Source organism: Elephas maximus, chromosome 25 (assembly GCF_024166365.1).
Source record: "Elephas maximus indicus isolate mEleMax1 chromosome 25, mEleMax1 primary haplotype, whole genome shotgun sequence".
NCBI classification, from domain to species: Eukaryota; Metazoa; Chordata; class Mammalia; order Proboscidea; family Elephantidae; genus Elephas; species Elephas maximus.
In genome coordinates this window covers 58,085,830-58,229,078 of record NC_064843.1, presented here as the reverse complement: position 1 = coordinate 58,229,078, position 143,249 = coordinate 58,085,830, and the positions used below count along the sequence as shown (strand labels likewise).

General features: G+C 47.4%; 2 protein-coding genes across 7 annotated transcripts; one reads left to right on the top strand and one right to left on the bottom strand.

The window, feature by feature from the left end:
- The first annotated feature begins 27,584 nt into the window (after positions 1 to 27,584).
- Positions 27,585 to 95,828, top strand: RRBP1 (ribosome binding protein 1). 6 transcript variants are annotated; one of them, XM_049869940.1, is made up of 24 exons: positions 27,585 to 27,666; positions 54,492 to 56,751; positions 67,635 to 67,783; positions 68,534 to 68,656; positions 73,684 to 73,836; positions 74,625 to 74,743; positions 76,962 to 77,115; positions 80,850 to 80,988; positions 82,703 to 82,872; positions 82,989 to 83,023; positions 85,689 to 85,779; positions 86,284 to 86,376; positions 88,347 to 88,439; positions 88,526 to 88,609; positions 88,696 to 88,785; positions 89,377 to 89,469; positions 89,915 to 89,986; positions 90,630 to 90,725; positions 91,551 to 91,634; positions 92,719 to 92,826; positions 93,625 to 93,708; positions 94,062 to 94,160; positions 94,582 to 94,725; positions 95,279 to 95,828. In XM_049869940.1, exons 2-24 carry the CDS (start codon positions 54,513 to 54,515, stop codon positions 95,315 to 95,317), a joined length of 4,551 nt encoding a protein of 1,516 aa, XP_049725897.1. In that variant the 5' UTR covers positions 27,585 to 27,666; positions 54,492 to 54,512; the 3' UTR covers positions 95,318 to 95,828. The 6 variants fall into 6 exon arrangements, with proteins under 6 accessions (XP_049725897.1, XP_049725896.1, XP_049725900.1 ...); XM_049869939.1 differs by having other exon boundaries at positions 92,719 to 92,835; XM_049869943.1 differs by lacking the exon at positions 92,719 to 92,826.
- A 4,483-nt stretch (positions 95,829 to 100,311) lies between these two features.
- On the bottom strand, positions 100,312 to 143,038 carry DSTN (destrin, actin depolymerizing factor). Its single transcript, XM_049869945.1, has 4 exons — positions 142,928 to 143,038; positions 106,884 to 107,191; positions 103,637 to 103,713; positions 100,312 to 101,592 (listed from the first exon to the last, which is right to left on the bottom strand). The coding sequence occupies exons 1-4, from the start codon at positions 142,928 to 142,930 to the stop codon at positions 101,483 to 101,485; spliced, it is 498 nt and encodes a 165-aa protein (XP_049725902.1). The 5' UTR covers positions 142,931 to 143,038; the 3' UTR covers positions 100,312 to 101,482.
- Between the last annotated feature and the right edge of the window lie 211 nt (positions 143,039 to 143,249).

The window sequence follows — 143,249 nt, the reverse complement described above, 5'->3', positions numbered from 1 at the left end:
GCCTAGATGAGCTCAACTAAACCGAACTCATCTTTTGTAAAGTTTTCCCACACAAATTTACTTTCGTGAGAACTCCCACTCTTAACTATTGTCTTTGCATAATCACTATGATCGTTTTAAAGTTCCAAGGCAGCTTTTTCTTCTACCTGGTATACCCCTGACTTTTTCCCTACTGCCCACCTGGTGTGGCCTCCACAGGGGAGAGGGGGAGGAGAGTACAGAAGTTAAATATTAGTTCAGGAAAACAAACAGGGACATGAATGGTATCTCTCTCTTTCTTAGTTAAATACAGCACAGATGTCTTTTAGGCTATCTTCCATAGTGTACACGCCTGGACTACTTTCCATTGGAGGTAATTGATAATTAGATGCATTGTGTATTTAATGCACCTAAAAAGAAGATAAAAACTCATAAAATGGGCCGAAGTTTAAAAGAGGTTTCTAGTGGTTGCATCTCGTTTTTCCTCTGGTCCTTGGGGGTGGGCATGGTACTTCTAGCGTTTCAACTAGAGAGCAAATGGCCCCACCTTGGAGACTCTTGGGTTGCTCTAAGTTTTACTCTAAAACAGCGGTTCTCAGACTTTAGCATGCACTGGGATCACTTGGAGGGCACGTTACGATATAGATTCCTGGGCTCTACTCCCAGAGTTCTTGATTCAGTAGGTCTGGGATAGGGGTCAAGAATTTTCCTTTCTAACAAGCTGCCAGACAGTGTTGATGCTGCTGGTCCAGGGTTCATACTTTGAGAACTATTGCCCTAAAAATGTAAGGGGTGCTGGTCTCTTGGGTTTGTCCTTAAAATAGAACTGCCAGCTGATGGCAGTATTCAGGAGGCTGCTGGAGAACAAACAGGAGTTATAGCTTTGGGGTCAAAGCTAGCTGAGCCCTCTAGGTTTAACCAACGTGCTTTACTGAGGATCTGTTCACTGCCAGCATTAAGACAGGTGTTGGTAAGGCACAGGCAATGTAACATTCTTAGTGCTCTGCCGATATCCTCTTGGTTTTACCACTTCAGTGCACAAAGGTAGCCTGACTTCCAGATGCCAACACCTATATCTCTTTGCTTGAGGGCTTTTTCCAGCTGCTGAAACCCACCCTGCCTGCAGGCAGGGCAGCCAAAAGTGTCAGAAATTAAAGCCTCCCAGGAATACTCCTCAATCAATGACTGCTAGTGGTTGGTGTGTACATATCCAGCTCCCTCCCCACTCAGGCAGGATAACTTGGAGGTGTGTGTATACCACCGTATCTGCCAGATGATCCCAGTAAGACTGAGCCTCAGTTGCCCACTGTGGTAACCAGCTTGATTAAATCAAACCAAACCAAACCAAACCCGTTGCTGTCAAGTCGATTCCAACTCATAGCGACCCTGTCTCACTTCCTCACTCTCCTAGTGCTTCCTGGGATCATCCACCAAAGAAACGACTTGTGTTGGAATCCCTGTCTCAGAGTCTGCTTCTGGGGGAATGCAAACTAAGAGCAGATGAATAAGGCACAGTTTTTATTCCGATAAGCTTACACTTAGAGGAAAAAGCACATGTAAGCTGACTTAGTACAATTAAACATTTCTGGGAAATCTGGTGTCAGGTGTGAAGGCAGATGGAGGCGTTCAACTGGGTGCCCTTCGGAGTGTTAGCAAGGGTGCCTTGTGGAAATACACCAGCTAATAATCTCAGGGGGACGCCAGCTGAGGAGATGGGGCCCAACAATCCGACCCAAAAGCTTTTCCTTGCACACAGGGAGGTTTGAATGTGGCAACTGCAGGGGACTAATGGGTTCCACAAATTCCTCCTGTCTTTCACTTCCCTGGACAATGAATATGGAGGCGGGCCTGGCACAATATAAAATATGGCTCTTGTTCACTCTTTGGGGGATTCTCAGATGTTTGGAGAGAGTTGATAAGGGCCTCTGGTGGGTGGCCTGATAGGATTCATATGCTTTCCTAAGTACTCAGCTCAATGCCATGGCAATGCCTAGCCCCACACTTGTAGTAAGGTGGGATTAACCCATTCCTTCCATTGTCTTTGCAATGTGCTTTAGTCCTACCTCTCTCTCCCCATCATCATCACCGTCTCTCCCACAGCCACAAACTAGAATCCTAATAAAAACACCTTGCATGGCATGAAAATACTCTTCAAGTCAGGTTCCCAGTCCAATCAGACAGAAATTCTGGAACTGCTTCAAAATGAGCCTAATCACTGCTGGACTGGTCACCTCTAGGGGTCATCCTTAGGGACAAGGCACCCCGGAGTTTCTTCTTGCCCCACATTTCAACTCGGTTAAAAGGAGAATGAAGCCTATGGCACAGATGGGATGTGTCAATAAGAATATTAACCTTTTCAGCATCACTCAAAAAATAATTGGTTACAAAACAGTCATTAGCTCCTCTAGATGAAAGGATCAGATTCATGAAAGAGGCCCAGTTCAGAGACCTCTAAATAAAGCTAAGAGATGAAATAAGGAAGTTCACTTGTGCTTTGGAAGATCGTCAGTATCAGCGTACACCTTACGTTTTATACTCCTAAGTTTAAGGCCATAAAAATGTCTTTGGCATGAAAATTTATCTTCATGGCTAATTTAAAGAAAATAATCTAAAACATGGGGGAGATGTATACACTAAGATGTTAATTTCAGTGTTATCTAGAACTGTGGACATTTAGAGATCTTTAATAGAGGAAAGATTAAATTATAGAGAATTCTTTTGATGAAAATTAGGAGCTATTAATATAATGGTTATGAAGACGACGGGAAACAAGGAAGAAAGTTAATATTAAGTGTAAAATTGAAAAAGCAGAGAATACAAAGAAGTACAACTATGAAAACACTTTCTTGTGGAAAAAATGCTCAATATCATTAGTATTAAACCAAAACCAAACCTGTTGCCATCGAGTCAGTTCTGACTCATAGCGACCCTATAAAAACAGAATGAGACACTGCCCAGTCCTGCATCATCCTCACCATCATCGTTGTGCTTGAGCCCATGATTCCAGCCACCGTGTCAATCATCTCGTTGAGGGTCTTCCTCTTTTTTGCCGAGCCACTACTTTACCAAGCATGATGTCCTTCTCCAGGGACTGATCCCCCCTGATAACATGTCCAAAGTATGTAAGATGAAGTCTTAACCATCCTTGCTTCTAAGGAGCCCTCTGTCTGTACTTCTGAGACAGATTTGTTTGTTCTTCTGGCAGTTCATGGTATATTCAATATTCTTCACCAACACCTTAATTCAAAGGCATCAAGTCTTCTTCGGTCTCCCTTATTCATTGTCTAGCTTTCGAATGTGTACAAGGTGGTTGAAAATACCATGGTTTTTGTTAGGCGCATCTTAGTCCCCAAAGTGACTTCGTTGCTTTTTAACACTAAAAAGAGGTATTTCGCAGCAGATTTGCCCACTGCAATACTTCTTTTGACTTCTTGACTGCTGCTTCCATGAGTGCTGATTGTGGATCCAAGTAAAATAAAATCCTTGACAACTTCAATCTCTTCTCTATTTATGATGATGTTGCTTATTGGTCCAGTTACGACGATTTTTATTTTCTTTATGTTGAGGTCTAATCCATATCGAAGGCTGTGGTCTTTGATCTTCATGAGTAAGTGCTTCAAGTCCTCTTCACTTTCAGCAAGCAAAGTTGTGTCATCTGCATAACGAAGGTTGTTAATGAGTCTTCCTCCAAACCTGATACTCCATTCTTCTTCATATAGTCCAGCTTCCCGTGTTATTTGCTCAGCATACAGATTGAATAGGAATGGTGAAAGAATACAACCCTGACGCACACCTTTCCTGACTTTAAGCCAATCAGTAACCCCTTGTTCCATCTAAACAACTGCCTCTTGATCTATGTAAAGGTTCCTCATGAGCACAATTGAGTGTTCTGAAATTCCCATACTTCGCAATGTTATCCATAATTTGTTATGATCCATACAGTCGAATACCTTTGCATAGTCAATAAAACACAGGTACACATCTTCCTGGTATTCTCTGCTTTAGGCCAGGATCCATCTGACATTAGCAATGATATCCTTCATTCCACGACCTCTTCTGAATCTGGCTTGAATTTCTGGCAGTTCTCTGTCAAGGTATCACTGTAACTGCTTTCGAATGATCTTTAGCAAAATTTCTTTGCATGTGTTATTAGTGATATTGTTCAATAATTTCTGTATTCTGTTGGATCACCTTTCTTTGGAATGGGCACAAATATGGATCTCTTCCAGGTGGTTGGCCAGGAAGCTGTCTTACAATTTTTTGGACATAGATGAGTGGGCACCTCTAGCGCTGCATCCATTTGCTGAAACGTCTTAATTGGTATGCCATCAATTTTCACCAATAACTTCAGTGCAGCTTGGATTTCTTCCATCAATACCACTGGTTCTTGATCACCTACTACCTCCTGAGATGGTTGAACACTGACCAATTCTTTTTGGTACGGTGACTCTGTGTATTCCTTCCATCTTCTTTTGATGCTTCCTGCGTCATTCAATGTTTTCCCCAGAGAATCCTTCAATATTGCAACTCAAGGCTTGAATCTTTTTTTCAGAGTTGCTAAAACTAAAAAGACCAACAGTACTAAGTGTTGACAAGAATGTGGAGCAATAGGGACTATCATATATTGTAAAATGGTACAATTACTTCAGGAATTGTTTGGCAGTTCCTTATAAAGTTAAACAAACAGACCTACCCGCTGGCCCAACAATTCCACTCTCAGGCAGATATCCAAGAGAAATAAAAACATGCCCACAAAAAGACTTGTACAAGAATGTTCTTAGCTGCTTTATTCATAATAGGCCCAAGCAGAAACAGGCCAAATGTCCATCCACAGGCGAACAGATAAATAAATTGTTGTATATTCTCACAACAGAATGTTAATTGGCAATAAGAGGGAACAAACTACTGATACACACGATAACATGATGAACCCCAAAACATCATGCGGAGCAACAGAGGCCGGAGACAGAAGTGTGCACACATGATTTCATTTATGTGAAGTTCTGGCACAGGCTACAGAAATAAATTCAGTGCCTGGAAGACTCTTGTCCCATCGTCTTCCCACAGTTGCATCCTTCTGCTCTTTTAGATTTCAGCTCTAATGTCACTTGAGGCTTTCCCTAAGCCTCCTAAAGTAGCATCCTCTTTGCTGACACTGCTTACCCCATCTCCCTGTTTTATTATTACTTGTAATTACCTTGTTTATTCCTAAATCTATTTGTGAAGAAGACCCATGGCTGTTTAGTTCCCTGTTGTATGTGCAGCCCCGGGAGCACAGCTGTTGCTAGCTGCCATGGAGTTGGCCTCCGATTCCTAGAGACCTCATGCACAAAGGAACGAATGCCAACTGGTCCTGAGCCACCCCCATGATTGGTTGCAGACCACACTATTGTGATCCACAGTGTTTTCATTGACTGATTTTCAGAATCAGATCACTAGGCCTTTCTTCCTAGTCTGTCTTAGCCTGAAACTCCACTGAAGCCCGTTCAACATCATAGCAACACACAAGCCTCCACCGACAGACCACGGTGGCTGCACACGAGGTACCTTGACCAGAAACCAAACCTGAGTCTCCCACAGGGAACGTGAGCTTTCTATCACTGAACCACTGCTGCGTCATGTGGGTGCTCTGAAACCTTTTACTGAATCAGTGAACAAATTAAACAAAACCAAACCAGACCCATTGCCATTCTGTCGATTCCAACTCATAGCGACCCTATAGGACAGAGTAGAACTGCCCCATAGGGTTTCCGAGACTGCAATTCTTTACAAAAGCAGACTGCCACATTTTTCTCCCATAGAGCGGCTGGTGGATTAGAACCGCCGAACATTTGGTTAGCAGCCAAGCGCTTTAACCACTGTGCCATAAATCAGCAACATATTGTATTTATTTAGTTCAGTTTGACAACTGTTTTTGCAAGAACAAGAGACTGTGAGGCAAACACTGCTTACTCACGCCTCTGCTGAGAGTGGGAACCCACCCGAGTGGCTGAAGGAATCTGCCCGAACGCCCCAGCAGGCCACTGGTCAGCATATTTGCCCCTGCCGCTGTTCCTCACGAGGCTCCCAGTCAGGAAGACACGGAGAATGAGGGTACTGTGCTGCCCTGGAGCCCTGGCAGCACTGTGGTTAAGTGTTTGGGCTGCAAGCCAAAGAATCAGCAGTTCGAATCGACCAGGTGCTCCTTGGAAACCCTATAAGGCAGTCCTATTCTGTCCTATAGGGTCACTACGAGTCGAAATCAACTCAGCTGGCGGTGGTTTTTTTGGGTGCTGCTCTGGTGGTGCAGTGGTTAAGGTGATGGACTGCTAAACCTCGTGGTTTGAAACCAGGCCAGAGGTTCAAAACCAGCAGCTGCTCCACGGGAGAAAGATGTGGCAGTCTGCTTCCATAGAGATTCATAGCCTTGGAAGCCCTATGGGGTCACTTTGATTCGGAGTTGACGCGACAGCAGTGATTTTTTTTTTTTTTTTTTTTTTTGGTGCTGCCCACAAAGGTGGACACCTCCCCGGAACAGCTTGGAAAAGCCCCTCTCCAACTGGACACACCTCTCCAGGCCAGATGCTTTGTCCTTTGCCCCTCCCCCTTTTATCTCCCCTGACTGACCCACCGTGAGCAGGGAAATCAGGCCAATCAGCCTTACCTTTGTTCCCCGCAGCTTTCACTGTGGATTTTCTTTAATGTTCTGGTACCTGCTTAAGCGCTGCCAATGCCACAGTGGAATTTTCTAATCAATGCCAAAGATGGAGCTCATTAATTTTAGTGCCTGAAAGAAAGAAAACACTTTTTCAGGAATTGGTATGTTTAGAGCTGTGCTGAAGGAGGGGTGAGGGCCTCCGGGCAAGGAAGATTAATCTAGGTTTGTAGGTGGGTCATTCAAGGAAAAACGGCACACTGCAAACTGCTCAGGGGCCTGAGAGTCCCTGGCAGCACCCATCTGAGGGCCTCGAGCCAGGGGCAGGCAGCCCTGGTGATTTCAGCAGGAGTAGAAATGCACCCCCACCCAGTGCCAACCCAGTACATTTCCAGAAGGTTCTTCTGCCCTCTCTCTTCCCTCTTCTGAAACATACGTGATCCCTGGAGGGGTCACACTTGAGTTCCCGCTTTTCAAACTGGTGCGCCAATTCCCCAGGGCCTGGACCTGACACCACCAGATAAGTAGCCAGAATCTTTTTATGCAATGATAAATAAGGTAAACATCATTTTATATTAAAACAAACAGCATGTATCTATCAACAGAAAATAGTGTAGAAGGGAAAAAATAACAAATGTCCCATGGGGGTTGGGATTTCAGGTGGTATTTTACATTTTTCTTGATATGTTTTCCTGTATTACACACATTATATGTTTATACTTATTACCTTAACATTTTTTATAATTTTTTCAGTTTGGTAGGATACACATAACAAAACATTTGCCATTTCAACCATTTTTACAGTGACATTAATTACAGTCATCTTGTCGTACAACCATCCCCACTAACTGTTTCCAGTTTTTTTCCTCAGCCTTAAAAGAAAGCCAGTACCCCTTAAGCAATAACTTCCCAGTGCTCCCCTTCCCCAGGGCCTGGTAACTACTAATGCACTTTGGTCTCTATGCATTTGTCTATTCTAGACACTTCACGTAAGTGGAAACATATATTTGTCCTTTTGTGTCTGACTTATCTCACTCAGCATCATGTTTTCAAGGTTCATCCATGCCATAGCGTGTATCAGAACTTCAGTCCTCTTTATGACTGAGTAATATTCCATTGTATGGGTATACCACATTCCATTTATCCATTGATGGAAACTTGAGTAGTTTCCACTTTTTGGCTATTGTAAACAAAGCTGCAATGAACACTGGTGTACAAGTATATGTTTGAGTGCTTGCTTTTAGCGTATGGACTTTCTGGGTCATATGGTAATTGTATCTTTAACTTTTTGAGCAATTGCCAAACTTTTCCACGGCACCTACGCCATTTTACTTTCCCAATAGCAATGGACAAGGGTTCCAATTTCTGCACATCCTTACCAACACTTGTTATTTTCCATTTTTCTGATAATAACCATGTTGGGGGGGGTGAAGTGGTATCTCACTGTGGCTTTGATTTGCATTTCCCTAAAAAAAAAAAAAAAATTTTTTTTTTTTAACTACCAGTGAGGAGCCTTGGTGGCACAGTGATTATGAGATTGGCTCCTAACCAAAATGTCAGCAGTTCAAATCCATCAGCCACTCGCTGGAATTCCTATGGGCCAATTCTACTCTGCCCTGTAGGGCCACTATGAGTCGGAACCAACTTGACAGCAACGGGATGGTTTTTTGGTAATGGTCAATGCTGTTGAATATCTTTTCATGTGTTTTTGGCCATAGGGCCACTATGAGTTGGAACCGACTTGACAGCAACACGATGGTTTTTTGGTAATGATCAATGCTGTTGAATATCTTTTCATGTGCTTTTGGTCATTTGCATATTTTCTGTAATGAAATGTCTTTTCAAGTCCTTCACCTATTTTTCAGTGAGTTGTCTTTTTGTTGTTTACACATATTACTTTTATGTTTAAAAAATAACAATAAAAATACTTCCATTTTGAGAAAACCCACCTATGGGGATATATTTTGGAGAATACAAAATTCACATGGATGTTTAACATAAACCTGGATGCTCTCTTGGGAAGATGGCTTAGAGGCCAAAGTCCTCCAGCCTCAGAATCCACATTCACTCCCTGCCATCAGAGGCAGTTTGGTGAAAATGTTTGAGAAGCACTGCATGGTAAGTCAGTAAAATTTCAGTGTGAATTAATCCTTCTGAGTTCATATATCTTTCCAACATGCACACATACCACAGATGGCACCGATGAGACTCTCCATGAGTATCTGGGGACTTACAAGGAAGTGGCACTGGGCAGAGGAATTAAAGTCGCCTAAGTTTTTTTTTTTTTAAGTAAAACTGGCTAGCTAAATTCTGCCCAGGCCTGGATTTTTCTGACTAGAGTGACCATCGGCAGTGTGACAAGAAGGTTGACAGGGCTACAGACGAAGCTCTCATTCCTACTGTGATGGATTGAATTATGCCCTCTGTCTTAGTTACCTAGTGCTGTTGTAACAGAAATACCACAAATGGGTGGTTTTAACAAACAAAAATTTTTTTTCTCACAGTTTAAGAAGCTAGAATTTCCAATTCAGGGCTCCAGCTCTAGGGGAAGGCCTTCTCTCTCTGTGGACTCTGGAGGAAAGTCCTTGTCTCTTTTGAGCTTCTGCTCCTGGATGATCTTCACGTAGCTTGGCACCTGTCTTCCCCCATCTCTGCTTCCTTAATCTGCTTCCTTAAGTCACAGGCTTAATCTTTTTAGCAAAAGATTATGTAGCCTTGGTGAAAATTCTAGGACAAGTGTCCTTAGTTTGTACAACAGAATATTCCAAACCTTCAAGTTTTGTTTTCCTTTTGCACAGTTGCATTTTTCAGTTCAGCTCTTTTCTTTCACATTTTACTACAAGTGGCAGGGAGAAACCATAAGTCCCCCTTAAGATCTTGCTTAAAGATCTCATCAGCCAAATGTCCGAGTTCATCCCTTACAAGTTTACCTTCCTCCACACATTTGAACATAATTCAGACAAGTACTTTTCCACTGCATAAAAAGCATCGCCCTTCCTCCGTTGTCCGACCACATGTTCATCATTTTGTTTTAAAGCCTCACCAGAAGCACATTTAACGTCACATTTCTAGCAACGTTCTGTTGCTGGAGCTGTATGTATAGATAATAGAGACTCTCTACAGCTCTCCTCACTTCCTTTTGAGACCTCACCAGAATTGCCTTTGGCCTCAGTAATCAAGGCGATCTATGCTTTTACTATTAAAGCAAAAACCAAACCTGTTGCTATCAAGTCGATTCCAACTCATAGTGGCCCTATGGGACAGAGTAGAACTGCCCCACAGAATTTCCAAGGACCAGCCGGTGGATTTGAACTGCTGACCTTTTGGTTAGTAGCCATGTCTCTTAACCACTACATCACCAGGGCTTTTACTATGAGGCACCTTAAAACACTTCCATTACCCATTACCCAATTTTAAAACCACTTCAACATTTTAGGTATCTGTTAGAGCAGCACTCTCACTTCTCGATACTAAACTATGTCTCAGTTATTTAGTGCTGCTATGACAGAAATAAATAACACAAATGGGTGGCTTTAACAACCAAATTTATTTTCTCACAGTTTAGAAGGCTGGAAGTCCAGATTCAGGATACCAACTCTAGGGGAAGGCCTTCTCTCTCTGTGGCTCTCGAGGAAGGTCCTTGTATTTTTTGAGCTTCTGCTTCTGGGTGATCTTCATGTGGTTTGGCATCTATCTTGCCCCATCTCTGCTTCCTGAATCTACTCCTTTTATACCTTGTAGGAGATTGACTCAGGACACATCCTGTACTAATCCTGTTCATTAACCTAACAAAGACGACCCTTTCCCAAACTGAATTATAAGCACAGGTGTAGAGGTTAGGATTTTCTAAAAAGATATGTTGAAGTTCTCACTCTGGTACCTGTGAATATTACCTTGTTTGGAAATAGGGTCTTTGCAGACATAATTAGTTAACATGAGGCCATCTAGCAGTAGGATGGGCCCTAATCTAATGTGACTGGTGTCCACATAAAAAAAGAAGAGACTCAGAGACAGACAGACACAGAGGGAAGACAGAAGTGGAAATTGGAGTGATGCTGCCACAGGCCAAGCAACACCTGGGGCTATGAGATACCACAAAAGACAAGAAAGAGTCTTCCTGTAGAGTCTTTGGAGAGCACATGGCCCTGCTGACACCCTGCATTTAGACTTCTAGCCTCTGGAACTGTGAGGACAATACATTTCTGTACTTTTAAGCCACCCACTTAGTGGCAACTTGTTCCAGAAGCTCTAGGAGACTGACCCTACAAATCTAACTTTTCTGAAGTGCACAGTTAGATGGAAAGCTGGGGTGGTGGTGCTGAGCTGGCAGAGTTGGCTTAAGCCATGAGCCAGCTGAAGAGCTACCAGGCCACAGCCGGAGAGCTGCCCGCCATTGCCATCACCGCACTTCCCAGGTTTTGTTATACTTTCTTTTTTGCTTCTGGCTTAAGGACCTTCTTCAAAACTCACTAATGATTTTATTTAAAAAAAAAAAAAAAAAGCTGATTAACAGAGTTCGAGAAGAGCCACACAGTGATTAAGTGGTTGGGAAAAGAACGTGGAAGGAAGGTTTAAGGAACTGCAGGTTTTAAGTATGGAGGGAAGAGCCCCAGAGAAGGGAACCAAATAATGATTTTTAAGCGCCTGGCACTTACTAATCAGCTGACACGCGCTTCATGCACACTGAGCAGAGACCCAGCACTGAACGGGAGGCCTTGACTCTGTCCTAAAACCACGAAGATTGAGACTTCAAGAAATAAGCACACAGGGAGGTGGTAGTGATTTAAGACAGACATCAGAGAGGACTTCCTGAAGCTGAAAACAGCCCAATGCAGAACAGGGAATCAGGGAATTCAGAAGAAAAAAGTACAACACAGATCTCTTAGGAGCTTTTATCAGTGATGTAGAATCAGGATTACTGTACCTAGAACCTTCTAGTTAACCCTAGTGCCCAGTTGTGTGGGGGCAGCCTTTAAAGGGAGCCGGTGCTGGGGGCAAGTGTCGTCAGAGATTTTGTGGAGGAAGTTCTGTGGGTCCTTCAAGAGGAGAGAGAAACTGAGTTCAATCTAGTTTTGCATCCCCTTCCCCACCACCAAGGAGAGGGTGACTGGCAAACAGCACCATTTATAGAGTGAATGACCAAAGCAGTGCTTGACTGATGGAGATGGTTGGGGACAGTTCTCTGGGTCAGAGAGCATGTGCTCTGGACCCTAGCACGGAGTGGACACCAGTGGGGGGTGGTGGACCTTGGCAATGTAGGGTGGCACCAGCTTGTGGGGTTCCACAAAGTCAGGCAGAGAAATGGAGACTTGGCCTGGTGGCAGCCATTTTATATTCCTGAGAGGAAAGTGAGGTACAATAGAATAGTGGTTTTGGAAGGGTAAGTTTGTCGATGTGAGCAAGATGGATTAGAAAAAGAAAGAGAGGGGGAAAAAAAAAGACAACTAAGTTTTCCACCAGCTCCTTTCTAGCACTTCACGCTGTTTATTTACTTCAGAGCGCTCACCACACACAGAAGGTTAGTCTATGGAATTGCTGATTTCTGCCCCCTTTCCTACTAGACCATACACCATACACTCCCTATGGATAAGGGTTGTATTTGCCTTGTTCGCTGTTGAATTCTGAACCTAGCATAGACCCTAGCATGCAGTTGGTGCTTCCTAAATATTTATTGAGTGAATGAATAATATAAACGAGGAATGAAGGGCTGGAGTTCTGGTGTACACGTACCTGTTTGAGTCCCTGCTTTTACTGTTTTAAAACTTTTAAAGCCTGAATTGTGTTTTAAGTAGCTCAAAGAAACCTACATTTATTCATCCATTAATTGCAGTGCAATGAATTACTTAATATGACCCCTTTAGCCATGCATGGTCTTGTAATTTCCACACAATGATTGGGTGGGGCTGTGCAAATAAGGTGCTTGTGGCCCACTAATGGGACTGGACAGCTTGCTAACAATGCATATAAGGTACATGGAACCCTTATGGGAGTGGAACCATGAAAATAAGGTATATGGAACCTGTCATGAATTGTGTCCCCCAAAAATGCGTCAACTTGGTTAGGCCATGATTCCCAATATTGTGTGATTGTTCACCATTTTGTCATCTGATGAGATTTTCCATTTCTGTTATAGCAGCACTAGATGACTAAGACAGAATTTGGTACCAAAGAGTGGGGTGCTGCTCTAACAGATACCTCAAATATGGAAGCAGTTTTGAAACTGTGAATGGATAGATGACTCAAAAGGAAGTGAGGAGAACTGTTAACACCAGAGAAGGCACAGATGGTGAGAAAAAGCAGCAGAGGACAGGCAGCAGTTGCAAACCAGCAGCAGAATCAACCCATGGCGCAAGAGAGCTGAGTGCCTGTGAGCAGGAGGCTTTCTGGAGGAGTGGGGTGCCTCCAGGCACTTAATGGTGGAGCTACTGAGCTTTGGAACTCCAGCAGGGCAGATGTGGGCGTGAGGGCCGTGGAGCCTTAAGGCCAAGGAGCCAGGAAGCAGAAGCGGAAGAGACAAGGAACATAGGAAGCTGAGCTGCCTCAGTCTCAAAAGGTATGGCTTCGACCTTTAGGATTTCAAAGCATGAAGCCGTGGCCTCTGGTATTTCTAAGGGTGGAGTCGCCACTCAGATGGACTAGGAGAATGGTGCGCCTAAAGCCAAGGGAGCAGAGTTGCCTTTCTAGTGGGCCTGGAAGTCAGAGCTGAAGCCCAGGGCTGAGGGGCCTCCACTCAAAATCCTAAGAATGTGGCCAATACCTTGAGTCTGGAGGGCAGGGCCATTGTATAAATTCTCTCAGAAAACAGGATTATTTGCAAAGCCTTGAGGACTAATATAATGTGTTCTGCTGACTTGCTTGGTGTCTGTTACACCTTCTTTCTTTCCAATTTCTTCCGTTTGTAACAGAAGTATCTACGTTGTGGCTGTTGCGCCATTGCACTTTGGAAGCAGATAACTTGTATTCTAGATTTCACAGATGAAAAGGAATTTTTGGATTTGGAACTTCGACTTGACTTTTGCTATGGTATGATGGGATGAATATGTTTTACATGTGGCAAAGACATAAATTTTGGGGGGACGAAGGGTGGAATGTCAGGGAATGAATTGTGTCCCTCAAAAATATGTGTCTACTTGGTTAGGCCATGATTCCCAGTATTGTGTGATTGTCCACCATTTTGTCATTTGATGAGATTTTCCTATGTGTTGTAAATCCTATCACTATGAAGGATTAGCAGCAGTTATATTGATGAGATCTATAAGATTAGTGTCTTAAGCCAATCTCTTTTGAGATACAAAAGAGAGAAGTGAGCAGAGATTCAGGGGGACCTCATACCACCAAGAAAGAAGCACTGGGAGCAGAGTGCATCGTTTGGACCCAGAGTTCCTACGTAGAGAAGCTCTTAGTTCAGGAGAAGATTGAAGATAAGGCTCTTCCTCCAGAGCCAACAGACGGAGAAAGGTTTCCCCTGGAGCTGACACCCTGAATTTATACTTCTAGCATGCTAGACTGATATAATGCTGGAAGATGAGCCCCCCAGGTTGGAAGACACTCAAAAGACGACTGGGGAAGAGCTGCCTCCTCAAAGTAGAGTCAACCTTAATGACGTGAATAGAGTCAAGCTTTCGGGACCTTCATTTGCTGATGTGGCATGACTCAAAATGAGAAGAAACAGCTGCAAATATCCATTAATAATCAGAACCTGGAATGTATGAAGTATGAATCTAGGAAAACTGGAAATCATCAAAAATGAAATGCAACGCACGAACATCGATATCCTAGGCATTAGTGAGCTGAAATGGATTGGTATTGGCCATTTTGAATCATACAATCATATAGTCTACTATGCTGGGAATGACAACTTGAAGAGGAATGGCATTGCATTCATTGTCAAAAAGAACATTTAAAGATCTATCTTGAAGTACAATGCTGTCAGTGATAGGATAATATCCATACACCTACAAGGAAGGCTGGTTAATACAATTATTATCCAAATTTACACACCAACCATTAAGGCCAAAGATGAAGAAATAGAAGATTTTTATCAGCAGCTGAAGTCTGAAATTGACCGAACACGCAATCAGGATGGATTGAAAATTACTGACGATTGGAATGTGAAAGTTGGAAACAAAGAAGAAGGATCGGTAGTTGGAAAATATGGCCTTGGTGATAGAAACAATGCCAGAGGTCGCATGACAGAATTTTGCAAGACCAACGACTTCTTCATTGCAAATACCTTCTTTCAGCAACATACATGGTGACTATACACATGGACCTCGCCAGATGGAACACACATGAATCAGATTGACTACATCTGTGAAAAGAGTGGAAAAGCTCGATATTATCAGTCGAATAAGACCAGGGACTGACTGTGGAACAGACCATCAATTGCTCATACGCCAGTTCAAGCTGAAACTGAAGAAAATCAGAGCAAGTCCACAAGAGCCAAAATATGACCTTGAGTATATCCCACCTGAATTTAGAGACCATCTGAAGAATAGATTTGATGCATTGAACACTACTGACCGAAGACCAGACGAGTTGTGGAATGACATCAAGGACATCATACATGAAGAAAGTAAGAGGTCATTGAAAAGACAGGACAGAAAGAAAAGACCAAGATGGATGTCAGAGGAGACTCTGAAACTTGCTAACGAACATCGAGCAGCTAAAGCAAAAGGAAGAAATGATGAAGTAAAAGAACTGAACAGAAGATTTCAAAGGGCAGCTCAAGAAGACAGAGTAAAGTATTATAAAGACATGTGCAAAGAGCTGGAGATGGAAAACCAAAAGGGAAGAACACGCTCGGCGTTTCTCAAGCTGAAAGAACTGAAGAAAAAGTTCAAGTCTAGAGTTGCAATAATGAAAGATTCTATGGGGAAAATATTAAATGATGCAGGCAGCATCAAAAGAAGATGGAAGGAATACACAGAATCATTATACCCAAAAGAATTAGTCGATGTTCAACCATTTCAAGAGGTAGCATATGATCAGGAACCAATGGTACTGAAGGAAGAAGTAAGTCCAAGCTGCTCTGAAGGCATTGGCGAAAAACAAGGCTCCAGGAATTGATGGAATATCAATTGAGATGTTTCAGCAAACGGATGCAGCGCTGGAAGTGCTCACTCGTCTATGCCAAGAAATATGGAAGACAGCTTCCTGTCCAACTGAGTGGAAGAGATCCGTATTTATGTCTTTTCCCAAGAAAGGTGATCCGACCGAATGTGGAAATTATAGAACAATATCATTAATATCACATGCAAGCAAAATTTTGCTGAAGATCATTCAAAAGCGGGAGCAGCAGTATAATCACAGGGAACTGCCAGAAAGTCAAGCTGGTTTCAGAGGAGGACGTGGAACCAGGGATATCATTGCTGATGTCAGATGGATCCTGGCTGAAAGCAGAGAATAGCAGAAGGACGTTTACCTGTGTTTTATTGACTATGCAAAGGCACTCGACTGTGTGGATCATAACAAATTATGTATAACATTGTGAAGAACGGGAATTCAAGAACACTTCATTCTGCTCATGAGGAAACTTTACATAAATCAAGAGGCAGTTTTTCAGACAGAACAAGGGGATACTGATTGGTTTAAAGTCAGGAAAGGTGTGCATCAGGGTTGTATCCTTTCACCATACCTATTCAATCTGTATGCTGAGCACATAATCTGAGAAGCTGGACTATATGAGGAAGACTCATTAACAACCTGTGCTATGCAGATGATACAGCCTTGCTTGCTGAAAGTGAAGAGGACTTGAAGCACTTACGAAAGAAGATCAAAGACCACAGCCTTCAGTATGGATTACAACTCAACATAAAGAAAACAAAAATCCTCACAACTGGACCAATGAGCAATATCATGATAAATGGAGAAAAGATTGAAGTTGTCAAGGATTTCATTTTACTTGGATCCACAATCAACAGCCATGAAAACAGCAGTCAAGAAATCAAAAGACGCGTTGCATTGGGTAAATCTGCTGCGAAGGACCTCTTTAAAATGTTGAAAAGCAAAGATGTCACCTTGAAGACTAAGGTGCGCCTGAACCAGGCCGTGGTATTTTCAATTGCATCATATGCATGCGAAAGCTGGACAATGAATAAGCAAGACCGAAGAAGAATTGACGCCTTTGAATTGTGGTGTTGGTGAAGAATATTGAATGTACCATGGACTGCCAAAAGAACAAACAAATCTGTCTTGGAAGAAGTACAACCAGAATGCTCCTTAGAAGCAAGGATGGCAAGACTGTGTCTTACATACTTTGGACATGTTGTCAGGAGGGATCAGTCCCTGGAGGAGAACATCATGCTTGGCAAAGTACATGGTCAGCAGAAAAGAGGAAGACTCTTAACTAGGTGGATTGACACCTATGAACTCAAGCATAACAACGATTGTAGGGATGGTTCAGAACAGGGCAGTGTTTTGTTCTGTTGTGCATAGGGTCACTATGAGTCAGAGCCGACTTGACAGCACCTAACAATAACCTAATAGACTGCGAGGAAATAAATTTCTCTTTGTTAAAGCCATCCACTTGTGGTATTTCTGTTATAACAGCACTGGATGACTAAGACAGAACCCTAGTGAAAAAATTGGTCAGTTTTGTCATCCTGCTAGGCTTACAAAGAGCCAATCCCAGAGCAGAAGGGGGAACCTCAGTACCATCAGAAAGGAGAGCTGAGAGTGGAGCACGTTCTTTGGACTCAGGGTCCCTGCACTGAAAGCCTCCTAGACCTAGACCTCCCAGACCTAGAGAGAGCTGTAACACCTGAGAAGGTGCGAGACAGCGAGAAGAGCAAGAATCAGTGATGTCTTAGGCTGGGTTCTCCAGAGAACCAAAACCAATGAAGCACGTATGTGTGTATATGTACACACACATATTTATTTATTTAAATAGATTTATCTCAAGAAAATTTTTTACGTGGTTTTGGAGGTTGGCAAGTCCCAAATGCACGGGTTGGGTGTCAGGCTGGAGGCTTCTCCTGAATCATGTGGTTGCAGCAGCTGACAAACGCAAACCAGCAGTCAGACAACAGGCTGCTGGCCCGTGGGGCTGCGAAAGCTGGCAAATCTCAGAAGTGGCATGTCAGCCGGCAGGCTGCTTGTTCAGGTCCCAAGACTTGCTGGAGAGCAAATGATAACAAGCCAGATGGAGGATCCAGAGCAAAAGAGAGCTTTGCTAGACCATCCATATATATTGGATATATGCCACACTCTCAAGGAAACTTCCCTTACTTGAGCACGGTGGTGATTTGAGTAAGGCTGTGATTTGAAATACACTCAAGATATACTCCACACTAATCCTGCCTCATTAACATATAGAGGTTTAGGATTTACAACACACAGTTACACAATACCACAAAATGGAGGGCAATTACATCAGGTCACAAAATGGAGGACAATTACACAATACCAGGAATCATGGCCTAGCCTAGCCAAGTTGGCACACTACATCAACTATCACAGATGGCAAGTGCAGCAGAGAAACAGCTGCAGTAGAACCAGGAGAGTGGCAGGAGACAGTGCGGTGGGCCTCCCAGCCTACAGGGCAAAGTGGCTAGAGTGGACATGTTGGCCCACAAAGCAAGAGAGCTGAGTGCCTCTGGGCAGCAGCATGGGGTGCTTCTGGGCACTTATCAGCAGAGCTAGGCTCCCTGACCCACAGAGAGAGAGAGGTGAATGTCTCTGGGCAGGATGCTTGCTGGTAAAGTGGGGTGCCTCTGGGCATTTGACAGCAGAGGTAGAGAGCTTTGTAACACTTGACTGCACAGGGCAGAGGTCAGGCCTGAGCAGGGGCTGAGGGTCGAGAGAGGGGGCCTATCCTGAGGGAGCTGAGAGGAGCTCTGCATGGCTGAGAAGAGCTTAGAGAGCTGCCTTGCACTGAAGAAGGGAGCCTTTGCCGACATGCTTCCTGATCCTGCTTCTGAGTTGTAGCCTGTTGGTCCTGATCCCGAGTTGCAACCTGTCACTTCCCTACTAAACCTCATAATCCTGAGTATTGTCTTGAGTTCTGCATGGCCATTGCAATGAATTATCGAACCCAGTAGGGAAGCAGAGGGTGCAGTGGGAGGGACGGCTGGTGTCAGATTGGAGAGAGGAGGTATGTTTGACCTCTACCTCATAGGAATGTTGGTCTTGATTCTTTCTTCTCCCTCTTGTGGAGTTAGGTGAGGAGGTCTGATGCCCCTGCCATGCCATTTCTGCATTCATTCATCCATTCGTTAGTTCGTTCATTCATTCAGGAAATAAGTATGAGTATTGGAGCAGACACTGTTCGTGCCCTGCCAAGTCCCCTCTGCCATTCCTGTGCATAGCAACAGCTTCTTATTGCAAACATTGACAAGAGTCTTCCTAAGCTCTCTCTGGGGCTTGGGCTGGAATACCAGGGAGTTTATGCTATCAGGAACAGCTTGCGACCAGCAATGGGTAGGAGTTGGAAAGTAAGTATTATGGCTTCCTGGCTTCTCAGTTTGATAACTCTGAGGTATTCCACACTGACTCCCAGAGTTCCTCAACGGGATTGGGCTTCAGCCACCCCAGCAGTAATTTGCTGATGACGCTCTCTGTTTACTCGCTATCTTCCCTCTGTCTCACTTCCCCACTCCCCTAGTGGTGATTCCTGGGATCACCTCCCAGATAAATTGCTTTCACTCAAATCTTTTCCTCAGGGCCTACTTTTGGGGAGATCCAACCCAAGGCAAGTTTTTACCAGGATCAAGGTTAGGTGCACAGGGAACATTAGATGCATCAGATAGAGCCACTGATCCCTGTCAGGCCCCAGTCCAGACAGGGAGACGTGTGTGCAGAAATGCCAACATAAACATGTCTCATATTTAATTTTTCTAACATTTCCAAATCCTCTTGGGTCTTACACACACATGCGCGCATACACACACAAAGCCCTCTTGTCCAGATGACTATAATATTCAAGGTGTGCAGGAGTCAGCTGGCTCTTGAGAGCTGATTGCTACAGCTATAGGAATTCTACAAGCCAGTTATTGAACACAGACATTATTAAAAATTAAATTATATGAACTTACACTTAAATATATTTAAAACAAAGGTAATAAATACTCAAACTTATCACTGGCTAATTATTTTACTACATTTTACCATTATCTATGCTCTCGAGGTTACTTACATCTATCATATCCATGTGGTGGAAATCGTATATAATGTTGAGCTACTGCACATTTCTTCCCACCTTCGTGTTCAGTGACTCAGTTGCTTGAAATCAGCCACGATGGGAGTATTTACACCACAGAAATTGGCAAATGCTACAAAGCAGGGAGTTCTCCCCCACTTTTTGCCCCCAAGAGCTGGTTTTCGAACATTTATGCACACAACATCAACCATATCTTGCCTGGAATCTTATAATAGCCTCCTCACTGGTCTCCTCGAATCCTCCACGGCATTGTCCAATCTATTCTGCACACAGCTGCCAAAATGATGTTTAAAATGCAGATCAAATTTGCATGAATTCCCTACTTAAAGTCCCCACCACCACTACCATGGTAACTTCCCATCACATCCCAAGACCCTCTCTGATCTAGTACCTTCCTGCCTTGCTGATCCTGTGCCTTTCTTTCCTTTCCTCCTTGAGCTCCAGCCACAGAGCCTTCTTTCTATTCCGTGAACCAGCTCCTGCAGGCCCCAGGATTTTTGCACTTTTCCTTCTGCCTGTGAGATCAGCTTCTTCCTGTCATTTAACTCTTAACTGTCACCTCCCTAGCATGGTTCCTCTGACCATCTTCTTTACATCCACTGTGCTCCCCATTCCCAAATCCTCTGTCTCTCTCCATCACACAGGTCCATTCTCTTTCCCTTGTAGCCCTTTTGATTCATTTTGCTTATTTATTGCTTAGAAGTCACTGGGCGGCACAAACAGTTAAGCGCGCCACTACTGGCCAAAAGATTGGCAGTTCATACTTACCCAGAGATGCCTCGGAAGACAGGCCTGGTGATCTGCTTCCAAAAGGTCACAGCCTTGAAAACCCTATGGAGCAGCTCTACACTGCACACATGAGGTTGCCATGAGTCAGAATCAACCCAATGGCAACTAATAATAACAATTTATTGGTTGACTTGTCTACCATCTCTCTCCCCACCAGAGAAAGAACTTTGTCTTGTTCATGATTGTCTCCCGGCACATGGAACAAAACTGATATCCAGCAGGTACTGAGTAAATATCTGCTGGATGCATGGGTATGTGTTGCTTCTACCTCCTCCTCTTCCGTTCATTTCTCAGCTTGCCACAACCTGGGGCCATCTCACCACATGTTCCCTCCACTGAAACTCTTTCTCCGAGGTCCCCCATGATGTCTACGATGACTTTTCAGTCTTTATCTTGCTGAATTTCCTGACTACACTGTACAGTTCCTACCATTCCTCACTTGTTGAAACTCTCTCCCCTTGATGACTCCATCCTCTCCTGATTTACCTTTTCCATCCCTCCTTTTGCACTCAGGAGTAGAGTGCATCAATGGTGTCATTTCTTCACCCTCACCATATTCCCCCTCCCCTGGAATCTGGGTTCGCCCACATGACATGCTTTGATCAAAAAAATGAGGTGGAATTGACACAGTTCTGAGCCTAGTCCTCAAGAGGCCTTGAGTGTTTCTGCTTGTTTTCTTTTGCTGTAACCACCGCCACCAAAAGGAAATGTCCCCACTAGCTCTCTGATCCCAGGAGGATGGGGAGAGCCAAGCAAAGAAGAGCTTCTAACCTGCTCAGCCATGCCCAGCCCATTCAAAGACCCAAGAGTATAGGTAGGAGCCAATGTGCGGAAAATAGAGCCTATGGTAATTAGTTATAAATTGCTGAATGATCTCTCACAGCTGGTGATGGCCGATAGAAACTGCTCATTAGTGCCCCTCTTCAAGTGGCACCCAGGGCATGCGCCCTGCCTTCCATACCTTAGTTATGCCTCTGCATGTGCGAGCCAGCCAACATCAGCCAACATATGAGCTCTAATAATGAACAATTATTATTTTAAGCACTGAGTTTCAGAGTGGTTTTTTACATACTGTATTCATGTCCTGGGGCTGCTGTTCCAAATTCCACAAAGTGGGTGCCATGGATTGAATTGTGTGCCACAAAAAATGTGTGCCACCTGGGCTGAGCCATGATTCCCAGCATCCTGTGGTTGCCCTCCATTTTGTGATTGTAATTTTATGTTAAAGAGGGTTAGGGTGGTATTGTGTAACACTCCACCAGAGAAGGGGGACCTCATACCATCAAGAAGGCAGCACCAGGAGCAGAGCATGTCCTTTGGAGCCGGGATTCCTGCACAGAGAAGCTCCTAGTCCAGGGGAAGATTGATGAGGACTTTCCCCCAGGGCCAACAGAGACAGAAAGCCTTCCCTGGGAGCTGACACCCTGAATTTTGCTGGCTTTCTTTTCTCTGTCCGTGGCTCAAGCATTAGGTTTCTCCTGTCCCCATCCACATGCCATTCACAGCTCTATATGTTGTGTGTGGTCACCTCCACCCTTGAGGTTTGGGCCTCCATTGATGTGTTTAGTTTTCCAAACTGTATCACCGACCCTGGCCTCAACCCCTGAGCTTCAGATCCATAGAAGCAATATTGCCACCTGGACTTCCCTCAGACTCCTAAAATTCAAATGTCAAACAGAGTATACCTTCCCCCTACTCCCTGTTCCCCCCACCTGTTCTTGCTCCTGCTTGTCCTGCCCAGCACTGACACCAGCATGCTCTCTGTCACTCAGGCCAGAAAGCAGGGCTCACAGGTGGCTCCCCCCTCCCTTTCATACCCTGTGGTTTCCAAGCCTCCCCACCATCTTCTCCTAAACACTTCTTGTGAAGGACCCTTGCATCTGCTACCCCACCAGTGTCCCGTCCAGGGGTAGATTACCCGATAAGCAAGGTATGCATGGGCTTACTTGTGTGTACTTACTAATCTGTAGTGCACGATTTCACCTGTTCTTCACACGTCAAGGATGTGGTGAAACCCATGAGAAATCGTGCACTACAGATTAGTAAGAAGCACAAGTAAGCCCGTGCATACCTTGGTTCCTGGCTAATCCACCTCTGGCCTTGTCACCTCTCACCTGAGCTATTTTGATGGTCAGTGGGTCCCCAACCTGAGCATACAGTCACCCAGCAGAGAGTGCCGAAGGAGTGACTGTGGCTCTTACTTGCTGGCAAACCCTTCCTGGAGTCATCTTCAGAGGGTTAGGCTGAAGCATCTCCAGCGGGAACAGTGTACTTCCCTGCCCTGAGCCAGTCACTCCCTCTCTCATTAGCCTTGTGATAGTGGGTGGGTTACTTACCCTCTCTGTGCCTCAGTTTTCTCACCTCTAAAATGGAGATGATGACTATACCTCCCTTAGAGGGTCATTACGAAAGTTAAATAACTTTACATATTTGTAGGACATCTCAAACAGTGCCTGGCACATGAAAGACCTAAAATGTTATGTATTTTTACGATTACTTTTTCTCACATTACATTTAATTCTGTTCACCATTTACCATCCCTTCATAGTTATTAATAAAGCTAAACCCCTTTTTAAACTCTAAGATATAGTATGTGCTCGCCTTTCTGCCTGATCTTTTAAAACAATATTTGCAATTTGGTAATAGAAAGCAAAGCACTGACATGAGTAAATAGGCCCTACTGGGTAATTGTTCTTCTATGTTTAATTTTTCCTAATAAGAATGCTTTTGTTTGTTTTTAATACACAAGTAAAACCTAATTCATTCCTTTTCTTGAGTCAGGTTTACTGAAGAATAATTTGCTTACAAACCAAATCACCTTTTTAAGATGTACAATTAGATGAGCTGAGCCACAGTCACGTAACCATGAGTCTAATCAAGTATGGAACGGTTACATTCACCCAAAACGGTTCCTGGTGACCTCTTATGGTGACCCCTTATGGTGACCCCTTAGGACGGCCTTTTCAGGTCTCTCCCGCCCGCTCCCCCACCCTCAGGCTGGGGCCATACGCACCGGCCCACAGTCGGGTGTCCTGCAGCTTGCTCTTTCCCTCCACCATTCCTCTGCCCTGCTCTTCCCTCCACACACTCTCCTGCCTGGCTGACTCTGCGTCCCCTTCAGCCTCTGCTGCTCCCCTCATCTGGGTACCACTTCTGTCCGGGGCTCCCTCAAGTCCTCTCTTCATGCCAGCACTGCCTACATGGTGTTGAAATGACCTGTTGACACGTGAGAGCTACTCACTGTCATTTGGGGGATGACAGGGACCTGTTTCCTAGGCTGTAGCCTGGGGCTGGCACTGAGAAGACGTGACCTAGAGGCTGGATTGTGTGACATGGGATCCCTCTTGCACTACTGCAGGGCAGGCGGAAGTGGAGGTTCAGTGGTAGAATTCTGGCTTCTGTGTAGGAAACTCACATTTGATTTCCAATGCACTTCAGGGACAGTCATTACCTGTCTATTAGCGGAGGCTTGCGTGTTGCTATGATGCTGAACAGGTTTCAGCCTAAGACAGGCTAAGAAGAAAGGCCTGGTGGCAAGCTACTGCTGAAAACCCTGTGGGTCCCAATGGCTGAGTCCCACTGATCATGCGGACGGCACGTGACCAGGCAGCGTTTTGTTCTGACGTGCATGAGTGGGGGCCGACTCTATGGCAGCTCACAACAATTGGAAGGCTGGGGGATTTAGCAGATCCGAGTCGGAATTGACTGGACGGCAATGGGTTTGGGCCTCATCGCAGAAGATAGCAACAGAGCCAGCCACTCTGAACCTGGAGAAAGTTCCCTGTTCTCCCAGCCGGCATTCCCTGTCCAGATATCTCGTCCTGGGGGTGGTGGTTCTGGTTTTTCCCAGTCACGGCTTGGGAGAGGGCAAGGCTGAAACACGCTGAAGAGGCCAAGCAGGGCACAGGAAGAGGGTCCACATGCGGCAGCAGGGGCTGTGAAAGGCAGGCCACCCTGGGGCTGACTCACCTGAGGGAGCTCAAAGGTGGGTGGGGATGACTGGGGTCTCCACAACACAGTGGGAGGTGGCAGTGGGAGGACAAGGGCAGGGAGGGAGACAAGCAAAGGCTAGACCACGCTTACGTACTGAAAAGTGTGTTGTACTGAGGCCAAATCAAATGTTGAGTTATGGAAGGGAATAGACAAGGGGTGCCTTTTTGTAAACACCCCTCACTTCTAGGGACTTTGCAATGCTATAATTCATTTAATAATATTTGTAGAACATATATTTACTTTTCCCTGTGCAAGCACTGTCAGGGGCTGGGGTCACAGTTGCATAGGACACACTGTTGTGGTCACTTCTATACCCCTTGGCACTCATGGTTCGGCCAAATCTTCTTGCTGCAAGCAGCTGCTTCTCCCTGCTGGAAGGCTTTCTCTGCCTGATGGAGCCTGGGGGGAGTTACAGACCCCCCCACAGAAGAAGCCTTCAATCAATGAGGACCCGGAGTGGGTGGATAAATGACCTCATTTCCTCGCCCCTCAGGTGGGATAGCTCTGGGGTGTGTTCTACAAGGTCTCCCAGTATTCCCCAGAGATACTGAGCCTCAGTTGCCCATGGCGGTAACTTGCTTTATATGGCACTCTTTATTGGCTCCTTCCCATCCCTGTCTCACTTCTCCACTTTTCTACATGTTTCCTGTGATTATCCTCCAAGTAAACTACTTCACCCAAATCCTCCTTTCCGAATCTCCTGGGAAAACCTGAACAAAAACTTTGAACAAGATAAAGAAGGTCCCTGCCCACAGCAAGGCCCTTGAGGGCAGTTGGGTCTTCAATGCTCTGGGTGTCACCCTAGGCTGCTTGCCCAGCCTGGCAGTATATACCATAAAAAAAAAAAAAAAAAAAACACTGGACAAACACCAGTGAATGAAGAAATGAATGGATTCCTCCCTAATAGCCACAGAAGGAGTGATTTTCCTAGCTAAGGAGAGTTCAGAGAGGTTAAAGGGCTTGTTGTTCGTTGCCCCTGGGTTGATTTCAACTCAAGACAAGTTCATGCATAGAGAAGAACTGCTCCATAGGGCTCTCAAGGATGCGGAAGTCTTTGGAAGCAGATCACCAAGCCTGTCTTCAGAGGCACCTCTGGGTAGGTTCCAACAGCCAACTTTTTGGCTAGTAGTTGAGTGCTTAACCTTTTTCGACACCCAGGGACTCTGGCTTACCGTCGGTCAGTTTTAAGTAGTTGGTTATAATTACCAGTCAGAAACTGGGATTCTTGATTTTTTATTTCCAACCAGACTCACCATTGAAAGAAGCTAATCCTGGTTAATTCCCGTTCATTAATCATTAATGCACTAAAGAACTGCTGAGATTAAAAATAGGAATAAACAGTTAATTTTAACCCCAAACCAGAAAAAAAAAAAAAAAAACCAAACAGAGTAAACCCACCCAATAAGGCTTCCAAGGCTGTAAATCTTTACAAAGGCAGACTGCCACATCTTTCTCTCACAGAGCAGCTGGTGGATTTGAACCGCCAACCTTTCAGTTAGCAGCCAAGCACTTTAACCACTGCACCACCAGGGCTCTTATTCTCTCAGGATTTACGTATTTCACATCTTTCTAAAAACAACATACACAGCACCAGGGACGAATAAGGATGGGTGGTTGATATCCAAGAAAAAGACTCGTGTTAGACACCAAATTGTGCACGCACAGGGGCCAGGGAAGGGCTGTAGGGACCGTCAGGTTGCTGCAACTTTTTCTGGCCTCTCAGAAACCTTAATTTCAAAGAAGCAGGCTTTGGCTCACGTTCAAAGGCTTAGCTTTAAGACACACTGATATAATGGTTAAAAACAAGCCTAAAATTATTTCACTTGAAAGACTTATTTGGTTATGAAGAAAGTGCTGTCAAATAGTGGTCGAAAAGTCACACGACGATGAAGTTTCATTTGCTCAGTTTTCTGGGAAATAGGTGCGTTTTTTAGGCCTGAACCTGGCGCCCTCGCTGTTGCATGGGGTAAAATGCCATAAGGGGGACTGTAATTCTTCCTCTGCTGGCTGCGGTTTGGATAAGTATCTCAAACAGCCTGTGCCTCAGTTGTACTCTCCCTAAAAATGGGTGCAGCTCTCCACCTCCTGTACATCTTCTGGTCCTTCCACCCTAATTCCTCCATATACTCAAGGGGACCTTTCCTGGTGCTGACTACGATCTCTTTGAAGATTCCAGCTCTGCCCTCCCTGAGCTGACCCCCAGCAGAGCGTAACCTCACACCCGGGGATCAGAGGGGACGCTGCTTCGGGGAAGTAAAAAAAAAGGAGAACAAAACCCGCAACCCGTTGCCATGGAGTCGATTCAGACTCATGGCGACTCTACAGGACACGGTATAAGTTAAAAAAGCTGGGATTAAATAAAGCATCTGCTCCAGCTGTTTACAGGTTGCGCAATTCTGCTCAGGGAGACACCCACCGCCACGTTAACACGGTGGGTCGGGGGGGGGTTGGAACAGAGGCCTAGAGCTGCCGGGATTCGAACCCCCTGCCGCCCGACGGCATTCCGGGAGCCGCCTCCGGTCAGAGCCGGCGACTTCACGGCTGCAAACGAGCGCCGCGGCCCCGGGGAGGCGGGGCCCGAGGGCGAACCCCCCGGTAGGCGGAGCATCTGGGCCCCGCCCCCGCGCAGGCCCGGCGCCGAGCCGCGCGGCCCCGCCCCTCCCGGCTCCGCCCCCTCGGCGCACCGCAGCTCCTCCCCTCTCCCATTGGCCAAGGCGGAGACCCTCCTCCCCGCCCAATGGCGGGCGCCGCAGCCGGGCCGCCGGCGCCGTGACTGGCGGGTGCCAGTCGGAGTGGCGGGGCGCGGGCCAATAGGGAGAGGCGGCCCGATGAATGGCTGGCCCGGGTGGGGAAGGCAGGAGGCGGCGATCCCGGCGGAGGGGGCCGTTCGCCAGCTCCGAGGCAGAAAGTGCCACGACTCCACACGCGCGCACGCAGCCAGCGAGCGGCCGGAGCGGACGGCGGACGGGGAGGGCGGCGTCGGGGTCGTGGTGCCTGCAGCTGCTCGGCGGCGGCTTCTCGCCGGAGACTCGGTCGACTCCTTTCTCCCGGCTCCGCGGCGGCGGCGGCAGCTCCTGCCCTCTCGCTCTTCCTCCCGCGTCTCCGGCTGCAGGTAAGAAACTTGGCCGGGCCCTGCGGCGGCGGCGGCGCGCGGACAGGCCGTCGGGGCCGGGACTGGGCCGGCGGCGCCGCGGGTGACACGTCTCCGTGGCGGCCCCTCCCCCGGCGGCGCCGGCTCGCCCGCCCCCCGCCGCCGCCGCCGCCGCCGCCGCCGCCGCGGGCCGTGGGGTCGGAGCCGGGGGGCAGGGGCGTGTGCTGGCCGAGCCCCGTGCCGGGAGGCGGCCGAGCGCGCCCCCCGCCGGCCCCGCGCCCTCGCTGTCGGGGACCGCCGTGGCCTGCGGCGCGACGCGGGACCCCTCCCTCCCGGCCTGGCCGTCGGGCCGGCCCCGCGCTCCGAAGTTGGGCGAAGAAAGTTGGCGGCGGGGCGGGGCGGCGCAGAGCCGGCGGAGGAAGGGGTTAAGCTTCGGGAAGCCGCCGGATGACGTTGCCGGCCTGGAGTCCGGCCGGAGGGGGATGGGGGCGGGCGGAAGGCGGCGGAGGCCGGTGGGGAGGAGGCGAGATTGAATGGGGGGCCGGCGGGCTGTGCGCGCCCGGCTGCGGGCTGCGGCCTCGCCGCGCTTCGGGGGGCGCGGCGGCTCCCCGACGAGGCGGGCCAGGGGCGCGGGGCTGCGGGCTGCGCCGCGCGGAGACCGGGGGTGCGTTACGGGGTCCGGGAGGCCGCGGCGGCAACTTCCCGGAGTGCGGGAGGCGGCTCCCTGCTCCCCCTGGCGGCGGGGCCGGCGCCACCGTTTCCACCGCGGGGCCGCGCGGGGCTCGGCGCGAGGGCGCCGGCGGGGGTACGAGGCACCCCGGCCCCTGCCCGGCCCTCCCGTGGCCGCATGAATGGACCGGCGGTGCCAGGGCCGGTCGGAAGCGGGCACCTCCGGCCGAGCCGGCCAACAGCGCTGACGCCCGACCTGGCGCCCGCCCCAGCCTCCCGGGCTGTCCGGGGCTGCGCCCTGGGGAAGAGCCCTTGGGTCTGGCCGGGCATCCCAGATGCTTCAGGGACCCCGCTCCCCAAATGACAAATCGTCAGCTATAGCGCTCTGTGGTGTAAAAGTTAAGAGACTCTGAAGTCCTCGCACTGCAGAGGGTGACCTTGGCCAAGTGGTTTCATACCTGGTCTCCGTTTCCTCGTCTTAAAAAAAACAGGATTACTGATCATTTCAACTTAAGAGAAAAGCTCTGAAGATCTAGCACATGTAGGCAGTAGTCAACAAGCGTAGGCTGTTCACGGGGTCGGGGGGGGCGGTGAGTTTTTAGGGCGCAGGGCTTGCAGAAGGCACAGGGTCTGAATTTACCCCGAATGCCACCGTTATTGACTCTGCCGCTCTGCTCAAGTCACTTAACCTCTTGGAACCTCACTTTGCTTATCTGTACTTTGGAGATATAGTGCCACCCACTCACAGGAGGGAAGTGCTGGGAAAAACTAGGATCTTGTGCAAATAGAAGGTAGTTTGGCAATCACTGCCTTTGAGAGGGAGGTCTGAGGTCAGGAGGGACTGGGAAACACCAAGGAAATGAAACTGTGAGGGCTGCCAGAAACCTCCCCTGGGAGAAGGCTAGCCAGGTTCCTGGCAGCCTTTCGCTTCACTCTTGGTTCAGTGTCCTGGGACCCTTAGGGTAGGGGGCATCTGGATAGCAGTTTCTGGAGTTTGGACCAATTTGAGCCTCACATCCCAGGCTAGGGATCCCTTCAGAACTGTGACTGCTGGGTGTCCGTTCTCGGGAGGCCCATGTCTTCTGTCCAGGACTTCCAGGAGTGACCACTACAAGTTTTACACCAGCTCGACTCAGTTGGGGAGCAGCCTTGCCACCCTTGCCTCCCTCCTATTTCTCTGTTGGCCATAGTTTGCCTTAACTTCCCATTAATCTAACACCCAGAGAAACTCCATGACCCCACCGTGTGCTCCGTATTGTGGTGATGTCTTCATTTGGTTATGAACTTTGTAAAGGCCGGCCCCACTGTGGCCTGCCAACCTGTTTCCCTTTCAGAAAGAAGCTTCCGGTTTTGAGGTCTTGGAGATGCCACGTCTCTCTAGTTAAGCAAAGGAAGAAGAGGGGGGGCAGACCTCCAAGTAGGTTATGTCTTTACGTGGAGCAGTGCACGCCTGTGGGAGGAGACCAAGTTGTGGGGAGTGTAAGAAAGGGATCTTGGAAGCAGGGTGTTCTGCTGATGGAGCTTTAACAGAACTCTTTTCTTTCATAGTTAGGAATCAGCCTCTGAACCTCTCAAGATGTTAGATGAAGTTAGGTGATACCATGCATGCCACAGGAATAATTTTTGGGAGAGATATTCAGATAGGAGAGTTTTGAATAAATCTTAAATCCTTGAGTCCTGTTTGATGCTCTTCGCCGAAATGAGCCCTCACTCAGGCTGCAGTAATTAACTAGTTCCAAATTTGGTTTGAATGACTGAATACAAATGATAGAATTGGAATATTGGTTTATTAAGTAGCAGGAACCCCTTTTCAGAGTGTTAGGACCCCGTATTCTTCTGACTTGTTCTTCTGTCCCTGGGAGCTCTAATTAATAGATGAATGACACATAGTGGGTCAGTTCTTTGGAGACACCGGGGTTTTCTTTGCTAAAATCCAGTTTCAGGAGGAAAGAGATAATGGTCAGTCAGAGTTAGGAAGGTACAGACTGTACTATCCGTATTTGTACATCCTGGGCCCACAGTGGTTAAGGCCCGGCCTGGCCTGGCCTGTAATGCACAATAAATATTTGCTAAGTGAAATAGACAGCTGTACTTGTTAAAATACTCTCTATAGTTACCCAGCTGTGCTGGAATAAATGAAACTGAGCCAACTTGGTTTTTTCATTTTATATTATTTGTTGAGACTATGCCCAGCAAAATATACACCAGTTGAGCTCTCTACGTGGCTGTTCAGTGACACTGATTACATTCTTCAGAGCTGTGCCTCTATTCTCAGCCTCCTTTTCTGGGTTGTTCCTCCCCGTTAATGTAAACTCACTGCCCTCTAAGGTTCTTATCTAATCTTTAGGGTTACTGTTGTCAATTTGATCCCGTACAGGTAGTTCTTAGGAGAGTATAATGCTCGGGGCAGTCTTTTTTTTTTTTTTTTTACTAGTTAAGCCAAACTATTGTTTGGTTTTAAGAAGACTTCAAGGGATATTTTTGGTTTAAGGTTTAAAGATTATTTCATATTTCGGGTCAGTAGCTCCAGGAGTTCATCCAGCCTCCGTGACTCCAGGAGGTCTAGAGTCCATGAACATTTGAAATTCTTTTCTGCATTTCCCTTCTTTTGATCAGAATTCTTCTATAGAATTTTTCATCAAAATGTTCAGTAATGGTAGCTGGGCACTATCCGGTTCTCCTGGTCTCATGGTAAAGGAGGCAGTTGTTCATGGAGGCAATTAGCCATGCATTCCATTTCCTTCTCTTATTTCTGACTCTCCTTCTTCCTCTGTTGCTCCGGATGAATAGAGACCAATTGTTGTGCCTTGGATGGCTGTTTGCAAGCTTTTAAGACCCCAGGCACTACACAACAAACTAGGAGGTGGAACAGAAGCACTAAATATATTAGGCCAGTTAACTGGGGTGTCCTATGAAACCATTACCCTAAACCTCCAAACCAAGGAACCAAATCCCACGAGGTCTTTGGTTGTACATAAGCAGCCTCAGCAACTACTCTTTTTTTGTCATTGTCGTAAATATATCTATCACACAACTTTTGACAGTTCAACTTTTTACAGGTATATATCTTACTGAGGAAACCCTGGTGGCGTAGTGGTTAAGTGCTGTGTCCACTAACCAAAAGGTTGGCAGTTTCAATCCACCAGGCACTCCTTGGAAACTCTATGGGGCAGTTCTGCTCTGTCCTGTAGGGTCACTATAAGTCAGAATCGACTCAGTGGCAATGGGTTTTTTTTGTTTGTTTGTTTGATAGACATTATTGACAGCAATTAACAATAATCAGCTGTGCAACACTACCCTTAATCAGTGAGAAATTTTGTCACTGTTAACCTTCCCTGGTTACCCGCCCCCCCTTTCCTCATCCCTTCCACCCCTGGTAACCACTAGTAAACTTTGGTCTCTGTGTGTTTGCCTTTTTAATATAAGTGAGGTCATACAATGTTTGTCCTTTTGTGATTAACTTACTTCACTCAGCATGTCTTCCATCTCCGTCACATTTCTCTCACTCATGTCCTCCAGCTCCATCCATCTTGTGGCATCTGCGAAGACTTCATTTTTCCTACCGGCTGAGTAATATTCCATTGTATGTATGTACCATATTTTGTTTATTCATGCATCTGTTGATGAGCACTTGGGTTGTTTCCACCTTTTGGCTGTTGTGAATAGTGCTGCAATGAACCTTGGTGTACAAGACTCTGAGTTCCCTCCTTTCAGGTCTTTTGGGTATATACCTAGGAGCCTCGCCGCTGGGTCATATGGTAGTTCTATTTTTAGTTTTTTGAGGAGCTGCTACACAGTTTTCCACAACAGCTGTACTTTTTTGTATTCCCCACAAGCAATGAGTAAGGGTTCCAGTTTCCCCACATCTTTGCCAACATTTGTTATTTTCTGCTTTTTATCTTACCCATCCTGGTAGGAGCCAACTTGATTTTTAAAATTCACAGTTATAGAACCTGATTCTACGACTTTGATGTGAATTTAGGCCTCTTGACAACCTCACCCTATGAGACAGGTATGGTTGTTTCCATGCAGTGGATGAGAGTGCTGAGGCCTGGCAGGTCAGGTGATAATCAGGCCAGCTGCCAGGTGATATGGGCACGGCCTTCCAAAGGTTTGCCTGCAGAGCTGTTTAATTCCACTTTTCCCGGAACAGTAATTACGTGAGGGAGGACACAGAAGTGTTGGACTTTAATAGAAGGAAGGCGAGGAGTGAGTTGAAAATGTGGCAATGAAAGAAGGCACTGTTAATTTTCACATGCCTACCGTTTGCTGGGCCTTGGAACACTGTAAATACAAACAAGTGAGAGAGAACCTAGTTCTTGCCCAAAGAAGCTATAGTCTAGAACTGTGCTGTCCAGTATGTAGCCTCTGGCCACGTGAGGCTATTTTACATTTAAATGTAAAACAACGTTAAAAGTTCAGTTTCTTAGTCACATTAGCCGCCATTACTAGTGTTCAATAACCACTTATTGGTCAGCACAGATTTAGATCACTTCTCTCATCCCAGAAAGTTCTCTTGCTCAGCCCTAGTCTCGAGGTAGCTCTTGTTCTCTAAACATACAAGTCTCTGTTTTTCTCGATCGTTTAGAAACGTTACATCGACCCATATGAAGCTGCCCGTTTTGTAGGTCAGAAACAGTTGACCAGTTCATACAGTTCAACCCAACAAGGTCTTACCTTTAGAAAGCGTTATTCCCGCTTTGTGTGTGTATTGTATGTTCTACACCAAGAGAAGATGAGGGAGTCGGAATATAGCACAGACAGTGACCCTGCCCAGGAGAGATTTTCACCTAATGCCAGCAGCATCAAAATGGCCAGATGTAACAAACATGGAAAATAAATAGATATTAAGTGGAAAGCATATGGCTTGTAGGGAAAGTAAATATTTAATTCTAAATGAAAGAGCCTGGGTAAGCAGGGCCATTTAGCATTATGGAAAATTAACTCAGGGGCTTCCTTGAGACTGTTTTCTTAGGCAAATAAATTCTGAATGAGTCTCCTGAAACAGGCAGCTAGACTCCCAAGTCTGAAAACCAAACATACCTGTTGTGTTTCTTTTAAGCGCCATAAGTAACATGTATCTCTCCCTGTCTAGCAGTGGGAAGCAAGTTTAATTTATAAAAAATTAGATTATTTTGGCAAGCTTGTTATAGCTGCCAAACCTCAAACCATACACATTCTGATATGCTGGAGTTTTCATACTGGGCTGGCATAAATTGTTTTCTGGGGTCAGTGGCTATTCGCAGGGCTCTGTAATACTACGTAGGAAACTCTCGTGGCATAGTGGTTAAGTGCTACGGCTGCTAACCAAAAGGTCAGCAGTTCATATCCGCCAGGTGCTCCTTGGAAACTCTGTGGGGCAGTTCTATTCTGTCCTATAGGGTCACTATGAGTTGGAATCGACTCGATGGCAATGGGTTTGGTGTTTTTTTTTTTTGGTTATACTACGTAGTGGAAACCCTGGTGGCTTAGTGAGTAAATGCTACGGCTGCTAAAAGGTCAGCAGTTCCGATTTGCCACGTGCTCCTTGGAAACTATGGGGCAGCTCTACTCTGTCCTATAGGGTCGCTGTGAGTCGGAATCAACTCAATGGCAATGGGGTTGGCTTTTTTTTTTTTTTTGGTTATACTACATGTAACTTTGAAAGGATCTATTTGATAGTATTTGGGAAGCATTTTTTGAATTCTTAGTTGTACTAGTGGACTCATTTTAGTACTCTACGGGACAACGTGCAGCCAAAGTTAACTTTTAAAAAGTGCCTGGAATGATGAGCAGCTGAGAATCTCTCATTGGTCAGAGAGGAGACCCACAGAGAATGTGCTGGAAGATATCAGCTAGGTATAGTAATAACTAGTGATAACGAATATTATATGCTGACTCAAAAGTGGGAATAAAAGATGATCTTAAACCTGTAATTCTGTGCCGCTGCCCCAGCAAGGTGTGAATGTGTAGGCCTGCCGTAGGCTGTCTCAAGACTGCCTCCAAACTGGCACCTGGCGTGGCTTGAACTTGGCCTGCACCTGTGTGTTGTTTGGCCAACCCCAGGCCATTAAACAATTGAAATACCATTTAAAAATGGAGTTCCACGCCCCCCCATTAAAAATCTAGATTTTAAGTTCTTTTGGGAAAGTGGGAGTTTCTGGCTATATCAGGTCTGCTTTCTTGTGTGGCAGCCACTGACTGGACACGCTCTCTGGGCAGGGCACGCGCTCTGGTTCACCAGCCTCTGAGCCTAACATATGTTACCTGCTTGGGTGTTGGTAACACTGGGAGGCACTGTTTACCCCAGCATCAGAGAGCGAGGAGGGGCTAGAAAGCACCCAGGGGATGGCCAGCTGAGCTGCCGAAAATTGCTGACTGCCTTTAGTAGTGACTGGCACACAGCAGATGCCCATCTTTGCTGAGCTCATGGAGAGGTGATTTTCTAGAGTGTGTGTTCTGCGCACATCTTACTATTTAGTCTGAAATAGTCTGGGTTCCTAGAACATCAAATATAAATACAAAAGCATATTCCAGAGCCAAATGCAAGTGATTTTTGGGTGACCTGCCCCTTGGTTTCAGTTGAAAAACTGACAGTAGCACGCGTGAAGGGCACTGTCAAGGCTGTATGCCGCTGGGACCTGGGGCTTGAAGGACCCCAGGGCACGGCTGGGTGTTTGCTATCCCGGGGCAGGTGCCCTCCATCTCCAGACCACCTGCATGCATCTGCCATGTCCCTGCAGCACCATGTAGGGACTGGGCCCTTCCCAGGTGCTCTCACGGTTCCGGGGAGAACGGCAGGAACATCCTTTTTTTCCGGGTGCAACTGACAAGCATTTGGTGGGCTGTCAGAGTAAGGGAGATACTGGTGAGGACACAGTCACCAGGAAACAAAGCGTTATTTTTGGTGTAAACAGTGTTGCTGGCTTGCTGTGAAAAGAGGTGGGCTTTGTGTTCAGTGAGCAAAAAGTGTTGCCTTAGTGGTAGGAGGGAGAATTCCTTTCTTTAGTTGACATTACCTTCTCTCTCCTTGTGGCTGAACGTTGTCAGACTAAGGAGTAAGAGCAATTGGTAAAGTTAATCTGCCTTCCCTCTGGCAGTTTTCTTTCTCTGGGAGGACTTCTGCGTGACAGCCTGGTGAGGTGGAGGGAAATGATCCGGGCAGGCTGGTTGATTCCAGGCCTAGCTCCCTTCTTTTCTTTCCTCTCTTATTTTGCTTTCAGGCAAAGAAAAGTAAACCCAGATCCCAGCCCTTCCTGATGGGCCGGTGTGGCCCACTCGTTCAGTGAGGAAAGGTGAAAGAGCCGTGTTCTGGCTCCAAACCCAGGTGGTATGTTTTCCTGAGACTTCTCTCGTTCGGTAACTAAAATGTACAGAACAGTCAAATCAAAAACAATTTTTTTTTTCCAAATTAAGACTGATCCTGAATAGGAATTAGGTGCAATTTCTCTACTGTTAAATACATTTTTTATTTTGTTTGTTCCAGGTATTTGTAGTCATTAGGAAAAAAACCTGTAATTTTCTTAATTTGATAGTAGTCACAGTGATTGAGGGAAGGCATCAATGCCAAAGAGTAATGAATTACTGAAAAACTTGCTGAGAAGTCTCATTAGTCTCTGAAGTTGGAGGTACATATATTTTACTCTGTGCAGTGTGAGATTTTAAAAGGGATGTGAGAATAGTGCATTTGATGTGGTCACGTGGCAGAACAAAGTCTGTGGCACTGTTAAGTCACCGCCCTGGTCAAGAAGACACCTACCGACCTCGACCTAGGTCCTAGCTATTTCCTCTCGCGGGAGGGAACAGTAATATGAGACCTGGGCAGTGGCAGCACTAAAAGTGTCCCATAGCAGAGATTCTTCAGGCGTTAAAGGTGTTTCTCCTTGAAGATTCACGTGATATGTTTTCTGACCAAAGACGACATCCATGTATTTAACTCTTTACTGAAGTAAATGTATTTACAGAAAAATGCACTATCGTGAGTCTATAGCTCAGTATGTTTCCACAAACTAACACCTGTGTTTTACCAGCAGACCAAGGGACAGCATTCCCATCCCTTCCCCCAAGAACCTCCTCTGTGCCCCTCTTCCAGTTGCTGTCCGGCCACAAGGGTAACTGGTCTTCTGATTGCTAACATCAAGGGCTAGTTTTGTCTGCCTTTGAACCTTACGTAAATGGAATCTTACGGTACATACTCTTTAGTGTCTTTCGCTCAACATTCATCCATGTCTTTGGGGTAGCTATAGTTCATTCATTCCTTCATTCTCATTGTTACGTAGTACTCCAGTGTGTGACCATATCACACTTTATCCAGTTGACTGTAAACGGATACTTGGAGAACTTCCACTTTGGGGTTATTATAAATAATGCTACCCTAAGCATTCTCGCCTCTGTCTTTTGGTGAACATTGTACTCATTTCTATTGAGTCTGTGCCTACGAGTGGAAATGCAGGACCAGAAGAAGGTATATGCTCAGCTTTAGAAGAGAGTGCCAGGCTTTTTTCCCAAAGTGCTTGTACTAATTTATGTTCTCACCAGCAATGTTTGAGGGCTTAGGGTATATTACAAAATGGTTGACTTTAAAAAAGGAACTGGAATGAAGTTTGAGTTACCACTGATGATAAATAAAAAATAACTCATGCTGAAGCTCTCCTTTGTTGTGGAGATGGGAGTGCTTGGCCCAGGGAATCCATGAATCAAACGTGGGTCTTTGCAAAGGGCTTGTGAAAGAGGATGCAGGGTCAGATTTTATTGGCGGGGAGCTGTTGTGGGCTCTTAGCCACACATCATAGCTTAAAGGTAGTGGAAGGGGGGATTTCAACAGAGCTTCGATCTCAAGATTGAGCTCTTCATCAGACTTCTCCCCGTAAGGAGTGTTAGTAAGTGGATTTCTTAAAAACAAAGGAACAAAAGTCAGACCTCCTTCAGCCCTGGCCCACATGCCTCTAATCTGAAGATCCGCCCACCTCCTGGACTCCCTGCCTGGTACACAGCCTGGGTGCTGGGTGGTGTGTGACACTGCTGTCTCCTCCCGGGGTTGAGGTATGGCCGTGTTTAGACTGGGAAACCTCTCTGCACAGCCAGCCATCCTGTGTCATAGCGTGATGATACTGTTTTTCTCTTTAAGAGGTTTGTTGGTTGATACTTCATTTGGCTCCAAGTGACAGCAGTCTCAACAGTAGCTTAAACATGGGTCGCTATGAGTTGGAATCCACTGGATGACAATGGGTTTGTTTTAAACATGGTAGGGGGTGGGTAATCTGGGCCAGTCTCCTGACTTGGGACTAGGTAACAGATAAAAAGAATACCTTCTGAAAATCATTAAATGGCTCAGAAGATACTGAGGAAGATAGTGAAGAGCCAAAATTTCAATGAAAAAAGTAACCCAGGAGGGTGAGCCATCCCCGAGGGCATTTGGTGACCTGGAGAACTAATAGTGTCAATGGGAGACACCCCTCACCCCTCTTAGAGCTGGGACCCAGAGGGCTACTATATATTCAGGGTGAATCAGAGATAAGCTTATCTCCCTTCCTCCTAGGATCCTAAAAAGAAAGTTGACCTGGTGCATTGCAGAGCCGGGGTGGGAGGGAGAGAACACACTGAGAAGTCTTACCCAGAAGTTGTCCCTCATGCAGACCACTGTGAGGGTCTTTATTTTAGAATCCACCTGGACAGATAGTGCCTCTGGGCCAGTCAGAAGCAAGCAGATCTTTGAAGGCCTGCACCTTTGCCCTAGGCTCAGAGAATCCTCAGGTGTAAATTTCAAAGGAAAATGAGCTGTCTATAGTTAGGAATAACTAAACACAGAAGGTGGACGGCAATGGGAATGAGGGCCAGCAGAAATAGAGCTGTTTTTAATGTAGTTAGCACAGATTATAATATAAAACATGGTGGCGCTTACCAGGTTTAAAGTAACCTGGCACATTTGAAAAAGGAACTAGGTACAACTTCTAGACGTGGAAAGTTTAATAGAATTAAAAATCCAGCAGGTAAGTTTACCAGCAGATGAGACACAACTGAGGAGAAGTAGTGAACTGGAAGATAGAGCAAAAGAAACGTACAGAAATCATCTTAGAGAACCACATGAATGGGTAATTTCTAAGACCAGTTAAGACTCAGGGAGGACAGACTGAGAAGTATACCTCCTGGGGTTCCAGGAGGGGAGGAGAGAGATCATAGGATATATAGCCAAATTTTAAAGAGATACTGAGAATTTTCCAGAATGGATGAGACCTCATTAAGGGAGAAAGAAAGAAAAAACCAAACAACTCAAGCAGAATAAATGAAAATGAATCCACATGTTGGCAGTATAGTGACACAGCAACCAGAGGCAGAAATCAAGAGTGAGGAGGGTGAAGAGGATTTTAAGACAAACAAAAACCAAGGCAGTTAATTACTGATAGATCTTTGCTAAAGGAAACGCTCAAGGATGTTCTTCAGGTGGAAGGAAGGTGATGCCAGGTGGAAAGAGTGAGATGTGAGAAGCAATGAAGAGTAACCAAAAACCCACTGCTGTCCAGTCATTTGGAAACCCTGGTGGCATAGTAGTAAAGACCTACAGCTGCTAATAACAAAAAGGTTGGTAGTTTGAGTCCACCAGGCACTCTTTGGAAACCGTATGGGCCAGTTCTACTCTGTCCTGTAGGGTCACTATGAGTCAGAATTGACTCGACGGCAACAGGTTTGGTTTTTGTTGGATCAAGGCAATTCCGACTCACGGCAACCCTATAGGACGGGGTAGAACTGCTCTATAGGGTTTCCAAGGCTGTTAAGTCTTCCTGAGAGCAGACTGCCGTATCTTCCCGGCAGCTGGGTGGGTTCAAACCACCAGCCTTTCGGTTAGCAGCCGAGCTGTTTAACCACTGTGCCACCAGGGCTTCTAATGAAGAGTAAAACCAAAAAAACCAAACCTGTTTCTGAGGAGTCACGTCTGACTCATAGCGACCCTATAGGACGGTAGACCTGCCCCCTAGGGTTTCCAGTGAAGAGTAAAGAGGGTGGTAAGTATTTGGCAAAATCTAAACAAATGTAAAATAATAATATTGGGGGGGGGGGTGGCTAAAAAAGGATAGAATTAAATACATGAAAATAATGTCTGAGTTGGAAGGGGTAATGGAATTAGTGGAGGAGGTAAAAGCTGTGTTTTAACTTGGAACTTGGTGAACTTGCATGCTGTTGTTTTTTAAAGGTAATTACTAATGAATAGAAACAATAGAGGGGGAAATTGGAATGATTTTAAAACAATCCAAAATGAGATCAGAAAGACCGAAAGAAACCCAGAGCGGATGGGATTAAAACCCAAACATGTCGGCATTCATATGAAATCTAAACTGACCGGGTATGCTGGTTAAAACATAAAGATATCGTAACTGGATTTTTAAAATTCAACTTTTGGGCTGTTTACAAGGGATAGAAAGGATGAAACTGAAAGAGTAAAGAATATATATATCATGGAAATACTTTTTAAAGAAAACCAGTGTGGTTCTATTAATGTTCTATAAAATAGACTTTATGGCAAAAAAAGCATTACAGAGAGAGAAGGTCACTTCATAATAAAAGTTCAAGTCAGCTAGAAAATAGGGCAATTTTAACTTTCTGTGTATCTATTAATATAGTCTAAAAAAATTGATAAACCATGAGAAATGGTCTAATCTATAATTATAGTGAGAATTTTAGCACATTTCTCTCAGTAATTGACAGCTAAGCAGACAAAAATCAATAAGGATTAGAACTTTTGAACAAAACAGAAATGTACCCACATGTGACCATGTATAAATGAAATGCTGCAGCCCACCAGTGTATATTCTTTAAAGCACTTATGGAAATTTTTCAAAGATTGCCCATATCCAGGGCCTTAAGTTTCAACAAATGCCAAGGAATTGAAATTACACAGAACAATTAAACTAGAAATATGAATAAAAAGATAAATAGAAAATCTTGTGTTTGGAAATTTTTGTAATGTGTAATTCTAGTATTTATAGGTCAAAGAAAAAATAATAGAAAGTAATAGCAATAATTTTGCAAGTTCTGACAACATAGATTTCTACAAAAATAAGTTACTAACAAGGAACCAAGAAGAGAGAGAAAACCTGCATAGTTCTGTAATTAATAAAGACTTTGGATCTGTAGTCTTCACATAAAAAATACCAAGCGTGGTTAGCTCTACTAAACATTTAAAGAATGAGCATTCCAGTTGAACCAAACTCTTTAAAAAAAAAAAAATTAGTAGAAAAAGATGGGATACTCTCCACTCATTTTGATGCCAGCCAACCTTGTTATAAAACCTGACAAGAATCGTAACAGAAAAGAAAATGATCAATCTCATACCTGAAAATACAAACCAAACCCAGCAGTATAAAAAAATGACTAAATTGTATTTATCCTAGGAATGCAAACTTGGTTTAACAATAAAAAATAAGTTTATGTTCATCTCCCATGCTGACAAATTACAGGAGAGTAACACGATTATCTTAACAAATGCAGAAAAAGTATTGGCGAAATTCAACATCTGTTCACGGCGAGCTAGGAATAAAAAGCAACTTCTCTAACCTGATAAAGGATCTCTCTATAAATCCTATTGTAAATATATATTTTTAATTTTTATTTTCCTTTTTTAAAAATTTTATTTTGTTGAGAATAAGCTGTTTCTGCATGTATAATTCAGTGACACTGATTACATTCTTCAAGTTGCACAACTATTCTCACCCTCCTTTTCTGGGTTGTTCCTCCCCCATTAACATAAATTCATGCCCCCTAAGGGCCTGTCTAATCCTTTGAGTTGATGTTGTCAATTTGATCTGATACAGATAGTTCTTCAGAGCATAATATTCAAGGCAGACATTTTTTACTGGTTTTTTTAAGCTAAACTATTTGGTTTCAGGAAGACTTCAGGGGATATTTTGGGTTTAAAGTTTAAAGATTATCTCAGGGCAATAGTTTCAGGGGCTTATCCAGCCCCCATGGCTCCAGGAAGTCTAGAGTCCATGAGAATTTGAAATTCTGTTCCGAATTGTCCCCTTTTGATCAGGATTCGTCTACAGAATCTTTGATCAAAATGTTCAGTGATGGTAGCTGGATGCACCGCCCAGTTCTCGTCTGGTCTCATGGCAGAGAAGGCAGTTTATTCATGGAGGCAATTAGTCACACAGTCTATATCCTCCTCCTATTCCTGACTTTCCCTCCACTGTTGCTCCTTTTTTTTTTTTTTTAATTATTCCTGACTTTCCCTCCACTGTTGTTCCAGGTGGTTGGAAACCAGTTGTCTTACCTTGGATGGTTGCTGTTTTACAAACATCTTGAAGCGTTCGTTCCCTTTGGGATCAGGAAAACCAGGATGCGCGCTATCGTTCCTTCTCTTCAGCGCTGTGTTGTAGGTCATACCCTATTGCAGGAGGCAAGAAAAATGAAGAAGGTATTAAGATTGAGGAAAAAAGAACAAAACTGTCACTCATAGGCTTATATATGTAGAAAATTCAAAAACATCTACAGATGTGTTACTTGAATTATTATGAGCTTGGCAAGGTTGCTGGAAAAAAAAAAAATTCCCTTGCAGAATATAAAAGATAATAGCATAAACTCAAAAGACAATAGCATAAAAATTGTGAGAAACAAGAAATAACTCCAAAAACGTGTAAGACTATATGGCATGCATTTTAAAAAATTTTTTTATTGTGCTTTAAGTGAAAGTTTACAAATCAAGTCAGTCTCTCATACAAAAACTTATGTACACCTTGCTATATATTCCTAGTTGCTCTCCCCCTAATGAGACAGCATACTCCTTCTCTCCACTCTATAATTTCATGTCCATTCAGCCAGCTTCTGAACTCCTCTGCCGTCTTGTCCCCCCTCTGGACAGGAGCTGCCCACATAGTCTCATGTGTCTACTTGGTCTAAGAAGCTCACTTACCAGTATCATTTTCTATCCCATAATCCAGTCCAATCCCTGTCTGAAGAGTTGGCTTTGGGAATGGTTCCCATCTTGGGCTAACAGGGGGTCTGGGGACCATGATCTCCAGGGTCCTTCTAGTCTGAGTCAGAAAATTAAGTCTGGTCTTTTTATGAGAATTTGAGGTCTGCATCCCACTGCTCTCCTGCTCCCTCAGGGGTTCTCTTTTGTGTTCCCTGTCAGAGCAGTCATCAGTTGTAGCCGGGTACCATCTAGTTCTTCATGTCTCAGGCTGATGTAGTCTCTGGTTTATGTGGCCCTTTCTGTCTCTTGGGCTCATAATTCCCTTGTGTCTTTGGTGTTCTTCATTGTCTTTTGCTCCATGTGGCTTGAGACCAATTGATGCATCTTAGATGGCTGCTTGCTAGTGTTTAAGACCCCAGACGTCACTCTCTGAAGTGGGATGCAGAATGTTTTCTTAATAGATTTTGTTATGCCAGTTGACCTAGTGTCCTCTGAAACCGTGGTCCCCAAACCTCTGCCCCTGCTACACTGGCCTTCAAAGTGTTTGGTTTATTCAGGAAACTTCTTTCTTTTGGTTTAGTCCAGTTGTGCTGACCTCTTCTGTATTGTGTGTTGTCTTTCCCTTCACGTAAAATGGTTCTTGTCTACTATCTAATTAGCGAATACCTCTCTCTCCCCCTGCCCTCTCCACTCTCGTAACCATCAAAGAATATTTTCTTGTCTGTTTAAACTGTTTCTCGAGTTCTTATAATAGTGGCCTCATACAGTATTTGTCCTTTTGCAACTAATTTTACTCAGCATAATGCCTTCCAGATTCCTCCATGTTATGAAGTGTTTCACGGATTCATCATTGTTCTTTATCGATGCATAGTATTCCATTGTGTGACTATACCATAATTTATCCATTCATCTGTTGATGGGCACCTTGGTTGCTTCCATCTTTTTGCTGTTGTAAACAGTGCTGCAGTGAACATGGGTGTGCATATATCTGCTCATGTAAAGGCTCTTATTTCTCTAGGATATATTCCAAGGAGTGGAATTGGTGGATCGTGTGGTAGTCCTGCTTCTAGTTTTTTAAGGAAGCGCCACATCGATTTCCAAAGTGGTTGTACCATTTTACATTCCCACCAGCGGTGTATGTGTTCCAGTCTCTCCACAACCTCTCCAACGTTTATTATTTTGTGTTTTTTGGATTAACGCCAGCCTTGTTGGAGTGAGATGGAATCTCATTGTAGTTTTGGTTTGCATTTCTCTATTGGCTAATGATCATGAACATTCCTCATGTATCTGTTAGCTACCTGAATGTCTTCTTTAGTGAAGTGCCTATTCATATTCTTTGCCCATTTTTTTAATTGGTTTATTTGTCTTTTTGTAGTTGAGTTTTTGCAGCATCATGTAGATTTTAGAGATCAGGCGCTGATCGGAAATGTCATAGCTAAAAAGTTTTTCCAGTCTGTAGGTAATCTTTTTACCCTTTTGGTGAAGTCTGGATGAGCATAGGTGTTTGATTTTTAGGAGATCCCAGTTATCTAGTTTCTCTTATGGCATTTGTGCGTTGTTGGTAGTGTTCTGTATACTGTTTATGCCATGGCATTCATTATTTTTCATTCTCAGGGCTACCTATGAATTTCTGTTTAGATTTAGTCTTTAGAGGGCAACCATATAAATTAGTGAATACTATGCTGATGTGATATATGGGAGACCGTTTATTCAGCAAACACTTATTGAGTACTTGTTGATATAAAAGCTAAGGTTTAATTGGAAGCAGTGCCTAAGGATTCTCTTCTGGGCTAGCACACCTTAATTGTTCGTGTTCATTCTGAGAAGTCAGGATTTTTTACTCCTACCTTCTAGACATGCTATCTTCATTAATAAGGTAAAGCCTGTACGCTTCTTGTAAGCTCTCAGAAGATCTAGGTCTATTTAAGTGCCTAGGGTTCCAAAGACAGTAATTTTGGAGAAACACAAAAACATGTCAGTTCTTTATTTTTTTTCCTCAGGCACAGAAATTGAATCTGAAATGCCTGATAATACACAAAGGCTTATAATAGAATACATTTCTATTTTCAGGGTTTCAATCCTTCTTTAAAATGAGTGGCATTGTTTCTTTAAAGTAGGAGGGCACTGTATTTCCATTCTCTTATAACATGAAATAAATTACTGCATTTTCTCTTAGTTCCTTTGGATAAAAAAGTCAGAGATTACACTTAAAATTTTAGATTAGACAATCTGAAAACTCTTCTCCAAACACTTAAAAATGTTAGGTAAAGTTGATAAACATTCTTTAAAAAGCATAGCTGAGTTTACTAGGCAGTAAAAGAGGTTGCCAGAGGCCATAATCGTGGGGTGATGGGGTGACTGGGAGTAAACGGACCGTGGAGTGTGAGTGGGGCCAAAATCATCTTTGTCAGTTTTGGGCTTGTCTAAGGTAGGAACAGGGAGCCCTGGTGGCACGGTGGTTAAAGCATTCAGGGGCTAACCAAAAGGTCTGTGGTTCGAACCCACCATCCACTCTTCAGGAGAAAGATGTGACAGTCTGCGTATGTAAGATTACAGCCTTGGAAACCCTATAGGGCAGTTCTGCCCTGTCCTATAGGGTTGTTATGAGTCAGAATGGACTCAACAGCAATGGGTTAAGGTAGGGATTGGAAACTGAGCTTCTTCTCACACTAGAAAAAGTGTCTGCCCAGTGGCACTGAGGGATGGCATGTTGTGAGAGCTTATCTATTTTGTCCTGAAGCCAGTGAGTAAAAGTCTCTTCTGAGAGTTTATAACAGGAGGCCATGCCTATTATAAAACTTAATGCTTGGATGCTGATTTCCCTGGGGCCTTAGTTGAAGCAAAGATAAAACAGCTCTTTAGAAACAAGCCCACAACTCAGCTTATATAGGATTTCCACTGTTAAGCCCCGCTAAAGATGAATTCGTAGTATGAAATCACTATTAAAGGTATAAAAAAAGGTAATAAAAATAGAAAAAAAAATACCAGGCAGACTTGAAAAAAACAAATAGAATAATTCAAAGGACTTATTACAGAGCTGGTTAGACTTAGTTGAAGAGAGAATTAGTAAAGTGGAGCAGATGTCTGAGGAGTTTTTCCGAATGGCAGCACGAAGAGATCGAGGTCCAAGTAGGAGTTCTATCGTGAAAGAATAGTGCGAGACGGTTTTCAAAGAACTAAAGTCAAAGGGCTTTCCAGGATTGATGAAAATCACTACTTATCAAATTCAGAAACTACAAAGAGCCTGAATAAAATCAATTAAACATAAATGCATACCTTAAAAATATTTTGTTCAACCCTTAGAACGCCAAAGATGGATCTTAAAAGCTCTCAGATTTTAAGCAGGTATTATAAAGGAAAGGAGCCCTGGCGTCACAGTGGTTATGCACTCAGATACTAACCAAAAGGTCTTCAGTTCAAACGTACCAGCCACTCCACAGGAGAAAGATGTGGTGATCTGTTTCCGTAAAGATAACTGCCTTGGAAACACTATGAGACAGCTCTGCTTTGTCCTGTGTAGTTGCTGTAAGTCAGAATCGAAGCGATGGCAGTGGGATTTTTTAGTGTTATAAAGCAGCAAGAAATTGACTTAAAGTATGCTTCTACACAGTAACAACAAAAGCCAGGAGACAAAATATTTTCAAAGCAGTGAGAATATCTGTCCAGGTTAGCTTAATGCCTCTGGTCTTAGTCACTCCCCTCACCTGGAATTCTGTACTCACTTAAATCTATCAACGAAGAATAAGGGTGAAATACATTTTTTCATGGCTTTATGGACTCAGTTTATCAAGGACAGACCTTTGCTGGAAGAACTAGTCAAGGATTACTTTAGAAAGAAAGAAGACTCAGAATGAAAGAGTGAGATGCAAGAAGCAGTGATGAGCAAATAAATTGGTAAACATTTGGGTAAATTTAAACAAGTAAGCATCAGGTACCTGGAACAAGACAGCCACTAGTCCGGGTACGTGGAGGGTAGGGGTAGGGAAGTTGCACCAAGGTGGAAAGAACGAGTAGAGCATATGTAGAGTTATGTCAGTAGAAGAGGACTGGAGTCAAGGCCTTCTCTGGTTCTTCTACTGTTGGGGAGGAGGTGAGGGGTATTGGTAAAATCAGGTCAAGTATGTATGTTAGAAATGTAAAAAGCATTATAATTATATATTTTTATATCGTCATTTTTAGGTGCCGTCAAGCCACCTTTTGACTCAAAGCAACCCCATGTGACAGAATAGAATTGCCTCGTAGAGTTTTCTAGGCTGTGATCTTTATGCGAGTAGATCGCCAGGCCTTCCTCCCATGGAGCGGCTGGGTGGGTTCTAACCACCAACCTTTCAGGTAGCAGCTGGGCGCTACCAGGGCTCCTTTCAAAAAAAGATACTGAACAAGGGCAGTTCTACTCTGTAAACATTTACAGCCTTGGAAGCCCTGTGGAGCAGTTCTACTCGCTATATAGGGTCACTGTGAGTTGGAATCAACTTGATGGCAGCGGGTTTGGTTTTTTTTTTTGGTTACTCACTAAAAAAGAGGAAATAGAATGTATAGTTTCCAAACCATAGAGGAAAAAGGGGTGACTCAGTAAAACTTGAATGATCCAGTAGAATGAAGAAACAAGGGCAAAATAGGCAAAGAAAAAGTATTGTAAATAGGAAGCACAAAATAAGGCTGTAAATGAATACAGTTATATGGGAAATCATAATAAAGGTAGATGGACTAAGCTTACCACTTAAAAAGACAAATTGCCACCAAAAAAAAAAAAAAAAAACCACTGCCGTCCAGTCGATTCCGACATTGCCACACTGGTCTTAAAGTATAATCCAGCCATATACTATTTTTAAGAGCTACATTTAATGTAAGAACACAGAAAGGTTGAAAGTAAAGAATAGAAAAATATTTCAGGCCAGTTATACCAAGGACCGTTGGTATAACTTTAATAATCAGAGAACCTAGCCTTTAGTGCAGAAAGCATTTATTATTAGGGATAAAGTGGTCACTACATAATGGGGGTGGGGACAATAGGTAGTTCACCAGGAGGGTATACCAATTTTGATCGTATATTCACCCAGTGACCTCCAAATAATGCAAAAATTGACAGATTCTAGGGAGAAATTGATAAGTCCATGATCATAGTGAGAGATTTTAAGAGCTCTTAATAGCTGTTAGATGAAACAAGTGAAGAGTAAGTAGGGTTCTATAGAAGATTATTAAGCTTGAACTGAGGCTACATGTAGAACCCTACACTCCATAGAGAACACGTGTATTTATAAAAATTGACCACAGTGTAGCAAAATGCACCAAATATCATAATCAGTGTTTTCAAATTGTAGGTCTCACTGACTGGCGGGCCTCAAAGTCAGCTTAGTTGGTTGCAGAAAAACCTTTTTTAGTTTTTTGATGGCGTAGGAAAATCCAGTGTATTTATACATACTGAGGTTGAGTTATTATTCCCGAAAGTTTTCTTCTACATACGTATGTGTCCTGAGTCACATAAAAATTTATTTTTCTGGATAGTGGTTAAAAGTCTGAAAACTTTGATCCCTATTATACAACATATTGCCTGAGGACAGTATCATTAAATTAGGAATAATCAGTGACAGTAATCAAATCGCCGCCCCCCAGTACGTTAGGAAAGCTGCTGCCAACTAATGGGTCAAAGAAGAAACCATACGAGAACTAGACACTAAGTGTAACTGAACGGTAGTGACATGCTGGGCACCACGCCCTGTGGAGTGAAGCTACAGTCATACTTAGAAGGAAATTATTGCCTTAAATATTTGCAAGAAGAGAAAGAACTAAAGATTTATGAGTGTCCATTTTAAGAAGAGTAAACCATTAGAAGTTGGAGGAAGGAGTTATAAAAATTATGTAGCTGGATTACAAACCCAAAAGCTGGTCCTAAAGTCATCACTGAAATTGAATCAGCAGTTAGAAATCAGTCCTCCACCCGCACCCCCCCCCCCCAGGTGATCCGGAAACACAGCTCCCGACAGCTCTACAGACAAGTGCCTCCAAACCTGCGGAGAACAGATAATCCCAGTTTCACACAAAACCGTTTGAAAAAAACAGGAAGAAAGGGATGAGCCTTAGCTCACTTGATAAGACTAGAACGACCTCGATACTAAGACGAGATACAACAGTCAGAATGACCTGTAATTTTCCTCATATTAGGAACACACACAAAATTCCATGTGAAAAAATATGAGCAAATCAAATCTGGTGATGTATTATAAAGAAAAGAACCAGGACCAAGAAGTGATCTTAACATAAAAACCATCTGTGATGACACAAGAATATATATTATTGTAATTCACAGAGTAGAAGAAAGGCCTGACGATTTGCTTCCAAAACTCATCCAGTGAAAACCCTTTGGATCCCGGTGGTGCTATCCTGTTAAGCGTGGAATTGCCGTTGAGTCCGGGGTCTACTCTACATCAACTCAGTTTATTATCAGGTTAAAGGAGGTAAAGAAAAAGCATTTGCTAAAAATCAATTGCCAATTTAAAAAAAAAAAAAAAAAAGTGACTAGGAATGGAAGATAGCTACTTAACCTGATAAAAGATTTCTACCGAAAACCTACCCTCAGAACATCTAACAGTGAAACAGTGAAGAATTTCATGAAAATTTGGAAATGAGACAGTACTGCGTCTGAGTTCTCAGCTCTGTAGACAAGAAGAAGTGAGAAAATGTGGTTTACAAAGCAAGAAACAGTACTTTCTTTTTCACAGACAATTTTTGACAGAAAATTAAAGAGAATTACAAACTCCTAGGTTTAATAAGAGTTCAGTATAATAGCTGGATAAACAATGTATATGCAAAATGAATAACCTTGCCGGTTGTTTATAACTGGAGAAGAAAAAAAGTAATTTACAAAAGATCGCTTTCTAGTACATTTAAAATTAGCAATGATCTTAACAAAAAAGATTTTTTTTTACAAAGAAACTCATAAAAACTATCTGAAAACTTTAAGAACATTTGAATAAACCTAGTGCTATTTAACACCACAATTGTTGACGAGGCGATACCATATTGTACAAATGTCAGTTCTCCTGATGTTAATCTGTAAATTAGTATGATTCAAATAAAAATTCCAATAGAATTCTTTTGGGTGGATGCAAAGGCCAAGAATGTGGTAATCATGGAGGGCATAGGTAAATATACCAGTAGAACAAAGTGTAAAGTCCAGGAACTGACAGATGCATGTTTTCAGTTTGATACTACGGAGATAACTGTGTAAGTCTACAAGGGAAGGAATAAACTAGTCTGGAAATGGTGCTGGGTAATTAAACTGATGGGGAAAGCTGTGACACTATTTTCTGTCATATACAGAAATTCCAGGTGATTAAAAACATAACGGCATAGAGTGTTACTGTGAAGCTTTCAGAAGAAAATAACCTGTAAACATAAAGTGACCTGTGTCACCGTGGTTCCTTCAGGAATGGCTGTGGTCGGGTGTGCGGGAGATTTTTTGTGGCACACCTCTTAGCTCCTTTTGAGTTTGACCTACAGGAATGTATTGCTTCTATCCAGTGTAAATTAACAATTATTTAATTTTAAAGGAAAAGGATACTTTCTTCCCTTAAAAATAAGAAATATAGAACAGGTTCTATTTATGACTCTGGTGGAAGCTGTTAAACAAGAATGACAAACCATAAAGGCAAATAGTAAATTTGATTATGTCAAAAAAAAAAAAAATTCTGTATCAAAAAATACTACACAGCGATTGAAAAAGAAACCACAGACTTCAGCACATCCAAAACAGCAAATGATTCATATCCAAAATATTTAAAGAGCACCTACAAATGAGAATAAAAAAAGACAGCACAACAGAAAAATGGGCAAAGGCCGTGAACAGGTGACACAGTAAAAGAAGCCCAGAAGGCCAGTCAACATGGAAATGCCCTTTCATACCCATCTGACTGGCACCTTTTTTAAAGTTTGACAACAGCAGATGTTGGAGATATGGAGAGAGGAAGGCCTTGGCTGTACTGCTGCTGGGAACATAAACAGGCACACCCACTCTGGGGAGCAACTTGGCCTCACCTGGTCAAGTATCTGTGCCACCCTGTGACCCAGCAGGTCTAGTTCTAGGTGTATCTCCCAAAGAAATTTGTGCATATGGGCACAAGGGTGCTGGTATACAGTTTAGTGTGAATAGCATAACATACAAACCAAGGCCCATCATAGGAGTATGGATAATTATTTGTGGTCTATTTATACAGTATGGGGGCTAAAACAAATGGACTAAAGCTATGTGGATCTTTACAAATCTCAGAAACAAAGTTTAGCCCCCACCCCCCCCCCCCAAAAAAAAATTGCCAAGTAACACCTATGATATGTCATTTACCTAGCAATTACCAGCATGCAAACCAATGTTATGTTTTGCTTGCGGAGCGCGTGTTTGTAATGTAAGCATAAACCCTAATGGAAATGGTAAATGACACACATTCAGGCTTGGTTCCCTCTGGAAGGAGAGATGATGTTTTCTTTTTTAAATATGTGAAATAAATGTGGCAAGATATTAGGATTTGATAAATCCTGGGTGGTTGGTCAATGGATGCTCATGGTATTTTCTTCTTTACTCTTTCTATGTTGGAAATATTTCATAATATTAAAAAAAAATTAGAAGCTACTGATCCTGATGCAGCCATATCAGCCAGGGTCTCTGTTTTATTTTTGATCCTTCCTGATAAGTCAGTGTGTGCCCAGAAAATCAGTCTGGCAGCTTCTCTTTGGCAGCAGCCCTCATCTCCCCGGCACACTCCTACCCCACACCTTCTCCAAGTGGAGCAGTTGGTTAGTGGTGAGACCAGGCCCCTGGCTTGCTCGTGAGGGTCCTTTTACAGAACCTGCCCACATTCCAATTGCCAAAGTGGACTGAACTGTTTTGGCTGGGGCTACAAGAGTTAGCAGATATATTCCATGTTTACAGAGGATGGGGCTTCCATTTATTTTTGTTCCCCTGATTCCTACCCTCTGAGAACAGGAGGGCCATTCTCCTGATTTAAACACTTCACCTTAGAACACTAGAGGTGGGCCTGTGGGCTCTAGCCAGTTGAACCTGTAAGTGGTCCCACCTCCCTGGCCCCCCATGCTCTGGGTATAGCCTGTGTCCTCCTCTCGTGGGTCTTCGTATAATCTTTTTAGCTGTGCATCCTAAGCATATACCATCGTAAGGGTAGCAATAACAAGTACGTAGATTACATGTTTTATAGATGTTTCTGGAATTTACCAAATGTAGATTCTTTGTGATCAAGTGTAGGTAGGCCCACATCTGGCCTAATTCATTGCCCACCAGAGCATGGCGGGGGAGATCACTGCTGCAGGTCCTTTTATCAAGGTGGGGAGCGTATTGGAGAGGAGGCCTATCGGGTTATTGTTCCTCTGGGTAATCACCTCCTCGCGGAGGGTTTGCACTGCTCGGTCTGCCTCTGCAGGCAGCAGAAAGGCTGGCTTTCATTTAGGTTTCTTTGCTGTTAGTGATCTTGTCTCATCCTTAAATGTTCAGACTAGGGACCTTCATTTTCGTGTGAAAGATTTAAAAAATTCTAACTCAGAAGTTGGTGGGGATATAATTTTTTTTTTAAAGCAGCCTGCTCTGCACGAGTTGGGAGACATTGTGTGCATGGCGGAGGGAATATCTTCTCCCACGTTGGCTTTTCTCCATGGTGTGCTCCCAACAGAGGAGGTATTTTTGTAGCACATGTTTGACCAACTTGGCTGAGATTAAAGGCTGGTTTTCCAACCCTGGCTTTTCTGCTCAAGTTTAGAAGCTGTAAACCATGAGGGGAAACAGCTGTGCGGTCCTCAGGTGGACACAGTGCCTGGGTCTGGTGATCACTGCCAAGGGTGGAGACCACCCCTCTAGCACATAATTGTCAGGGAGCCTTGGCCAAGGTGACCCAGGCCCCTGGTGTTAGTCGACTTCTGGCAAAGGGGAATGTTTTAAAGGATTTTCGTCATCCAAATCGAGGTGGATATAGTGGCTATGACATCATTTTTGTACCTGAATGGGTCCCTGTTGGCGAAGTTCTGAGAGGTCTTTGAGAGGACCCAGAGTTTCTGTTGGTGAATTTCCACAAGGGGTAGGAGTTGACCATAGAATGTTCTGAGCCTTTTTGTCCCTGCGTGCTGGGTTGATCCAAGGCTGAGCAGGGTGCGGATTTCTTATCTCAAGTCCTAGCTCGCGTGTGTGTTCCTGGTAAGGTTAACTTGTGACGCCCTCTCTTGATGATCGTACGTGAGGGAGCCCTAGCTCTGAATCGTGGCCCTTGATGCCCACAGCCAGAGGTCAGAATCCACTTGAAAACACAAACGCCACCTCACCCAGGACTAGAAAGCCTTCACAAGCTCACTGCGGATTTCGCTTGCAGGGGTTACGACCGGAATGAAAGTGCTTGATGTGGTCCTGCTACACCAAGGTGATAGCCTGAGGGTGAAATAAACATTCCAGCTGTTGGTGATGGAGCTGTCAACATGGAGAGAGAGCCTAATTTTTGTAGTGAGGGTACGAAACCCTCTCGTAAGGGTTTTGTTAGATAGGGGCAGGGAAATTGTGCTTCTGTTTTCTGATGAGAGTGATTTTCTTAGAACATAATACTTAGACATTAAAAATTCTTTCAGACACCCTAGTGTCAGAATATGGATTTCATATATGTTGTTTAGAAATCCCCACTCTATTTCTCTCCCCTACTCCAACTGGAAAAATAACCTCAACTTTTAAGGCACTATCAAGCCCAGACCTGACCTACCACACACCATCTCAAGGCCTTGGAGGGTTAATGCCAGAGGAAGGCCTGTTGCGCTCTCTCCCCTTTCCACTACCCCTCGTCCGCCCCTTCCTGCACTCCCAATGTGTCACTAATTTCATGGCCAATTTTCTTTAGGGGCGCTAGGCTCTGCTTTTCACTCTCCCTAGGTCAGGGAACTGGGAATGTGATACCAAACCAACCAAACCCATTGCCATTGAGTAGATTCCAACTCATGGTGACTGTGAGTTGGGAATGTGATAAACCAAAAACCCATTGCCGTCGAGTCGATGCCGACTCATAGCGACCCTACAGAACAGAGTAGAACTGCCCCATAGGGTTTCCAAGGAGTGCCTGGTGGATTCGAACTGCCCACCTTTTGGTTAGCAGCCAAAGCTCTTAACCACTGAGCCACCAGGGTTTCCGGGGATGTGATAATAGCGTCAAAATCAGTTAATAAAACCTGGGTCTATACAAATAAATAGAGGTGCCTCTTGACGCTCTCCTTGAAGTGGTTGAACAGAGCCTGGGCTGTCAGCCAAGGAGGTGCGACCCGGCTACCTGTGATCCTTTGGACTTCGATCCACAGACAGAATGGGTGGGTCATCCTCTTGGTTCAGGGTGTTACACCAGGCACAGAGTCCCTTCCTTCTCCAGCTCTTTGTGATTCCAGACGTGGAGCCTGTCATTTGATGGGCTCTCCAAGACTCCTTCTCCTGTTGCCCAGTATGCACATTGCAGCTTCTAAAACTCCTCAAGAGTTATCACTGGCAAAGGTCCCTTTTCCCTCTCCAAAATCTTGATCACTTTTAAGGATCGTGATACAAAGGTCTCTATCTGAGTAGTTCCGTTTATCGGCACTGGGGAAGGAGGCAGCAGAGCAGAGATGGCATAATGGGCACTTCCTGGCCAAAATGCACGTGGCCGAAAGCGTGCAGAAAGGTTTTATATGGCTCAAGTGGTATTTTTTAAATCAGTAAATTTCATGTTAAGGGGGAAAAGAAATTTCTGACCTAACGTGAAAAATCAAGAAGATCCATCACCACCATGCTCACATTCCTTCAATATTCAGCTGTGGCTGGGTGGCAGCTGCTTATGGATTCAGGTGGGCCTTTTTTGCCTCCGTCCCCACCACTCCCCCCTTGTCCCACACACTTGGTCTGCACTTGTGGTCGAGAACAGTAGAGAACATCTTGAATTGAGATCTTGACTTCTGAGCCTGCTGGGCATTACCTGCCCAGTGAGCACGTTGCCGTCTCTTTACTGTTACTTCCTATCTCCCGACACTAGTAGGGACTTCTCATGGCTTGGGTAAAAATCATTCACTTGTAAAGAGGGGAAGGTAAGAATGCATGACATCAGAGATTGCATGCGTTTGTTTCTTTTCTTAATTTATTAGTCTGAAGGAAGAATTAATGGAACCTTATAAAAAAAGAAAAAAAAACCTCTTTTTTTCTTTTTTAAGTTTGGGGGTAGGGGTGGGACTGGGGCTGGAAACTGCCTAATGCCTCCATTTCTACACAAGATTAACCTCTGTATGTACTTGGCAGGTGAAAGGAAAGCAAGCCAGGATGGATATTTACGACACTCAAACCTTGGGGGTTGTGGTCTTTGGCGGATTCATGGTAGTCTCTGCCATCGGCATCTTCCTAGTGTCAACTTTCTCCATGAAGGAGACGTCGTATGAAGAAGCCCTCGCAAACCAGCGCAAGGAGATGGCAAAAACTCATCACCTGAAAGTAGAGAAGAAAAAGAAGGAGAAAACCGTGGAGAAGAAAGGAAAGACCAAGAAAAAGGAAGAAAAAGCCAACGGGAAGATACCTGAGCATGAGCCAGCCCCCAACATGACCATTCTACTCAAAGAAACAACACGGGCCCCTCCTGTGGAAGTGATGCCAACACCAGTCCAGCCGCACGTGGTCATTGCCCCTGTAGCCACGGTACCAGCCATGCCCCAAGAGAAGTCAGCCCCATCTCCTAAAGACAAGAAGAAGAAGGAGAAAAAAGTGGCAAAGGTGGAACCAGCAGTCAGTCCTGTAGTGAATTCCGTCCAGGTTCTCACCTCGAAGGCTGCCATCTTGGAAGCTGCTCCCAAGGAGGTGCCTATGGTGGCTGTGCCCCCTGTGGGCGCCAAGGCCAGTGCCCCAGCCACTGGCACAGCTCAGGGCAAAAAGGCAGAGGGAACCCCCAACCAGGGCAAAAAGGTGGAAGGAACCCAGAACCAGGGCAAAAAGGTGGAAGGAACCCAGAACCAGGGCAAAAAGGTGGAAGGAACCCAGAACCAGGGCAAAAAGGCAGAACGAACCTCCAACCAGGGCAAAAAGGTAGAGGGAAGCTCCAACCAAGTTAAAAAGACCGAGGGGACGCAGAATCAAGGCAAAAAGGCAGAAGGTGCCCAGAATCAGGGGAAAAAAGTGGAGGGGAATCCCAACCAGGGCAAAAAGGCAGAAGGGGTCCAGAACCAGGGCAAAAAGGCCGAAGGGGTCCAGAACCAGGGCAAAAAGGCCGAGGGAACCCCAAATCAGGGCAAAAAGGCCGAGGGGACCCAGAATCAGGGCAAAAAGGCAGAGGGTATCCAGAACCAGGGCAAAAAAGTAGAGGGGACCCCCAACCAGAGCAAAAAAGGAGAGGGGACCACCAACCAGGGCAGAAAAGAAGGGACCCTCAACCAAGGTAAAAAAGTAGAGGGGACACCCAACCAGGGCAAAAAGGCAGAGGGGCCCCAGAACCAGGGCAAAAAGGCAGAAGGTGCCCAAAATCAGGGCAAAAAAGGGGAGGGGACCCCTAACCAGGGCAAAAAGGTAGAGGGGGCCCAGAACCAGAGTAAAAAGGCAGAGGGTGCCCAAAATCAAGGCAAAAAGGTGGAAGGGACCCCCAACCAGGGCAAGAAGGTAGAGGGGGCTCCCAACCAGGGCAAAAAAGCAGAAGGAGTCCCCAACCAGGGTAAAAAGGCAGAGGGGAGCCCCAACCAGAGCAAAAAAGTAGAGGGGACCCCCAATCAGGGCAAAAAGGCCGAGGGGTCCCAGAACCAGGGCAAAAAGGCCGAGGGGTCCCAGAACCAGGGCAAAAAGGCCGAGGGGTCCCAGAACCAGGGCAAAAAGGCCGAGGGGGCCCAGAACCAGGGCAAAAAGGCCGAGGGGTCCCAGAACCAGGGCAAAAAGGCCGAGGGGGCCCAGAACCAGGGCAAAAAGGCCGAGGGGGCCCAGAACCAGGGCAAAAAGGCCGAGGGGGCCCAGAACCAGGGCAAAAAGGCCGAGGGGTCCCAGAACCAGGGCAAAAAGGCCGAGGGGTCCCAGAACCAGGGCAAAAAGGCCGAGGGGTCCCAGAACCAGGGCAAAAAGGCCGAGGGGGCCCAGAACCAGGGCAAAAAGGCCGAGGGGGCCCAGAACCAGGGCAAAAAGGCCGAGGGGGCCCAGAACCAGGGTAAAAAGGCCGAGGGGGCCCAGAACCAGGGTAAAAAGACCGAGGGGGCCCAGAATCAGGGTAAAAAGGCAGAGGGGGCCCAGAACCAGGGCAAAAAGGCAGATTCGGTTGCCAATCAGGGCGCTAAGGCAGAGAGTGTTGTGAACCAGGGGAAAAAAGGAGACGGAGCCACCAATCAAGGCAAAAAGGCAGAGGGAACCCCCAACCAGGGCAAAAAGGCAGAGGGGTCTCCCAAACAGGGCAAAAAGGGGGATGCAGCTGCCAATCAGGGCAAAAAGGCAGAGTCAGCTTCTATCCAGGATAAAAATCCAGATATGATCCAGAGCCAGGCGGCACCAAAGCAAGAGGCTCCTTCAAAGAAGAAGTCAAAGAAGAAAAGTGAGCCTGGTGAGTTACTCTACTTCCTTTATAACTTGCAGGGAAAAGCTGTCTTTCCCTTGGTGATGTCATTTGTATTAGTTACTGCCACAATAAGGCTGCATAACAAATATCCCCAATTTCAGTGGCTTACAACAGCACTCATTTATTCTTGCTAGTGCTTTTGTGGGTTGGCTGGAGGTTGGCTGGTCTGGGTTGTCTTGGCGGGGTGGCTCTGCTTCAAGCTGTGGTTTAATGGCGCTGCCTCCCTGCTGCAGGGTGAGCTCAGGTATGTTCACGTGAGTTTGTTCTGGGGCTAAGACTTCAGTGACTCTAGGTCGGAGGCCCTTCTCGTGGTACCGTAGAGGTACAAAAGAACGCCAGGTGCGCAAGCACGTTTCAGACCAGCATCCTGTTGGCCGGAACAAGTCAGGTGACCAAGCCTGAGTCAGGGGCCCAGAAGTGCTCTTTCTCCAGTGGGGGAAACTACAGAGTAACGTGGGAAAAGGTGTATACACAAGGAGAGTGGAGCGTAAGGAACAGTATTTCCATCCAGCACAAAATCTACAACAGTTCCGTGTCTTGCCAAGTCTTTCTTGACTGGCTGGCTGCATTTTGTTGGCCTGTTCTGTGTTCTTATCTCACCTGGTGCTTCAGTATGGGTTTGCCCATTTACGTGTGTGTGTTGACTGAATCATGGTAAGACCATGTTTTTAAGGAGAAATGGCATCTCTCCATACACTCTGCTCCCCCAGGCTGCCCTCCCCCAGTTTTTCTTCTTCCTGGTCCTCCCCCCTGGTCTCTTAATGGCTGGGAGATAGAGCGTGCATTTGCCTTTATCCTTTCGGTGTGTGATACTACAGAAATTGGGCCGGGGAGTTCCTGCTTCGTGTCCATCACTCATTTCAATACAGTGAAGCTTTTTTTTTTTTTTTTGAGCCTTCGATTAGCCTTTAGTTGAACTGTAAAGTTAACTGTGTGCGTCATGACAGATATGTGTCTTGGCATCTGAAATGCTGGATCCGGGCTGGGCAGCACTGGGCCCTGTGTTGTACCCAGCTTTCCTCTCATGCCATTTTGAGAAGCTACATCACCTTCTGTCATGTTTCCTCCTCTCCCAACTTCTGAGGCAGCATTTGCTCAGCCACTCCCCTCAATGAGCAGCTGAGGGCTCCTGTTAGGGTCAGGGGTCAGCTCCCCAGGCCCCACCAGCTCAGGTTGACCTCGCAGGCCCTCACAAAGGCTCAGGGAGGGCAAATTGCTCTTTATTTAAGGGCACAAGGGGCATCTAGCGACACTAGGCCAGGGAGGGCTGGTTCTCTCACGTGCGTCGTGCTTGGAGTAGAGCTTCCTGACTGCCTGGCCACTGTACCACGCATAGTATCAGGAGTTCGAAATGGGCTATGAAACAAAAATGTTACTGGGAAGGAAGGCAGAATTGTCCTAAGCTACAGGTGATAAAGAACATTGTTATGAGTAAGACCTGTATGTGATTGTGTGAGCCTGTGCAACAGCTTGCTTGAGGTGATAGGAAATTTGAACAAAGAAATACCAGGTGTTCCACGATAAGAAGATTAAATATTATATATAAAATGAAAGTTATCCCCAAATTAATTTCTTGGGTTACCGTTATTCTAGCCAAAATTTCAATGGGATTTTTTTCCCCCTAGCTTGGCAAAACAGTTCGAAAATTCCATCTAGAGGAAAAAATAGGTAAGAATATTGAATAGATTTTTTTTAAGTGTCTTTTGGAAGACCTGGTGTGTGAGCATATTCCCAAACTGTTGTAATCAAAAGTAGTGTGCGGACTGAGGCCGGCCAGCTCCAGGGAATAGAATGGTCCTGAAACAGAACCCGTCACGCCAGGAACTCAAACAAGGCACACGTCATTTTTCAGTGGAGAAGGAAAGATGCTCAGTGAATGATCTTGGGCAGCATGTTTAAGGTGTGGAGAGTCCGTTTAGACCCTCCAGCTCTCATCTCTCTCTAGGTACTTAAGTTTTGAATGAATTAGATTTAACTCAAGAAGATATCAAACCTTGGAGTAGATTGGAAACCCAACAAAAAAAAAAACCAAACCCATTTCTGTCGAGTCAATTCCAACTCATAGTGACTCTATAGGACAGAGCAGAACTGCCCCATAGGGCTTCCAAGGAACGGCCGGTGGATTTGAACTGCCGACTTTTTGGCTAGCATCTGAATGCTTAACCACTGCGCTGCCAGGGCTCCTGAACAGATGAAAGACAGCCAGAATTAATATTGATTAGCATGGATGGCAGGAGGCAGCCACTCCCGACGGTGCAATGAAAGGACATGAAGGTACCACCCAACAGCTGCTCTGGGACCCTGAGAACAGGACTGAAGTTAAAAGACAAACGTATGGGAGAAGGATTGGCAGCTGAGATGATAAAGCTGATTTCTTGATTGTTCGGAGTGTCTGGGCACACGGAAACTCTTGATTGTTCTTTAGCTTTGGTATGGCTGGATTTCCTCTGTGGTCGGTACATAAAGGCACCTGGAGGCTACACACATCCAGACCACTTCCCACCTGAACACCTCCATGAAGATAGTAAGATTATTGGCATTATGTTCTAGAACTCTCAGATATCCTGTAAGAGAGAGCTGAAAATGATTAAAAAAAAAAAAAAAAACACTGAGATATTACCCTAGTGGAGTACTTCTGAGAGTTTAAGATGCACACAGAACACCTGGGGAGGGGGGGGTCTCATTAAAATGCAAGTTCTGATTGTGCCGGTCCGAGGCAGGCCCGAGATGCTGCGTGTCTAACTGGCTCCTGGGAGATGCTGCTGCTGCTGCTGGTCCACAGAGCACACTGGGGTCATAGGCTCTAGGAGACATTTTCATAGAGCTAGTAAAATAATTTTTGAAAATTCACATCAAAACAACCTTTATTAAAAATTATTACCATAAACATGGCCACCACCTCATCCCTGACTGAGCAGGGGCAGATTCGAGCATAGGAAATACCCACAGTCTAGAAGTCTAGTCATGTTCTGTAATCTAAGGGGGCTGAGGCCAGGAGGCGTAGGGGAAGAGCTTCAAACCTACCAAAAAAAACCTTGCTCACTTTATACTGTAGCAGGGGCACCTTAAACCATTTAACGTGACAGTGTTCTGTCCCCCTGCTGTCCGTCCACCCATCCTTTACCCACCTGCCCTCTGGGAATTGTGTACCTGCTGTGTCCTGAGTATGCTGGGGGGGTTACTGCAGGTGGTCTCACACCATTGTACTCAGCCAGTTACTTGTTAGCTGTTTCACTTGTGACACTCCTTCCCACACACTTGTCCTTGACAAACATTCTGCAAGGGAATTTGTATTTTCACCTCTTCAAGAGCAGAAGCCAGAGCTCAGGTCAGTTGTGAGCCTTCAGGAGTCACACAGGGAGCACGTGGCGGGCAGGCCCCTGTGGTGCCATGTGCCTCTGCAGCCCCGCAGGGCAGTCCCCGAGCATGTGGGAGATCAAGCTTGAACCTTTTCCTCTTGAACTTAACTCAGTTTCTCTGGGTCCGAAGCTCTAAACAAAACTCTTTGAGGCTTTTGAGCCTTTGTGCACTCACTGTTTAAGTTTTTCAAACTGAACTCTTTTTTTTTTTTAAGAACAAAAACATCCTCTAGGGGAGCGTGCCAAGTATCAGTGTGGCACTGCCACATCTGAAATGCTGCTTGATGTCACTCTTCCAAAAATCTCCACTGAGTGGGTTTAGGACCTTAGGCAGCTGTGGTCTGAGAGCCCAGGATTATGACTATGACCTCTCATCTTTTTTCTCCAGGCATTATGTTGAATCTGGATTGTCATTTAAAATGAGCTGTGTGCCTGTGGAAGCCCAAAGAAGGATTTTGCCTAGAGAGCCCAGGGGGTGTCCTTTCTTTAAAAATACTGCAATGTGTTATTTTTTTCCCCCATATATAAAATTGTTTTTGTTGAAACTGGGGAAGAACAAAAGTATAAAGAAAAAATAAAGTCATTCCGTCTATTAAAAAAAAAACCCAAACCCACTGCTGTTGAGTCAGTCCCGACTTACAGCACCCTTATAGGACAGAGTGGAACTGCCCTATAGGGCTTCCAAGGCTGTAATCTTTTTTTGTTGTCCTTTAGATGAAGGTTTACGGAAGAAACTAGTTTCTCACTAGACAGTAGGTACACATACTGTTTTATGACCTTGGTTAACAACCCCATGACATGTCAGCAGCCCCCCTTCTCAACCTTGGGTTCCCTGTTACTATCTTTCCTGTCCTCTCCTGCCTTCTAGACCTTGCCCCCGGGCTGGTGTGCACCTTTAGTCTCGTTCTGTTTATGGGCCTGTCTGATCTTTGGCTGAGGGCCAAACCTCAGGAGTGACTTCATTACTGAACTAAAAGAGTGTCTGGGGGCCATACTCTTGAGGTTTCTGCAGTCTCTGTCAGGCCAGTAAGTCTGCTCTTTTTTTGTATTAGAATTTTGTTCTGCATTTTTCTTCGTCTCTGTCCGGGACCCTCTATTGTGATCCCAGTTAGAGCAGTCGGTGGTAGCCGGGCACCATCTAGTTGTACTGGACTCAGTCTGGTGGAGCCCAGGCTGTAATCTTTTTGGAAGCAGGCTGCCACATCTTTTTCACATGGAGCAGCTGAGGGGTTTGAACTGCCAGCTTTTCGGTTAGCAGCCAGGTGCTTTACTACTGTGTTGCTAGGGTGCCTTCATTCAATCTATAAAATCTATAGGATATAAAAAAAGAAAAAACCAAACCCAGTGCCGTCGAGTCAATTACGACTCACAGTGACCCTGTATATTTAATTCCATTAAACCAAACCAAACCCAGTGCTGTCGTGTCAATTATGACTCATGGCGACCCTATAGGACAGAGTAGAACTGCCCCATAGGGCTTCCAAGGAGCACCTGGCGAATTCGAACTGACAACCCTTTGGTTAGCGGCCGTAGCACTTAACCACTGCGCCACCTGGGCTTCCTTTAGTTCCATTGGACACCATTAAATGCACAACCTCCCATTTGTTAATTGATTACTTTCCTTTCTCCATCCAAAGAAAACATGCCTAATTTAATAGGCCCCAAACAGGGTTGCTCCTGGTACTGTATATACATAGCCCAGTGTACTTAAAATGTCAAATGTTGTTCCCAGCACCTGGGGGTCAGGATCCTTGGGTGGGGAGGGCAGGCCAGCCCCCTGGGGCATGCTGGGCTTCCCCTCCTGAGCAAACTTGGGATCGTCCGCTTTGATGTTGTCCAGAGCCTGCTCCAGCCCCAGCTATGGGCAGTGAGTGACTGCCTTTTCTTCAGGGCCTCATGAAGGTGGCATTCCCTACAGCTCAGGAGGACCCTCCTGCAGGTACTGGGCATGACCATGTGAGTAGAAAAGCAGCAGGGATGGTGGAGATGGGTACCACCTGCCAGTTTGGGCAGGACCCTGAGGGAGCTGCTTATCTGACAGGACGCTTTCTGGACTTCGGGCCGGTGGGAGGAGGGAGCTTGTCTAAGTCTCAGTCTTAGGCTATAGACACAGATGATAGCGTGGGTAGTGCTGGGCTTCAAGGTGGAGCAGAGAAGCCCCTTCCTGGGGCCTTGGCGCTTTGCCTTCATATGTCAGACCCAAGTTTGGCCCTGGTCTTTGGGGACAAGGAGTTGACCAGTCAGGGTCATGGGAGGTACTCTAAGGCAGTGGTTTGACTTCCCGTGGGAAGACATGCAGAACCCCGACCTGCACTGTCGGGGTGGCCTTGGGCAGGGTGTGGAGGTAGCCCCCCTCAGCCTACGTATGTCTCTGAGGGAGAGGCCTTCAGAGCTGGTCTGAACACTTTGCTAAGAAAGCGAGTTCTTTTGTCATTGAGGTTCTCCACCCAACCCCCAAGATTGCACCCTTGGTCAGGTTTCACCATCAGAGCCCCTGAGCCAATGCCAACCCAGCTTCCTAGATACTCCCAGACCAGCTGCTCTGCCTGCGCCTCAGCTCCTCCTGGTCGGCCGGCCTCCAGCTGTCCTTCTGGGCATCCTGAGACAAGTCTTCCAAAATGGAAAGCCTGGATCCTTTGCTGCTCCTTGCCAGCACGGTCAAATCTGACTCCTGGGCCTGTGAAGATGGACCCGTTCCAGCCTCACCTCCTCAAGAGTCCAGCCAGCCTTCACTGTACTGCTCGGCTCTCCACCCCGGCCCTTGTCTTCTCCTCACCCAGCAGCACTTGGCTTCAGCCCTGCATGTCTTGGCCTCTCTTAGCTGGCAGGTTCCACTTCTGATGTTCCTTTCCAGGCCCAGCGTTGCAGGCTGCCGGTTGGGTACACAGTAGGCGATAATCCCTCTCATTAGCCACCAGCTGTTGGCGGCCACTTGGAAGGCCGTTCCTGGAACAGCCCTGAGGTCCTGCTGTGGTTCCGGAAGCCAGGCCTGAGGATGGCGGTGCTCCAGTACCTGGGCACTGCGGGGGCAGCTGCAGAAGTGGTGCTAGGCTGCTGAGATCTCCCTGACTTGGCCACTGGGGGTCCCGGTGATTCTGCAAGTAGAGAGAAAATTCTCCTCATAGGACCCCACAGTTGTCAGTGAGAGAGAGCAAGATTCCTGAATGCTTCTTCGAAAGACATCAGTTTATTTTAGGTGATTAAGTGTCTCAGTCTGGTCGCAGGAGGCATTCTGTGCATTATCTGAGTCACCAGCTGCTTCTTGGTTGGAGTCCCGGGAAGCAGGGGGCTCCTTGAGCATCTGGAGCTACCCACCACTTCAAGAAGGCTGCTGAGGGGTCCTGGTGTGTGAGGCTGGAGCCCAAGGCCTGCACTCCCTCACTCTGTCCAGGCATCCTCCTGTACCATAGAGGGGCCAGCTCCTGAGCCCTCTCTGCATGTGCTTTCTGTCCCCTTTGTGGGAGCCGGAGAAAGGGCACAGTCTCTTCAGCTGCCCCAGCCTCCTCAGTGCTCTGGAAATCTAGAGAAGGTTCAGAGTTCAGATCCTCAGGACTGGGGTCTTTGGAGGCCTCACTGACCAACTTTGAAGCCATTTTTCCAGGCGTATTACGGCAAGGCTGTGAGGGGGAGCTGTTGTCACCTCATTTTACATGTGAGGTAGCTGAGGCAAGGGGATTAACTTGCCTAAGGACACAGGGAGGGAGGGTGGAGCTGGAATTGGAGCCAAGGCCCTCTGGCTGCAGGGTCTCATTCTGAGCACTGCCAGGATGACCAAGGGTGGAGGTGGCCTGCCAGCCGGACCTGCCTCACCCGTGTGTACGTGTCTGTTTGTTATGGAACTTACAATTAGCATTAAAGGTCAGGAGATCACACACAAAATCCAGTTTCCTTGACAAGTTACAGCCCCGGGAGTCCTGGCCCAGATTACCCCGTGGAGCCACCACCTGGAAAGTGAAATTACATGCCCAAGGCCACCAGGTCGTCAGAGATTGCCCCAAGCCCAGGGCTGTACCGCCATTTGTCCCAGCCCCATCCTGCCTTCCCGGTGTCTGGTCCCTGTGGGTGTTCCCAGTGCCTCTGCTGGATGGGTTTCCGGCTCAGCCCAGGAGTTCCCCACTGGCCCTGCCATCTCGTTCTTGCTCTCCTGTCCTCTCTCTGCCCCCCGCCTCCCCGCCCGGGCTGTTGTGTTGTCTCAGACCCGCTGAGTCAGACATAGCAGTGACAGCAGGGAGGACGCTTCAGTAAGCTGGCTTTACCTTGGAATCCACTGCACGAGGTCCGGGGAAGACTGTGGTTTAGCAAATGGAATGTTGGGTCTTCGACAAATCTGTCTCAGCACCGGGCGATTTCACGACAGACAGCAAGGATCACTGGAGTCCTGGGGCGATCGCTGTGTAGGGCCTGTGGCTGTGTTGGCGCTCGTTGGGCCCTGGTGAGACCTGGCTTGCTGTGGGGTCCGCCTGCCGCCTCCCGGAACAGGAGCCTCCTTAGCTGAGGCTTCCACGTGAGGATCCCGAACTAGGAAGTCAGCGTGACTCACCAGAGCCCAGAACTTCTCAGGCCGGTTCCTGCTTTTCTTTCAGTTTTACTACCCCTGATTTGGGGCGAATAGAGGCGGCACAGTACTTGCCTAACCGATTCAATGAGAAATGTTTTGCCAAGTTACGGCTCTTTGGGAACAATTTTACAAGAGTGTCTGTATGAGCCTCCCGAGGCGGGTGCAGGACGTGGCGGGGATGGGGGTTAAATGCTGCCGCGCGCATAAGCTTTGGATTGCTTCCCGGGTGACGAGTGTTTTTATTAGTTTGAAGATGAACATAGCTTATATGTTTAACGTAGTTACATTAAAAAAGTTGTAATATGTGCTTATTGGAATGGCGCTCTCACAGAATGTGTTCAGAAACATTTTGTGGACAAAAAGCGTCTCTGGTCTGGCTCCCCCATGCCCCCAGGAGGGAAGCACATTTGTCTGGCTGTGCTCCGGGACCTGGGCCTGGGCTGTCTGCCTGTAGAAGGGGGTTCCAGGGGAACTGGGGCAGGGGAGAGCTCAGGAGAGGTGGGGCCCTAGGTCTCTCCAGGCCCTGCAGGGGTGGGGTTGCCAGGATCTCAGCAGGGCATGTTTGGGGGTCCTGGGCTGGAGAGGAGCCTGGCTAAGTAGAAATACAACACCATCTGCCTGCAAGAGCCATGTATGGGGCTTAATTTTCTAGTGGCCACATTTTAAAAGGTAAAAAGAAACAAATGGAATTAGCTTTAGTAACATACTTTAACTCCATATATCAAAAATCTTATTTCAGCATGCAGTCAGTATGAAGAATGATTACAGATGTTGTATGCCCTCTTTGATACCAAGGCTTTGACAGCTGGTCCATATGCACCCCTGCAGCACAGCCCATTTGCTGGCCATGTTTCAGGTGCCCAGTAGCTACCTGGGGCCCCTGGCCAGCACTGGAGAGGGAAGGGGTAGACCCTCCTGAGTCAGGAAGGGAAGAGGGACAGAGCTGTAGGCAGGGGTCCTGTCCAGTTTATAACTCCAGTGGTGTCTTTAGTGGATCCCCCCAGCCCAGGAGAGCACAGCCAGAGATGCGTGTCTGCAGGGTGGGAGGCTTCCTCCAGATGGCAGACTCGTGAGGGCGCTTGTGCTCTTTTGGTTTAGTGATAAGCCAAATTTCCTGTACTGTGTGTAAATTCACTACTAAAATTATTTGTATGTTATAAATTATATCTGTACTTATATATAATTATTATGTATCATATATTAGTGGACTCGGATCAACAACCATGAAGATGGTGCAGGACAGGGAAGTGTTTTGTTTTGTCACAGCTAAGGTAGCCATGAGTCGGAGCTGACTGGATGGCAGCTAGCAACAGAAATAATTTTATATATATTTTTTTATCAGTGTATTATATATCTGCCAGGCGCTCCTTGGAAACTCTATGGGGCAGTTTTACTCTGTCCTGTAGGGTTGCTATGAGTCGGAATTGACTCGACAGCAGTGGATTTTTTGCGTATAAGGAGTCCTGGTTGCACAGTGGTTATTAAGCGCTCGGCTGCTAACCAAACGGTCAACGGTTTGAATCCGCGAGCCACTAGGTGGGAGAAAGCTGTGGCAGTCCTTGGAAAGGAAAGGTGTACACAGCCTTGGAAACCCTATGGGGCAGTTCTACTCTATCCTATAGGGCCGCCATGAGTAAGAATTGACCTGGCGGCCACAGATTTAGTTTTGTTTGGAGAGGTAGATAGAGGTATATACTTAGATGTAAAGAACTAAGGCTGTGGAGGGCACCCGTTTTGGTTTTACCCGTGACCTCTTCAACCTTCATTATCAATGCGCTTGTTTTTAATCTTCCAAGCTTCACCAAATTAAGTTACAAAACGAAGGTGTTGCTAGCAGAGTGCCCACATCCCACACTCTTCTTATTAAGGTATCATGCTAAATGCTTTGACTCGTAATGAAAATATTGTGACTAGTAAGTAGAAATATTGTGACAAGCCAGAGTGTTTAGGGTTGCCATGGAAACCTTCTGCCGTCATGTTCCTCGGTGCCCTGACAGCAGCAGCAGGAGCAGCAGCTTCTTTGCCTTGCCGTAGCTCCAGTCTAGGCTGTCTGTTGTCTGTGGGCGGACTTGGGCCACAACAGGTGCAAGTGCCAGGGCGCTGCAGGTGGGCTCCGGCCAGGCAAGGCGCACCTTCTGTTGTGTTCAGGCCGCAGGAGAGAGTACAACTTTGGGCAGCTTTCAGAAGTGACAGCTGTTGGTGAGCAGGTCTGTCATCCAGGCTGCCACTAGTGGACTGACAGTGGGCAGGCCTGCTCTGGCAAAATCCAGCCCGGCTTTCCCTCTCCCAAAGCCTGGCACTGCTGAAGTGGCATTGGGGGTGCTGAAGAAGTATTTGCTCCTAGCAGTGGGACCCCAGAGAAAGTTGCAGGATGCCCTTGAGAAGGAAGCCCCTTTCCTCTCCATCCTTCTGCCTTGACTGCTGGTTTGTGGCTCAGGGCATTTATGTTTGTAGTGAGTGATAGGCCTGCTGTTCAGCCAGGACCCTCAGGGTATGGGGCTTGCTCACTGGCTGTGAGGGAGCCTTGCTGAGCCATGAAGGGCGAGACCTGAACCAAGTGGTTTGCTGGAAAAAGAGGGAAGGGGGAAAAAAAACACCTGTGGGAAAAACATACCTTGCTTAATTCTGCTTAGGGTCTTTTTGATGATAAAGAAGCAGGAGCATTACCCCCACCAAGGACAATAGCCTTTCTTTACTTCTTAGACTTTCCCTCAGCTGTCTTGGGGCACTTTGGAGGATGTGCAAGGAGCCTTAGTTTGGTCAGTTTCTCAGAACCCTGACAGAGCAGAGGTGCCCTGAGTCATGCTCACTGTACCCAGCCCACAAGGAGACCTGGGCAGTGAGAGCCCCCTCGACCCTGTCTGGAGCCCTCTTCCTCTCTGGGTCTGATCAGGTTTGCTGTGCATCTGCATCTCAGTGCCTAAGCTTGCTCCTTCCCTCCCGTTGCACAGTGGTCCTGGAGGCCGACAGCCCTCTCTACCTGCCCTATAAGACGCTGGTCTCCACTCTGGGAAGCATGGTATTCAATGAGGGCGAGGCCCAGCAGCTGATCGAGGTCCTGTCAGAGAAGGCCGGCATCGTCCAGGACACCTGGCACAAGGTGGGCCACCTCCCTGCTGCAGGGCTTTCCACGCACCTCTCCTCTCGGGGCTGGCAAGGGGTCGTTGTTGCCTGGCATGGGCGCCCCAGCCTACCAGGGGATGCTCATGCTCTAGGCGAGGACCCTAGGGTGGCACCCAGGAGCCTGGAGCCCGGATGGTTTGGCCAGAGCTTGGGGCTCTTGCAGGGGGATTATACAAGCCCATCGCGTCCCTCTCCAGTGTCACTCTAGTGCTCCTGGCCACCGCCTGTGGCCTCTTGCTCCCCAGACGGTGCTGCCTGGCATGTGTGTGTTTCATAGCCAGAGTTGGAATTTGAGGTACTTTTGCTGGAGAATTTTGTGGCACCCTTTACTGGTTAGAGGTGTGCTGATGTGTCCTAATAACCAGGCTTGATAGTTCCTGCCCTAAGCATCCAGAGCTCCTTGCTGAGTCAGCATCAGGGGGTCTCCTGGGGGCATGACTGAGGGTGTGAAATGACCACCCTCCTCTAAGCCCACCCCCATCATCCCTTAGAGGGCCATCGAAGCGAGCCAGTGGGAAACATGCTCTGGAAGCTGCCCCGGCGTCCCTGTTGCACTGGGCCTGCAAGTCCTGGCAGGTGGGCGGCAAGGTGGGGGAGCCTGCCCACCTGGAAGCTCCCGCCCTCACCTCTGGAAGCCTCTGCTGCTGTTGGGGTCCAGGCCTGGTTGCTGGGAGGACAGCAGAGATGTCTGTTCCACTTGGGCTAACGTGCCCCGTGGCATTTATAGGCCACTCAGAAGGGCGATCCCGTGACAATTCTGAAGCGCCAGCTGGAGGAGAAGGAGAAGCTGCTGGCCACTGAGCAGGAAGATGCGGCCATCGCCAAGAGCAAGCTGCGGGAACTCAACAAGGTATGGCCAAGGGCGCCCCGTGGGCTCCTTCCCCATCCCCCAAGAGCCCCTTGGGTTATGGGGCCAGGCCTGGCACAGTTGGGTGGTGAGACTGGTGTGACAAATCTGTGGTTCCCAGGAGCTTGAGGTGGGGGCAAGGGGCTCACCTTCAGTGTGCCTTTTGGCCCTGAAGGATGGTAGGCTGCCTTCCTGGTGGTTATAAGCACGCCCAGAATATATGCAGGGGGTTAGGGACTTTGGCTTGTGGTCAGGATGGACCAAAACTGGACCGTTCACCAACGGTCCCTGTGAAGGGCTGTCTCTCCTAGGGATGTGCCTGAGAAAGAGGGGGCACAGTGGACCCAAGGTTGTCTTCTGGAGAATTGAAGCAAAAACTTGTGGGGAGGTGTTGGAGGAGCTGCCGTTCCCCTTTTTCTCAGATCCATGGATCAACCCTGTAGGAAGCACCTCACTTTACTGTCAGCTGGCGGCTGGGCCCATAAAATTCATGCCCAGTGAGTGATGCCTGGTGAAGGCCAGAGCAGCAGAGCATCACCCTCATCTGAGGGAGCCTCTGGGTGCCAGAAGGCAGGACCTCTTCCTCCCTCCACTCCTTCCTGGGGGACTGCTGGGTGGGGAGGAAGCCTGCCCCATGGGGCTGTAGACTGTAGCAGTGCTTCTCTCCTTCACAGCAGACAGGGAGGAGAGGGCTTGGGCAGCAGGCATAGGAGATGGCCTGGGACGCAAGGATGTCCCTTCCAGGGGCACCTGGACCTGATTGCTTGTGAGGAATCAGACGTGAGGCAGCCTGACCTCTGTCCTGAGTTCAGGGGTGCAGCCCAGAGCCAAAAGGGAAAGTCCATTTGCTAGGGGACAGGCAGGAGCCAGGGAAGAGCCTTTGGTGGCCACTTTTTAAATGCTACACCCAGAAGAAGAGGAAAAGACCAAGCCTTCCAGGGCCTTTTGCCCATGTGAGCTGCTGTCACATCTCCCAAGATCTGGCTACACAAGGCCTTCCTGTGAGCTTGTCTTGTGTGGGTGAATGCAGGGCTTGCTGGAGCCCCTCACCTGGCTCATGGAGCTGACTGCGTATCCCTTCCTCATTCCATGTTCACTGACATCACTCTGGGGCGTGACGTAGGCTATGACAAGAGTGTTTACACCATAGAAATTGGCAAATGGTACAGATCAGACCAGACTCCCCGCCGCCCTCCCCGCGCTCCACCCCCTGCTGTCCTGAGAGCCAGCTGACCAGCTCTCCACTGGTTAAGAGTCTTATCTGGGGGAGTCGTTCTTCTGTACCCTCTTTTAAACAAACTGAGAAATCCGTGTGAAAATGCAGTGGCCCCTAAAGAAAGCTAAAGCCAGAGCAGGTGGGTTGAGTACATAGCTAGTTGGCTGTGTAGTTTCCTGGTTACTACCTCTGCCTGCCCCTAATTTAGGGTGGGCCGGTTTTTTTTTTTTTTTGCTTTTTTTGAGGTGTGCCAGTGGGGTGAGGGGAAGCCTCTGGTGGTGACGGAGGTCTGTCCCTTCCCTATTGCTGGGGTTTGATCCACCTTGGAAAGGGCAAAAAGTGGGGGTGGGGTGTGACCTACAAAAGCAGCCCCCCACCCATGTGTTGGTCATTTGTGTCCAGACTCTCCATCAGTGGTGGCCCTGTGAAAAGATTTCCAAAACCACGGTGGCTGCTGATCCCCAGCTACCCTCCTCAGCCCCTGCCCCAGGCAGGACGAGAGAATCTCTGTGGCTGGCTACAGGGGCCCTGAGCCGCCTGGGCCGAAGTGCTTTGTTCTCCTAGTCCTGGATTCCTGGGCTCCGAGGGATTTGCAGGTGTGTCCAGCCAGGCCCTCCCTTCTCTCTGGCTCGCAAACACAGAGCTGGCCTGGGAGGACCCTCTCTAAACTGCTGACGGCTTCTGATCTTCAGACCGAGGTCTGCACCCTGAGCTCCCTCTGTACACCACCCCCTCCCCTACCTCCCACCCCCATCTGCACCCAGACATGCCGGGCCCTTGCTCACCTCCTCCAGGCCGCTCTTCCTTATCCATGAGCCTGAGTTCCATCTCCCTTATTCAGAGCCTCCCACCACCCCCATTTTTCCCCCCAGCACTTGGTTCCTTGTTGGGATTACGCCTTATTCTGTCATTGGACCAGGAGCCCCTGGAGAGCAAGCACTATGCCTACCCGTGTGTGGCCCTGCCGAGCAGGTGCCTAGGAGCAAGTGGCCACGACGGCCGAGGCTGCTGCTAGCCCAGAAGAAGCTGCCTTGGCCTCCTACACTTTCCACGTGTAGATGGTTCAAGGCTGTGGCTCATGTATCTGGTCCTTGCCCTTCCCTGTGCCCCTGGAGTTGACAACAGTGGATCCCAGCGGCCCTGTGGAGAGTTTGCCGCAGAGCTGATGTGCTTGTTTGATTCTTGGGTTGTGTCTCCTAGCCCAGTACTGTTGAGCAAAATTATGTAAGGAAGTTAAGTGACTGAAGATGTGTAAGTTCTTTTTAACCCTCCACAAACTGGTGAGATTGGGAGGATCTGTGTTTCCTGGTTCCCCTCAAGTTTTCTTCGTCCCTGTAAAGAGGTTTCTGTAGTTGACCAAGAGGGTTTTCCTTAATTTGTTTTCTTGGGGTCCGCAATTGCAGGCATGATCCAGGCACAGAGAACTTTTGGCGTCACCTGCCAGATGGTGGCCCCTACACACACGTTGCGTCTCTGCAGAGAGGGTCAAAGCTTTGCAGGGACCAGCGGGCTTCCACACCTCAGAGCACCATCCTGGGCGTCTGGGAATCTCCCAGGCTTCCGGCAGAGCTCCGGTGACATGTGGCCTGTCGTACTCCGTACTCTTTCCGGGGGTCCTTTCTTTGGGGCCCCTGTCCTGAGTGACTCAGACAGATCTCATCCTGTGCCCACTTGGGTTGCTGGGCCTCAGGGCCCTGGAGGGGATCGGGCTCTGAGCCATGGTGCAGTAATGGAGGCCCCCGACGGATGGAGTGCCCTAGGGGGAGCGGGAGGTGTTCGTGCTCCAAGGCCTGCCTTCCCGTAGCCGGTCCCCCTTTGGGATTGGGAGCTGAGCCAGATAAGCAGGGCAGTCCAGCCATGGGAGCACACACCATGCGGGGCCCACACTCGGGCTGGGGACAGTGCGTGAAAGAGCACTGGAGTGTCATTGTCTCCCAGCTTAGTCAGCGGAAACTGGGTCAGTGTCCCCCACCTCTCAGGACACTATAAAAAAATAAGTCTAACCCGTGCATCTGAATTAAGAATTGGACATGCAGGAGGAAGAAAAAGGAGCCATGGAGGGCTGGGAAGAATGGGCCCTTCTCTGTCCTTTCACAAAGCCCAGGGCAAAGGAAGAGAGAGTCCCACTGAATTCTGGTACCTACTCTGACCCGGGAGACTGGGGTTTGGTGCCCTGCGCCTGCACAGGGACCACCTAGGGCTGGGGAAGGGCGTCCCTGGACACCTCAGCACTGGCCTCTGGGGGCCCAAGTAGCAAGCAGAGGAGGGTGGGGGACAGCCTGTGAGGCTTCGCCACCTGCCCTTTATGTGGCCATGGATTCCCCAGGGCCTCTGAGCCCTGATGCCACCATCTACTTCTCTAGGCTGTTGTCTGGGAAACCCAGCACACAAGCACCAGCCTGGAAAGGGACTCCTGCTTTGCTCACGTGTGAGGCTATCCTACTGCGCCCTGCTTTGCCCACCAAGGGCCGGTGGGGCGTGCTTTTCGAGGAGACAGTGCAATGAAGTCCTAGCCCGCTGAAGTGCTGTCCTGTGTCCTGGGAGCTTCTGGCGCAGTCCGGAAGCATGGGGTCTTGTTACCTACCCCTTCCTGGGAGCCCTCTGGGCTCACACAGTCCCAGGTTCAGGTCTCAGTCCTGCCACTTGCAGCTGCCCACAGGCCTGAACAGGTTCGTTATCTCCAAGGCTCGGTGTTGGCTCTAAAGTGGAGGCGATGATTTTCACCTCACCAAGGATGAAATGAGACAGGTGCTTGTCCAGAGTGGCACAGTGTAGCTGCCCCCCACTCCTTTAGACAGTTAAGGAGAAGCTCCTTAACTTAGAGTTGCATGCTGTTGCTGGTCTCTCCCCCTGGGTGGGGCCCGGGGGATGATTGTCTTTGAAAAGTGGGGCCAGTGGTTCCTGGGGGTCCCAGGGCCTGTCAGACACTCAGCGCCACAGTGGCACCAAGTGATGACCCCCCGACCGGCACAGCCTCACCTCCCCTAGCTCATGGCCCCCTCCAGCCTCTGGCAGGAGGACACTCTGGCCCTAGACCTGGAGCTCTGCCTGGGGAGGGAGAGGTCCCCCACTTCTCTGGTCCACCGCCCAGGCTGGGGCAGGGTCTTGAATCTCAAGGGACAGTTGTACCCCATCACCCAGCCAGCTGGGCTCACAGTATTCCTGCCAAGCTTTTGCCGGTCTGGCTGGAGGGGCAGACAGGGAGCTCCCTTACCCCAGGAGTGATGGCATCAGGGACCCTTGCTTGTTTTGTTACCCTGTGCCCCATGGCTTCCACCACTGCCACAGTGACACAGGCCAGCCCTCCCTAGGCTTGCATCTGGTGTGCATCATGGCATCTGTCCCTGGGGTTCTCCAGAGGTGGGCTGACGCCCCGGCTACAGTGGGATGGCATCCCCCCATGTCCTGACCCCTACCATCAGGGCTCTCCACCTTCATGTCCTGAAAGTGACCTGTGGTTGCCTGGAGTACACTCATCACAGGCTGAGCCAGTGCCCCTGAACCCTGGCAATGCTGGCTCTGCCACCTCCCTGTGGCCACGTCGACACCTAGCCCATAATGGCACAGGGCCAGCAGGGTTTCCCAGGGATTCCTTGTGGCCTCGTGCTTACTTTCTGCTATGCTGAATCTGGTCTGTCTGAGAACTCAGTACACAGCGGGAGCTAAGCAGCGTCTGTTCTCAGGGTCCTTCCAGCCCCACGGTACTCTGAGTGTAACAGATACCACTCGAGATGGTCTTGGTCCTGTCTGATAGGCTCCTGGCCCCAGTGACTGTGCCCTTCTCTTCACCTGTCCTTCTCACTACTTGTCCCAGGAGCTGGCTGCGGAAAAGGCCAAGGCAGCAGCTGGGGAGGCCAACGTGAAGAAGCAGCTGGTGGCCCGGGACCAGGAGATGGCGGCGGTACAGGCACGCATGCAGGCCAGCTACCGCGAGCACATGAAGGAGATGCAGCAGCTGCAGGGCAAGGTGGGCCGCAGGGGTGCTGTGAGCCGGGGCAGGCTTTTGGGGGGCCAGGAGCTGCTCCATGTGGCAGGGCAGTGCCAGGCGTCCCATTCCATGCATGTGTATGTGTGATGTTAGTAACCAGGAAGGTGTAGAATACATCACAGGGAGCAAAGCACCTGGTCGCAGCTGGCCTGTGTCCCCATCTCCTGGGGGCCACCTGTGGGGCAGGATCTCAACCATCCTGGGAGCCTGGAACAGGACTGTCCAGATAGGGAGGCCTGGTGGCTGCAGAGCTCTAGTATCAGGGGCTGGAGGCCGGCACCAGGCAGTGGTCCTCCAGCATGGCCCTCTAGCCAGGACCCTGGTACTCATCTCTACAGCCTGCACTCTGCTTCTCCTGGGCTGTGACCTCCACCTGCATGGTACAGGAGCAGCCGCAGGAGGTCACTGGGCTGGGATGAGTCTTCCTTGAGGTGATTGTAAGCTGTGGGTTGCAGCTGTGTACTTGACTGGGCCACCTCGGAGGCAGAGGCGGACAGGGGGTATTTGAGGGCCTGGGTGAGTGCTCGCTGCCTGGGCGGGCTGGGCTGGGAGGCCTGGTGTAGGGGCCACACTGGCGCTAGAGCTTTGTGGTCCTTAGGCCTCTTGCTTTAAACAACCCTCCCAGCCTCCAGGTAGAGCAGGCAAAACCTTCCTGGGGCTTTCTGTTTGTGGGCTGTGTCCTGGCTGACCTCAGCCCAGAAGCTGACTCTCGTTGTAAAGCAGGTGCTTTGCCTGCCCCACTGATACCATTGTTGTCGACTTTTCAGGTTCGGACTCTTCAGGAGCAGCTGGAAAACGGCCCCAACACTCAGCTGGCTCGTCTGCAGCAGGAGAATTCCATCCTGAGGGATGCCTTGAACCAGGCCACCAGCCAGGTGGAGAGCAAGTAAGTCCAGAAATTCTGGTCTGCAGGAATGGCTGTATCCTGGAGGGTTCTAGAACTTGGGGAGGACTCTCACCAAGGCCTCTTGCCAGGCTGGCCAGGCACATCCTGGCTTTGTTACGGACTGCAGGCCAGTGGGCAGCCTTGGGCTCTGTTCTGAACCCTCCCTCTCTGGTGCGAGTGGTAACTCGGGGCCTAGTGTCCTCTTGGTGGTGACAGCTGCAGGGAGAGGCAAACTTCACTGCAGCATTCCCCCGTCGGGCCAGGGTGTGGATGTGGTTGGTGCCCTCAACACTGTTGGTGCTGACATCTTGCTTTCCTGCCAGAGTGCATGCTCCCCCCATGCCTGTCTTCACCACGTCCCCCACGTGAAGCCCGAGTACTAAGACCAGGCAATTGTCTAAGATGACCGTGGGCCTGGGGCCTTGGCCCCCCACTGCCCTGCGTTGGCAAGGCCTCCTGTTTGGGAGGGATGGTGATGTCCGTGTGCCCAGGTGATAGCATTGTATCACGGCACAGAGGCTGCTGCTCAGCACTGTCCTCGCAGTAAGGATCACCCCTAAGCGGAAGCACTGGTGGACCTGAGACTAGCATTCAGCCCCCGCAGTGAAAGGCAGCTCTCCTTTCTTCCCGTTCCCTGTCTGAGGTCACAGTGACCATCCACTGGCCCTGTAGAAGCCAGCTGCGTTTCTCCCACCTGATGGAGCTGTGACTTCCTTTGGCCTGACGTGCCTGCGCTGACCATGTCCAGGGCTCTGCATTGTCCCCAGAGCATCTCCTGGGTGAGGAGAGCAGAGAGTCCAGTCCTTCAGTGGGCACTGGGTGGACCGCTGCGGAGGAGAGCCTTGGCAGGGACGTCTGTGCCCTAGGCCTGGTTTTGCCGGTGTCGACCCCACCGTGGAGTAAATCTAAAGGCCATCTCCAGATAGTGCCCCTCCTGTCTGGGGACTCCCCTACTCTGTGCTCTTGGGGTGTGTGCGTGCACACATCTCACCTCCTCCTGACCCGCCATCCTGCCACAGATTTGGGGCTGCTATTTCCTCAGCCACCACAGGCAGGAGGAGCACGTGGGGCTGAGTGCCATCGCTCTGGTTCCGTTTCAGGAGGTGGGTATCGCCCCTAAGTAGGGGCAGCTCCAAAGCCTGGAGCTGTGTCCTCCGAGGAAGCAGCCGCTGACCTCCATTCAGTCTGCGGGTATTCAGCAGTGGGATGGATTTTTTCCCAGGCCCTCCCAGGGTTCCAGAGCTCTGTGGGTCCAGGAGCTGCCCCAGCCCCCCATCATTACCCTAAGTGCCAAGAGTCTGGCCACTGGTGTGAGTGCCCCAGTCTTGAATCTCAGGAGTATGAGACGTGCATGCTTGCGGCCCCGCTGAGGGCTTTGCTCAGCTTCCCTGTGGCACAGACGAGGATACGGAGTCCAGGGAGGTGGTGGGCTCCACAGCCCGCAGCTGGCCGTGCAGAGCAGCCAGGGCCCAGGCTCGCCAGCTGGGCCTGCATGGCCACCCCAGTGTGGTGGGCGGTCCTCTTGCCTCCCCTGCCTTGCCTGGTGCCCTCTCTGGATAGCGGTCCACTGCCTTAGAGAGTTGTCTTCTCTGCTGCTACGGGAAGCCATTGTCCTTGCCACGCCTCACTGCTGAGGAGGCAGGCACTGAGTGGCCCCTCTTCTTCAGTCTCTCTAGCTCCTGGACTTTGCTGTTGGGTACTGAGACCCAACTTTTGAAGCACAGGGTTGAATGGTCTGTCTTGTGAGAACACAGTACTCAGGGTTCTGCTGCAGCTGAGTTGGCCAGAGAGGAGGGCACGGGACCCCCAGGCTGCCTGTCTGTGGAGTGCGGTCTTGCCGAGTTGGCTGTGTTGTGGGCCCGTTGACAGTGCCTGGATCAGCACTGAGGAGAAGCACGCCTGGCCTTTTCTCTGTAACGCCTAGGAGCTCCTGGGAGGCACGGGCTGCTCTAGGGCATGTTCGCTCTGCTCTGTCTGGTGCGTGTGCTGGGCTGGAGAGGTGATGGCTCCAGCAAAGCTCACTCAGGCCCCACACGCCAGGCACTGCAGCGGTGGTTTGGGGAGTAGCTCCACAACTCGGGCAGCTGTTTATGAAAGAAGAGGTCCCCTGAAGGAAAGGCTCAGAGCACCAGCCTGGCCCTGGGGTGGCGTTCTGGGCTGGCAGGCGCTGACACGAGTCATTTTCCATCTGTCATCGGGCCTGGTGACTGTCTTGCAGGCAGAATGCGGAGCTGGCCAAACTCCGGCAGGAGCTCAGCAAGGTCAGCAAGGAGCTGGTGGAAAAGTCGGAAGCCGTGAAGCAGGAGGAGCAACAGCGGAAGGCTCTGGAAGCCAAGGCAGTTGTTTTCGAGAGTCACGTTCTGCAGCTGAAGGTGGGTCGAGGTGGCTGCTCAGTGGCCATGTGTCTGCAGGGAACAAGCCAGGGCTTGCCTGGCCACTGGGCCATCCCTTCTCAGCCATGACTCTGGAGCCTTGAGGTGCAGATAGGGCTGGGCTCGAGCCTCTAGCCTTAGCCCCGTTGATGTCTGTGGCCACTAGAGTCTGATGGGGTTTTCTCTGTGCTAAGCATTTTTCTGAAACCCTGGTGGCACAGTGGTTAAGAGGCATGGCTGCTAACCAAAAGGTGGGCAGTTCGAATCCACAAGGCCCTCCTTGGAAATTCTATGTGGCAGTTCTACCCTATCCTATACGGTCGCGATGAGTTGGAATCAACTCAATGGCAATGGGTTTTTTTTGGTTTTTTTTTGGTTAAGCATTGTCCTAAGATATCTGTGCACCTTTGAGCTTTAATTCAGTTAATTCTCCATGTGACCCTGTGAAGTAGCTAGTACAACTACCTGCATTTTACCCTTAAGGCAGTTTAGAGGCACAGAAAGGTTAAGCCACTACCCCAGTGTACACAGCGAGGGGGAGTGAGAGGCAGGATTAGCACCCCTCAAGACTAGCTTCAGAGCTGTGCCAGCTCAGGGCTTAACTTCTTGGTGACAAGAAAGAGCTGGCTACTTGGGGGGCTTCTGACCCTTTTTCTGCTCAATTATCAAGGCCAGGCTATAAGTTTGCAAGGACATTAGGGACTCCCTCCTGGAAGGGACAAGAGACAAACATGTAACGGTAAGGTTGGTGTTCGGGTATGTAAAGAGGACTGAAAGGAAATGTGGACAGATAAACACAGTTGGAATTCACGAGGTGGGATTGTGATGGTGAAACAGGCCTACCCAGGCCAGTCAGAGCCGTGGGGCCGCCTGGCTGGCTGTGTTTAAAGACCCCAGGTGGCTCTGACATACGCAGGGCTGAAGCCGATGGTGTGGGCCCCAGGCTGCTATCCTCATGCTTTGTCGTCTTAGAAGGGGCTGCTAAGACAGAGCCCTGGCCTGGCCTTGTCACCAGTCAGCTGCTCCTGCCTCTCTAGGCCTCAGGGCCCTCAGGGTTCCAGAGCCTGGGACTGAAAGAAGATGAGTCATTGGCAGTGGGACCTCTGGCATCAGGCTGCACAGTTTAGGCCCCACTCTGCCACTTCTTAGCATGATACTCGAAAGCCTCAGTTTCCCCAGCTGTCACGCTGGGGCGGCAGCAGCCCCTGCCTTGCAGGGTGGCTATGGGGATTAACCATGCTGGCACGCACAGAATGTTAAGGACAGGGCCTTGCCTATAACAAAATCTCAGTAAATGTGGGTTCTGAAGTCTCGTTCCAGAAATGTTCTGGTCAGACTTGGAAATTTAGATTTTAAGAAGTGTCTTAGTCATCTAGTGCTGTTATAACAGAAATACCACAAGTGGATGACTTTAACAAAGAGAAATTTATTCTCTCACAGTCTAGAAGGCTACAAGTTCATTTCAGATCATCAGCTCCAGGGGAAGGCTTTCTGTCTCTGTTGGCCTTATCATCAGTCTTCCCCTGGACTGGAGCCTCCTCACACAGGAACCCTGGCTCCCAAGGATGCACCCTGCTCCCGGTGCTGCTTTTTTGCTGGTATGAGGTCCCCCTGTCTCTCTGCTTGCGTTTCGCTTTTGTATTTCAAAAGAGATTACCTCAAGACACAACCTAATTCTGTAGATTGAGTACCTGCCTCATTAACGTAACTGCCGCTAAGCCACAGAGGCAGGATCCACAACACACGGGAAAATCACATCGGATGATGGAACAGTAGACAGTCACACGATACTGGGAATCGTGGCCTAGCCAAATTGATACACTCTTCTGGGGGACACAATTCAATCCATGACAGGAAGCGCCTCTGTCACGCTGACATGAGGAGTGGGGCTTTGTGTGTGGCTGTCCTGCCTTAATCTGAGGCTCCTTTGCTGTGAGCTGGTTCTTGGGGGCCAGTGTGTGTGAGGGCACCTCCCATACTGGCCTTGGGGTCCTAGAGGCTAGCATTGGGAGGTGGAGACTGTCCCTAGCTCAGGGTCCCCTGGGGTTGGCCAGGCCTGCTCGGAAGAAAGTGGTATGCTGAGAGCATGAAGACATCTGTCCTGGTTCTTGTTTTTCCAGTGGATGAACTGAACCTTAGAAACCCAGGGGTTTTTATAAAGTTCACTGGCCCGCGTAACAGGAGCCTGGCTCTGGGGTTGTCCAGTGTGGCTTTATGAAATCTGCTGGCTTACATAGCACGAGCCTGGCTCTGGGGTTGTCCAGTGTGGCTTCATGAAATCTGCTGGCTTACATAGCACGAGCCTGGCTCTGGGGTTGTCTAGTGTGTCTTTATGAAGTCCGCTGGCCTGCGTACCACAAGCCTGGCTCTGGGGTTGTCTAGTGTGGCTGGCTCATGTGCGTCACGCTCTCCTCCCAGTTGGAACGGTCATCTCGTCCCAAGAGGTGTGCGTGTGCCTTCCAGTAAAGGTTTCTTTTTATAAGTTTCTGGTTCTGAGTCCAGGTGGGCCTTTGATTTTTTGTTGCTTGACTGATGGAACAGTGTTCTCATTGATGTCAGTGATGGATGGAGAGATGCATGCGGTGGGCGGCTCCCTGCAGTCTGAGTGGGAGAGCGAGGAAAAGCTGGTGGTAGTGCTTCCAGCTGCAAATGTCTCCGCCCCATTGACATCCCTCCCTCTGGGGAGCACTGGAGCTGGAGGGGGATGCAGGGCTGTGGAGCGGCTGTCACCACCATCCTTTCTTCCCCACCCCCCCACCGGAGTTTGAACTGATGCTCTGCCATGTTCCAATGCAGAAAGTGTTGCTCACCCTCAGGCCGCCCAGAGTTTTCCACTGTGCGGCACACTTACTTCTCAATGGACGTGATCCACCAGGCTCTCCCAGTGGAGAGTGGCGCCCGCCGTCAGGGGCCCCTGTCTCTGTCGTTTTCCTTCAGAAGCTGTTATGCTAAAAGGAACTAAAAGTCAGGGTGTGGGTAACAGCACGTTAAAGGGGCTGAGAGATGGCCTCTGTGGGTGTCTGTCCCCTGTTTGTCGGCCCTGCCCCAGACAAGCTTCCTCTGAAAACAGTGAGAACTGAATTCTTCAGGGGGCTGGCCACAGTCTGAGGCCCGACTCGGCACTGCTGCCCCAGAGTCCAGTGTTAGGTATACCAGGATGCTCGCTGGAGCCAGGGTTGAGACCATCAGAGACCCAGACAGCCACCCGCCAGTTGTACCGCCTCCACACAGGCATGTGGCCGTCAAGAGAACGAGACAACCTATTCATACTCGTGTGAAAACATCTGCAAAAGAGTAGGCTGAACCATACCAAGTGGCCACTTTTGTAGTTCAAAGATGGCTGACAGTCGGCAATTTCATGTGGTTCACTTGATATTAAGAACCAAGTCAGAGCTGTCCACATGAAATGATCTTAATTATGAGCGATGCCCGTGTGTGTATAAGTGGTAGAGCAGAAGCAGCTGGGAAAGGAACCAAGGGACTGTGCTGGGGAAACAGAAAAAAGGTGAGTGTGGGTCCCTTGCCACCACCTCCGCTCACTAGAAGGGTGTTGGCTGGGACGGAGTTTGCTGCAGACTCGAGAGTGTTAAAGAAGGACGTTCTTTCTAGAATAGGCAAACCAAGAGCTCGTGGCTCTCCCAGGCATAGGATGGCCGCGTGGAGCCTCTGCCCTGCTCAGAGGCAGAGCTGATGAGGCGGCCTTCCGTGTCCTTACGGCTCCTCCCGCCCTCCAGGCATCGCACAAGGAAAATGAGGAAGCCCTGCAGAAACGCCTGGACGAGGTCAGCCGGGAGCTCTGCCGCTCCCAGACCAGCCATGCCAGCCTCCAGGCGGACATGGAGAAGGCCCAGGAGCAGCAGCAGCAGATGGCGGGTGAGGGCATGCTTCTCGGGTGCCTCGCTCTGGGCCCCACGGGCAGGTTGGTGCTGGGTCCCCAGAACCTGAGGAGTGGGCTGACCCTGGCCAAGTGAGGGAGTCGGTGAGGAGGGAACTGAACCCTGCAGCTGGAGACCGGATGTGGGGGAGCAGAAAGCGCCACCCCCACCCCGCCCCGCCCCAGCCTCCTCGGGGCTCCCTCCCACCCTCCAAGCCCTCATGGCTACTGGTTGAGCCAAGGTCATTCTCCTGCGGCCATCACTGGCCCACTTGGTGCCACGTGCTTGCGTTGGGCCTCCCTGGTTCTCCCATCTAGATCTACCCAGAGGCCAGGCTGGGGTTTGGAAGGCTGTGGTCCTCCATGCGCATAGGCCTGCTTCATGATGGGCCAGTGATAGCTCCCTGCCTAGTGTGCACCTGAGTGTCGTGGGCAGGTCACGGGCACCAGGGACTTGCAGGACGAAGCGGTGCACAGAACTACCCTCTAGGAGGGATATTGGCATCGTCAGATAAACCTGCAACAATAGCGTCACACAGCACTGTACCCCATCCAGGCACAAGAGCCTACATGACCTAGAGCTGGGGTGGCGACTTGTTTCTGTGCAGAACCAGCTTCCTGGGCCACATGGTGTCTTCACAAGTGCCCCCCTCTGTCGCTGCAGTGCAAAAGCAGCCACAGACAGTCTGGAAGCATAGGGGCCTGGCTGGGTTCTCGCCGGGGGCCAGCTTGGCCTACAAGGCGTAGTTGGCTGACCCCTGATCCAGAGGGCCAGGTGTGGGTTTAGATTGGTAGTCAAAGAGGCCTCACTGGAGCTAGAGGGTGTCTAAGCTGAGCTCTGGGGGACAGGAAGAGTGGGCGCTGCAGTCACCAGGGACCGGGGGAGGAGGGACAGCCAGTGCAGGGCCCTGAGATGGTATGGCTTGGGAGTGATGAGAGTGTGCCAGGAAGTGACCGGAGGGCTTGGGGCAGTGGACGAGGCCATCTGATTGGCACTTTGGATACTGGTGCTGGGTGGAGAGTGGACTGTAGGGGCAGGTATCACCCGGGAGACCAGGGAGGAGCCCCTTGTCCAGGCCAGAGGGGATGATGGGGCTTGGCCCAGGTGACCATGAAGTGTAGGTGGGGAGGAGGTGGAATATGGAGCCAACAGGGCCTTGCCAGCAGCTGGGGTGGCAAGGGCACGCAGGGCGAGGGGCCTGGGCACTCTGGTGATGTCAGACCGAGCTGCCTAGTTAGTGTCACTGGGAGGGCAGACCAGCCGGGGAGCCATAAACACAGGGTTACATTTAGAGCCATGGGACCTTCTGAGGTCACCTGGGAGGAGGACACCCAGAGAGGAGATAGGGAGGGGTCCTGGACACTGCAGGGTTGGGGAGGGGGAGCAGGAGCCAGCCAAGGAAAGCAGGGTCAGCAGGATTATCAGCCACTCTGGAAAATTTCTGGTCCAGTCACCCCTGCCCTGGTCTCTGCTGTGAGCAAGTCTACTGGAGAAGGAATTTGTAGAAACTTCAACTCAGATTTGTTCTGTGGTTTTCCATGGAGGGTAGAGGGCATTTCATCCTATTCTAGGGGGTCCTGGAGCCAGGGGCTGATAAGCCCAGCCAGGGGCACGTCCATCATCCTCAGCACACGAGCAGACACGGTGAAGGGGGGCGTGGTCCTGGCCTCTCTCTCATCTCCCTCTCTCTCGTCTCCCTCGTTCTACGACAGAGCTGTACAGCAAGCTGCAGTCCTCGGAAGCAGAGGTGAAAAGCAAATGTGAGGAGCTGGGCAGCCTCCAGGGGCAGCTCAGGGAGGCCAGGACTGAGAACACACAGCTCACGGAGAGGATCCGGTCCATCGAGGCCCTGCTGGAGGCCGGCCAGGCCAGGGATGCCCAGGTCAGCTGGGCCTTCTCCGGGATTGACAGGAGGGGAGGGTGGGCCCATCCACGTCCCCCACCCACTGTATAAGGCAGGGTGATGAAGAGTGAGTGAGCTCTCTGTCTCTGTTCCAGGCCAGCCAAGCGGAGGCCGACCAGCAGCACGCCCGGTAAGCTGGTGAGGCGAGGTCACTTCGTGCTGGGCCGTCAGTGGGTGCCAGTTCCCCTGGGGAAGTCCTGTGTCAGAGGTCCCTTCCATCTCCTTCCAGTGACAGGAGGGCAGGGTGGCCTGGCGGGAGGGAGGGCAGCCAGGACTCACCTGTGGGGGTGGTGGGAGGTGCCTCTGTGTGCTGGCAGTGGGGAAGGTTTCTGTGTGTTTACCAGGTAGGACTGAAGCAAGGGATTTTAGGGACTGAGGTCAGGAAATCAAAAATAGGCAAGGTTGTCACAAAACCCAGAATCAAGGATCTGGGACATAGCCTAGGTCTTTTGCTGGACCACAGATAGGGGATATTGATGCAATTTAGAGCCAGCCATGGCAGGGTTGTGTTCTTTATCCACAAGGTAACTCTCCCGTAGCCAGACCTTGCCCTTCTTGGGGTCAACAGGCCCCAGCTGGGCATGGTCAGGGACTGTTGGAGGGCTGGGGCCAACACCTGGGTGGGGATCACAAGTCTGGCTAGAGTCCTTGGGATTGTTACCTGGAGCAGGTGCTCATGAGGCCGAGAGTCCACAGAGCCAGCCCCAGGGAAGGAGGTGAGCATGGGTGTGTCCACTCCCCAGTCATCCAGCCAACACGGCCCCCTCTCCTTGGCTGTCACTGCGGTGAGTCAACGACTGTACGCTTCTCACCCAGTGTGGTCCACATCTGGCCCTGGGGTTGGGGGCTGGGAAGGAAGCCAGCCTCCCACAGGCCCAGTACAAGTCACGGGAGACCCAGCCCAGCCCCTCGGCCTGACTCCCCGCTGGCGCCCTTGGCTCCAGAGACCTTGGGCCGACTTGGTTCTCAGGGGCGATGACTGGGGGGCAGGGAGCTTGTGCGTGTTGGGGTTTCTGCCCTTGTGCTTTAAGGTGAGATCTTGGCCCATACAGTGAGTTACTGGGGTGACTCAGCCTTGTACTAAAAGGCACAATTTTACTTTTTTGCCTCATGCAGATGTGTCTGGTGAAATCTGATTTTTATTTCCTTCCCAAACAAGTTTCTGAAAGTTGAATCCAGTCTGGGTCAACTCCTCTGTTGTGTAGACTCGTAAACTGGCCCCAGAAATTCTGGAACCAGGTCCCTGCCCCTGCTGGCTTGGCTCTCTTCTTCTTCGGGGTTTTGTTCTCCTGGGGGCCACTCTCGGGGTTGCTGGCTGGAAGCAGGTTGTTGTATAATGGGGGGGTGTCGGGAGCAAGTTGTGAGGTGTGGGGCTCCTGAGGGCTCCCAGCCAGGCTTTGGCAGGGGCAGGGTCTGTGGGTCCGAAACCAACCCTGTCTTGCAGGCCAAATGCAAGTTGCGTTTAGGGTAAAACTGTGAGGCTGTGTGGTGGCCAGCAGTGCCGCGGCAGTGTCAGGGAGCCAGAATGAGGCTTTCTGTGAAGCTTTGACCGCGGCTCATGGTGGGAAATACAGTAGATTCACTCACATGTATCTGAAGAGTTTGACAAACCCAACTTACCTTTCGTACATGTGGTTGTGCTGTTGCCTTTTGTCTTGTTTTTTGTTAAGTGTTGGTACCCCACTAAATTGCTTTCCTGACCCACTGATGTGATACCACCTGAAGTTTAAAAGTCATGTTGGCAGGCAGGTGGGTGGGGGCGTATGCATGGGCCCGTGCAGGCCGGCTGCTGGCCAGAGCCCCGCGCCTCCCTGCGCTGATGGCACCCCCGCCCCCACAGAGCACCCACCTCTGGGGATGAGGATTTCTTCCCTGTGCCTCAGAATGGCCCGCATTGCTTCGATTCACGTCAGCTCTGGACGTTGGGTTTCGTGTGTCTTTGGGGCCTTTCCCATCTTTCTCACACAGAGAGTGTAACATACTCATATGCTCACTGGAAGCTTGTTCCTCAGAAGAGCTAGTGCAGTTCTCACGTCGCCCCTTCCCTTTCTGGGTGAGGGTGGGCTCAGCCACAGGGCTCGGACCTAGAAGGAAGCAAGAAGGCTAGGGCCATTATCTCGCCGGTCCCACGGCTCTGGGTTCACCTGTGGTGATCCTTCACACTCACACCCCAGGGCACAGAACAGAGGAGAAGGCTGGGGGTCTTGGAAGAGCTTGGTTTTGGGCAGATGGCCTCACTTCCCAGTGGTGGGAAGTCAGTGACCCGGGTGGCTGCTCCGAGTCTCCATTGGTGTGTGGATGGCAGCTGTCATGAGTCTTAGCTTGCAGGGGGTGGGGGGTCTCTGCAGGTCAGCAGAGCCGCAGAGAGAAGCCGGCTGCCACGTCTGTGGTGGTGGGGTAGGACCAGGTCTAGTGGGTGCAGCTCACGAAGTAACAGACACACCGCACGGGAAGCAGGGTGTGGAACGCATAGCCGCCCAGGCCACTGTGGCCTCTTCAGCCCCTCCCAGCCCCAGCAGCCAGTGAGAATCTGGGACAGCCTCTGGGTTCTGCACCCCGGCCCCCAGCACCCTGGACTGATGGGGGCTGGAGCAAGCTGGCTCTTGCTCAGCTTGTGCACTCCAGGTGGACCTGGGCAGGCCCTGGTGGAGGTGGTCTGCGTGACCCTTGCTGGACTGGGGCCTTGGGCCAGGGAGGAACCATGGACAGAGGAAGGGGAACACCTGAGGTAGAACCTGGGCAGTGGGGCTGTGGGGCCTCAGGACCAGAGCAGTGAACCCACTGTCTCCCGTCAGCCTCCAGGAGCTGGAGTCCCAAGTGTCATCTCTGGAGAAGGAGGCCACTGAGCTCAGAGAAGCTGTGGAACAGCAGAAGGTGAAGAACAACGTGAGTGTCCGGGGCAGGCGCTGCTGCAGAGGGCGTATTGGGGGAAGGCCTGGGCAGAGGCCGGGCCTGAGAGGGGTTGCTTTTTCAGAAACAGCCTGAGGAACCTTTTCTCTGAAATTGCCCTGAGAGAGTCAGAAAGGGGCTTTGCTGGCCAAGCAGGTCAGCCTGGCTCTGGTGGCCTGAGCAGGGCTGAGATCCAAGGGACAGGCTGACCTTCCGCGCCTCCGTCTGCAGCCTGTCTGAGGGGCTTGCCTCTTCACACCTTGTGGCCTGCCCACCCCATGTCGGGCGGGGCCGCCATGGCCTGAAGTGCTGCTTAAGAGAGGTCACAAGCTGATGGGGTGGGCCAAAGAAGAGGGCATTGTGTCCCTTAGCAGGTCTGCTTTGGGGTTTGGAATGGGTTGGGCAGATGCCCAATGCGGGGGCAGCTTGTGGGGCCGTGTGGTCCGTGCGGCCGCTGATGTTCCCCACGTGCCCTCCCTGCCCACCACCCCCCACCCCCAGGACCTCCGGGAGAAGAACTGGAAGGCCATGGAGGCACTGTCCACAGCTGAGAGGGCCTGCGAGGAGAAGCTGCGCTCCCTGACCCAGGCCAAGGTCAGCCTCCTGGTCGATCCTCAGACGCATCTGCCCAGACACCTCAGAGCAGTCCTCGGTGGGCGGTGGGGGGCTGGCACACAGGGCAACCCCTGAGCTTCTGCGTTGCCTCTCTTTCCTTCCTTTCTTTCTTCTTCCCTCCCTCCTTTCTTTTCTCCACTTCGTTGAGATGAGTCAGAAGGGTGCACACTGGATTGCACGTGCTCTCCTGGCCTCTGCCACCAGGGGGCAGAGTTGCATGCAGCCTCTGGGCAGAGGGACCAGTTGAAGACACTTGTTTTCATCATTTTGCTTCCATGGTATCTTGTCTGAATAGTCCTGCTTCTTAGGCTCTCTGGGGTCATGCAGGCTTGGCCCGGTGCATTCTGTGATTAATCTTTAAGTCACAGAAGAAGACATTTTTTGTAGCGAGCCCTCAGGAATCATTTCCACATTGGCCTGAGGCGTGGGGATGTCACCGTTCCTGAGGGTCCCCACATTGCCCTGGAGCCTCGATAGGGGCCAGTGCTGAGACTTGGGCAGAGACATGACCTGCAGAGTCTTCTGGAAGGCGCTACTCCGGCCTCCCAAGATGGTCAACAGCGGCTTTAAGACACGAGCAGTTGGCCAGCCCAGCCGTGCTGGGGCTCCTGGCCCTGGGATCCTCACCCACTGGTCCTTTGGCCACATGTGTCTATCCCTTGAGGAGTGCCTCTGGGCAGCCAGCCTCATTCTTACATGTCTGTCTGTCTCAAGTCATGAGTCTTGCAGTGACCTTCATCAACCATCCCAGGAAGCAGGAAAGCTTCATCAGACAAGGACCCCAAGACAGGGCAGGGGTGGAGGGCTGGCCTCCAGTCAGAGCTGCTAGAACCTTGGGCTTTGAGCCCTAGGAGTGACTTCAGGGACGTTCTGGCCTCTGTGTGGCACACACAGAAGCTGTGACTGGAGAGGTCACCTGCCTTGCTCACAGTCACACAGCCATACAGACAGGAACTGGCCTCAGGGTCTTCTGGCTCAGGGGGACCCCGGGCACTATCTGAATAACCAGTCATGTTTCAGCACTTTGCAGAGAGGAGTGCAGGATGTGTGTGCAGTGGCCATGCTGAGTGTTCATAGCTGTTCTCCATAGCACACAGTCCAGAATGCCCTGTCACCTCCGGCAGCTCTACCTGGTTAGGGTTCCTAGTCCCAGCTGACAGGCATGGCCGGGTCTTGGCCAGGGCTGGCAGCAGCGTCAGCCTTCGGGAGACAGGTTATTCAGAAATACCTGTAGCCGGAACCTTCGGGGGCCTCCTACAGGGTGGAGCTCTGCCACCCTGCTCTGGGCTTTGCGGTGTACCTGGGTCAGCCATTCTTTTTCTCCAGTTTGTGCTGGGCGGGAGCTGCCACCCCTTCCTCAGAAGGACTGCTGGGCTCCAGTGCCAGAGTGACCCCTGGGCCCCAGACAAAGTCTCTGAGCCTCACTGAGCCTGTTTCGCCATCTGCAGTGCAGGCCATCTCCTGGTCACTGGAGAGAAACCCCTGAGGCTGGTCGCTGCTGTCAGACGTGCCTCTTCTCTGCCTTTACTATCAGCCCCATCTCAACTCTGCTTTCCAGCATTTGGGGTGTCCTGACTGCTCCCCGGCTCCTTCCCATCCCACTCCGTCGCCCAGTCTTGGGTCCTCCCCCCTACCCCCCGCAACACACACGGAAAATGAGCATGTATTGAGCATCCCTGCCATGTCCCTGCCATTGGGGGCTGCCACATTACCCCCATTAGAGCTTGGTCTGTTGAGGGGTGCTAGGCACAGGCTGGTGTTAAACACCCCCGACCAGCTCTGCCCACGAGCCATCTCATTTTGTCTTCCCTGTGTTTGGCTCTTGTCTCCCTGGGAACACTGAGGCTGTGCCCTTCCTGGAGGAAGACATAGGCACAAATACACACCCCTGGGGTGTCCTCACCCTGCTCCCCAGTTATCCCTCTCACACCCCTCCCCCCCGCCCACAGGAGGAGTCTGAGCGGCAGCTCCACCTGACTGAGACACAGACCAGAGAGGCCCTGCAGTCCGTCCTGCCAGAGCTCACTGCCATATCGCACCAGGTAAGAGAGGGGAGCCCACCCCAGCCCTGTGCACCCTGAGCCTTCACAGGCAGCGCCGCTAGGCCCCTCCTCTGCCTCTCTTGCAGAATTACGCCGAGTGGCTGCGGGAGCTCCAAGAGAAAGGCTCAGAGCTGCGGAAGCAGCCGCCGGCCCCTACGGAGCCTTCTCCGGTGAGCAGGGTGGGAGCCGAGTCGCCTCATCCCAGCCAGGAGGACACCTGGTTGGGCTAACCAGACCCCACTCTCCCCCCACCCAGGACCTGGCCTCCAGGCTGCAGGAGGCAGAGGATGCACAGAACACCTTGCAGGCCGAGTGTGACCAGTACCGCAGCATCCTGGCGGAGACGGTAAGCCAGCAGCCTGGGGCTGTGGGGAGGGACTGTTTGGGACCCAGCAGGTGGCAGGCGGTGGAGGACAGGTCTTAACCTCTCCGGGCCCCACTTCTTCAGCTGAGTGATAAGGGGGTGGATCTGAGGCATCCCGTGGTTACTAAGCTGTGGAGGGAGTTGAGTAAAGGTTTGGGGCTGGCTTGGTTGTAAGAAGGTAATCACTCTTGGGAGGAAGTGATGAGTGTCTTGCTGACTGCTGCACAGAACCCTATCCTGTGACCCCAAGAGCAAGTGAGCCCAGCCCTCCCAGCCCCTGTCTGCCCTTCCTGCGTACCTCATCCTGGGGGCAAAGCCTGGTGGTTACGAGAGTCCTGCTGGCTTCGTTCCATCACGTGCCTGTGTCAGCCCTGAAGCCGGCACTGGCACCCAGGCCACAGCACCCCCGCCCCCGGACTGTGGCCACCTTTAATCCCATGTAACTGGTGGCAGGGCGGGGACAGAAGACGGGTGTGTGATTGAGTGGGCTGGGCATGGGGAGGGAGAGGCCAGCACCTGGAGGCCCTGGGCAGCGGCCGTCCGGGTCCCTGCCTCACACCTGTTGCTCTGCAGGAGGGCATGCTCAGGGACCTGCAGAAGAGCGTCGAAGAGGAGGAGCAAGTGTGGAAGGCCAAAGTCAGCACCACGGAGGAGGAGCTGCAGAAGGTACTGGGGGCTGCCCGGGCCCTTGGGACCGGGGACCCCCGCCCCTCCCCCCCCACCAGCACAGGTCCAGTGACAGGCTGTGGCACAGGAGGCTCGGCTTCCACCCCTTCCCTAAAAACCCAAGTGTAACTCACTAAGACGGACAGCTGGGCCCACGTGCCCTAAATCCAGGAAGCGGACATCACCACCTGTGTCACTTGTGGGGTGTGCGTCGGTGGGGAGTTTCCTGGTGACCCATGTGAAGTGTGGCTGCAGGGTGACAGCTGAGCTCTCCTCGGCCTGGCTCCCAGTCTCATGCTGGCCTCCTCGCCCACACCCACGAGAGGTTGTGAGGCTGTGTGGGCATGGCTGGGGGAGAAGGGGGCCAGCTGAGCCCCAGAGCAGCCTCTGACGAGGTGCTGTGGCTCTCCTGGCTGTATTTTCATGGGGCCTCTCTCGCTTCCAGTCTCGTGTCAAGGTGAAGCATCTTGAAGAGATTGTAGAGCGGCTGAGAGGAGAACTGGAGAGTGCTGACCAGGTGTGTGCAGGGCTCTGCTCAGCTGCTTCCCCTGCCCCTCGAGTCCCTGAAACATGCCTCGTTCCAGAGCCCATTTGAGTTACTTCCCCTTGTGGGCCCCTTATCCTAAAAGAGGCTATTATCCACCAGGCCAGGTGACCCTGTCAGGCCTGTTCTTCTTAATGAGAGGCATGTACTTCTTCATCCTGGCCTGAGACACACCATGGGCCCACACAGAATCACCAGGGCCTGGCCGGCCAGGCTAGGCCCCACCCCACACACAGCGGCCTCTTCTGTGCTGTCTCTATGGGGAAGGTGCTCAGACCCCACCCTGCCATGCTGAGACTCTGAAGTCAGCTCTGCCCTTGGAGGAGGAGGCCCCCTGCCCACACACACAGGATCTGAGGACATAGCAGCCTGGGTAGTGTCATGTGCTGGGTATCGTTGGCATTAAGGGGTCTTTCGCCATGGCTGCTTTCTTGTTGGCTTGTTTCCCCAGCCAATAGGCCTCTTCCCAGGCCTTGCTTATCCCAGGGCCAGGCTATGCGTGACACCCCCATTGCCCTGTTCCCTGGGGTTCGTGCCCTCGTGCCAGCAACATAGAAGTTGTGGACATGTATGCATGTGCTTGTGTGCACACACGGGCTTGCGTGTGTCTCTCCAGGTGCGGGAGCACACCTCGCATTTGGAGGCAGAGCTGGAGAAGCACATGGCAGCAGCCAGTGCCGAGTGCCAGAGCTATGCCAAGGAGGTGGCAGGGGTGAGTGCACCTACCCAGGGCCCACGATCCGCTCAGCACCCTCCCAGCCCACCCAGGGCCTGCGGTCTACTCAGCCACCCCAGCCTACCCAGGGCCCCCGGTCCACTCAGCCCCCCCAGCCCACCCAGGACCCTCGGTCCACTCAGCCTACCCAGGGCCCACGGTCCACTCAGCTCCCCCAGCCCACCCAGGACCCTCAGTCCACTCAGCCCACCCAGGGCCCACAGTCCACTCAGCTCCCCCAGCCCACCCAGGACCCTCGGTCCACTCAGCCTACCCAGGGCCCACAGTCCACTCAGCTCCCCCCAGCCCACCCAGGGCCTGCGGTCTACCCAGCACCCCCAGCCCAGTGAGCCCTGGCCTGGGGCTGTCGGACCTGAGAGAGTATGTAGGGGCTGATCTCAAAGAGGCAGCCTCACACCGAGAGACACTGCACGTGCTCCTTAGCGGGACACTCCTGGCTCAGTGCCACCATTTCTGGGGCGTGCGGATTTAAAGCAGTGATGTTTATCTTACCGTCGAGAAGCAGAAAGCACAAATTTGAAGGCCCCTGATGTTGGTTTAACCGCAGACTTCTAGGCTGTTTTTGTGAGAGATAATCGTCTGTAAAGTTTTGGGAAGGCCTGAGACGAGGCGTGCACTGAACGCTGCCCATCCGGGGCTTCGTGACGACAGCGCAGCTGGAGCCACAGCAGCCCCCTCGGGCCTGTCTCTGCAGGAGTTCCCAGGGTCTCGGTGAGGTGGACGCACTGGCCAGTGCGGACTCTCAGTAACTGGCTTCTTCTTTCCCTTTTCCCTGGCACCTGGCTCTGTTGTCCCCCCAAGTTGAGGCAGCTTTTGTTAGAATCTCAGTCTCAGCTGGACGCAGCCAAGAGCGAAGCTCAGAAGCAAAGCGACGAGCTAGCCCTAGTAAGTGCAGTTGTCCCCTGGGGGCGGTGGGAGCGTGGGGTTGTACGTGTGTGCACACATGTGTGCGCACATGTGTGTGTGCATAATCTGCCAGGTAAGGTGGCTCAATAGAGTGGGCACGTGCATGTCCCTGTGCCATCTAGAGGGGGCCTCCTTGCATGTTTGCCAGGCACTCAGAGCTGGTCTCATCACCACCAGGACCCGGGTAGTCGCTCTTGATTTCCCACGCCCCCCCAGTGTGGTCCCTGATCAAGGAGAGTGAGCTCAGGGCTGGGAGTCTGGGGACGTGTACTTCCTGTGGGCCAGGGCGTCCCTTAAGGAGGACAGGGACCTTTGTCCTGTGGTTTTGAGCAAGTCCCTCGCCCTCCTGGGACTTTTTCTCACCAGGAGCTACAGCTTAGCCTAGTCTGGTCGCGCCTGGACTATGTGTGCAGGGCCTGCCTGCCCTGGGCAATCTTGCTCCACCTGGAGGAGCTTCCTGCTGTGCAGGCGGCCCCTGAGCCTGCCTCTCAGCCATGGCATCTGACCCAGGTCCCAGTGCCTTGCAGAGTTCAGGCCCAGCCTCAGGAGTGGGCAGTGGGGCTGCAGTGGGGCCTCGCTGTCCCCAGTGCTAGCCCAGGTGGGGCTCCAAGACAAGGACCTTGTCTCTGTCCTGCACAGGCCTTTAAAAATCTTGAATGAGTTGGTAGATATTTAGAAACTGGGAGATTTGAGATAGAAGCGCACATCTCTGGTGTTCTGAGAAGATCCCGTAGGACCATACTCCCGGTACTGGTGGGCCTCCCCAGGGACTGCTGTACTCACACACCTGCCTGCGCTGGGGGCTGCGGTCCAGACTGAGCCACCTACCAGAGCCCCTTTCTGCACCGGGCCTGGGCGACGAGCCTGCGTGGGGGCACTGGACCCTGCCCCAGTGCACTTGCATGGCAGGTGGGGACGGAGACGTAGGTCACAGTTACCAAGCCAGGCCCCCTTGGAGCCACCTGTGTGGGCAGCAGCGGCTGTCCCAAGCAGGGTCCTGCGTGGTGAGGTGGGTGGGCAGCAGCAGCCATGTCTCTGCACAAACACACCCTCCCTGTTTCAGGTCAGGCAGCAGTTGAGTGAGATGAAGAGCCACGTAGAGGATGCTGAAGTAGTGGGGTCCCTGGCTGCCCCCCCAGAGGTCCCCGCAGCTGAGCAGGACCCCGTCGAGGTTAGGGCGGTGAGCGGTCCCAGACGTCTGTCACTAACCACCTGTGGGGCTCCCCCCAGCCCACTGGGGTCCAGGCTCAGGGCCTTCCTTTTCACTAATCACAGTGGCTCTGCCCTTCTTCACCCACCCGCTACTTGCAGCTTTGCCCAGGTGCACAGGGAGGGCCCACCTAGGTCTGAGAACTCCACAGAGCAGGGGGTGGGGGAGTGGCTGGCAGCAGCAGAGAGGGGGATGGTGTGGGGTGGGCCTTGGCCTGTGGTTCTGCGCGTGCATCCTGTGGGCAGGTATAGGTGGAGGTGGCCTTTGTTCCAGGGACACTGCGGGGGGGATGGGGGCGTTCAGCCACAAAAGGAACTCAATTCCCATGGCAGCCCTTGGTAGAAGTTGTTAGGGAGACATATGCTGCCCCTGACGGTCCTTACCAGGAAATAGGGGCTGTCACCAAGTAACAGTGGCATGGCTGCAGGTGGGGCTTCTGTGGGACAGGACCTGCTTGGTGGCTCTGAGATGTCCTTGCCATCTGGGCCTTGCTAAAGGTGCCCGAGGTCAGCATCTCCGTCGACCATCGCAGGCTCTCTACGTAGGGGGCTGAGGTCTCGTCTCCCCGGAGGGTGAGCGCTGGAGCACCCGGCCAGCTGCTCTGGGCAGACAGGAAGTCTCACTGGCCAGCTGGAGGCAGGGCAGGCCGAAGGAGTACTAAACGCAGCTAGAAGGCCGCGCCAAGTCTCAGCCTGCCTGAGAGTCCTGGGCTCCAAGAGGGCCCTTAAAGCAGATTGCCAGTCTGGTGTTTCCACACAGTTGAAAATACAGCTGGAGCAGACAGAGGCCATCCTGGAGGGCGAGCATACACAGCGGCAGAAGCTCACGGCCGAGTTTGAAGAGGTCAGGCCCTGCACGCCTGTCCAGGGAAAGCGGCCTCCCTGTCCATCCCTGGCCCACCGGTGGCACTGTAGGCTTTTGGGCACACCAGGGACCCAAGGGACGGGAAGGGGGCATGGTTGGAGCACAGCCACTGTCTCAGGGGTAGTTCCCGAGTCCTCGGGGACTTGGGCTTGTCCTCCTGGTACACGAGGGTCTTGCTAAAGTGTCCAGCCACAGGTTGGAGCCAGGATGCCCTCCCTTTCCAGCAGGGCTTGTAGGGGGTGATTCTGCTTGCAGGTTGGGTTGTCAGGTGTCTCCCTACCGCCAGGCCTTGCTCCCCTCACCTCTTCTCCTCTCACCCCGTCTCTGACAAGGCTCAGAACGCTGCATGCCGACTACAGGAAGAGTTGGAGAGACTCCGCACTGCCAGTCCCCTGGGGTCTTCAGATGCACAGGAGGCCGGGCAACTGAAGGTGGGGCAGGGGCACCCCAGGGGCTGGGCCTGGGGTGGAGTCTGAGGTAGGGTGTGCCCAGGGCTCTGGCTGGGCCATCTGCCCAGAGGGGAGTGGAGAGGAGCTGGTCTTGAGGCAGGGGGCTGGGGGCTGAGCCTGCAGGGTCAGATGTAGCCACTGGGCAGATATGGAGATGTGAAGTTCTGTTCTCCAGTTGTACTCGCCACGTTTCAAGTGCTCAGTAGACCTATGTCTGGTGGCTCCCACATTGGCCACTACAGATTAAAACATTCCGTCACAGAAAGTTCTGTGGACCGGCTGGTAGATAACCAAGAGACGACAGGTCCTCCTCCTGCCCTCGCCATCGTCTGGCCCACAGGCGTCACCAGAGTGGCCCTGCGGGTCAGGGTTAGGCTGACCCCCTTCAATCCTCTGGCCACAGGAAAGACTAGAGAAAGAGAAGAAGCTCACAAGTGACCTGGGCCGTGCAGCCACCAAACTGCAGGAGCTTCTGAAGACAACCCAGGAGCAGCTGGCCAAGGAGAAGGACATGGTGAAGAAGCTGCAGGAGCAGCTGGACAAAGCGGTGAGTGTCACCCACCCTGCCCATGCAGCCTGGGGCTGGGTCAGCTGCTGGAGGGGAACTGCTGTGGTGCCCACCTCTGCTGGGTGTGGTGCCGAGCTGGGGAGCCAGGATGGGCAGAAAGGTGTCAGGCCCTGCTGAGATACCCCCTGCCGAGGCTCCTCTCTTGGTGGGAAGTGGGCCTCTGACCCTCACTGCCTGCTCCAGGCCTCTCTCCAGTGTGCCAGGGCCCCTGCCCCTGCCCAGCTCCCATGGCCTGTGGGACCGAGAGTTCCCACCCGGGCTCAAGGCCCTCCCTCCCTTCCCCTGCATCCTCAGCTCCTGCCTAACACCCCTACCCAGGCTCTCCTCCAAGCCCTGGGGTCAGCTGTTTTCACAAACACCCATGCTGAGCTCCGGAAAAAGAGACTAGGATGGTCTGGGGGTCTTAATCCAGTGAGGCGGGGTGTGGCTAGAGCTTCCCCAGGGTGCAGGGTCACCAGCCTGGGGTTGGGGTGGTGGCTTTCGCTTGTTCTTGGCCCAGCCTCTGCCTCACTCTGCCCTACTCTGTCCACAGGGGGACGGTAGCAGCTCAAAGGAGGGCACTTCAGTGTGAGTCTCCTCTGTGGAAAAAGAAGTTACTGTTTAACTTACCAAAATGCCTTACACATTCCTTACAAAGAAATCAACCTACACAGCACTCGTTATCCAGGCCCAACTTCTGGTAACTCCAAGAGAGAAGCCATTCAAGACGAGAGTCTTGGAACCACAGAAATAAATCTTCCAGACCCCAGTTTGTAAAAGCACCTTTGTAACATTTGATAAACACTATTCCCGGGACCAGCCCTGGACCACTGCCGAGCAGATGCCAAAGCCCATAATCCACTGCTTCGAACAGAACCCACGGTGTGCTGGGAAGGCCAGGCTGGGCTGTCTGTGTATCAATCAGTGCAATGTTGTGTCTTTTCTTGGTGTGGTGGCAGGGGCGGGGGGTAGTTCTCAGAGGCTGTGGCAAAGACTGGAGGGGTCCGGCCCAGCCACCCCTCACCCCTGGAAGAAGTTACCAACCAGAACCGATGTGTGACCTCCTGGATGTTCATGCTATTAAAGCCCATGTTGTCGCCGGAGCTACAGTCTGTGTCTTCTGCAGGGCTCCCCCAACCAGGCCTTTGGGCCAGGGATGAGGAACCAAATTGTGGGTCAGTTTTGGGGAATCCTGGGGGTCAAGCAGCTCTTTTCTAGAGTGGGAGTCAAACTTGCTGCTTCCTGGCCCCCCAGAGCTGCTCCTCGCCAGCCCACCCAGGCCCCAGGCCTCTGCCTGCTTTCTCTCTCCTGCAGAAGGGAGCATCTGGGACACCTAGGGACAGATGGCTCTGCCTGCAGGCCTTGCCCTTGAGAGTGTAGAGGTGCTGTGAGCAGGACTGGGACGGGGAGTGGGGTGCCCTGTGGGTGTAAGTTCCCGGAATGAACACGGGTAACTGGAGGGACAGCCCAGGTTGAAGCAGACCAGTGGAAGCAAGGGTTCTCATAGACTAGGTGTACTAGGTGGACCAAGGCAGCCTGGTTCAGGAGAGCCTTGGGTCAGGAGGTGAGTCAGATAGGAGTCTTGGCGTGTCAGTGACAAAAGCCTGGAGCCTAGCGGAAAGGGGATTTGGAGGTGGACATCTGGCAGCACTGAGTCATAGGAGGCTTGAGCCAGTCCAGGGATGGGGCACCAGGGTCTTGGTGGCAGGAACAGCCAGTCTTGGTAACAGGCCACCATCAGTACAGCAGCCCTGGCCAAGTGCTGGTCTCTCTTACCTTTCTTCCAAGACTCCAAGCTTTGGGAAGACTTGAGCTTGGCTGGGAGAAGGCAGGGCAGTTTGATGGCAGGTCCAGCAACACGGGATTTAGAAGGGAAGGTGGTCACCACAACCCAAGATGCTAGGCCTCCAACCTGCTGTCACCTCTGCATCTCCACCACCCTCCAGGCACTGGGTGTGACCTCTGGGGGCAGCTGTCATGGGAACACAAGACCTTGGGAAGTATTCGAGTGGCACATGCGTCCTCCTGCTCTAACTGAGGACCTGCCAAGTGCAGGCAAGGGGGGCCCCGAACTGCACGGCCAAGACCCAGCCTGGCTCTCTGGGAGCGCCTGGTCCAGTGACCGCCCACCCGTGCCGTGATGGTTTTGTGTGACGCTGGAAAATTTCTGGCTCCCCAGAGAAGAGCTTTAAGCCACAGCTTAAAAAGGATCAGGTGCCTGTCAGGTGGGGGAGGGGAAGGCGTCCCGGCAGAGGCAGCAGTGGGTGCAGAGGTGTCCAGGGCACAGTGGGGTCTGGGGGTGGTTGTCGATAGGGCTGTGGAGGGAAGGTGAGGTTGAAAGGGGTCTGGAGCCAGCTTATGAAAGACTCAGGAATCCCAGAGGTAAGGCATAGCAGCCACTGAGGGTTTTCACACAGGGAGACCAGCTTATCTGTTCTGGGCCTCTGCAGAGGGGCCACGGTAGAGGGCCCAGAGGGCTTGGGACATTGATGCCATGGTTTCTGACCTGGAGACTGAGTAGGAGGAAGTGACACCAGATGATTCTCCTGTCAACCCATTCAGCCTCCGTGGGAGGTGCACCTCACCCCACTTTGCATCGAGTCCCAGGAAGTGAAGGTACAGGCCAGCTCCCACACCAGGTCTGGCCGTAGCAGCCACTGGGCCCCATGAACCTGGCCACCCCTGCACATGCGAGTGCTGTGTACTTGGTGCGGGGGCTCCGGACTAGAGGACGGTTTTCAGTTGGGGAGACAATGCTTCCTCCTGCATGGGTGGCCTTACACACGGCCAGTGGCTGGGAAATCAGCCAGCGGGAGTCGTCTGGGGGTGCCTGGAACCTGGGTTTCCAGCTAGCTTCCCCATCCTCAGTCACTGGAGAACCAAGGGCTCGGTAGACGGCCTCAGAGGGCATCAGAGGAAGGTGGAAGCAAGCCGGAGACTAGTTGTGAGCCTCGGGAAAGAAAGGGACAAGGGGCCCTGGGGATGCTGAGCTGCTGCTTTTGGGTTCTCCTGGGTGATGGCAGGCCACTGGGCCCCAGCGACAGCCCTACACACTCCAGACCACCTGGTGAGGAATGCGGGGAAGTGAAGGCAGGCAGGGTGTGAGGCCCCCATGAGCTGGACTAGGGGGTCAGGAAATGTTACTTTGGGGTACATTATCTGCAGCTCCATTTGCCACCTGTCCTCCCCACCAACCCCACAGGGTCTGAGTGGCAGTAGGGCCCAGCTGTGGCCTCTCCTGGGCAGCAGGGGGCACCTAGGCTGCAGGTGGGGCTGCACTGCAGCTGGGCCTAGGCAAGGCTCCCTCGCTCGCCTGGGAAACATGCCACTTGTTCAGGACAGAATCCCAGGCAGCAGCCTTCAGCAGATTCCTGTAGAAGAGGCTGGGGTGCCCCCTTGGCGTTCCTCAGAATGTATAGGCACCCCAGGAACCAGGCTCAGGGTCGGCCATTCACGGCTCCCTGGCGTGTGAGAGCCCCTGAGCGCTGACCCTGCCCTGTGGGAGCCCCTGAGCGCTCAGGAATCTGCAGTCACTTGGAATGAAGCAGCTCAGTGTTAAGGAATCACCTAGGGCTGGACTAGGGCACTTGTCACTTCAGAAGAGCTGGGCTGCTCCACTCACAGGAAGCACTGCTTCTTCCTAGGCCTGGCTTCGAAGGATGGGCCTGGGCTGGATGTGGCACTGTGTCGGGCAGGGAGAGTGCCTGGCACGTGGGCAGCACCCGAGGTAGGAGTCTGGGAAAGTGAGCAGTGCAGGGAAGACGGCAGAGAAACAGCAAGGCCTTGGGCATGGGAATCAAGATTTTAGACACTCCACTACTGACTTCTTCCCCAGCTCGTTCAGGTTCCGGTCTAAAGGGAGTTCAGAGCCCAGAAGAGCTGTATTCTCCTTCCTGCCCCAGTTCAGGTTGCACCCCTGGCACGCGACAAGGCCTAACCTCAGAATTCCAGGTATTAAGAACAAACTCTCCAAAGGTGCGGTGGGAACAACTCAGGACCAGACACTGGGAGACCTGGGGTTTTGTCCCAGTTGTGTGACTTACGCAGTGACTTGACCTCCCCCGGCTGGACACTGATGGGCTTGGCGGGGGGCTGTCAGCCTCTCCCAGCTGCCCTTCAGGGACTCCATCAGCCACACACCTGGATGCCTTGGGCTTGGAGATCCCTGGGCCCAAACAAAACCCGCTGCTCCAGCAGTGGCTTCCTTCTACTGAAAACCTAGCTACCGGAACCACCGCAGTGCAACTAATGACCCTTCTGCCATCTGCAGCCCAGCTGGACCCTGTTTGCATGCTTTAGAAATGCCCTAAATCACGTGAAAGTGGCGTGTCCTCTGGCACGTCCAGGCTCTGACGTGCACTTCCTGCACCTGCACCGGCCAGCACTCTGGGCTGCCATCTGCGGAGTGGAAAGCATTCCACTAAGCCTGTTACTCCAGTCTCTGCTGTTTCTCGGAGATGAGTGTTTCCTGGAATAACAGCATGCACAGTCAAGTTCTGACTGAATTTCTGCTTCATTGCGGCTGTTAGGTGCCAAGGAGTTGACGTTGGACCTCCGGCAATCCCACGTGACAGATGTGAAGTGCCCTGTACGGGAGCAGATCACCAGCTCTTTCTCCTGGGGAGCCACGGGGTGGTTCGAACTGCCAACCTTTTGGTTAGCAGCTGGGCACTTGGCCATTGTGCCACCAGAGTGCCTTTATTTATTTGCTTCTTTTTCAGGGCAAAGGAGTAATCAATAGATGAACCCCAAGTGTTAACACTTGTGAAAACGTACATCTTTTCTGCAAACAGTACACCTGCAGTTTATTCCTGCAGCGTGTCAACCAAGGTCTAACCCCCTGGTTTCACACCAGAATTGCATGGAGTGCTTGTTTAAAAAGATTCTTGGGCCTCAGCTTCAGGAATCCCTTCAGCTTTTCTCAAAAGCTTTTCCAGATGGAGATACAAGCAACTATCAGCATCTTCTCAATTTCTGGAATAAGCATGGGTTGCCGGGAGGCTTTTACACTCATCCCTGTATCCAGTCTGAAATCCTCACCATAAGCACACACTGCACACCTGCACACACCTGTATGCACACCCTACGGCAATGAGAGGTGGTTCTAGAAGTGCTCTACTGCTCAGGCCGAAACCACAGACCCTATTTCTAAAACTCCTGAACCGAGCGCCTGGCTGTCTGCACAGCAGGCTGCAGAGCAGGGCGGCCCTGGGCCTGCGACGCTTCACTGGAGGCTGGTTAATACACACTAGCACTGCAGGCACTGCTTTGCTGCAGAGGAAATAAGAAATTAAGGATGAAAGAATGATAAACAGCTTATTGGTAAACCAGTAGCCAACACTATGTTCCAGACAATTTTCAAAGAGGTATTTTAACTAAGCATGACAACCTTTGTTATTTCCCAAATAGTAAATCACAGAGATGATATAAGTCTGGCATTTGGATACACACTTGGAATAAGGGATTCCCAACTTCCTCATTCGATCAGAGGAGGAGGAGCTGTGACCTTAACTCAGGAACACCCCAAACCTTGATGACTTACTCTTATTTAGAAGGCAAAATCCTTTATCCCAAATTCACATGTGAATAATTACACAAGAGATAAGTTAAAAATGCTTCCTTTATTACATAAAGCCAATACTGCTACTTCTAAGTTCAACTGTTGGTGCACCTCTGTGATGTCGAGACAATCACGTCCAACCCGTCAGGAGCTGCTTCCCAGGAGTGTCATCCGCCACACCTGCTCCCGTTTCACACACAGTCAACCACTTTAGGAAATAAAGAAGTCCTCCCAGGCCCCAAGGTAAACACTAACTTCATGTTCTTCCACCCCTTATTGTACTAGAAGCAGCAAAAATCCAAAGGAGACACAAGATATCATAGGTGTCCTAGCTTGTCAATAGACTGTTTTATCATTTTCATTAACAAAGTATATTACAATAGAGCCCTCATTTGCATTATAAGTCAATTAGTTGTTACAAGACACTGCACGTTCTCCCGAAGAGACACCGTGATTTCCAGGATGCAAGGTCCACCCACCAGAACAGCCTCGGAACTAGTGAGAAGAGAGACGCCCACAGTGCAGGCAGCGTTCCCTCATTCCCACCAGGTGCTGGAACAGTGCTTTGCGAGATCGGCATTGGTTACAGTGTACACGCGTTCCGAGGCGTCTCCACTACACGTCTGGTGACCGCTACACGTCTGGTGACCGCTACACGTCTGGTGACCGCTACACATCTGGTGACCGCTACACGTCTGGTGAAGTAAAGACCGCCTGACTTAATCTTAACTGTAGTTAGTCTATTAGTGTTATGTGCTGTGAGGAGAATTAGTTTCCATTATTCAGCTTAGCTCAACGAAGAATAATGAATTTGGGCCAAAATTATAACCAAATTATGACCAATTCTCTAAGCAAAAGAGACAAAGTAACTGGCGAGGTTAACAAGGGTGTAGCAGTCTCTTCCTACGGCCTTGTACTGTTTTGTGAACTGCATCGCTACAAATCCTGAGTTTAACAATCTTTACAAGCCAACTCCTCAAAACAGGCATTTAGCCAGTAAGAATTTAATTTTACACCAATGAACCTTTAGATTTATTTAGGGCCATTTGCACATGTTTACAGAATATTTTGTTTACTGCAGAAGGTAAGACAGCTCCCCCTCAGTGAGACCCTGGCCTAAATGTATTTGCTTTACTTATACAGAGAGAGAATAACATTGAACATGGAAGCTTTCGGTTTGTGGCACTGAGTGATGATCTACACGGGGCATCCTTCAAAAGCTACAATTAAGGATCCACCTAGCTTCTCTGCAATACAAGCCCGATTGAGGTCTTCTGGCCCATTCGCTTGACATTCGTGTTTTATGCCTAGGGAGGAAAAAACACTCGATTCAGAATCATGGAGGTAGCTTACCCATTTCTCTAAATTATCCAACCATTTTTGAAAAACCAGTTCTAGCGTGGATAGATAAACTGTGGTATGTACAAATAACGGAATACTACACGGTAATGAGAACAAACAGCCTATTACTTACACGCGTCAGAATGGGTGACCCTCATAAACACAACGTTAGCTGAAAGAAGCGAGACAAAAAAGCATACATTCTGGCTGATTCCGTTTGTAAAACATACACAACCAGCCCCAGCTAGCTGGCGCTGTCAGGAGCCAGGATAATGGTCACCCTTTTGGAGGAGCAGAGTGTCCTGGGGTTGCTAGTCATGAGAGCAAGAAACAGAACGTTACGTTCGGTTTGTGAAAATTCATCAAGCTCTACAATAATCGATAATGTCCACTTATAAAAAGTGGAAAAGCAGATCTGGTAATTTTTTTTTTTAATATAAATAAAAATATAAGTTAGATGTTTCGGTTGCACAGCTGAGTTAGTCAACTATTAAAGCATAAGAATCTTTACAAATGGCAGCCCCTTCCCATACAAAACAGCTAGCTTTCTCCAGTGGGAGTACAGTACAGATTTAAGAAACGCATCACAGTGGGAACGAGGTAAACTGTGTTACTGACTGCTTTCTCAGAACAACTGCAGCGCCTCACAGCACAGTTGACCTCAGTTACGGACCTGTGCACAGCGGCTCCCCCGTCAACAGCTGCCAGCTCTCAAACAGCTGCGCTGTTTCCAACTAGCCATAATTTTAAGACCATTTCTCAAGCTACTGAAAGCGTTAACGGGTCAACCTTTGGCTAAGTTAGGACTGATTTGAGAATGTCAGTGATGGTTTAACTAAAAAAAGCAACAGAAATATCTTTTTGTATCACCGAATCAAGTCTATATAGCAATTCTTTTTCCTGTAAGGTAATGCAGAGTGAGGATAGTGATAAACCCATTCTGAATCTTTTTGGGAGTGTTGGAGCTAAGCAGTCGCTTTAAAACGTCCGACTGGTGCGCATGCTTCTGGGGGGTGCCCCAGCACCAGTGTGAACACACGGGGAACCTGACGGGCACTGGACAGGCAGCCGCAGGGGTCAAGAAGGGAAACGAGAACTGTTTTTCTGACTGAGTAGAACAACCTAGTGCAAACCTGTTACAGGGCAAACAAGAATATAAAAGTCAGTCACAGCAAAACAAAACCACATGGAGGCCAACTCCTTGTGACAGTGGCTCACTCAGCTGTTTGGAGACAGCCATAGCACGAAGGCGGTGGGAACCTCGTTAGATGAAGCTCACACACTATCCATGCCAGGCCTCTCCTTCTGCAGTTGAGAGAATCAAGGCCCAAGGAGGTGAAGCGATTTGCCAAGGTCACACAGCAGTTAGACAACAAGCCTAGCCGTCAATGCAGGTCTCTGGGCACCTGCCCCATGCTCTTTCCATCATACCAACACTTCCTCCCGGCCGGAGATAGTAAGTATGGCATCTCATCAGGACCCCAATCACCCACTGGCAAGTAAAATACAACTAGCCAACTCAAGGATTGAGTGCACCTTTCTCTGGACACAGATGAGTCCATTACCTAAAATAATACAACTGAAAAGTAAAAGCAGAGATGGATTATCCTTTCTCATTTATGAGCGTTTCCTTTTGCGACTTTATTACATCAACTACACACAAAAGCCAACAGCAGATTTACTATGTTATGACCAGTGCAAACCAATGAGTCTACTATGTGAAAACCTCGGCAGCACCTCCAACTAGCTGAAAACCAGCCCGAACAGGTGATTTGCACACAACGTCCAGGACACAGGATCACTAAACACAGGCAGTTCAGACTCGAGAGAGGCCAGTGAAGGCAGAAGACACAGTAAAACCCTCTGCTGTCTTTCTCAAGACAGGCAGTGCTTCTCTTCTTTGCGCCCAAGCCTCCCCAAAGAAGACAACGCGCTTCTTAAATGAGCTGCAGCCCCCATTCCAAGAACCCCCCACACCTCTCAGTGTCTGGCGGTAAGTCCACACCATACCTTGAAACTTCTTTTTGATGGCATCCTTGGAGCTTGCATAGATCATTTTACTTTTCAGAGGTGCTAGTTCCGGTGCCCTGGATGGAGAGACGGGAAGACTGGTTTAAACAGAGAACGAACTAAATGCGGCCAAGCATCTGCATCAGTAATGGCAGGGCTCCGGATCCCCCAGGAGACACTTTCTCCTGCTCTGACCACTCGCGTCCCCGTTCCCCCACCTCCTTAGGGAGTACCGGGTCCCCGGGTGGCACAAAGGGTTTGCACCGACTACTAACAGAAAGGGTTGCCGCTCGGACCCCCCAGTGGTGCCTCCGAAGAAACGCTTGGTGACCTGCCTCTGCACCATCACAGCCAAGAAGGCCCTGGGACAGTCCCCCCCGTGCCACGCGGGGCCACCGGGAGTCACCACCAACTTGACCGCAACGGGTCTGGTCTTGGTTTGAGAAAGTAACTGTTAATGGATGGGAGTACGCAGACCGTCTCAGGTTGACCAGGGCGGAAAAAAGTGGAGAACCACTGGTGGAAAAGAAGTTGAGAAACACATTAAAAATCAGATTAATGTGTCCACAATAAAAGCTCCAACACTGGGTGAAATTCACTATATTACCCAATTCTTCTTTAAAACAAAAATCCTCTTGTCATTTTTATTAATAAAGGCTTCGGTTCAGGCTAATAACTATACTTACCCAAGGCTTTTTGGGATGTATTTTTCTAGTTGGAAAAACATTTCAAAATACAGAAAAGTATAGAAAATCACCTAAAAGTCATGTATCTGCCACCCAGAATTAACAAATGCTAGCATTCTGGCATTTTTGTTCCACACAGCGTTCTAAAAAAGAACATACCACAGACAAAGTAGAAGTCCGCCTTCACCCTTCCCCGGTCCCTTCATTTCCATCTATTCCAGCAGTAAGATCGGACCACCCGACTACTTGTTTTCTATCTTAGTCTAACATAACCACACATGTTCATTTAGCAAAATGGGAGTCAAAACCAGTTTCATTATGCTCTTGAAAAAAAATATTAAATCCACACCTGTAATCTCATAATTCTAAATACAGCTTCCACAAGGAATATTTTTAAGCTAAATGGCAACTCGGCAATAATTATGTCCTAATTGTCATACTATTACTAGCTTGTATCTATGGAATCCTCAGTGCCTCTCCCCTCCTGAATGAATACTGGAAGCAAAGTTTATGCTTCACCACTCTCTTTACCAGCAATATTATAAACAACCAGAAATATTGACCATGGACAGAAAAACTTCATCCTACTCAGAAATGCTTATCTCTGAATGTCTTCTTGAGAGAAACCTCAAAAAGAAAATGGAGTATAGCTAAATACTTTAAAGCATTTAATGATTCCATTTAACCTCCACACTTCTAGGACATTCAACAGCCATTAAGACCACGGGCTGCTGAGTGGACCTCACCTGGTCTACCCCCTACCCAAATGGGCAGAGATTCTCTTCTTGGGAACTCAGAAAAGGGCAGTCTCTCTGTCCCTCAGAAGCTTGTTCCTCCCAACTCTGAGGTCCAACAAGGAGGCAAAATCGTAACAAATAACCTCTGGTCTAGGAGATGCTTTCAGCAGCAAAGTCCAGTGGGTACTTTTCTTATGCAAATAGGCCAGGGACATGAAAAAGCATTAGCTGTTCCGATTTCACTCTAACCAGATTTTAAAAATAATTTAAACAAGAGCTGGGCCCTGGGCCCTGGGCCCTGGGTAGAGCTTGTTATGGAAAGCTCCTATAAAGGGGTTTTACCTTTTCTTTAAGAAAAATAGTGCAAAATAAACCATTACAATTTCCATTTCTTCTTTTGTTTTCTAAATGTTCTTTAATAGGAATGCATAGTTTTCATAGTGAAAAAAAAAAAAAAAAGTAAGACCCAGGGGAAAAAAAAAATAGTGTAAATGAAGGAACTGTTCCCTGACTTCCCAGCCTAACCCTTCAGTTGCCACACCACCACTCAGCTGGAAATCCCAAAAGGGCAGGGGCTTTGTTTCATTCCAGGCGGTCTCCCCAGGCCTAACACAACACCTGGTGTGTGGCAGAAATAAAGTTTAACGAGTGCACCTTCTTTCAAAGCAGGAAGGCCAGTTTGAAGTCTCACCTACCACTACTGTTAGGTACACACAGCCGTGGCCTCCAGCCTCGCTGGACAGGAAGCTGCCTCAATCAATACATGCGTTCTGAACGCGTATCTGTATCCCTCACAGCGTCTTAGCTTACTCCAGTGCTGCGAAGGCTTGCTGAAAGAGAAGTCAGGTGTGATCTAGAGCTGGCTTCCTTTAAACCTCACTTCTTTTGACCTTAGCCTCACGTCCCATACACACCCCAGCTGTTGGTGCCACACAACGAAGAGCTAAATCCTTCCCTGCCTTGTCCTGGCGGTATCAAGAGAACACTCATTCCCTCGAAGCTAGTGTGTGGCTACTTTGTACATCAAGGAATGTAGCATATAATACAATTAAATGAGGAATATGGGTGTGACTTTTAACTCAAGCTTAATCTCAAATATTAACTTACCTGAAAAGACCAGAGTAATTTAAAGAGCACTGCAAGAACAAGGCCATGGAGGTGGCTTTATAGTGCTTTTCCCACTGTGCCATCCAGGAGAACTTTCTGCAGTGAAGACAATGATCGGTATCTGTGCTATTCAATAAGGTAGCCCCTACTGAGCACCTGAAATGTGGTAGCTGAGAAACCAAGTTTTTAATTTAACTTTAATGAATTTAAACTCACACAGCCACATGTGACTAGTGGCTACCCTCCCAGACAGCACGCACACGGAGTCCATCACAGTTGCGGACACAAGCAGTGGATGGGTGTTTAACAAAGCGGGAGGCTGGTTTCTGGCACAACATGGTGCACAGGTTGGATCTCAGTGAGGTGAACTTCCTCCTCAGTATTCTAGGAAGACTTCATAGACAGAGAAGTTCTAGCCTATAAGCAATAAGTTCAGAGGCTGCAGACAAACTTGCCTCCCTCCCCTCCCTGCCCAAAAAATCAATTACTGGAAGTCATCTTCTCTCAGGTAGACAAACAGTGGTTAGAGGGCAGTGTCAGTCCCACAAACACCAGAGTCAGCTAAGCCCTGAGGAAACCTGTATGCAAAAACGAAATGACGACACTGTAACAGCTTAAACGTAAATGACTTTGGTCTCAGGAACTGTCCTTCAAGTGCTGACAACAATGGCTTAACTCTGAGATTGACAGACACTCAGTATTTTTAACTGTGCTTACCACAAAAAAAACATCAGCTCCTCTTTTCTGGACTCCTTGGTTTCAAAGCTCGCATCATACAAAGCGTAGCGGCAATCTTTTTCAGGAAGCATTCCCACAAAATGCTTGAAAGGATCGGTTATGGTTACACCCACATCTCCAACCAAGATCTCTTTGCCTTCTTCCACGATGATGCACTTCTTGTCCGCGCTGAGACAAAAAATGACAGCCTTCTTCCTCTTCTTGATCTCTTCTGGTGTGGAGCACTTACGAACTTTCATGTCATAAAAAATGCGACACACTTCATCAGCAACTTGCACTCCTGAGGCCTAAAACGAGAAATTTTATCATGTCAAGTATAAAACACTATCTCATTTCTGGTTATAGATGGGCATAGACGTAGAAATTCAAAGGTACATTTACCATCCAATAAGAAAACTAGAAAATCTGAGCTATAATTGCTCCTAATTTCAGACATCAAACTTTTAAAAATATTCCATATATAAGGCATTCATCACTATTACGTGAAGGTAAGGGATGATCCGACTGTAACAGTTCCTGATAGCCTAAAATTTGGAAAGAAGCACTTTCTGAAGCGCTGGATTATTTCCTTCTTATAGAGGTTGCTGAGAGCCCTGAGCTGGGTAAATTGCCTCACCAATTCCCAAGTTACTTTCAAAATGCATAGTAGATGGTCAGAGTTGCTGGGCTGGGAAAATTCCATTCCCACGGCATACCACTCCCTAATAAAAGAAGAATTTAGGAAAAGGTTTTTGTTGTTCTCATATTTCAAAATTATATGATGAATACTGGGTAATATATTGACATTAAAATTTTACTTGCAAAATCTGAGTTTTAAATTAAGAACAAATAAAATGTTTTCTGTTATAACAAAGAGGATAGCTTGATTTGGGATTAGACTAAACCAGAAAAACAATTTTCTCAACAGGCTATACTTGTTATTCTGGGATGAAGAAGCAGTTAAACAAGATCCTGAAGGCAAACTAAGATCAGTTTTTTATCTTCTTCAAGGCAGGTGCTGTTCACATGAACGTTATCTGTGGCTATCTATGCTTCATTAGCAACTGTGGTTTGCATGCCAGCTTTTCTACAGCAAGAGTCATAAACTTCATAGAAGTTAAATACTAAGCAGATAAATTAATGATGCCCAAATTCCATGTCCAGTAATTTGATTAAGAAACAAAACTGCAGGTAAAATGAAGATAATCCACAAAACAGGAAAAAATACTTGCAAGTCATATACATAACAAAGAACTTGTACCCAGAATACATAAAGAATTTTTATAACTCAACAACACAAAAACAAATAGTCCAACTTAAAAATAGACAAAGGATTCGAACAGACATTTCTTCAAAGATGTACAAATGGCTGATAAGCACATGGAGCTCTATGGTGCAGTGGTTAAGAGTCTGGCTGTTAGTTAAAAGGTTGGCAGTTCAAATCCACCAGCCTCTTTTTGGAAACTCTATGGGGCAGTTCAACTCTGTATAGGGTCGCTATGAGTTGGAATCAACTTGACAGCAATGGGTTTGGTTTGGTTTTGATCATCAGTCATTAGGGAAATGCAGATCAAAACCACAATGAGATACTACTTCACACCCACTAGAGTGACTAAAATAAAAATACATGGATAACAACAAATGTTAGCAAGGATGTGCAGAAATTGGAACGTCATGCATTGTTGATGGAATTGTGAGAAAAGGTACCACTGCTCTGGAAAAAAGGTTGGCAGTTCCTCAAGAAGTTAAACATGGAGTTACCATATGACCTAGCAATTCTACTTTTACACAAGAGAACTGAAAACATAAATGCACATAAAAACTTGTATACAATTGTTTATAGCAGCATTATTCATAATAGCCAAAAGATGAAAACAACCAAGATGTCCATCAACTGATGAATGGATAAACAAAGTGTGATACAGTCACACAATGAAATATTACGCAGTCATAAAAAAATGAAGTACTGCTGATACACGATACAAGATTGTGAACCTTGAAAACATTACGCTAAGTGAAAGCAGACAGACAAAAACGGTCATATACTGTACAATTCTATTTATAGGAAATGTCCAGAATAAGCAAATCCACAGGCATAAAAGTAGATTAGTGGTTGCCAGAGCCATGGGGAGGATGGGGAGTGACTGCTAATGGATATTTAAAAAAAAAAAAAACAACCACTGCCATTGAGTCAATTCCAACTCATAGCGACCCTAGAGGACAGAGTAGAACTGCCCCAAGGAATTTCCAAGGAGCACCTGGTAGATTTGAGCTGCTGACCTTTTGGTTAGCAGCCGTAGCACTTAACCACTACACCACAAGAGTTTCCTGCTAATGGGTATAGAAATTCTTCTTCAAATGATAAAAATGTTTTAGAATTTGATAGTGGTGATAGATGCACAACTCTAAAAAACCACTGGATTGTACACTTTAAAAAGATGAGGTTTTTGGTATGCAAATTATCTCAGCAAAGCTGTTATTAAAAGATGCGTGTGAGAAGTCTGGGAAAAAAGACACTAAGAGCCTTTATTCAATATTAAGGTAACTGGGTCATTTAATTATCCTGTTCATTTAAAGACCTCTAAATATAATATGGTGTCCCCGGACGGCCCAATGGTTAAGTGCTCCTGGCAATATGCTTCACAGCCTTGAAAACCCTACGGAACACAGTTCTTCTCTGACACGCATGGGATCACCAGGAGGCAGAGCTGACTCAATGGCACCTAACAACAAACAACACACCATCAAGCCCACATCAGACCCACACTTTCTGCATATAAATGAACACTTCACTCTCAAGGAACGAAGTGGCTGATATAACAGAACTCAGACAAGAAAACTAACTCAAAAGTAAACAATCTTACCACTTTCCTACTTTTAAAAAACACTTTCCTTTAACCTATTACTGCTTTAGGAGGAGTATTTTTATGATCTTCACAACTTACCTATGTTAAGCAAGTTAAGAATCTTTGTTTTTTTTTTTTAACAAAGATGAATAAAATGTTCCAAGCGACAAAACATTATGAAGAGCCAGAAACGAACGCCAATCCCTCTAACCTCCTGGTCTGCAATGTTGATGTGTATGCAAGTCACATTTGATCCAACGACCAATTTTTAAAAGCAACATTTGAAGCCTCAACCAATATTTGATGCGTCTGTCAATATCTAAATGAAGTACTTCCAACAACATTCCGTGTTCCGACACAGAAATCCGTCAGATTAACCCCGTGCCAGCAGCTGAGAACAGCGGTATGTGATGTCCGCTCCACAACTACAACGCGGCTAAACCACCCAAACCGGCAGATCTCACGGGTGCAGTTCAAGTCTCACTAAGGGGAGTCTGGGCTTTTTTCTATCAGAAACGAGGCTCCGTAAAGGTTTCTGATGAAGGAAACATTATAGACACTTCTGCCTGAGGAAATGAACACTGAAGACTGTGAAGGGGAAACCAGAAGCAGAAAGACCAGTTTTGAGACAATTACAAATATCCAGAGGAGAGAGCTCCGAACTACACAGCAGTGGCGTTGAGAACAAACCAACCCAAGGAACTGCTGAGCTGGTGTATGAACTGCTGTGTACATTCTCAACAACAAAGTAAATAAAACTAAAAACCAATCCAAGGGCATTTCAAAGTAGAACCAATACAGCTGAGTGAAACGTGAAGGAGGAACATCAAAGAAGACCCAGGGCTTTCTAGACTGGTGACTAGACAGGTTGTGACGTATAAAGAGAAGGGGCTGGGGACAGTACGGTTTGCCACGTCAATTTTGAAGGATGTACAGGATACCCAGGTGATGATGACCAGTCAGCGACTGGAAATACGGGCATGGATCTAATAGGAAGTTGTGCCTAATAGGTATTTAGGACTATAGCCAACACCATGGGGCCACCAACACTAAGTGGCAAGAGGAAGAAATGATCAAAAAACTAAGAAAAAGTACAAAGGGAGAAAACTGCATCCTAGAAGCCAAGGGAGAGTATCCTGAGGAGGTAGGTCACCAGTACAAAAAACTGCAAAGTTTGGGAAGAATAACTGAAAACAGATCACTGAGCTTGGCAGCTGGGTCTCTCAGCATTTCAGCAGATTGGAGGAATAAGGCAAAAATCTGGAAAGCAGGCTGAGGACCCACAGGGAACTGAGGCAGTAAAGGCAGAAACCACAGATGACTCTTCAGGCTGATTAACGGCAAAGGGAAAGCTGAGTAATAGCTTTATGGAAGTTATCTTAGAACTGGGGAGACCTGATCATATTAAAAGTTTCTGAGCTTGAAGGAGTAAAACATCAAAGAAAAAAGCTAATTTAGACGCTGTCTAAATCGCTATGAGTTAGAATCAACTCGATGGCAATGGGTTTGGTTTGGTCTAAATCACAACAATTCTATGAAGGAGGCATCATGATTATTTGCATTTTGTAGACAGGGAAACTGACGCCCAGAAAAGATTAAACAACCTGTCCAGGGTCCCTGGGATTTGAACTCAGGCAATCTGGCTCCAGAGCACACTCCTAACCACTCACATAATTAACAGTCAGAGCTCGAAAGAGATTAATGAGACCCAGGGTGGAGAGAGAGGAGCTGGTCTTAGAAAAGGATACATGTTTTTTCCTCTAACATTGGGGAGGGGGGAGGGGGACAGTTTTAGAGGGGGAAGATACACTGCTTAAGCCAGGAGGAGTAGGGCAGGAGTTTGAGAACCTACTAGTTAAAAATGTTCAATAGCTATTATGGGGAATTTCAAAAGGAATCACCTTTGAACAAGTAAAAGGGTCCGAGGACCACTAAAGGCCCCGTGTGGCAGTGGTGGTGCCATCTGGCACTGTAATGTGGTAACACGCCAACAGCCCTGGAGCAGCAGGCAAAGTAGCTGCCGGTGGCAGTGCAGGTGGGAAGGAATGACACTGTGTCCTCCCTGGATCTCATCCAAGCTTGTAGTTTCAATCATCTAATCCAAACACCTCACGCACTGTCCGGACTTCTCCTTTTCTGAGCTCCCAGACTTTACACTCAATTTCCTACCTGACATCTCTAGTTGGATGGCTCAAAGGCATCTAACGCTCAGCATGTTCAAAATCAAATACCAAATGGTCCCTTCTAGTTGGTCTTCCTTTCCTAGTTCGCATCACCATCCTTCTAGTTATACAAGCCACACACCTAAGAGACATTCACAGCAGCTCCTTCTCTCCCACATCACTTGTCTTTTATTTTCATTCCAAGACATCCATTTCTCTCTATCTGTGCAGCCACCTTCCCAGCTCAAGCTACCACTGCTTCTCATCTGAACTGTTACGATAACCTCCCAAGTGGTTTTTATTCTTTTTTGAGGGGTGGGGGAAGGATTCAGAGTGTGTGTAGATCACACTGTTTCCTCTTCCTGGTCCACAGGTAGACTACATTCCCTAGCCTCTTTGTGAGTTCAGATGGGGCCATGTGACTGAGCTCTGTTCAGTGAGCTATGGGCACAAGTGATACATAAACCACTTCCAGTCCTGGTCCTTTAAAAGTGATCTCTAAACTGTCTTCTCCTGCCAAGATGACCTTGATGGACACACTACAAGATAGAAGAGGACTATCCAACCCCACTGGACTTTTATGAATAGAAATAAATCTTTACCGCGTTAAGCCGAGATTTTGGGTTTAATTTGTTGCTGTGGTTGTTCTAATACAACAGACTGCCCATGCCCACTGCTGATCCCCTCTATCCTCCAGTTCATTCTCTACATTGCGGCCAGAGAGATTGGAGACATGAATCCATCACCATACGTCAAAGACTTCAATGGCTTTCCATTGGTCTGAGAACAAAAACAGTAATAATTTTTGAGCATGCATGATCTATCTGGCTTTACCCACCTCCCCAGCCTTATCTTACACCACACATTCTCTGCAATCTTACTGCCCTGGCTGCCTTTTTATTTGTCATGCTCCCTCCCCACTTCAGGGCCTTTGCTCATAACACATACTCTGCCTGGACAGTACTTCCCTCCCTTCACTGCCTAATGCACTCTTCAGATCGCTTAGCAAGTCTCACTTTGCAAAGTCCTCTGGGTCAAAACCTCCATCATGTGCTCCTATTAGATCATGTATCTCTACCCCGTAGCACTTATCATAGTTTTAATGTTCGATTTTTAAGATGATTTTATTAATGTCTGGCTCTCCAAATAGGCGGTAAGTTCCTTAAGGGGCTATAAATTTCTTAAGGGCAAGCACTGTGTCTATCTTGTTCACTACTGTGTTGACCTGAGGAAATCACAGATGAATCAAACCCCCAAGGAAGACATGTGACTAAAGGAGGAGATAAAGATAGCATATATAAAGCTTAATACTTGGCAGAACATTCATTATTCCTTGATAAACTCCAACTGGGGGGGGGGCGGTTTCAAAGAGGTCAAGATTAAACTGAGGAGGCGTAGCTAGTCAAGGAAGATTTCATGAAGGAGGTGGCTGTAAGCTGACTTTGTTGTTAGGCGCTGTCGAGTTGGTTCCAACTCAAAGCAAACCCATGCACAAGAGAACCAAACACTGCCCCTTCCTGCACCATCCTCATAATTGTTGCCATGTTGGAGGCCACTGTTGCAGCCACTGTGTCAATTCATCTTGTTGAGGGTCTCCCCCTTTTTTGCTGACCCTCTACCAAGCATGATGTCCTTCATCAGAGACTGGTCCCTCCTGATAACATGTCCAAAGTACGTGAGACAAAGTCTTGCCATCCTATCTTCTAAGGAACATTCTGGCTGTACCTCTTCCAAGACAGACTTGTTCATTCTTCTGGCAGTCCATGGTGTATTCGATATTCTTCGCCAAGACCATAATTCAAATGCATGAATTCTTCTTTGGTCTTCCTTACTCACTGCCGAGCTTTCGCATGCGTTATGAGGCAACTGAAAATACCATGGCTTGGGTCAAGCGTACCTTAGTCCTCAAAGTGACTCCTTTGTTTTTTAACACTTTAAAGAGATCTTTTGCAGCAAATAAAAAAAAAAAAATTTTTTTTTGTTTGATTTCCTGATTGCTCCTCCCATGAGCATTGATTAGATTCAAATAAAATGAAATCCTTGACAACTTCAATATTTTCTCCATTTATCATGATGTTGCTTATTGGTCCAGTTGTGAGGATTTTTGTTTTCCTTATGTTGACTTGTAATCTGTTCTGAAGGCTGTGGTCTTTGATCTTCATCAGTAAGTGCTTCAAGTCCTCTTCGCTTTCAGCAAGCAAGGTTGTGTTATCTGCATATTGCAGATCGTTAATGAGTAAAGGACTCTAAAATAAGTGAACTGAAAGGACGAAAGAGACCACTACTAACAAAGGGAACCAGGCACATACAATATGAAAGAAGGGTAAGGAAGAGGAAATTGAAGAAGTGAACTGGCTTCAGGTAGAAGAGGGCTTCAATGGCAGTCTCAGGAGTTACAGACACTGGATATTTTTCAAAAGAAAAATAAGACACCAGAGTTGTGCTTTTGGAAGACATGAAGCCATGCATAAGATATAACAGGACAAGAAGAGAATTTTAACAGGGAGATCAGTTCAAAGGCTAATTTAGTAAGTAAGGCAAGAGGTGATAACGGCCTTAACCAGGGTAGTGGCAATAGTACCAAAGAAGAGGGGATGGATGTTCAATACCACACAGGTTTTGACTGCACCTGGGAACCAATGGACTGGAAGAGGGAAGGTGGAAAGGAGTCAGATTAAAGTGCTTTGATGATCACGAGGCTGATTAGTTTCACCAAATGTTCACCTCCCCTAATCTTTCTGTTGCAAAGGCTTTAGAGGCTTTGATGTTAGACAAGTACGGTTCCTCATGACTAGTAATTTTATGCTAAATTTTGCCTGTGTAAATTACAGGCAGTCCCAGGGTTACAAACAAGATCCACTCCTAACTCTGCCTTCAAGTCAAATTTGTAGGTAAGTCCGAACAGGTGCATATATGGTTCTTATTTAGCCTTATTTTAGTACGAGAAAAAGGAGCTCTAGTGGCACAGTAGTTAAGAGCTCAGCTGCTAATCGAAAGGTCGGAGCTTCAGACTCGCCAGTTGCTCTACGGGAGACAGATCCGGCAGTCTGTGATTTACAGACTTGGAAACCCTACCAGGCAGTTCTACTCTGGCCTACAGGGTCGCTGTAAGTTGGAATTGATGTGACAGCAACGAGTTTGGTTTTTTGGTGCAGCATGTGAAGGTGACTGTAGTGAAGATTTACTGGGAGTAGGGCTTGGCTCAATCGTTTCAAAGTGAGGGCAAACTTACGTAACATTAAAGGGCAAGTAGGAATTGTCTGTAAGTTGGACATTAGTAACCCAGAGACAGCCTATAATCAAAAGCTCCACTAGGTAAACTGTATGTTAGATTGAATTTAGAAGGAATAAATACGCTTAAATGTATTCTACCTTGATTTACTCGGTGAATCTTTGAGCCAGCACCAATACAGAAGAAACGAAGATGAAACAACTGGTGCCTGGATTCTTGACAATGATTTTTATAAAGCAAAACTGAAACAAGAAGGACAGACGGAGCAGGGAGAGGATACTCCTCCAGCGGCCTGGCCCACGACGCACCCCGGGACTCCTGCCTTCCCCCGAGGCCCCTCCTCCCTAATGCCGGTATAGCTCCTCCCTCCAAACTAGTAACTCTTCTATTTTGATTCCAGTGGGTAAGTTAACAATCTGGGGTAAATTAATGGGATGGTAAAAAGATTAAATATTCCTTAAGTAACTGCAGTTTAATTATTAACATCTTAGTTATCTGACGGTGCTGTAACAGAAATACCACAAACGGGTGGCTTTAACAACCAGAATTTTATTCCCTCACAGTCTAGGAGACTATAAGTCTAAATTAAGGGTGCCAGCTCCAGGGGAAGGCTTTCTTTCTCTGTCAGCTCTGAAGGAAGGTCCTTGTGATCAATCTTCCCCTGGCCTAGAAGCTTCTTAGCACAGGGACCCCGGATCCAAAGGACATGTTCTGCTCCTGGCTCTGCTTTCTTGGTGGTAGGAAGTCCCTTCATCTCTCTGCTAGCTTCTTTTATATCTCAAAAGAGACTGACTCGAGATACAACCTAATTTTGTAGATTGAGTCCTGTGTCATTAACATAACTGCTTCTAATCCTGCCTCATTAATATCATAGACGCAGGATTGAGAACACACAGGAAAATCACATAAAATGACAAAATGGTGGACAATCACAGGACTGGGAATCATGGCCTACCCAGGGTGACCCAAATTTTGGGGGAGCACAATTCAATCCATAACATCTCTGAAGACCAAAAGAAGATAACTTTGAACTAAAGCACCAGAATTATGAGGGCAACAGTCCATTCAACCACCTCCACTAACTAACTAACTGTGTCACCTTGGACAAGACACTTAACATCTCTAAATTAAATTTCTTCCACTGTGGGGTCCCTGGATGGAGCAAATGGTTAATGTGCTTAGCTGCTAACCACAAGGCTGGAGGTTCAGGTTCACCAAGAGGCACCTCAGGAGAAAGGTCTGACAGTCTACTCCCGAAACCTCGGCCACTGAAACCCTATGGAGCAGGGCTCTACCCTGACACACACACGGGGTCACTGCCCTGAGCTGGCGCCAACCCGATGGCAACTGGTGGTGGCCTTCAACCGCAATTTAGGGGAAGCGCTTATCAGACTCCAACGTGCCCAGGAGTCCTCTGGGGATCTTGCTAACGCAGCTTTTGCAGTCTGAGTTAGAACGTCCGGGGTAGAGTCTGAGATTCTGTATTTCTACCCAGCTCCACGTGATGATCGCTAAAATTTGGTTGTAAAATTTTATGAAATACAGGACATCTTAGCTCATTGCTGTTTACTTCTTTGCCTACAGGTTTAATTTTTATAATGAAACAGCAATAATAAGAGTGACTCACAACTACTGACAGGCCCAAAGTCAAAGCATTTTTTGTACTAGTGCCTGGGAGTCTTAACCTTTTTTGGTGCAATGGACTCTGGTGAAGTCTATGGGTTTTAAGTAAAACATTATTCTCAAAATGTTTTAAATAAAATAAAGCACGTAAGATTACAAAAGAAGCCAATTATACTGAAATAGCAGTTCCTCTGTGGTGACAATTAAGAAGTCCTGTGAGACTATTAATTCTGACGGATTTGTTATCACAAAGACACATTATGGTGGATCTAAAAAAAATAAAAAACAGTGTAACACTGATATACTGAGCCGTGTGTTCTTTATCTTTGCATCGTGCTTTTACCGAACAGAAAGAGTCCTCTCCCATCAGTCTCATTTCTCATAATTTCTCTAAAGTGAGAACTAATTTCATGTTAGATTGTGAAGATATTAACTGCTTAGCTGTCAAGAAAACTAAAGTTTATTTTAAAAAGCAAAATCAAACTCAGTTTTACTTAAAATTTTTTTTTAAGTTATTTATATCCAACTGCAAAGCTTTGACAATAAGGACCATTAAAGGATACTCTGAACAGAGCACCAAAATTTGCTGCCCAGCTGGGAAGGAAAATCTGGAGAGCAAAAACAGACCGCTAGTATAACCAGCATCCACCACTTCGGCTTCTCCCTGCTCTGCTCCAGCGACCACCAGAGAGTACCCACCGCTCCTAGGACTCCGCCCCATGTCACAACAGTTGCTGTTAGATAATTACTGTTGGGGTCAGGTGTCATCGAGTCGATTCCACCTCTCACAGCAGCCCCATGCACAACAAAAGAAGTGCTGCCCGGGCCTGCACCGTCCTCACAATCATTAGATAATTACTTTGCTGCTTTTTATCTCATTTGACAATCAGTTTCTAACTTGCACGTGAAGCACAATGGATTTCAAACTGGTCTGAGTCACCTCTGGCAGAACTTTTGTAAAATACTGATTCAAGGACCTGACTCTCAGAGAGTGAATCAATACGCCTGAGGTATTGTCTTTATAATCAAGGTTCACTCAGAATCTCTACATACAGTTACCACGTGCTCACACACCAAAAACAAAACCAAATCCGTTGCCGTGAAGTCGATTCCAACTCTCGGTGACCCCAGGCGTTGCAAAGTAGAACCGCACTCCAGAGGGTTTTAATGGCTGCGACGTTTTCGAAACAGATTTTAAGGGCTTTCTTCCTCTAGGGGGGTTCAAACCACCAACCTCTTGGTAAGTACCCAAATGCTTAACCATTTGCGCCAGCCACTCAGGGCTCCACTGCTCACATACACAGAGGGAAGTAAATGATAGAGAGTATGGAGAATATGGAAACACTCGGTATTTTAAAGTCGCAAACAACAGAACACAACTTACAACATTAATTCTTTCTTAATTCTAGCATAAAGGTGTACATAATCTTTGAGACTTGAATATCAAGTTTTTCTGTGATGCAACTTTTTTAGGCCACTGAACCAGTCCCAAAACTAAGTGTAATGACTCACACTGTCCATTCTAAACCAACCATCAGCAACTGTGATCTATTTCTATTACTGCTAAACTCAAGTAGGACACCTGACCTTGGTTCCATAATCAATACCAACTATACTTTACCCAAATCTCATTATGGAAAACGGGGATGGAAACTATTTTGCTACCTCAAAAAAGTAAATATTAATTTTTTTAAATTATATTTCTAGGCTAAAAGAGTCTGAAATACTTGAAAGGAGGTTACTGCAAATTAAAACACAGCAGACAAATACAACCTCAAGGTTTACAAACACCTGGCAGAAAAGAGGCATTACTAGTTCCTTTCTCAACCTACCAACTCTGAAACTACCCAGCATAACTGCCAATCAGAGGAGTTGGGAAGCTTAAAAATGGGTTCATGATTCCCCACGCCTTGCACAGAGGCCAAGAGAAACAGAAAAATGACTTTGACTAAAACCATTTGGGCTTCTGGCTATTATAATGATGCGTATGAGCAATAATGTTGAGAAAACAAATAAGCCAGGAGTGACAGTGCTTCAAGCACGTTTCCTAACATAAGTGTCAAAGACTTCACAGGTTTTGTGTTAAGATGGGGGGGGGGGAGGTGTGGTTTGAATACTATATACACATCTAATTTAGTTCCCTACCAAAGCTCCACTGAAAGTACAAAATGAGATCTTTTTAAAACACAAACCCACAAGTAAAACATACAAAATATGTGTGTTTAAAAAGAAAGAAGTGAAATTAGTTTGAGAAGCCCTCAGATCCCTAGTTCCTCTCCTAAACTCTACCCTGCTCCTCCGTTAGCCCTGAAGACTGGAGTTCATTGTCTGGAGAGGGTAAACCGTAGGTCTTTCTGACCTGGTCATCATACTGAAAACAGGAAAGTAGACAGCCACAGTAAGTAACGGGTAAGACACACTCACCAGCACCCTGAAGTCTGCCAGAAATTACTAAGCCGTTACATCCACTGTCCTAGAGACCTGTGCTGCCCAGTAGAACTTTCCGGGATGATGGAAATGTTTTATATCTGCACTTCCCAATATGGTAGCCACTAGCTACACTTGGAATGTGGCTAATGCAATTGAGGAACAAGATTTAAAATTTTATTGTATTTTAAATAATTTAAATTTAAATAGCTACATGTGGCCAGTAGCTAATTAATGCTCTTAATAGTAAAATAGTATGTTTCGGATAAACAAATTTATAAAATGAATTACAGTTGTCTGTCTTGAGAAACAGTACATCCTTTAGCATTATTGATGACTCAGCATCATCTGGAACCTCAGTTATTATATAATGACAGGATAATGCCTCCCCAATATTATTTCAGAATGGGGATTCCAGAACATTTAACTGTGCTCATGAGGAACCTGTACATAGATCAAGAGGCAGTTGTTCGGCCAGAACAAGGGGATACTGAGTGGTTTAAAGTCAGGAAAGGTGTGCGTCAGGGTTGTATCCTTTCACCATACTTAATCTGTATGGTAAGCAAATAATACAAGAATCTGGACTATACGAAGAAGAACAGGGCATCAGGATTGGAGGAAGACTCATTGACAACCTGCGTTATGCACTGACACAACCTTGCTTGCTGAAAGCGAACAGTACTTGAAGCACTTACTAATGAAGATCAGAGAATACAGCCTTCAGTATGGATTACACCTCAACATAAAGAAAACAAAAATCTTCACAACTGGACCAATGAGCAACATCATGATAAACAGAGAAAAGATTGAAGTTATCAAGGATTTCATTTTACTTGGATCCACAATCACCACCCATAGAGGCAGCAGTCAAGAAATCAAAAGACACATTGCACTGAGTAAATGTGCTGCAAAGGACCTCTTTATAAAGTGTTGAAAAGCAAAGATGTCACCTTAAAGACCAAGGTGTGCCTGACCCAAGCCATGGTATTTTCAATCACATCATATGCATGTGAAAGCTTGACAATGAATAAGGAAGACCAAAGAATTGACGTCTTTGAATTGTGGTGTTGGCGAAAAATATTGAATATACCATGGACTGCCAAAAGGACAAATCTGTGTTAGAACAAGTGCAACCAGAATGCTCCTTAGAAGCAAGGATGGTGAGACTGGGTCTTACATACTTTGGACATGTTGTCAGGAGGGATGAGTCCCTGGAAAAGGCCATCATGCTTGGCAGAGTACAGGGTCAGCGGAAAAGAGGAAGACCCTCAACAAGGTAGATTGACACAGTGGCTGCAACAATGAGCTCAAGCCTAACAACGATTGTGAGGATGGCGCAGGACCGGGCAGTGCTTCATTCTATTGTGCATAAGGTGGCTACGAGGCGGAGCCGACCCGACGGCACCTAACGACACTATTATTTCAACCACGGTTTACTATCGTACGTGTGGCTGACTGTGCCTGGGAGCGAGGACGCAATCTTGTGGGAGATTCAGACAGATTTCTTTTTAAGTACATAATCTGACTGTTAATTTGGAAGAGTCAAAATGAGCAATCAAAATGAAGAATGGTCAAAGTTTCAGACAGCAGTGCTTGACTGTAAGCAAAGATTTTAATTCTTAGAGATGGCGTAATAAGAGTTGTTTTTGACTCCTTGGGAAAAAACAACAACTGGGTATTGGGGAGGAACTGAAATAATGACTTTTAAAAGAGAAGGCCTACGTTGTCATTGTCAGTTGCCACAGAGTCGATTCCTACACACGGTGACCTCCAGTGTCCAGGGTAGAACTGCTCCCTGGGGTTTTCAAGGCTGTGACCTTTCGGAACCAGATCGCAGACCTTACGTTCTCAGCAGCTGTGGGTAGGGTCAGAACCACCAGCCTTTCCATTAGCCATTCACATCACCCGAGGGCCTCTGTAAGGTTTACAGAACAGCAATAAAGACAACTTCATTTTGTAAAATATTACATATGGGGTTATTCCAGATGTATCTTAACAATTAACTGGAAATACATTTTTTAAGTAAATGGAAAAAGATGCTGAATATTTTAAAAATGTGGCCAAAAACAAAACAAAAATAACAACTGGTTGTGTTCTCCTTCTCATGAACAGAATTTGGAACACGTAACTTAGAAAAACCTTTTTTAGCCATGGAAGCCCTGGAGGCCCAATGGTTAAATGCTACAGCTGCTAACCAAAAGGTCAGCTGCTGGAGTCTACCAGGTGCTCCTTGAAAACTCTACAGGACAGTTCTACTCTGTCCTACAGGGTCCTATGAGTTGGAACTGACTCGAAAGCAATGGGTTTGGTTTTTTTTAGCCAGAGGAGAAAACATGGGGTTGAATCAAACTTGTTCAAACCTTGTAACTTGCACAAGTGAGCTAATTTTTGCAAGCCTCACTTCGATCATCTGTATTTTGGAATTATGATAATCCTAACTCACACGATTGACAAAACCACACATGTAAAGCACCTAAACACCATCAGTGCCTGGCAATGGTATCATCTGGTAAATAAAGGGTCTTACATTATTTAACCAGAAAACCTACAAACGCTTCTTCAGGTCTTCCTAGATACCAATGAGGTCAATTCTACATGAAGCCTTCAGGTAACAGAATGCTGTGAATAAAAGAAATCCAGGCAGCTTAAAGCTGGCATTCCAAAGGGTAATTCCTTTCTGTTCTCTGATGACCAGAACTACAAGTAAAAAGCAAAACTGACATTTTGATGTGTATCTCTTCTTTCTTCCCATAGCTATTAAGTGGGTGAACAGCAAAGACATGCAAAAGCAAAGGATGGTACCAGTCCTCTTCAACACAGTAAGATTCTGTTACACTACTCCTGCCTTTTCCCCAGGCACAATTATCACCTACAGTCACAGCTTCCAATCTATTCCTTCCTGTCCGAAGCCCTGCTGAAAATGTGCATTTCTAACAAGTTCCCTGCTGAGAATTTTTATTTTACTGTGTTTTAGAAAAAAAAATTTTTTTAGATGAATGTTTACACAGCAAATTAATTTCCCCTTCAAAAATTTATACACAAATTGTTTGATGACATTAGTTGCAATCCCTACAATGTGTCAGCACTCTCTCCCCACCTCGTGCTCCCCACGTCCACACATCCATTCATCCAGTTTTCCTGTCCCTTCCTGCCTTTTCCTCTTTGTTTCAATGGCAATGAGTTTAGTTTTTTGGGGGGTTGCCAGTTTGGTCTCGTATACTTGACTGATCTAAGAAGCACACTCCTCACGTGTGTTATTGTTTGTTTTACAGGCCTGTCTAATCTTTGGCTGAAAGGTGGACTTTGCGTAGCTTCAGTTTTGAATTTGGAGGGTATCCAGGGGCCATAGTCTCAGGGGTCCCTCCAGTCTCTGTCAGACCAGTAAGTCTGGTCTTTTATTGTGAATTTGAATTTTGTTCTACATTTTTCTCTTTCCTCTGTCTGGGACCATCTATCGCGGGTCAGCGTTAGTAGCCGAGCACCATCTAGTTCTTCTGGGCTCGGGCTGGTGGAGGCTGTGGTTCCTGTGGTCCGTTAATCCTTTGAATTAATATTTTACTTGTGTGTTTGGTTTTCTTCATTCTCCTTTGCTCTGGAAGTGATGGGACCAATAGATGTATCTTAGATGGCCCCTCCCTGCTGCTGAGGGTTTGCATTTCTAACAAGTTCCCAGAATTTATACGTAACAATGACCGGGGGATATTGTTAAAATATACTGATTCAGTGTATCTGTGGTGGAAATGCAAATTCTCAGCATGGAACTTGTTAGAAATATAAATTCTCAGCAGGGTTTCATAAAAACCCACAATGATGAAAAACCGGTGCATCTGTCCCAAAATTCGTCCCTCCACAATATGTATTAGTCAAACGAACACAGAGTAAATTCTCAATCCCTTAAATTTAAAAGGTCTAGAGCTGCTGGGTGCCCTTTTATAGACTGCGCTTTGCTTAAGGGTGTCCTGGCCAAAGGGGCACAACAGAGCTGAATATAAGTTCATGCTCCACTAGTCAAGCCATGTGCCTGCAGGGCTGCAAATGTTCAAAAGGACGCTGACGCTGTGTCACCCAGTGGGAGCACCACTTTTTAATTTGAACAAAGTTACCATATAAGTTAATCAGTGATCCAGAAAAACGTCCCAAGTTAACTCTTTGCCTTATGGCACTGGTTTATTCCAAATGCCAGGGTGACTGGATAGTGTTAACTTTACGACCAGTTCCCAAAGTACAGAAAACCTTCATTCACTTCATAGCAAAGTGCCATGTTCTTCAGATAGACTCTGCAGACCAAACAGCATTTGTACTAGCTATATATTAATGTTTAAAGAGTTCTGATTAAAAAAAAAAAATCCTTTAGGGCTAAACTTCACTTAGTGGGAAAAAAATTCATTCATTTTTTATTCAATAACCTAAACTCTATGCTATATGGAACACCACTGTGGTGCAGTGAATTGCCTTTACAGGCATGCCTCAGAGATACTGCAGGTTTGGTACCAGACCACTTCATTAAAGCAAATATTGCAGAAAAGTGAGTCACATGAATTTTTTGGTTTACCGGTACATATAAAAGTTATATTTACACTATACTGTAGTCCGTTAAATATGCAATATCATTATGTCTAAAAAAACAATGTACACACCTTCATTAAAAAACACTTCATTGCTAAAAAATGTTAACCATCATCTGAACCTTCAGCAAGTTGTTATCTTTTGGTTGGTGGAGGGTCTTGCCTTAATAGAGTTTAGGTTAATGAATAAATGAATTTTTTCCCACTAATAAAGTTTAGCAATACAAATTTTTATCACAACTTTATTTAAACATTAAATATATAGCTAGTTGTGATGGTTAAGATTGTGTGTCAACTTGGCTGGGCCATGATTCTCAGCATTTATGTGTGAACACTCCCATGATAGAATCTGCTGTGAGTAGCTAATCAGTTGAAGGGGGGTTTCCTTGGGGGTGTGGCCTGCATCAGAATATAAACAAACGTTCTGGCTTTTTGCATGTTCTGGATTCTGCGGCTACCTCCCGTTCATCTGACCTCCGGTTCCTGGGACTTGAATATCAGCTTATCTTCACAGCCTGTGAGCTGGAGCCCTGTCCTCTGACTTGCCAACCTTGGGTTCACCAGCCCCTGCAGGTACATGTATCAGGAGAAGCCTTGCGGTCTTGCCTGCCAGTCTTGGCTTTGTTGATCTTCACAGCCTGTGAGCAAGAGCCCTGCTCTCCAACCTGCCCATCTTGGGTTTACTAGCCCCTGCAGCTACATGAATCAAGAAAAGCCTCCATCCTGATCCCTGGACATGGGATGTTCAAGCCTTTATAATTTCATGAACTGTTTCCTTGATATAAATCTCTCTCTATTTATATATTTATACACTTTACTGGTTTTGCTTCTCTAGAGAACCCAGCCTAAGACACTAGTATAAACACTGTTTGGTCTGCATAGTCTCTCTGAAGGACACTGTACTTTACTTTGAAGTACATGAAGATTTTCTATACTTTGGGAACTGGTTGTAAAGTTAACACTGTTTAGACACTTTGGCCTCTTTTGAAGGCTGCTGGCTAATCAGGGTGGTGACTGCTGAAGGTTAGGGTGACTGCGGCAATTTCTTAAAACAGTGAAGGTTACCACATCGACTGACTTCCTTTCACAGAAGATTTCTGTGTCGCATGAAATGCTGTTTGACAGCATTTTACTCGAAGTAGAACTTCTTTCAAAATTGGAATCAAACCTCTCAAACCCTGCGACTGTTTTATCAACTAATATTTTATATCTTTTGCTGTCAATTCAACAACGTTAATAGCATCTTCACCAGGAGCAGATTCCATCTCAAGAAACCACTTTCTTTGCTCATCCGTAAGAAGCAACTCCTCAACCATTAAAGTTTCATCATAAGATTGCAGAAATCCAGTCACATCTTCAGGCTCCACTCCTAATTCTAGTTCTCTTGCTATTTTCACCACATCTGCAGTTACTTCCTTCACTGAAGTCTTGAACCCCTCAAAGTTGTCCATGAAGGTCAGAATCAACTTCTTCCAAACTCCTGTTAATGTGATATTTTGACCTCCTCCCATGAATCATGAATGTTCTTAGTGGCATCTAGAATGGTGAATCCTTTCCAGAAGGTTTTCAATTTACTTTGCCCAGATCCATTGGAGGAATCACTATCTATGGCAGCTATAAGTCTCACAAAATGTATTTCTTAAATAAGAAGACTTGAAAGTCAAAATCACTCCTTGATCCATGGATGTTGTGTTAGTAGGCATGAAAACAACATTAATCTCCGTGAACATCTCCACCAGAACTCTTGGGTGAACAGGTGCATTGTCAGTGAGCAGTAATATTTTGAAAGGAATCTTCTTTTCTGAGCAGTAGGCCTCAACAGTGGGCTTAAAATATTCAGTAAACCATGTTGTAAACAGATGTGCGTGCTGTCATCCAGGCTTTGTTGTTCCATTTACAGAGCACAGGCAGAGTAGATTTAGCATAATTCTTAAGGGCTCTAGGATTTTCGGAATGGTAAATGAGCAATGGCTTCAACTTCAAGTCACCAGCTGCATTAGCCCCTAACGAGTCCGCTGCCCCTTGAAGTTTTAAAGCCAGGCACTGACTTCTCCTCTCTAGCTATCAAAGTCCTAGATGACATCATCTTCCAATATAAGGCTGTTTCGTCCACACTGAGTATCTGTTGTTCAGTGTAGCCGCCTTCATCAATTATCTCAACTAGGTCTTCTGGGTAACTTGCTGCAGCCTCTACAGCAGCACTGGCTGCCTCACCTTGCACCTTTATGTTATGGAGACAGCGTCTTTCCTTAAGCCTCATGAACCAACCTCTGCTAGCTTCAACCGTTTCTTCTACAGCTTCCTCACCTCTCTCAGTCTTTGTAAGACTGACGAGAGTTAGGGCCTTGCTCTGGATTAGGCTTTGGATTAAGGGAATGTTGTGGCTGGTTTGATCATCTATCCAGACCACTAAAACTTTGTCCATACTAGCAATAAGGCCATTTCACTTCCTTATCATTCCTGAGTTCACTGGATTAGCACTTTTAATTTCCTTTAAGAACTTTTCCTTTGCATTCACAACTTAGCTGTTTGGTGCAAGAGGCCTAGCTTTCAGCCTATCCTGGCTTTTGACATGCCTTCCTCACTAAGCTTAATCATTTCTAGCTTTTGATTTAAAGCAAGAGACCTATGACTCTTCCTTACACTTGAACATGTTGAGGCCATTGTAGGATTATTAATGGCCTAATTTCAATATTGTTGTGTCTCAGGGAATAGGGAGGCCCAAGGAGAGGGAGTGAGATGGGGGAACAGCCAGTCGATGGAGCAGTCAGAACACACGTAACATTTATCACTTAAGATCATCGTCTTATATGGGCGAGATTTGTAGTAGGCCAAACAATTACAATAGTAACATCAAAGGTCACTGATCACAGATCACCATAACAGATATAATGAAAAAGCTTGAAATAGTTCAAGAATTGCCAAAATGTGACACAGAGACACAAAGTGAGCACGTGCTGTTGGAAAAAAGGTGCCAACAGACTTGCTCGATGCAGGGTTGCCACAAACCTTCAATTTGTAAAAAATGCAGTATCTGCAAAGCGCAATAAAGCGAAGTGCAATAAACAAGGTATGCCTGTATGTGGTCCTGGTCTTATAACTCCCATGAAATGACTGGATGGGGTTATGCGAATGAGGTGTGTAAAACTCTTGCTGGGATTGGTTGTAATACGTAAATAAGGGGGTTGTTCAGTTTTGCCATCTGCTAGGCTTTAAAAGAACCAATCCTAGAGGTTGATTGAGGGGGTTGGGGGGAAGTATCTCACTATGATCAAGAGCCAGGAGCAGAGCGCGTCCTTTCTACACATGGAAATCCATCCAACATCATTTATTGAAGAGACTCTTCTTTCCTCCTTGAATGGAGTTGCACCCTTGTCAAAAATCAGCTGACCACAGATGTGTGGGTTTATTTCTGGACTCTCAATTCTATTCCATTGGTCTATGTGTCTATTGTTATATCAGTACTAGGTTGTTTTCATTGCTATAGCTGTATAATATACTTTCAAATCCAGAAGTGTGGGAATTAACTCTCAATATCTTTATCAATCCTTCCTGCCCGACACATATACACATTGACACGCACACAATCTCCCATCTACCTTATAATTATGAAGCTGCTTAATACGTGTTTACTCAATCAATAAAAGGTTAAATTATACTTGCTATTTCTGTTTTAAAAGTCATGGGTATGTTACTTTTTAATTTTAAAAGTGTCTAATATGTAAGCTTCACTTAATTTCGGGATAAATACCAGGTAAGCGATACTAATGTACACATTAATCAATATGCAAAGAACATGACCTTAAAGAAAACATTTCATAAAACATTTTTGATACATTTCAAAATTTTTGCAATCCAAAGTCTTGTTAAATAACCATTTGATTCTGTAGTTGAAAAATAAAATAGGCACTATTTCATAATTAGACATATCCATTTTTTTTTATTTTATTAGTAGTTTTATCAAAGGTGCAGAGATGACTGCTTCAAGAATTTATCAAATATAAGAAAAAGAACAAAAAATCCGTATATTCTGCCTCATTCTTCACTAAGATAGGAAAGAATGAAAAAATACATATATATTTCTCAGCAATAAAAAGCAACAAGCTGCTGATACAAAAATGCATTATGCTAAGTGGAAAGAAGTCAGGCTCAAAGTACATGACTGTACGGTTCCATTTGTACGACATTCTTGCAAAGGTAAAACTACAAGGACAAGATTTCCTGGAGTGAAGAAACTCTTCTATATCTTGACTGTGGTAGTGGTTACACAGCTGTATACATTTGTCAGAACTTCTAGAATTTACACCAAAAAAGGTAAATTTTTATTTTATGTAAGTTATCCAGAATTTTAAAAAGTGGGAAAAAAAATTATACATTGCTTTTAATCTTTACTTCAAGGCCAACAATATAAAAATATTCTACTCACTTTTGAGAAAGATCATATTGGATGAACCAAAGGTAAAAGAACTCTCCTTGGTTTAACACTTTGGCTTAGTTCTCTCTAGAGAGTTAGCGAGCATGTCAATGAACCTAGGACAGGAAACAGATTCGATGCTGTTGGTTAAATGATCTAAAGCCCTGGTAGTGCAGTGGTGAAAAGCTCCGCTGCTAACCAAAAGGCTGGCAGTTCGAATCCACCAGCCACTCCCTGGAAACCCTATGGGCCAGTTCCATAGGGTGGCTGTGAATCAATTCAACAGCAATAGGTTTGGTTGGTTTTTTGGTTAACTGATCTGCCTTTGTTTTATGGTCACACATCTTATAAACCTTATCAATTCCTCCTTAAATGTCTATTTCAAATCTATTCCTCCTCTACTCTCCAGATCTCAAATCATCCCCCAATTAAAAATCTTTAGTGATTCCCCAGCACCTACAAGATAAAGTCCACATTCATTAAGAGAGCATATAAAAGGTCCTTTATTGTCTGCACCAACCTACCTTTCAAGATTCATCTCCCACCATACTTCTAATCAGGCATCTGTGCTACTCACTGATGCCTTTGAGCAAGTAATTTGGCCATTTGTATCAAGAGCCTTAAAATGACCCATACCCTTCGACCTCTTCACCTAGTAATATCACTTCTAGGAATTCATTCTAGAGAAATAATCTGCATAACACTAAAGATTAGAAAGCCTAAATAAATACAGAAGAATTGCAAAGTAAATTATAGTATAGCCACAAAACAGTTTCTGATGCAGCCGTTAAAATTATGTTCACGGAAAGTTTTGAAATATGGGGGAAACGTCTATGTTACATGTAAAAAGAGAAGCTGGATACGGTGTAACATCAACTACGTAAAACAGTATATACAGAAAGAAATTCTCCAACTTCTCTAACAGTGGTAATATAGTAAGTGATTTTCATTATCTTCTCTCTAGTTTTCTGTATTTTTCAAGTTTTCTCTGATGAGCAAGCATATTGTTAATATTAGCAATATACACATAAAAAAAACCTTTTTAATTCAGTAATTTCATATATAGGACTCTATTTTGAAGAAATAATTCAAATCCAGCCAAAGATTTATGTGCAAAGACGACACGGCATTACTTAGAACAGTGGATTTAATTTGACACAGGGTGATCTATTATCACCACTGTACATTGACGATACCATTGAATAAATTCTAAAATATTTTTACGGGTATATTACACATACCATAAAATTCACCCATTTAAAGTCTAAGTTCAGCAGTTTTTAGTATATTCAGAGTTGTGCAGCCATCACCACAATCTAATTTTAGGACATTTTCAACACCCCAAATTGGAACCCCATACTCACGAACGTCTTTCCCTTTTCCCACTGCCACCCGCCCCAGCCCCTGGCAACTACTAATCTGGCTTCTGTCTCAGCAGATCTACCTCCTCTGAACATTTTATATGAATGGAACCATGCAATATGTAGTCTCTTGTGGCTGGCTCCTTTCATTTAGCATATTTTCAAGGTCCACTTATGTTACAGCATGTGTAAGTACTTCATTCCTTTTAACTGCCAAATAATATTCCGTAACACAGGCACACACCTTCTGTTTATCCATTCATCTGCTGACGTGCATTTCGGGTGTTTCTGCCTTTTGGCTACCAGGAATAACGATGCCATGAACGTCTGTGTACAGGCTTTTGCGTGGTCATACGGTTTTATTTCTCTTGGGTATATACCTAGGAATAAATTACTACACGTATTGAAACTCTATGTTTAACTTTTTGAGGCACTGCCAAACTGTTTTCCAAAACAGTGGGACCATTTCACAATTCAGCCAGGAACGTATGAATGTTCCAATTTCTCCATATTTTCACCAACATTTGTTACAGTTCATATTCTTGATTATAGCCATCTTGGTGAGTGTGTAGTATCTCACTGTGGTTTTGACTTGCATTTCCCCAATGGCTAATAATGTTGAACTTATTTTCATGTGCCCATTAGCCATTTGCGTATCTTCTTTGGAGAAATATCCACTCAAATTCCTTGCCTATTTTTAAATTGGGTTGTCTTTTTATTGATCAGTTCTTTATATGTTCTGAATATAAGTTCCTTCTCCAGTATATGTTTGCAGTTATCTTCTCCCATTTTAGTTAATTTTTGTGTACGGTATGAAGTAGGGGTCCAAATTCATTCTTTTATATGTTGATATCTAGTTGTCCTAGTACCATTTGTTAAAAAGACTATTCTTTCCCCCACTGAATTATCTTGGCACTTTTACCACATTAAGCAATATTTAATGACATAACTTTTATCACATTAAGCAATATTTAATGACATGGAAATGAAGGATATAAAACTGCTACAGATGAACCCAACTGTGTGAGAAAAATGTGCATTGGCAGTCTCAAGATACTCTCTCAATCTTTTATCTCCATTACAGCACTTACTATAATCTATACATTATTTTGTTTTCTTATTTCTCTCCTGTCTCTCCCATTAGAATGCATACTTCTTAGAAACAGGGACTTTGTCCTGCATAGAGCTGAATCTCCAGAGTCTACAATACTGCCTGGTTTCTAGAAGCACTGAGCAATTAGTTATTGCAAGCATATGTATGTACAGAAAATGGCCTGGAAGAAAATGTGCCAAACGTTAATACTTTGGTTGGTGTCATAGATTGATCTGTGTCCCCCCAAAACATCTGCCAACTAAGCTAGGCCATGGCTCCCAGTACTGTGTGGCTGTCTACACTTTGTGATCTGATGTGATTTTCCTATGTGTTGTAAATCCTATCTCTATGATATTAATGAGTGGGATTGGCAGCAGTTATGTTAATGAGACAGGACTCAGTCTACAATATTAGGTTGTGTCTTAAGTCAATCTCTTTTGAGATATAAAAGAGAGAAGCAAGCAGAGAGACGTGGTGGCCTCCTACCACCAAGAAACAAGAAGTAGGAGAACAGTGCGTCCTTTGGACCCCAGGTCTTTGTGCTGAGAAGCTCCTCAACCAGGGGGAGACTGATGGGAAGGACCTTCCCCCAGAGCTGACAGAAAAAGAAAGCCTTCCCCTGGAGCTGGCACCCTGAATTTGGACTTCTAGCTTCCTAGACTGGGAGAGAATAAATTTCTCTTTGTTAAAGCCATCTACTTGTGGTAATTCTGTTACAGCAGCACTAGATGACTAAGAGTTGGGAGTTCCACTATAGCTAAATTTTTCTTAATATTCTACAATGAACATACATTATTCTTATAATCGGACATGAAATCAAAGTATTCTAAAGATTTGTAATACTTCTGGGTCAGTGTTACTTCCCAAAGTTCTAAGAGCCTCAATTTTTGCCAAACTAGTTTAATTTAGCTTCCTTTGCCTGTACTCCAAGCACAATGACACCACCATATATTTAGTAGCTCAGGTCTAAGTCTCGAGGAGTCTTAATACCTTTCTTTTCCTCACTGCCCACACCCAAATAATCAGTAAGTCCTGTAAACTCTATCTGCAAAGTATATACTGAATCTAACTACCTCTCATTATTTCTACTACAAACAAAAACCTGTTGCTGTCGAGTCGATTCTGATCCATAGCAACCCTACAGGATAGAGTAGAACTGCCCCGTAGAGTTTCCAAGGAGCACCTGGAGGATTCAAACTGCTGGCCCTTTGGTTAGCAGCCATAGCATTTAACCATTACGCCACCAGGGTTTCCTATCTCCACCTCAGCAATCTTAATCCAGCCCACAGCAATCTATTGTCTGTCTCTTAATTGGTCTTGTCCCCATTTGTACACACCCACACATCAACCATAAGAATAAACCATTAGACATATATAACTCCACAACACTACCAACCAAAAAAAAAAGCGTTTATGGTTACTTATGTATGTATACATGCATATGTGTGCATGGGTATATATGTGTATACATATGGACAGACATATAAATTTATCTATATGGTTAAGAGCTTGCCTGCTAACCAAAAGGTCAGTAGTTTAAATCCACCAGCTGCTCCTTGGAAACTTTGTGTAGCAGTTCTACTCTGTCCTATAGGGTCCCTGTGAGTCAGAATTGACTCGATGGCAATGGGTTTGGGTTTTATCCATACGTACACACAAGTATGTCTCTGCATGCATATATATATTTATTTATATAATAAAGCACAGAGAGGGCACAGTGATGGATACTTCTTAAACATAACCAAACACCTCACAGATTTGGTTTTCTGGGTTTGAAGGCTTAGAACAGCTCAGTCAGTTGGCATAATATAGTTCATAAAGTTTATGTCACACATCCTACTTTGATGAGTTGTGTCTGTTGTCTTAAAAGTTTATGAGTGGCTATCTAAGATACAACTACTGGTCTCTACTCATCCGGAACAAAAGAGAAAGAAGGAAACCAAAGACTCAGACAATCAACTCATCTACAGGGTTAATGAACCATAGTGCTCTCATCTGCTCTGAGACTAGAAGAACTAGACGATGCCTGGCTACTACCACCGACCGCTCTGATCGGGGCCGCAATAGATGGATCCTGACAGAATGCGAGGAAAATGTGGAACGGAACTCAAATTCTCAAAAAGTCCAGATTCACTGGACCAGTTGAGTCTGGAGGACTTCCCAAGACTACTGCCCCGAGATACTCTTTAGACCTTGAACTGAAACTATCCCCTGAGGCTACCTTTCAGCTAAACAACAGAGTGGCTCATAAAATAAAGAATATAATGAGTGAATACTAAGATATTTTTTAAAAAAAAGATCATGTGTATGTGACCAAATGGTCAACAACTACCTTAAAGCAAAGATGAGAAGGTAAGGGGGCAGGGAAAATACATTTCTGGAAATGGAACAACCAGAACAGAATTAATGAGAATGTCAACACACTGTGAAAAATGTCACCAATGTCACTGAATAATTTTTGTAGAAATTGTTAAGTGGAACTCAATTTGTTGTGTAAACACTCACCAAAAACAATAAATTATTTAAAAAAAAAAAAGAATAAATCACGTATCACCCCAGTACTTCTTATCTCCCTACCACCAGACAGACTCAATGGCTTCCTGGTGCACTTAAAAAAAATTCAAATTCCTCATCTTGGTCTAAAGGCCCTATGTATTCTAGCTGTCATCTACAATCCTTTCTCTCCCTTGTCACTGAATTTCAGCCACACAGAGCTTTTTTTTTTTTTGGTTCCTGGCATATGTCAAAGGAAATCCTGGTAGCGTAGTGGTTAAGTGCTATAGCTGCTAACCAAAGTGTTGGCAGTTCGAATCCACCAGGTGCTCCTTGGAAACTCTACAGGGCAGTTCTACTCTGTCCTACAGGGTCACTGTGAGTTGGAATCGACTCAACGGCACTGGGTTTGGGTTTTTTTTTTTCCGGCATACGTCAAGCTCATTTTCTTCTCCAGGCCATTCTGCTTAAAGAGGTCTTTCTGCTTAAAATGCTCTTCACATGGCTAGCTCTTCTGTTTTTTGGTTTTTTTTTGGATGGCTCTTTCTTGGTATACAATCTTACCTCAAATGTGACCTCCTGAGAGTCCTTCAAGGAGCCCTGGTGGTACAGTGGTTAAAGCGATGGTCCATGGTTTGAAACCACCAGTGGCGCTCTGTGGGAGAAAGATGTGACAATCTGCTTCCTTAGAGATTTACAGCCTTGGAGAAAGCCTGTGGGGTCGCTATCAGTCAAAATCAACTCCACGGCAGTGGGTTTGGTTTTGGGAAGAGGCCTCCCTAACAATCCTAGCTTAAGTGGCCAACTATTCTAGTCACTCCTTATGTGACTCCCTATGGCATGACCCATTTTATTTTCTTCACACCACTTACCACCGTCATACATGATCTTGTGCTTTTTGTTTTGTTTTTATCTGTCTCCCCCACCATAACATCCATGAGGACAAGGATTTTGCTCTTCAGTGTTTTATGCCCGGTGCCTGGATCAGTTCTCAGCCTAAGACAATCTCTCACATATGTGTTGACTATATGATCACTGTCCTAAAACTCTGAGGGCAGTGCAGAACTGTGATTCTCCGTTCATTACTTTAGGAAAAATACTACTAAGAATGCAAGACAAGCTATTTTTACATCAAAAGCAAGTCACCTTAAATATCAAATAATCATGTATAATGACTCCAAGTTTAAAAAAAAAAAACAGTTTAAAGAAATAATAAAACGATTAGAAACATGTTCTAATGCCCTCCTCCCATTTTTTCACTTTATCTAGAATTACTAAAGCAAATACTGGTACAATCAGAATATAAAGATGAACATGGGACATAATGAGACTATAAGAACACCTGTCTATTCTTAAGATATACCCAGTTAGAGAGAGATAACATAGACAAAAGAATACTATGTAAGTGCTATGCCAGCAGGAAAGGAGCCCTGGTGACACAATGGTTAAGCACTCGGCTACTAACCGACAGACTGTTGTTTGAACCCACCCAACAGCTCTCTAGGAGAAAGACCAAGCAATCTGCTTTTGCAAAGATTAGAGCCTAGACAACCCTATGGGGCAGTTCTACTCTGTCACATGGGGTCACTATGTGTCCGAATCAACTCCATGGCACCTAACAACAACACACTAGCAGCAAGACCCCCAGGCTTTGGTATCCCAGGAGAGTGAGCGGTTCAGTAGGAGGGGAGGCTATTGGAGGGAGCTGTCATAATCAGTGGGGTCTCCCCAGAGCGGGCACGTGATGGATAAGCTACCTACTGATCTGCTAGGCAGAAATCCCTTTACAAAGAATTAAATAAGCTGATTTTGGCCTTTTCCATTCAGATAGCAAGCCATGAAAAAAGAGTGTTAATCTAATTAGAACCTAAGTTTGTTGTTTTTTAATATTATTATTTTAGCCAACACCGAAAAGCACTTTCTACATGCCAGGCACTGCTTTACACTAATTATATACATTGCTATCTAGGACTATGGTGGTGGTAAGTGCTATTTTTATTTCCATTTGAAGGAACGATGAAATCGAGCCACGTAATGATTATTAACTTACCCTAGGTCACACCGTCAGTGAGTGGCAGAGCCAGGATCCAACAACAAAACCCCAGGCAGCCAACCCTGCTCTTAACCACTTCTTACTATAGTTTATCGGGAATGATAACAATACCTACCTCACGGGGTGCTATAAGGACGGAATGAGACAAGGTAACACAATGCTTGACACACAGTCAATACTTGTAAGTTAACTAAGACAGCAATGCTTCTTGTTAGTCCTTCAAGTACTAACTTTTGTTAGTCCTTCAAGTACTTTTTCTATGTCCCAGGATGCCTTAATGTGTGTTAGTTTCATCTTTAAGGAAACTGGCATTTATTGAGAGGTTTCTGTATGCCAGAATTATTTTAAAGGTGTTACTCTAACAGTACTTGTTTTATCTATCTCAAAGGATTCTCACTATAAAACTCAAATTAAACTGTAATGCAGTACACAAAGGGGAAGTACCATTCAGTTAGTTTAGTACTTAAAACTCAATTTCCACTGTATTAAAAAAAAAAAAAGGGTATATGGGAATGTCATTGTTAGTAGGAGTCAGTCAATTCGGACTCATGGCGACCCCACGTGTGCAGAGTAGAACAGCTCCATAGGGTTTTCAAGGCTGTGACCTTTTGGAAGCAGCTGACCAGGCCTGTCTTCCAAGGCACCTCTGGGTGGGTTCGAACCGCCAAGCTTTCAGCTAGGAGTTGAGTGCTTAACCATTTGCACCATCCAGGGGTATAAAATTAAAGTAATCCATTTCTACAGGAACTTGTCCCTTGTCATAATTAAGAATGCCCTCTCACTCACTAGCATCTGTTCTGAACCTACTATGAGAGAGGCATTCTTGCTATTGTAACGTACAAGCTACATCTCAAGGAAGCTCAAAGGTGCAGTTTCACAAAACATCATAACAAGTGTTAAAAAAGGAATTCATATGTGCTATCACAGCTCTCGGAAACCCTGGTAGCATAGTGGTTAAGTGCGACAGCTGCTAACCAAAAGGCTGGTTCATCAAATCCAACAGGCGCTCCTTGGAAACTCTACGGAGCAGTTCTACTCTGTCCCATAGGGTGGCTATGAGTTGAAATCGACTGGACGGCAGTGGGTTTTTTAATCACAGCTCTCAGACATGTGGACCAATGTAGATAAATAAGTGCTGGTATCCATACCAATTCCATATCACAAATTAAATAGGGCAACCCACAAAAGTCTATACCAGTAAGGTATAAAAGATATAAAAGGCAGAGGATGTTCATCTCCATCACCCCTGGCAAAGAAGAAACTCTACCCTGGCTCGCTCTGCATTCTACCACTCCCAGGAGCCAGACAACAGTGGCGGCTAGAGTTGAGTACTGAACTTCAGTTACTTAGCAGTGTGTGAGTAGCAAAGCATGAAAAGGAAAAGTGCCAGAGGAGGGGAACATCAGTCCTCAGTAGGAGGCACGGGCATTAACAATCACATTCTTGGTGATGTATTTTTTTGCTGATTGATTTTACGGGGACACAAAAAGCTTAGATGAAGACAGGAGGAGTATTTATATAATGTCAGATTCATAGGACGCAGCATGCATGTAAAAACTGATGCAATAAACATATAAAAAAATACTCAACTCACTACTAATCAGAGAGATGCAAACTGAAGTGATGAGAAATCAGTTCATACCAATCATATTGGCAGCCAAGGTTTATAGTCTCATAATACCAAGAGGTGAAAGGACATGGAGAAACAGGCTCATAAATGTGGCCGAGTGGATGTAAAAGAGATTAACCACTATGTAGATTAGAAAACATTCATGCCCTCCCAGGATGTCTGCGCCTAGATAAATACTCAGGGGAGACACATGGAGAGGGTAAAGAAGTGAAATATAACACAGAAACAGTCCATTACAAAGGAGTTTACAATAGTCAAAAAAGGTACAATAGCAAAAAACGTGGAAAACGTCATCAATGGGGGAATGAATAAACTTGTATAGTTAGATAATGGAAAACTAGTCAGCGGTTAAACTAAAAAATGACAAAGCTACAGAAAAATAAAAAATCATCAAAAAATTTATTTAAAAAATTGCAAAATAGTATATGAACCTGATGACATAAAAATTTTACAAACACGTCAAGGCAATATATATTATTAAAGACGCATACATGTATAGCCAAAAGTATAGAAACATAAATGAGAGTGAAATATATCAATTCAGGTGACAATGTTGAACTTGACCTGAGCCATATGCTTTTGGAAAGGAGAGCAAGTTAATAACCGCGTTTTGGGAAAGGGGGAACCACAAAGGACCAGGCCTTTGCATATTCCATGATAAAACCTGTCTCCATCCCTCCTCAAGACTCCCTTGTCTACCTGACTCGGTAAAACCCCAGGTCCCTTTACTTTGCTTTGAGATATTCCTCATTAATGAACGTTCTCCCTATGCCAACAGCCTGAATAAAATCATCTCCTTAATTGTCTGGTACCTTATACCGCCAGCACAGAAGAAGCGGTTCTCTCTGGGGAGCAAAGGGAATGTGCCGAGAAAAAAGGATGCCTATTTAGTTGTCATGGTGACACGTAAAGCTATAACATGAGAAAATGTTAACCTTTTTTTTTTTTGGTTCAAAGGGGTCTGCTGTTCTGTGTCCTTTTCTGCTCAAAACTGTTTCAAAATTAATTTTTTTAATTATTTTAAGCTTGATGTGCAGTCGGAAAAGGTGACCTGTCACAAGTCAATCCTTTACACTCTGTTTTCTCATACGTTAAACAGGTACACCAACACTTGCCTAATCTATTTCACTGGGTTGTTACAAATTAAAAATATATAAAATACGTTATACCATATGGTATATCTGTAACTCAGTCTGAGCCAATTAGCTCAGTTTGTTAAGCAGAGTTAGGGGTGAGATTGGAGTCCCTGGGTGGTGCACATTGTTAACGTGTTCAGCTGCTAACCAAAAGGTCGGAGGTTTGAGTCCCCCCAGAGGCACCCGGAAAGAAAGACCGGGCAATCTGCTTCTGAAAAATCAGCTACTGAAAACCTATGAAGCACAGCATTACATGGGGTCGCCATAAGTCAGAGTCACCTGGATGGCAAGGGGTAACAACTGGTGAGGTATAGATTCTCATGCAGACCCTCACTGTGTTTCAGTGGCATGACTGCACTCATACTTCCCCGCAAGCCATACAGCCGTGCTGCAAATACACACCCTTGGCTACGAGTGGAGCTAGGCACGTCTCCATGGGATCTCTCAATTCACACTCATTAGCGCTACTGGGCAAAGAACTTGAAGAACTTGATGGGGGGCTGGTACGCAACCTTTGTATAAGAAAATACAGGCACACAAAAATTTTGTTTGGGATGTGTAGATGTGGTTATGCTTTTTCTCAGGGTGGGGGGCACCATAAAGTGAGACATTTGAAAACATAAAAACTCATCTTAAAGTGCTCAGAAAGTGATCTTTCGAGTTGGTTTCAAATTGCTTCATTCCCAAGTGCTTCTAGAAGACTTGGTGAGTACCAGGAAGTGATTTTGCTAATTTAGAATCCATCTGCAGTTAAATCTAATCTTGGGGGAAAAAAATCTTTTCTCTAATGGCTAGGCTGAACGGAGCTGCTCTGTGCTCAGAGAGCTAAAAACAAGTAACCTTTAAAAATGGTCGATCTACCAAATTCCAATGGCATTTTTTAATGAGATGGAGAGACAAATCACCAACTTCATATGGAAGGGAAGGAGGCCCCAGATAAGTGAAGCATTACTGAAAAAGAAGAACAAAGTGGGAGGCCTCACTCTACCTGATTTTAGAACCTATTATACTGCCACAGTAGTCAAAACAGTCTGGTGCTGGTACAACAACAGACACATAGACCAATGGAACAGAATTGAGAATTGAGACATAAATCCATCCACATAGGAGCAGTTGATATTTGACAAAGGCCCAAAGTCAGGTAAATGGGGAAAAGACAGTCTTTTTAACAAATGGTACTGGCATAACTGGAAATCCATCTGCCAAAAAATGAAACAAGACCCGTACCTCACACCATGCACAAAAACGAACTCAAAATGGATCAAAGGCCTAAATATGAAATCTAAAACAATAAAGACCATGGAAGAAAAAAGAGGGACAACACTAGGAGCCCTAATACATGGCATAAACAGTATACAAAAAATTACTTACTAACAATGCAGAAGAGAAACTAGATAACTGGGAGCTCCTAAAAATCAAACACCTATGCTCACCTAAAGGCTTCAACAAAAGAGTAAAAAGATTACCTACAAACTGGGAAAAAGTTTTTAGCTATGACATTTCCGATCAGCGTCTGATCTCTAAAAAATCTACAAGATACTGCAAAAACTCAACAACAAAAAGACAAATAACCCAATTAAAAAATAGGCAAAGGATAGGAACAGACAATTCACTAAAGAAGACATTCAGGTAGCTAACAGATACATGAGGAAATGTTCACGATCATTAGCCATTAGAGAAATGCAAATCAAAACTACAATGAGATTTCATCTCACTCCAACAAGGCTGGCATTAATCCAAAAAACACAAAACAATAAATGTTGGAGAGGCTTTGGAGAGACTGGAACACTTCTACACTGCTGGTGGGAATGTAAAATGGTACAACCACTTTGGAAATTGACTTGGCGCTTCGTTATGAAGCTAGAAATAGAACTACTATATGATCCAGCAATCCCACTCCCTGGAATATATCTTAGAGAAATAAGAGCTTTTACACGAACAGATATATGCCCACCCATGTTCACTGCAGCACTGTTTACAACAGTAAAAAGATGGAAGCAACCAAGGTGCCCATCAACAGAGGAATGAATAAATTATGGTATATTCACACAATGGAATAATATGCATCAATAAAGAACGGTGATGAATCTGTGAAACATTTCATAACATGGAGGAATCTGAAAGGCATTATGCTGAGTGAAATTAGTCAGTTGCAAAAGGACAAATATTGTATAAGACCACTATTGTGAGAACTCAAGAAATAGTTTAAACAGAGAAGAAAATATTCTTTGATGGTTATGAGGGCGGAAGGGTATTCACTAATTAGACAGTAGATAAGAACTCTTCTAGGTGAAGGGAACATCAACACACGGTACAGGAGAGGTCAGCACAATCGGACTAAACCAGGAGCAAAGAAGTTTCCTGAATAAACTGAATGCTTCTAAGGCCAGCATACCAGGGGCAGCGGTTTGGGGACCTTGGTTTCTGGGGACATCTAAGTCATTTGGCATAATAAAATCTATTAAGAAAACATTCTGCATCCCACTTTGGAGAGTGGCGTCTGGGGTCTTAAACGCTAACAAGCAGCAATCTAAGATGCATCAATTTGTCTCAACCCACCTGGAGCAAAGAAGAATGAAGAACACCAAGGACACAAGGTAATTATGAGCCCAAGAGACACAAAGGGCCACATAAACCAGAGACTACATCAGCCTGAGACAAGAAGAAGTAGATGGTGCCCAGCTACAACTGATGACTGCCCTGACAGGGGACACAACAGAGAACCCCTGAGGGAGCAGGAGAGCAGTGGGATGCAGGCCCCAAATGCTTGTAAAAAGACCAGACTTAATGGTCTGAGTCTAGAAGGACCCCAGTGGTCATGGCCCCCCAGACCTTCTGTTAGCCCAGGACAGGAACCATTCCCAAAGCCAACTCTTCAGACAGGGATTGGACTGGACAATGGGATAGAAAATGATACTGGTGAATGAGCTTCTTGGATCAAGTAGATACATGAGACTATGCTGGCATCTCCTGTCTGGAGGGGAGATGAGAGGGCAGAGGGGGTCAGAAGCCGGCCGAATGGACAGGAAAAGAGAGAGTGGAGGGAAGGAGTGTGCTGTCTCATTAGGGGGAGAGCAATTAAGAGTATATAGCAAGGTATATATAAATTTTTATATGAGAGACTGACTTGATTTGTAAACTTTCACTTAAAGCATCAAAAAAAAAAAAAAAGTTCGATCTATATTCTGAACTCTCTGAAAAACCATCGCACTAAGAGTAGACTGTAAGTCTTTTTGACCTTCTAAGGCTAACAAGTTTGAAATGTATTTGGAATTCATCCACGTTGATTAATTTTTATTTCTTCCCCCTTCCCCCAAGGACCACTAAATATAACAGACCCTGCATTTTATTTGAATATATACAAACATGAAAGTTAAGCTATATAAAGTTAAAATACTTGATCCTGTTTTTAAACAGAAAATAAAGTCTGTATTACCAACAAGAAAGAAAAAAAACAAAATGTCAAATCAGAAGACCCTAAAGCAAATTTCAGCCCACTTCAAAGCACTTTTATCACAGCGCAGGGCCTTAAATTTATCAGAACTCAAAGTACTTAGGCTAAAAAATAACTGTTTTAGTATAAAATACTATATACAACTTGATGTTAAAAAGTCTTAAGGTGTTGATCCTCCTTATGGCTTATAGAATTAAACCAAAGAACCCAAAACTGAAAAATTTAATATAAAATTCTTTTTACACATTCCCAGTCATCAAGAAATTTGTGGTTAATCTTTTTCTTCCACTAATGAACCAATCTACACAAATTCATGAAAGTGGCAATACCTTAAAAACAAATTGTTATTCTTGAAAGCATTTTGTATGCAGAAAAACTGGTACCAACAGCTTCCAGGCAGACACATCCCATAACAGTGTAATATTTCAAGAAACGCTGGTAAGCCTCTGCCTGCAAATCATTGACCAAAAATGGTAATAGTGTGTGCAGACTGAAGAAAATGACAAAATGTTCCACCTGATCGTCCAGTTAAGGGTTCTGTTTTACAATAAATGAGAATTACACTTTAGAGGGAAAAATACGTAAGTAAAGCGTCCATTTACTAGACTATCCTGATAACTTAATAGACTTAAAAAAAAAAAAAAAAAAAAGCTTTTCCATTTGCTTTTATGAGCATCCCAGCATCATGCCCACACCTGGCACACTAAGTTCTGGAACAGCCAAACTCTTTTACAGGTAAAAAAGGAAACGTTTAATCGTACAGGGACAGACAAGGCAGGGCAGGGGTTAAAGGAGGCTCCCCAAGCTCGACACGCACGACCAGAGCGCTGCTGGAAGCTGACTGCCAGATGCGACAAACAAAGCGGCCGCGAGGCCATTCCGTCTTAGTCATGCCAGGCTCAGGCTCCTTAGGGATTATTCCGCCCGCCAGCGCTCCTCCATAAAGGCCCTATTTTTCTCCTGGAGATGGACAAGCTGCCCAAGCACTCCTCGGGGGCTGAAGCGCGCACGAGTCCCTGACAGCCTCGGTGCCCGGCTCCGGGGGTGCCCGGCTCCGGGGGTGCCCGGCTCCGGGGGTGCCCGGCTCCGGGGGTGCCCGGCTCCGGGGGTGCCCGGCTCCGGGGACGCCCGCAGCACCAAGGAGCGTCGCCTAACGTCGGCGCCCCTTCCTGCCGCTGTGCGGACTCCTCCGGACCGATTCAGCCGAGTGGGCTGGGCGCACCAAGGCCCCGGGAGGGGACACCGCGAAGGGGACGCTCCAGCGCGGCAGCCGGGGAGCCGCCCCGAGCGCGGAGGGCCCGGCCGGGACTGCGGGCGGCCGAAGCCGCGTGCAGGTCCTGCCGGGTCCGGGGGCGCGGGTGGGCGCGGGTGGGCGCTGCTCCCGCCCTCGGCCTCGGTCCCCGCGGCGCACAGACAGGAACCAGCCGCCCCTGCCGCTCCCGCCCTCGGCCTCGACCCCCGCGGCGCCCAGGCAGGCACCCGCCGCCGCTGCCCTCGGCCTCGACCCGCAGGCACCCGCCGCCCCTGCCACGCCTCCGGGCCCCGTCCCGCTCACCATCTTCGTCGGCGGCCGCAGACACGCGGAGACGGGAGCTGGCCGGCACGGGATCTGCGCAGAGCCCTCCTCACCGCAGCGGGACCAGACGACCCAGCGAGGCGGCGACGCGGCGGCGCGAGCCTACCAGGCAGCGGGAGGGCGCGCGCCCGGGCCGGAACGCGGCTGCGCACGTCACGGCCGCCCGCCGTTGCTACGCAACCGAGCGGCCTGGCAACGCCCCGCCCAGCCTGCCCTCCCGACGCCCGGCGGGCGGGGATCCTCCCTCACCTAGGGCGGGCGGGGATGCGACGCGGGAGGAGGGGAGGGAAAGGTAGTGATG

Bases quoted from the DNA above. Each gene is read 5' to 3' on its own strand.
- RRBP1 (XM_049869939.1), top strand. From the start codon at position 54,513: ATGGATATTTACGACACTCAAACCTTGGGGGTTGTGGTCTTTGGCGGA. The intron at 94,161-94,581 runs GTGGGGCAGGGG...CTCTGGCCACAG, and splicing joins AGGAGGCCGGGCAACTGAAG to GAAAGACTAGAGAAAGAGAA. The intron at 94,726-95,278 runs GTGAGTGTCACC...CTCTGTCCACAG, and splicing joins AGGAGCAGCTGGACAAAGCG to GGGGACGGTAGCAGCTCAAA.
- DSTN (XM_049869945.1), bottom strand. The intron at 103,714-106,883 runs GTAAGCACAGTT...CTCTCCATCCAG, and splicing joins GAGCTGATGTTTTTTTTGTG to GGCACCGGAACTAGCACCTC. The intron at 101,593-103,636 runs GTATGGTGTGGA...TTTCCTCCCTAG, and splicing joins CATCAAAAAGAAGTTTCAAG to GCATAAAACACGAATGTCAA.